Below are 141,080 nucleotides of genomic sequence, written 5' to 3'. Positions count from 1 at the left end.
GGTAGTTGCCAAGTAGAAAATGTCATCCCATTTTGAGGAGATTTGTTAAAGCTAAGATTCACAGGAATGAAAACATCCGTGCATAAACGTCAGAGAAAAACAGCAGAACTAGGGTTAGTAAATAAAAAAAAGAAAAAAAAAAAAAAAAAAAAAGGCCTGCATTCATCCCTAAGGACACTGCTGATCCAGTTGAGGTCCATGCTATTTCTGTCCACTCTAGAAAGGCTCTGCTCTGCTAAGGCTACAGCCCACATAACTCCCCCCTCAGTGGAAAACTCCCCCTCGAGTACCAAGAGGATGGCAGCAAGGCTGCACGACATCACGTATGCCACTGCTCCTCCTGTTAGCACACCACAACAGGAGGCTGCAGGGAAGAACCACACTGTAATAGCTGCTGACTCCTAAGAGACCTAAACGATCTGCTCCAGACCTAGTCTCTTGTTGTCAGCCAAGAACCCTGGGCTGCTGGGAGCACAGAAGAGCCAGTGCCCCTTGTCCCCTGGGTCACACACAAGTGGTCCTGCCCAGACTTCTTGGGACACTCGTGTCTTGGGGCTTGTCTGTGCTCACGTATCAGACTGTGACTAAAGAAAGCCATGAGAAAGGGAGGGTGAGTGGGTAAAAAACAGCCTCGGGAGCTTGTAAAACTGTTATCCCCTTCTCAGAGAGGCTGCCTTTGAGTGACACTGATTCCCCACAGCCTTCCTCTCTAACTCTGCGATGCCTCCTGGAGGGGAGCACCATGGTCTTGGCTCTTCTTACTGCTTCTTGGCAAGACCAAAGCCTTGACCTTTTTCCTGCTTTATGATAAGAGTTTAGTCATGGGATCCGGTGACTGTTTACTTGTATTTTTTTTTTCCCCTGCTAGAATCCCAGCTGGCTCTGAGAAATTTGCTCTTTGTGGGTTGCTATTACCACATCCTCTTCTTATCGAGTGGCAGCACTCCAGCGCTCTGGTGCCTACGACACTTTCAGAACACCTTAAGACTTCTTTTTTTACCTCTCCCTGCCTAATTAACCAAAAAACAGCAATAAAAGGAGTGTCAGAGAGAATGAACTTCATTGGGAAGAAAGCAGGCAAACTGACTAATCAGTAACTAGCTCCTGCAGGCAGATTTTGAGCCCTTGGACTTGGAGCTGGTTTAGAGTTAAAAGGCCTGACCTGCTTTTGAGGCCCACAGCAAGGGCAAGCGAGGGCCCGTGGGACCAGCCTCTGCTGTGATTGAGACACAGCAACGTTCAGAGAGGGGTTTTCTGCCCCAGCAGGAGGGAAGGGTGCAGCGACTCGTTCCCATTTTCAGATCCTCAGTCCACCTGAAACCCACCCCCAGTGTAAGGCTACTGGGGGAAGTTGTGGTTTGAGCTCAGAGGGCAACTGAGCACCAGTTCACCTTCCCTGCAGTGCTGAGAAGGGGAAAATAAGCAAAGATGCTGCTCACGCCCCCTGCCTTGCCCCCCAGTGCTGAGAAGGAGGGAAGCAAAAGACCCAGGGATTTGAATAAGGACAGGGAGAGATAACATCATCCTTTAAGGTGCAGGCAAAACCCCAGACTTGTTAGGGGAAGAAAAAAAGAGCATAAACTTAATACAAACACTAACAACAACACTTAAAAGACAGAGCAGGGCCATGAGAAGCATTACCACACCTTGAAAACACCTTCCCCCCACTCCTCCCTTTCTCCCCTGCTCAGCTCTGCTCCTGATAGTGCGACCTCCTCCCTCAGGGGTGCAGGGGCAGGGAATGGGGGATGTGGTCAGCCCCATCGCTTCTTCCACCTCAGGGAGAGGGAAAATTCTGGCATCCCTCCCCTGTCCTAGGGTGGGGCCCCTCTCACAGGAGAGAGTCCCACACACAAACCAACTCCGACACGGGTCCCTCCCACGGGCATGTGGGTCACCCCCCATGCCTTGCAGTCCTCCCAGCACTGAACTGCAACAGCGGGGGATTCTTCCCATGGGGTCCCGGCCTTCCTCGGCCACAGTCGCCTGTCTCAGTGCGGGCCACAGATCGGTCCCTGCCTCGGCAGACCCCCATGGGTGGCTGGGGGGGGTGTGTGTGTCTGTGGCCTTACTCTCTCTCCACGGGGTACAGGGGAGTCTCTGCCCCGATGAACCTCCACCCCCCTTCTCCTCCTTCTTCCACCGCCCTCGGTGTTCGCATAATGTTCTCCTCACAACTCCTCCTCACCGCTCCCCCTCCCCTCTCAGCTAAGTTATGGCAGAGGCGCAGCTCATCGCCCGGCCTTGGGGCCAGGGGGGCTCGACCCGCAGCCCGGCGAGCTTCGAGAAGCTCCTCGCAGGGGCAGCGCTGTCGCCCCCTCCCCTGCTACCAACCCCCGCCGCTGGCCCAGCCCAGGGCAGGGGCTGAGGGGGCTGAGCCCCAGCGGACGCTCGGCACCGCGGGGCCGGCTCTCCGCGCCCTGCCGGCAGCCTGCGCCGCCCCGGCCCGGCTCCCCTCAGCGGCCCCCTCCCAGCCCGGCCTCCGCGCGGCCCCGGGGCCTCCCTGGGCGCGAGGCAGAAGCGGGGCGCCTCACCCGCAGCGTCCCGCTGCGCCTCAGAGCGGCCCTCACCTTGCAGTCCCGCGGCGCCGCCATGATCCCGCACAGCCGCCCCGCTGCCCCCGGCCGCGCCGCTGCAGGGGGAGGAGCCGGCGGCGGGGACACACGCCCTCCCGAGGCTGAGGTGCTCGGCGCCTACTTTGCCTCAGCCTTTCCCAGCGGAACGGGCTGTTCCCGGGACACCCAGCCTCAGGAGCTGGGCGATGGGGAGGGGGAGCAGGCTGGGGGCAGCCCAGTTGAAGAGGAGCTGCTCGGAGACCTGCTGCACCACTTGGATGCACACAAGGCTGTGGGACTGGATGGGTTACACCCGAGGGTGCTGAGGGAGCTGGCAGATGTGCTCGCCAAGCCGCTGTCCAGGATTTACCTGAAATCACGGCTAACGGGGGAGGTCCCACTGGACTGGAGGGTGGCAAAGGTGACATCCATCTACAAGAGAAGGACAATGCAGGAAACTATTGACCTGTCAGTCTGCCCTCGGTGCCAGGGAAGGTCATGGAGCAGGTCATCTCGGGTGGATTAAAAGTCACATAATGGACAACCAGGGGATCAGGCCTCGTCAGCATGGGTTCGTGAAAGGCAGGTCCTGCCTGACAAACCTCATCTCCTTATACAACAGGGCGACCTGCTTATTGGATGAGGAAAAGGTTGTGGATGTTGTTTACCTTGATTTAGCAAGGCCTTTGATACGGTTTCCCACAGCATTCTCCTGGCAAAACTGACTGTTTGCGTGTTGGATGGGCACACGCTTCGCTTGGTAAAAAACTGTCTGGATGGCCGGGCCCAGAGAGTTGTGGTGAAGGGAGTTAAATCCGGTTGGCGGACGGTCACGAGAGGTGTCCCCCAGGGCTCGGTCTTGGGGCCACTCCTGTTTAACATCACTGGTGAGGCCGCCCCTCGATGAGTGGGTTCAGTTTTGGGCCCCTCACCCCAAAAAGGCCGTTGAATGACTCGAGCGTGGCCAGAGAAGGGCAACGGAGCTGGGGCAGGGTCTGGAGCACAGGTCTGCTGGGGAGCGGCTGGGGGAACTGGGGGGGTTCAGTCTGGAGAAGAGGAGGCTGAGGGGAGACCTCCTGGCCCTCTGCAACTCCCTGCCAGGAGGGGGCAGAGAGGGGGGATGAGTCTCTGGAGCCAAGGCCCCAGCGCCAGGCCCCGAGGGAATGGCCTCAAGCTGCCCAGGGCAGGGTCAGGCTGGCTCTGAGGAAGGATTTCTGTGCAGAAGGGGCTGTTGGGCGTTGGAATGGGCTGCCCAGGGCAGGGGGGAGTCCCCGGGATCCCTGGAGGGGTTGAAGAGTCGGGCTGAGCCAGCGCTGAGGGATCTGGGGGAGTCGGGAATGGTCAGGGGGAGGGTCATGGTGGGGCTGGAGGAGCTGCAAGGGCTTTTCCAACCTGGACGATTCTGTGGTTCTGTGATCCCCCACAGCTGCCCCGCTGCCCTCGGCCGGTGGCTCCGCACCAACCGCTGCTGCAGGTGGAGAGATGAGGGGCGGAACACCCCCCCCCCTCCCCGTGGTGGGCAGAGCCAAGTAGAGAGTGGGCGTGACTAAAAAGACAATGGGCAGGGGCATGGCCAGAATGAGTGGGTGTGGTCAGGCCAGCAGTGGGCGGGGCCACCAGAACACCACGCTCAACCACGCGTTGCCCCGCATTACCCACTGTGACATCACATGACCCCGCGTTGCCCGGGTTACCACTCATTACCCATTGTCACCCAGAACTGCCCTGAGTTACTCCGCGTTACCACGCGTTACGCACTCTTACCCTGAGTTACTCCGCGTTACCACGCGTTACGCACTCTTACCCTGTGTTACTCCGCATTACCGCGCATTACCCACTCTTACCCCGCGTTACTCTGCGCTGCTCTGCCACCGAGGGGAACGCAGCCCCGACGGCAGACACGATTTACGCAGATTATCGCCTGCAAAGAAGTTGTTCCTGTGTCTTCAGGTACATCCCCTCCGGCGCTGTTTCTGAGGTTAAATGCCTTTCTTCCCGCTGTGCTGGGGCCGAGGGTGACGAGTCCTTGTGGCGGGGACACGCCAGCTGCCGCCCGCCTCTGACAGGATTTCACCAGACTGGGTCGCTCGAGGCTTGCTTGAGTAACAACTCAGAGTTGGGCCTCCACCTCTGGGAGTGGCAACAGCTAACAAACAGCGCCCTCTCTATACAGCATATATAGCAACGTATGGTATCAAAACAGACTTATTTGGAAAAAACAAATCTTGCAAATAATTTCACAAAATTTGAGAACATATTGTCAGAGAACTAGTAAATCCTTGTGGTAACTGAGTCCAAGTTAACTGCTTCCCTTGCCACGGGAGGGCAAAGATTGATTGGCTTTCTTCCGCAACTGGAATGCTAAAGAAAGCTCCTGTAAGATCAAGCACCGTGAAATACTGTGCCCAGACTGGAATCTGCCTTAAAACCAGACCAGGATCTGGTACCACAGGATGTGAAGCAATTACATGTTCATTTACAGCTCGTAAGTCTTGAACAAATCTATATCCAAGATCTCCATCTTTATCTGCTTTTACGAACAGGTCAGATTGAAGCCCTATAAGGACTAAGACATTCCTTCAAAAGGCTTTTTTCTAAAAAATGTACAATTCGATTTTTTTCTGCTGGGAACAGCCTCATTTATCATTGGATATTGCCAAATTGAAGGAGGAGTCCCTCCTTTTGTTTTTATCACAATTGGCTCAGCCGATTTTAACAATCCCACTTCAGCTCCCAATGGACTTGAAAGTTCTCTGGGAATTGCAGCCCATTCAAATTGGATATCATTCAAATCATTTTGGTTTTGACCTCTCAATTCCATTATTTTTGAGCCCATTAAAATCAGTTGAATCCCTGTTGGAGCCAAGGAGATAAACGTACCAAATTCCTGCCAAAGTTCTCGTCGAGGGGTAGATAAATAGTTTATCTCTTCCCCTACTAGTCCCTGTACTATCACTGGAAATCTGGGGAACTTCAAAATCCAGTACAGGCCCAAAAGGCAAGTAGGGGAATTGGGAGAGATCGCAAATTTAACCCAAACCAATTTCTTATCCACAATGAGACCGTTTACCTTTGCAGAAATCTGACCGTGCTCATCTACCTTGATGCCAGCGGGTCCCATTGTTCTTTCAGTTTCCAGAGAAGATGATGTTTTGCTGATGAAGGATACCAATTAAACTCAGACACCAGAGGGAAAAGAGTAGGCGGATTTTACTGGTGATAACCAAATCATGTCACAGTGTAGACAGGCAGTAAGGAAAGGCAGAATAGTGCACCCAAAGCAACAAATAGGAAAATACAGGGTAATGCACCAAATCATTACTACATGAGAGAGAGAATAGTGATTAAGAAAGATCCCTCACCACTTGCAAACTTTACTATCACCCAGATCCGCAGACGCTGGGCAGCCCCGGTTGCAGCGAGGATTTGGAGAACCTGTCCCGGCAAGCGGGAAATCCTGCGCGGTGCTTCCACCCAGAGGTGAGGCTTCCAGAGTCGATGCGAGCGGGTCCAGCCGTACGTACCAGAGATCGACAGGCCGGAATAGCTGGCACCTTTGTTTTGAGCGGAAAATTTCTGGTTTCATTCTCCTGTTGGATTCCACCCAAAGCCTGGCCAGGGCTCAGGGGGGAAACCAAGGGAGTTTCTAACAAGGCCAGATACTTGGGTTCTCAGCCTTGAACAAGGGCGTCCCCCTTTCAGCACTGAGTACTGGCCCCATCTTCTATAGATTTCTTTTATCTCTCTCTTTGCAAATTTAAACACGAGAGTTTCCCAGTATAATCCTGTCTGGAATTACCCGTGCCCAAGTCTCTTAGGTGGACTCACCTCTTATTGCCTTGCCGGCAATCTGAGTATTGGTAACGGCTTTGTCCAGAGGAATATCTGACTCTTCCCTCTTGTCTCCTCGAGTCCCATCTGGGTCGCCAGTTCTGTTAAAGGGTTTCACCAGACTGTGGGTATCTCTAGGCTTGCTTTAGAGACAAGTCAGACCTGGGCCACCACCTCTGGGAGTGGCAACAGCTAACAAACAGCGCCCTCTCTCTAGAGGATATAACATACACTACAAAGAGTCTTTGGTGACTTTCCAGGAACTTTCAGCTCTTAATTCATCACCAATTTCAAAAGTCCATTGTATTCCACACTTTCGGCTAGGTCTTATCGTGCTCTTCCAATTGCAGTTGGGACACCACTGTTCACTGATGCAGTCTTTGGTCATCGTCGTTACTCATGTTCTGAACAACCCTCATGAAAATTCACTTGTAGACTTCTGAGAAAAGACTCAAAACGTTCTGTTTAACAGATACTTATTCTCTGTCTAGCTTTTCATTACCTAGCTTTTCTAAGTTGCTGAAACTGTCAATACTGTTCCTAGAGCACCTGTGCTCTTTAATTAAACCTATAAACCAGGATCTGTTTATTAATTATTGCTGCTAAGAATAACGTCCTAAGAGAAAAGGGTTTTCTAAAGCTTGTTCCTTTTACACCACCAACAGGTGCACCCCGGTAGCTGCCCTCCCTCCTTCACCTCGCACCGCAATGAGACTGCTCCGTCTTCTCGTCTTTCTGGTGCTGGGCAGCTGGTCCTGGGGCTGGGCGGCCCCCGTGCCCCGTCTCTGGCCACCACCCCTGCGAGTCACCTGCTGGGGCCCGCACGGGCAAGTCTCCCAACGGCGGGACAGCGAGCGCTGGGTCTCGTGCCTGTGGAACAGCACCGTGAGCCTGCGTTACCAGCCGGCCCCGGGCATGAGAGCAGAGCCAGAGGGGAAAGAGGGGCGGCCGCCACCCCCACCTCGCTGCTTCTGGTACTTGAACTCGACGTGGGTGACAAACACCTCGCGCTGGTCGGGCCAGGTGACGCTGCAGACAGGCCTCCCGCCAGGAAGCGCTCCTCCACCCGGGGCCTCCATCCTCCTCACCGTGCGCTGCTCGTCGGCGTCCTGCGCTGCACCCGAGTGCTTCCACCGCGACGTCACCGTGGAGATGTGCGGGCAGGACATGAGGCTGTTCGTGCTTTGGCCGCAGACGCGCCTGATCCCCGCGCGGCAGCCGGTGGAGCTGGGCTGGTGTGCGCGCTTCAAGAGCGCCGGCTGGAAGTACCGCTTCAGCAGCCAGGGAGGCAGCCCCTCTACCCTCCTCCTTCCCAGCAGCCAGCACCAAGACACGCTGCCGCCCACCGTCTACCCAACAGTCGAGCTGCGACAGACCTGCGCCACCTACTACAGCTACCGCTTGAGCGTGCGCTACAGGCGCCACGGGCTCCACGTTGCCTCGGTCAGCATCGAGCAGATGCCTCACATCAGCCTCAATCTCTCTCTCAAGGTAGAGCGGGACTTGCTGCATGTCCTCAGCATCAGCTCCATGCTCCTTAGCGTTGCTCGGCAGCCCCTCGGCCTCTCCTGGAGGCTTCAGCCCCTTTCCCCAGGGACACTGGCCTACAGACTGGTGGACACGCAGGCCACGGGGGATTGGCTCCGTTCCTACGGTTCCTTTACGCTGCAGAGCAACTTCTGTGCCGTTCCCACACCTCAGAGCCTGGGTGAGAAGGTGGTGGCCAGCATCTACTTCCACGTTGATGGAAAGGGGGTCAAGGAATCCATGGGAGAGCTACAGCTACTCAACGGTACCCTGAGCCTAACGGCAGGCAGAGAACCTCCCGTCCACGTCAACCTTCACCCAGGGGAGACCAAGAACGGCACTTACACTTACAAGGACAACCACGGAATGCCTTACACGACCGAAGAAGACGAAACCTCCATTTCCACCGATGGCCCTCACACGCGCACCGTCTTCTACCGACAGAAGGAGCTCTCCTACGTACTCTCCGTAGAGTTTGTGGCCTTCCAGTGGTACAAGTTCAATATGTACCTTTACATGAATCAGAAGAGGACTCCAGCAGAAAGAGACCCTGAAGTCCACGTCTTCACCGGCAGCCGTCCTTCCTTTGCGCAAGGCTTCACCTACCTGGTGTGGTTTATCCCTGCACAACATCCGATGCTACAGTGCGAGTGGACCTTCCACCTGCAGCTTTTTGGAACGCAAAGAGACCGCCTTCTCCAGAGCAGCACCTACACGTACAACGACCACGTAAGAAACGCCACGCGTTTTGTCCGTCGCTCCGCGTTACCCTTCGATCCAGAGAAATACACGGGGTTTGTGGCAAAAGTGAACTGTAGCAGAAGTGCACCTACACCGGCGCTTTTAAGAGTCACAGTCAACAACCACACCGCAAAAACCATAGAAGCGCCCGTGGCTTGCCGGAAGGAAGCCTGTTACATACACAGTGTGCGCATTCGGAGGCCTGCTCCTCAGACCTCTGTCCTGCGCCGGAAAAAGGGGGCATCTTTTTTCCTCTTTGCCGACGTGCGACAACGCTGCAACGTGGGTATAATTAACAAACCCTTGTGGCGAGTCTATTCTGTTAAGGACACAGAAACTATTCCGGACTGGAAAAACCCAGTCAACTCTTCTGGGATGTATGGTGTAGAAATGATACACTTAACTGTTCCCAGTTTTACTTTGGATTACGGGTTGTATCTGTTTAATTTCACTGTTGAGATAACCCCGATTGGGACCGCAACGGTCCTCAGGGGCACAGATAAAATTTACGTTCAGATCGAGAGAGACGACCTGGTGGCAAATATTTCGGGAGGCACGTTCCGCACAGTGGGCTTTTCTGATAATTGGACTCTCGATGGCTCCGCGTCCTACGATCCTGACTCGAAGGAAGGACTAAAGGGAATCACATTTACTTGGTACTGTACGAAAGAGGTGTCCGACTACCAAAACATGCAAGTCAGCCCGGGAAAGAGATGCCATCCGGCCCAGAGGGATTTGAAATGGCTAACACCCTCAGGCCCCGTTCAGGCAGTGCCACCAGAATCCCTCCTAGGAAACAGCGCCTACTACTTCCGTCTAGAGATTCAAAAGGACACGAGGAGGAGCTACGCTGACCAAACCGTAAATGTGCAGCCTGGCCCCCCACTCTTCCTGAACGTGGCATGCCTCGAAAACTGTGGGAGCACTCTAATTCCAACGGAGAGATTTATCTTGTCTGGAAAATGCCTAAACTGTAGAACAACCAGCCAGCCAGCCTACTACTGGTCTCTTTTTTCAGACAACTCGACAGAAGTCAGCTTTGACTGGTCTTCCAGAACCTCAACGGGGAGGTCTGGGCCTTACCTGTCTATAAACGCTCTGACTTTTACAGAGGCTGCACATCGATCCTACGTACTCCAGTTAAAAGTAACCACCTGGGACGGGAGGGCCTCAGTCTACAGACACACGTTTAAGGTGACTGCTCCTCCTAGGGCTGGCAACTGTACCATCAACCCACGCTGGGGTACAGCCTTTCAGACAAAATTTGTTGTTCAGTGCAGTGGATTTTCTGACAGCAATTTACCTCTGACGTATAAAGTGATCGCAGCTTCCAACGTACCCCAAACGACCAAAATAACGTCTGTGGAGGAGAACACGTTTGGCACGATTCTGTACTTTGGTTACGAGCCTAGAACTCCTCCGTCTTTTCTCCCAGTCGGAGTGCCCTCTCAGAAGTACACCTTGAAGCTTTACGTCCAAGTCGCTAATTCCCTTGGGGCGTTTACCCAAGTGAATTTATATGTCCGCGTGGAGAACCCAGTTAACAGCCGGCCGCCAGCTGCTGTGTTTCATGAACTGCTGGCCTCGGTGAGCGGCTTTAACGCGCCGATGACATCTTATCTCCGGGCTAAAAATTATTTTAGCGCGGGTTATTTGGCTTACGTGGCGGCCTCAGTCTTAAACTATATTAAAGTCACACCAACTCTCCAGCTCCCTAAGGCTCAGTTCCGGGAAAGCCTGATTGAAACACTCCTGAATATTTCAGCCGAGAGCCTAATGGACATCAACCAAGTAGTTGCTTCTCTTTCGCAAGTCACAGAGGAAGCTGACGAAGTGACCGTCAGATCGCAAGACCTCGCCGTTAGGAAACTGTCCGAACTAACGGCAACGCTGAAGGTACAGAGGAACGAGACCCACTGGTCTGAGGATGCAGAAATTCAAAGCAGTGGAATACTAAGGGGCTTGTCCAACATCCTGAGAGCTGCTCTTCTGCCTCACACGAATGTCAACGTAGACGGAGTGAAACAGGTCTTCTCCACCACGGAAACCTTAATGGAGATCGTCTTCCAGGGCAAAGTCCCTGGCGAGACAGAAACTCTCATGGAAACAAAACACTGGAATATCACGCTGACGAAAGATGAAACCTGGAACATTACAAATGCTTTCTCTGCCAGAAACACCTGCAGAAGTTGCTTTTACCCGTCACTGAACGAAGGAAATTATCCTGGATTGTCCCATGACGCTGTGATTTCCACTGCCCTTTTTGAGTTTGAGGAGAACCCCTTCCCTTGGTTAGGTTACACGTCAGAAATCGCAACGACGGTCTTGGGGTTCAAAATGGCAGAGACCAAGGCTAACGGGGATCTACTTGGGATCGTGCCTGAAGGAGCAGAAATTGTGGTTGCTAGGAAAGATAAGGAATCTTCAACTTTTCCGTTAGCAATGGGACCCGATAAAACGCGAGCTTACACAACTGGAGGATTTCAGTTTGAAGTCAGCAGAAATAGCAAGAGCATCTACATCCAGATCCTGACAAAATTAAAAGCTACTTTCACGGTACTGGTATTTACAGGCGCCAACCTCACGGATGCTGCTCCCATAGCCTCCTTCTCGGCTTTTCACGACAAGCCAACAACCACAAGCACGAACGAGACAGCTGGCGCTGACTGTAACATTGAGGCTCCCTATATCATCTGTCTCCCAGAGTCACTGCTGACAGCCACGGCTCAAGGAAGCGCTACAGACACTTATAACATCTCCGTCGTCTTGCTGACACCCCACGTCGCGAGGTACCAAACCCAGAGACTGGTGAAAATACACATTTTTAGCGACCAGTGCTTATTCCTGGATGGGATTCAAAGCCTGTGGAGAGAAGACACGTGCAGGCTTGGCTCCTTGACCAACTGGCAGAGGGTCCACTGTGTCTGCAACATGAAGCAGAGTCGCGGGCATCTGTCAGTCCACGCTGCGTTAAACGCGTCCCTGTTCAACATCAAGTTCCTGGCAGCCAAAGTACTCGTTCCCCCCAACAGGCTCGACCTGGGAAAAATGCTGATAGCAGAAATACCTAAAAACCCAGTGACCCTCTTAACAGTGCTCTTCATTTTTGCTGCCTACTTTCTTCTGTCCTTCTGGGCCGTCAGAAAAGACAGGGCTGACAGGAACAGGAAAAACAACATTATCGTTCTGCCAGACAACGACCCCTTTGATACAGAGAGCTTTTTGGTCACTTTACACACAGGCAGCCGCTGGGGAGCTGGCACCAAAGCAGATGTCTGTCTTCAGCTCATCGGACGGAATGGCACCAGTGACGTCCATTGTTTACGGCACCCGCAATTTTTGCCTTTCCAGCAAGGAAGCGTCGATTGCTTTCTGTTAACTACGAAGAAGGACTTGGGAGACATTTGTTCCTTCAGGGTCTGGCACAATAACAAGGGCCCATCTCCAAGCTGGTTCTTAAGCAGAGCCAAAGTTGAGAATGTGACCACCAGGACGACGTGGTTCTTCATCTGCAGGAAATGGCTTTCTGTCGACCACGGCGATCGCTTCCTAGAAAGGACATTTTCCGTCACAAACCCCGAGACACCTCTGCCCAGAATCGACTATTTTTTGATTAAACTTGCCGACAGCCTGACAGAGAACCATCCGTGGTTCTCAATTTTTGCTCACGTTCTCACTGGCACTTTCAGCAGGCTGCAGAGGTTGTCTCTGTGTTTAGCAGTATTGTTATTGGACTTGCTTGTTAACATTATGTTCTTTAACGCTGACAAGGATAGAGACTCTACGGGACACTTGAGGTACCTGAGATCAATAGCACTAGGAATTGAATGCGCTTTGATGACCATACCCATGGAAATCATTCTAACTGCCTTATTCAAGTATTCCCGGAAAGAACCTTCTCCTCGTCATGTGGCTCAGACAGACCCAAAGGTAAATTCGCCTCTCCAGGACGGAAGTCCCAAGAACTTTAAGGAGCGCCAGCAAAAATTCTACCTTTCGGAAACTTCAGCACAACCGAGGAATATTACTCCCTTGGAGAACCTTCCTGGTCCCAGCAGCTCACAGAGCACGCCATGTTCCAGAAAGACAAGGAGCGAGGGATCTCCCCGAAACTGGAGTAACTGCACCGTTTCTGAAAGCCAGGCGAATGGAATGGGAACAGACATGCAGACGACAACCGAAACTCCCCGTCCAGTGGCTGAGGCCTGCCACAGAAGGCTGCAATCAAATTCCAACATCCGGAAGAATTACGCAGAAGAAGGCAGCAACTTTCAGAAAGAAAGGAAACCGCTACGCGTTGGCTGCGTGCCCTGTCCCGAGAGACTGCACCTAGTTTTTCGGAGGTGCTGCTTCTACACCTCATGGGCACTAGTTGTAGCTGTCACGGGGCTGTCATCGTTTTTCATCGTGTCCTACGGCTTGTCTTACGGCTATCAGACTTCTAGAGAGTGGCTTTTGGCATCTGCAACCTCCTTTATTGAGAAAGTGTTTCTCATTTCGATTCTAAAAGCCATTTTCTTCTCAGCTATGCATACGCTTCATCGGAAAACCTGTGAAAACGTCCCATGGGTAACTCTGAAAGACTATTCTAAGATTAAGTCGGATAAAGAAATGCTGAGTAAAGATGAAATAAGAGAGGCGCGCGCAAAACTTGCTGAAGTCAGGAGCAGCAAGGAGTACAAGCCTTTAGAACCTGAGGAAGTTGCAGACATGTGGAAAAGGGCAAAAATCAAGGCCAAGGCATTGACTTTCACGAAAGGTTTCATCAGTCACCTTGTCTTTTTGATGCTGCTATTCCACTTTGCCTATTCCACTGAGAACGCCAACATTTTCCACTACAACCGATTCATCCACAAGCAGTTCTCTCCGGGCCTCTCCAGGGTACTTCAGCTGGAACACATCAACGTGTGGCTGAAAGACACTTTCTTGCCTTCGATCCACAACAAAATTCAGCCAACCTTTCTTCCCGAGAGCCGCTCCAAAATCATTGGTTTGCCTAGGATGAGGCAAGTGCGGGCTAAAAACACGGAGAAAAAGTGTTTCCATCCTCACAGCTTCATCAATAACTTTGTCATCAGCAAAAGCCACTGTCTTCACAAATACGGCAGTGACACCCCAGAGAAAGGTGACTATGCTGGCACCTGGACAAAGGTTGCCAACCAGTCTGTTTCCAAGGATGCCAGCAGCTACGGAGCGTTCACCTACCACCAAAACAGAACTCCGTGGACATATTATTTATATGGAGATTTGCACACGTACGGCCCAGAAGGATACGTGTTTTACTTTTTCCCTGAAGAAGGAAGACCTAATTCTACCACAAGGCTGGACACTCTCCAGCAGAGCAACTGGCTTGATGAGAACACGTGGGCTGTGATCATTGAACTGACTACGTTTAACTCGGATGTAGGCCTCTTTTGCACCCTCTCAGTCATATTTGAAATGTCTCCTTTTGGGATGATAAAGCCAAGTTTGTCGGTGCACTCCTTTGCACTCCCCATCTTTCATCAGCAAACTAAAGCTCAGGTGTTTGTGGCTGTAACTGCTCTTGCCCTCCTCTTCCTTTACATTGCAGAGGAGCTCCTCATCATAGGCCAAGAGAAAAAAGATTATGTCAGAAAATTTTCCAACATAATCAACTTTGGCTTAAAATCAGCATTCCTCCTCTTTGTTTTTTTAAAGATCTTAAAGTTTAAGGCGGGAGACGATATAGTGAAGTTTTACTTACTTCACCCGAATGATTTCATCAATTTTCATGCAATTGCTTATTTAGATCAGATTTTAAGGATTACTGCAGGTTTTTTAGCATTTCTTGCAGTTTTGAAAACTCTGAAATATTGTCAATTACTTTATGGTGTGCACCTGGCACAAAGATTGATCCTGGCAGCCCTTCCCAAACTCTTCTCAATGGCCCTCGTGGCAGCAGTGTACTTTTTTGCATTTACAGCTTCTGGCTACCTTATGTTTGGGCAGCATGAATGGAATTACAATAACATGATTCACTCAGCTCAGACCATCATTTCTTACGGTGTCTCAGCATCCAGAGATACGGCATTTCCATCCAACAGGCTGTCTGGTGGTCTGTTCCTGGCTGCTTTCACGGTTGTGATGATCTGTGTCTTGATCAAGCTCTTCCAGGCTGTTATTTTGTCTACCTATGGGGAGGTGAAACAGTCCGTATATGAAGAACCATCGGAAGAAGCACAAGTGGTTTCTTTTGTATTGCAAAGGCTGAGAGGGATATTTTACCTCCTGCTCTGTAAAACAACCAAGACCAGTGAGACTGATCTATTTTACAGTGAACTTTACGGGCAGACTGTGAAAAGACATCAGCAGCATTTAGGGCTCGAAACCAGAAAAATCAATGGGAAAGAAAGGGTTTATCTTGTCGTATGAGCAAGGAGAGATTTCTGTGTTCAAGATGACCTTTACTCTGTAATACTTCTCACATAAAGTTCAAATAAATTGTTCATAAATCAATTATTTACCTCGAAGAATTTTTTAACATTCAATCCCTTACTAATTCTCAGTTCTCACTTTCAGGGATTCGATAGCTTCCTCTTTACCTTGGCCAAGAAGTAGGTGAGGTAAATGCACGCTCACCCGTTTGTCTGACAAATAATGAAAGTGAATCCTTAGCCCCTGCTTTCTGCAGTGCACCTGAATTCATCGGACTGAATGGAACAGGGAGCCTCTACAGCACTTCTGACACTGCAATCGCCCCTTCTACAGGGGAAAGAGTCTTTGGCCCAGGGAGACAACAGAGAGAAGACAAGTGTTGGTAGCTTTGTTTCTGTGGGTCCGAGGCTGCGTTATAGAATATTGGCCCTTACTGTAGTCAAATAATTTGAGTTTCCCGGTTCTAAACCATAGATTCCACCGATGGATCAAGGATGGATTTAAAACAAGGAGAGCTTAATGATATTTAGGGGTGGCAATAGAGCACTTCCCCTCCTACGGTGCTGCTCCCTAACTAATCATGGCATTTACAGTTTGGAGAGAAAAATTGAAGAACAACCACTGACATCTCACCCCGATGCTTTGCTAGATGTCAGTTAATGGGAGGCTCTGCAGAGACCTGGACAGACCAGATTAATGGGCTGAGGCCAACTCGGGGAGTTTCACTGAGGGCAAATGCTGGGGGCTGCCCGTGGGCCACAACAACCCCCAGCAGGGCTACAGGCCTGGGGAGGAGTGGCTGGAGAGCTGCCACTCAGAGAGGGACCTGGGGGGGTTGATTGACAGCCGGCTGAACAGGAGCCAGCAGTGTGCCCAGGGGGCCAAGGAGGCCAATAGCATCCTGGCTTGTGTCAGCACTGGCGTGGCCAGCAGGGACAGGGAAGGGATCTGAGCCCTGGGCTCGGCACTGGTGAGGCCGCCCCTCGATGAGTGGGTTCAGTTTTGGGTCCCTCACCCCAAAAGGCCATTGAATGACTCGAGCGTGGCCAGAGAAGGGCAACGGAGCTGGGGCAGGGTCTGGAGCACAGGTCTGCTGGGGAGCGGCTGGGGGAACTGGGGGGGTTCAGTCTGGAGAAGAGGAGGCTGAGGGGAGACCTCCTGGCCCTCTGCAACTCCCTGCCAGGAGGGGGCAGAGAGGGGGGATGAGTCTCTGGAGCCAAGGAGCCAGCGCCAGGCCCCGAGGGAATGGCCTCAAGCTGCCCAGGGCAGGGTCAGGCTGGCTCTGAGGAAGGATTTCTGTGCAGAAGGGGCTGTTGGGTGTTGGAATGGGCTGCCCAGGGCAGGGGGGAGTCTCCGGGATCCCTGGAGGGGTTGAAGAGTCGGGCTGAGCCAGCGCTGAGGGATCTGGGGGAGTTGGGAACAGTCAGGGGGAGGTTCATGGTTGGGCTGGAGGAGCTTTGAGTTCTTTTCCAACTGAGACGATTCTGGGATTCTGTGATGTCAGGCAACACTACTGCCAACTGTTGCTTCCACCTGTGGTAGCTAAAACTCTTCCCACTCCTTTAAATGGGATGACAGTGGACTTACCCCCTGGCAAACATGTCCAATGCCGCTACATGAAGCTTCTCCCGCTCAGTCAGTGGCTGTGATTTTGAAAGTATCATCATCGTCCTCATCGCAGCATCCAGCTCCTTGTTGAGCCGCACTGAACTTCCAGTGCCAATCAGCTCCAAACCATTAGCAATGACGTGTCCCATTGCTATGGAAAACAGCACGTTACAAGCTGAGCTGTACAGCATGACATCCCTCTCTACATAAACACGAGGAGAGGTTGTTTATTTTAAACAAGACCAACTTGTAGTCACAGTGGTCCAGGACTCTCATAAGCCAAAAGTTCTTAGGGGCTTTTCACGACAGCCATTTTAAAAGTAATGAAAATTAAAACCCCACACAAAACCATTGCAGCCTGCTCTAGATTCTGGAGAAGCTTTACAGAATGATGTAAGCCACCACCTTCCCCTTAAGTGAGGTAAACACCAGGTACTATCCAGCACTTTCCATGCTAAGAATTAAAGGTTATACTCACTAAAATTTGGATCCGCTGCTTTTAACTTGGAGAGACATCCCTCAATGCCTCCAAGGTTCTCGTTGTTGGTCCAGGTTGCATACTGTAAGAGAGACAGAGGATTGAGAATCCCTGACGACAATGGGCTTCTCTTCATTCTCCAGGCATTTAGAACTCACAAAGTCAGCAAGGCAAATGGCTAAAAGACAAACTTTACACACAGAGAATTAGCCTAGTAGGAAAACAGAAAAACTGCTTCTTTAAGGTAGTTTGGCCACCAGCAGAACTAATAACCATGGATTTCGATGTGGTTGTCAATCGGTTGATTTTCCAGTGTCAAGTAGGATGAGCACACTGGCTGCGGTTTTCCCCACCACTGCAGCATCTGGCATCACCCTCTGCTACAAAGGTTTTCTGCTGCCACTAACGGCTGAACCCCTGACTGTGAGGCTCTCCCAGCTGGTAAGAAATTTAAACACCAACTACAGCAAAGACTGTTTCATGCACGAGTTCCTTCAAGTCACATTTCCTTACACTTTTCGGTCATACCTGGGTCAGCACAGCGTCAAATAGTTTACAGGCTTCATTGCTGGTCGTGGACAGGACAAGTCCAGCATCCTGCCAGGCCTGCACGACAAACAAATACAAACCCGTTCATTTTACACTCGTTTTCCAAACTGTGCCAACAGATTTTCAAACTGATGGTGTTCTGATATTTTCATTAACAGTGATTTAAAAAAAAAAAAAAAAAGGCTGGAAGGACAATATGAGCAGACACACGAACTATCTGTGCACCTGTAGGTACATCTGAAGACTCGATTAGTTGGTGTTAGCAGTGGGAATAAAGAAGCAAAACTTATAAAGTGTAAGAGAAGATCCTGATGGGTTACACGTCTCAATGAGAGACTCATTCTTAATTCATTATAACTCAACTTTTGGCTTTGTCCCTCTACTGCAGACACACCTCATGTGAGACATGGTAAAGTAAAACCCTGGGTTTTTTATAAGTGAAATCAATACCTTAAGTAACTTGCAGGCCAAACAGCCTGGCAGAGCAAATCCACCAAGTTGCTGGAGTTAAGCCAACAAAGAATTTGGACCATAGGCTTGTACACAAGCCTTGCAAAAAAGAAAAACATGGGCATTCGATAAAGCTAAAATGCAAACCACAATCAGGCTGCTGTGGTTTCTTATGTAACACCGACTGAGGTGCTACATCTCCTGGCTAGCTGCTGGAGAAGGAGGAGAGTTCATTAGGCAGATGTGCAGTTTACTTAACAGTGGAGTTAAGCTGCAGCAGCTACAGCACCCTGGTTCATGGTTGCCTTTGTGACTGCTCTCTTAAATAACTCGGGCAACAAAATGAGAAAAACAATGCCTATTTCAAAATGCTTTATTTATTCATGTGGGCATCTCCAGCAACTGGGCACGTCACCTCTAGCTGCTTGCAGGCTTTTCCCCCCACACAGGCCGGCCACACAGCCACAAAGGCTGTCATCTCACAAGCTGAGATGCTTCCCCTGGCAAGCTATTCAGATATTTTTAATAACATTTGGGTTTATTTCTCCTAATCACTCTCCATTCAGCGTTCTGATACCGCACCCATCATAGCCTCTAAGACTGCAATACAGCTTCTCAAGTTCTGCTGGTTTTGACCAGGATACAGTAATTTTTTCCCATATTAGATTGTATGGGACTATATTTTGGATTTGTGCTGGGCACAGCGTTGGTAACAGGGGGATGTTTTGGTTGGGCAGCGCTTACACAGAGCCAAGGCCTTTTCTGCTCCTCGCAGCACCCGCCAGCGAGGGGCTGGGGGGGCACAAGGAGCTGGGAGGGGACCCAGCTGGAACACCGACCCCAACTGAGCCCAGGGACATCCCAGCCCGCAGGACACTGTGCTCAGCACGTAAAGCTGGGGGAAGGAGGAGGAAGGGGGGATGTTGGGAGCGATGGCGTTTGTCTGCCCGAGTCACCGTTACGCGTGACGGAGCCCTGCTGTCCTGGGGATGGCCGAGCACCTGCCCGCGAGGGGCAGCGGGGGATGAATCCCTGATCGGGCTTTGCTTGTGCGTGCGGCTTTTGCTTTACTGGTTAAACTGTCTTTTTCTGAAAACACAGGTTTTCTCACTTTTACCCTTCTGATTCTCTCCCCCATCCATCCCATCAGAGGAGGGGTAAGCAAGCAGCTGTGTGGTGCTTAGCTGCTGGCTGGGGTTAAACCACGACCCAAGCACAGCTTACATTCAGCACACCAAATACATTCCTGTTCAAGCATACAGAGTTGAGGAGCTGCCCCAATCACTTCAGCATAATTTTTATTCCAGTACACAGAACATACAGGATAGACATAAAAAATGACCTGGGGCAAGCCAATTCAGACCCCTCCTAATGAAGGATTAGTCCTTGCAGGTGCTGCAAGAATTTAGCTCGTCTTATTTTACACTTTAACATTTTTCCTGGTTCTAATGACCCAGCTGTCAAAAATTTTAAGTAACCAGGGAAAGACATCTTTGTTAATATATCCTAAAGCTTTCCCACTGTGATTGGATTAAAGGCTCACATTCCAGCAGCTCAAGCACTTGAGTGTTCAAATTACAAGCCTGAAAGACTAGACCTGAATATAAAATTACAAATTTTTTTTTTACAATTCATACCATATCCAGAAACAGTGTAAGGAGAAAAGTCAAGAGGGTAGCAAGGTTAGGTCTGCTGCTTACAGGTTACCTTTCAAGGTGCCCTGTAAACAGGCCAGGAACCACTTTCATTACCAGTCATCAAAACCAAGCTCCATTTGAAGCAGCTCTCTAGCTCTCTTTACCACCACCCAGTTTGCAAAACAGCTTGAGGTAGTTGCCAAGTAGAAAATGTCATCCCATTTTGAGGAGATTTGTTAAAGCTAAGATTCACAGGAATGAAAACATCCGTGCATAAACGTCAGAGAAAAACAGCAGAACTAGGGTTAGTAAATAAAAAAAAGAAAAAAAAAAAAAAAAAAAAAGGCCTGCATTCATCCCTAAGGACACTGCTGATCCAGTTGAGGTCCATGCTATTTCTGTCCACTCTAGAAAGGCTCTGCTCTGCTAAGGCTACAGCCCACATAACTCCCCCCTCAGTGGAAAACTCCCCCTCGAGTACCAAGAGGATGGCAGCAAGGCTGCACGACATCACGTATGCCACTGCTCCTCCTGTTAGCACACCACAACAGGAGGCTGCAGGGAAGAACCACACTGTAATAGCTGCTGACTCCTAAGAGACCTAAACGATCTGCTCCAGACCTAGTCTCTTGTTGTCAGCCAAGAACCCTGGGCTGCTGGGAGCACAGAAGAGCCAGTGCCCCTTGTCCCCTGGGTCACACACAAGTGGTCCTGCCCAGACTTCTTGGGACACTCGTGTCTTGGGGCTTGTCTGTGCTCACGTATCAGACTGTGACTAAAGAAAGCCATGAGAAAGGGAGGGTGAGTGGGTAAAAAACAGCCTCGGGAGCTTGTAAAACTGTTATCCCCTTCTCAGAGAGGCTGCCTTTGAGTGACACTGATTCCCCACAGCCTTCCTCTCTAACTCTGCGATGCCTCCTGGAGGGGAGCACCATGGTCTTGGCTCTTCTTACTGCTTCTTGGCAAGACCAAAGCCTTGACCTTTTTCCTGCTTTATGATAAGAGTTTAGTCATGGGATCCGGTGACTGTTTACTTGTATTTTTTTTTTCCCCTGCTAGAATCCCAGCTGGCTCTGAGAAATTTGCTCTTTGTGGGTTGCTATTACCACATCCTCTTCTTATCGAGTGGCAGCACTCCAGCGCTCTGGTGCCTACGACACTTTCAGAACACCTTAAGACTTCTTTTTTTACCTCTCCCTGCCTAATTAACCAAAAAACAGCAATAAAAGGAGTGTCAGAGAGAATGAACTTCATTGGGAAGAAAGCAGGCAAACTGACTAATCAGTAACTAGCTCCTGCAGGCAGATTTTGAGCCCTTGGACTTGGAGCTGGTTTAGAGTTAAAAGGCCTGACCTGCTTTTGAGGCCCACAGCAAGGGCAAGCGAGGGCCCGTGGGACCAGCCTCTGCTGTGATTGAGACACAGCAACGTTCAGAGAGGGGTTTTCTGCCCCAGCAGGAGGGAAGGGTGCAGCGACTCGTTCCCATTTTCAGATCCTCAGTCCACCTGAAACCCACCCCCAGTGTAAGGCTACTGGGGGAAGTTGTGGTTTGAGCTCAGAGGGCAACTGAGCACCAGTTCACCTTCCCTGCAGTGCTGAGAAGGGGAAAATAAGCAAAGATGCTGCTCACGCCCCCTGCCTTGCCCCCCAGTGCTGAGAAGGAGGGAAGCAAAAGACCCAGGGATTTGAATAAGGACAGGGAGAGATAACATCATCCTTTAAGGTGCAGGCAAAACCCCAGACTTGTTAGGGGAAGAAAAAAAGAGCATAAACTTAATACAAACACTAACAACAACACTTAAAAGACAGAGCAGGGCCATGAGAAGCATTACCACACCTTGAAAACACCTTCCCCCCACTCCTCCCTTTCTCCCCTGCTCAGCTCTGCTCCTGATAGTGCGACCTCCTCCCTCAGGGGTGCAGGGGCAGGGAATGGGGGATGTGGTCAGCCCCATCGCTTCTTCCACCTCAGGGAGAGGGAAAATTCTGGCATCCCTCCCCTGTCCTAGGGTGGGGCCCCTCTCACAGGAGAGAGTCCCACACACAAACCAACTCCGACACGGGTCCCTCCCACGGGCATGTGGGTCACCCCCCATGCCTTGCAGTCCTCCCAGCACTGAACTGCAACAGCGGGGGATTCTTCCCATGGGGTCCCGGCCTTCCTCGGCCACAGTCGCCTGTCTCAGTGCGGGCCACAGATCGGTCCCTGCCTCGGCAGACCCCCATGGGTGGCTGGGGGGGGTGTGTGTGTCTGTGGCCTTACTCTCTCTCCACGGGGTACAGGGGAGTCTCTGCCCCGATGAACCTCCACCCCCCTTCTCCTCCTTCTTCCACCGCCCTCGGTGTTCGCATAATGTTCTCCTCACAACTCCTCCTCACCGCTCCCCCTCCCCTCTCAGCTAAGTTATGGCAGAGGCGCAGCTCATCGCCCGGCCTTGGGGCCAGGGGGGCTCGACCCGCAGCCCGGCGAGCTTCGAGAAGCTCCTCGCAGGGGCAGCGCTGTCGCCCCCTCCCCTGCTACCAACCCCCGCCGCTGGCCCAGCCCAGGGCAGGGGCTGAGGGGGCTGAGCCCCAGCGGACGCTCGGCACCGCGGGGCCGGCTCTCCGCGCCCTGCCGGCAGCCTGCGCCGCCCCGGCCCGGCTCCCCTCAGCGGCCCCCTCCCAGCCCGGCCTCCGCGCGGCCCCGGGGCCTCCCTGGGCGCGAGGCAGAAGCGGGGCGCCTCACCCGCAGCGTCCCGCTGCGCCTCAGAGCGGCCCTCACCTTGCAGTCCCGCGGCGCCGCCATGATCCCGCACAGCCGCCCCGCTGCCCCCGGCCGCGCCGCTGCAGGGGGAGGAGCCGGCGGCGGGGACACACGCCCTCCCGAGGCTGAGGTGCTCGGCGCCTACTTTGCCTCAGCCTTTCCCAGCGGAACGGGCTGTTCCCGGGACACCCAGCCTCAGGAGCTGGGCGATGGGGAGGGGGAGCAGGCTGGGGGCAGCCCAGTTGAAGAGGAGCTGCTCGTTGACCTGCTGCACCACTTGGATGCACACAAGGCTGTGGGACTGGATGGGTTACACCCGAGGGTGCTGAGGGAGCTGGCAGATGTGCTCGCCAAGCCGCTGTCCAGGATTTACCTGAAATCACGGCTAACGGGGGAGGTCCCACTGGACTGGAGGGTGGCAAAGGTGACATCCATCTACAAGAGAGACGGAAAGGACAATGCAGGAAACTATTGACCTGTCAGTCTGCCCTCGGTGCCAGGGAAGGTCATGGAGCAGGTCATCTCGGGTGGATTAAAAGTCACATAATGGACAACCAGGGGATCAGGCCTCGTCAGCATGGGTTCGTGAAAGGCAGGTCCTGCCTGACAAACCTCATCTCCTTATACAACAGGGCGACCTGCTTATTGGATGAGGAAAAGGTTGTGGATGTTGTTTACCTTGATTTAGCAAGGCCTTTGATACGGTTTCCCACAGCATTCTCCTGGCAAAACTGACTGTTTGCGTGTTGGATGGGCACACGCTTCGCTTGGTAAAAAACTGTCTGGATGGCCGGGCCCAGAGAGTTGTGGTGAAGGGAGTTAAATCCGGTTGGCGGACGGTCACGAGAGGTGTCCCCCAGGGCTCGGTCTTGGGGCCACTCCTGTTTAACATCACTGGTGAGGCCGCCCCTCGATGAGTGGGTTCAGTTTTGGGCCCCTCACCCCAAAAAGGCCGTTGAATGACTCGAGCGTGGCCAGAGAAGGGCAACGGAGCTGGGGCAGGGTCTGGAGCACAGGTCTGCTGGGGAGCGGCTGGGGGAACTGGGGGGGTTCAGTCTGGAGAAGAGGAGGCTGAGGGGAGACCTCCTGGCCCTCTGCAACTCCCTGCCAGGAGGGGGCAGAGAGGGGGGATGAGTCTCTGGAGCCAAGGCCCCAGCGCCAGGCCCCGAGGGAATGGCCTCAAGCTGCCCAGGGCAGGGTCAGGCTGGCTCTGAGGAAGGATTTCTGTGCAGAAGGGGCTGTTGGGCGTTGGAATGGGCTGCCCAGGGCAGGGGGGAGTCCCCGGGATCCCTGGAGGGGTTGAAGAGTCGGGCTGAGCCAGCGCTGAGGGATCTGGGGGAGTCGGGAATGGTCAGGGGGAGGGTCATGGTGGGGCTGGAGGAGCTGCAAGGGCTTTTCCAACCTGGACGATTCTGTGGTTCTGTGATCCCCCACAGCTGCCCCGCTGCCCTCGGCCGGTGGCTCCGCACCAACCGCTGCTGCAGGTGGAGAGATGAGGGGCGGAACACCCCCCCCCCTCCCCGTGGTGGGCAGAGCCAAGTAGAGAGTGGGCGTGACTAAAAAGACAATGGGCAGGGGCATGGCCAGAATGAGTGGGTGTGGTCAGGCCAGCAGTGGGCGGGGCCACCAGAACACCACGCTCAACCACGCGTTGCCCCGCATTACCCACTGTGACATCACATGACCCCGCGTTGCCCGGGTTACCACTCATTACCCATTGTCACCCAGAACTGCCCTGAGTTACTCCGCGTTACCACGCGTTACGCACTCTTACCCTGAGTTACTCCGCGTTACCACGCGTTACGCACTCTTACCCTGTGTTACTCCGCATTACCGCGCATTACCCACTCTTACCCCGCGTTACTCTGCGCTGCTCTGCCACCGAGGGGAACGCAGCCCCGACGGCAGACACGATTTACGCAGATTATCGCCTGCAAAGAAGTTGTTCCTGTGTCTTCAGGTACATCCCCTCCGGCGCTGTTTCTGAGGTTAAATGCCTTTCTTCCCGCTGTGCTGGGGCCGAGGGTGACGAGTCCTTGTGGCGGGGACACGCCAGCTGCCGCCCGCCTCTGACAGGATTTCACCAGACTGGGTCGCTCGAGGCTTGCTTGAGTAACAACTCAGAGTTGGGCCTCCACCTCTGGGAGTGGCAACAGCTAACAAACAGCGCCCTCTCTATACAGCATATATAGCAACGTATGGTATCAAAACAGACTTATTTGGAAAAAACAAATCTTGCAAATAATTTCACAAAATTTGAGAACATATTGTCAGAGAACTAGTAAATCCTTGTGGTAACTGAGTCCAAGTTAACTGCTTCCCTTGCCACGGGAGGGCAAAGATTGATTGGCTTTCTTCCGCAACTGGAATGCTAAAGAAAGCTCCTGTAAGATCAAGCACCGTGAAATACTGTGCCCAGACTGGAATCTGCCTTAAAACCAGACCAGGATCTGGTACCACAGGATGTGAAGCAATTACATGTTCATTTACAGCTCGTAAGTCTTGAACAAATCTATATCCAAGATCTCCATCTTTATCTGCTTTTACGAACAGGTCAGATTGAAGCCCTATAAGGACTAAGACATTCCTTCAAAAGGCTTTTTTCTAAAAAATGTACAATTCGATTTTTTTCTGCTGGGAACAGCCTCATTTATCATTGGATATTGCCAAATTGAAGGAGGAGTCCCTCCTTTTGTTTTTATCACAATTGGCTCAGCCGATTTTAACAATCCCACTTCAGCTCCCAATGGACTTGAAAGTTCTCTGGGAATTGCAGCCCATTCAAATTGGATATCATTCAAATCATTTTGGTTTTGACCTCTCAATTCCATTATTTTTGAGCCCATTAAAATCAGTTGAATCCCTGTTGGAGCCAAGGAGATAAACGTACCAAATTCCTGCCAAAGTTCTCGTCGAGGGGTAGATAAATAGTTTATCTCTTCCCCTACTAGTCCCTGTACTATCACTGGAAATCTGGGGAACTTCAAAATCCAGTACAGGCCCAAAAGGCAAGTAGGGGAATTGGGAGAGATCGCAAATTTAACCCAAACCAATTTCTTATCCACAATGAGACCGTTTACCTTTGCAGAAATCTGACCGTGCTCATCTACCTTGATGCCAGCGGGTCCCATTGTTCTTTCAGTTTCCAGAGAAGATGATGTTTTGCTGATGAAGGATACCAATTAAACTCAGACACCAGAGGGAAAAGAGTAGGCGGATTTTACTGGTGATAACCAAATCATGTCACAGTGTAGACAGGCAGTAAGGAAAGGCAGAATAGTGCACCCAAAGCAACAAATAGGAAAATACAGGGTAATGCACCAAATCATTACTACATGAGAGAGAGAATAGTGATTAAGAAAGATCCCTCACCACTTGCAAACTTTACTATCACCCAGATCCGCAGACGCTGGGCAGCCCCGGTTGCAGCGAGGATTTGGAGAACCTGTCCCGGCAAGCGGGAAATCCTGCGCGGTGCTTCCACCCAGAGGTGAGGCTTCCAGAGTCGATGCGAGCGGGTCCAGCCTTACGTACCAGAGATCGACAGGCCGGAATAGCTGGCACCTTTGTTTTGAGCGGAAAATTTCTGGTTTCATTCTCCTGTTGGATTCCACCCAAAGCCTGGCCAGGGCTCAGGGGGGAAACCAAGGGAGTTTCTAACAAGGCCAGATACTTGGGTTCTCAGCCTTGAACAAGGGCGTCCCCCTTTCAGCACTGAGTACTGGCCCCATCTTCTATAGATTTCTTTTATCTCTCTCTTTGCAAATTTAAACACGAGAGTTTCCCAGTATAATCCTGTCTGGAATTACCCGTGCCCAAGTCTCTTAGGTGGACTCACCTCTTATTGCCTTGCCGGCAATCTGAGTATTGGTAACGGCTTTGTCCAGAGGAATATCTGACTCTTCCCTCTTGTCTCCTCGAGTCCCATCTGGGTCGCCAGTTCTGTTAAAGGGTTTCACCAGACTGTGGGTATCTCTAGGCTTGCTTTAGAGACAAGTCAGACCTGGGCCACCACCTCTGGGAGTGGCAACAGCTAACAAACAGCGCCCTCTCTCTAGAGGATATAACATACACTACAAAGAGTCTTTGGTGACTTTCCAGGAACTTTCAGCTCTTAATTCATCACCAATTTCAAAAGTCCATTGTATTCCACACTTTCGGCTAGGTCTTATCGTGCTCTTCCAATTGCAGTTGGGACACCACTGTTCACTGATGCAGTCTTTGGTCATCGTCGTTACTCATGTTCTGAACAACCCTCATGAAAATTCACTTGTAGACTTCTGAGAAAAGACTCAAAACGTTCTGTTTAACAGATACTTATTCTCTGTCTAGCTTTTCATTACCTAGCTTTTCTAAGTTGCTGAAACTGTCAATACTGTTCCTAGAGCACCTGTGCTCTTTAATTAAACCTATAAACCAGGATCTGTTTATTAATTATTGCTGCTAAGAATAACGTCCTAAGAGAAAAGGGTTTTCTAAAGCTTGTTCCTTTTACACCACCAACAGGTGCACCCCGGTAGCTGCCCTCCCTCCTTCACCTCGCACCGCAATGAGACTGCTCCGTCTTCTCGTCTTTCTGGTGCTGGGCAGCTGGTCCTGGGGCTGGGCGGCCCCCGTGCCCCGTCTCTGGCCACCACCCCTGCGAGTCACCTGCTGGGGCCCGCACGGGCAAGTCTCCCAACGGCGGGACAGCGAGCGCTGGGTCTCGTGCCTGTGGAACAGCACCGTGAGCCTGCGTTACCAGCCGGCCCCGGGCATGAGAGCAGAGCCAGAGGGGAAAGAGGGGCGGCCGCCACCCCCACCTCGCTGCTTCTGGTACTTGAACTCGACGTGGGTGACAAACACCTCGCGCTGGTCGGGCCAGGTGACGCTGCAGACAGGCCTCCCGCCAGGAAGCGCTCCTCCACCCGGGGCCTCCATCCTCCTCACCGTGCGCTGCTCGTCGGCGTCCTGCGCTGCACCCGAGTGCTTCCACCGCGACGTCACCGTGGAGATGTGCGGGCAGGACATGAGGCTGTTCGTGCTTTGGCCGCAGACGCGCCTGATCCCCGCGCGGCAGCCGGTGGAGCTGGGCTGGTGTGCGCGCTTCAAGAGCGCCGGCTGGAAGTACCGCTTCAGCAGCCAGGGAGGCAGCCCCTCTACCCTCCTCCTTCCCAGCAGCCAGCACCAAGACACGCTGCCGCCCACCGTCTACCCAACAGTCGAGCTGCGACAGACCTGCGCCACCTACTACAGCTACCGCTTGAGCGTGCGCTACAGGCGCCACGGGCTCCACGTTGCCTCGGTCAGCATCGAGCAGATGCCTCACATCAGCCTCAATCTCTCTCTCAAGGTAGAGCGGGACTTGCTGCATGTCCTCAGCATCAGCTCCATGCTCCTTAGCGTTGCTCGGCAGCCCCTCGGCCTCTCCTGGAGGCTTCAGCCCCTTTCCCCAGGGACACTGGCCTACAGACTGGTGGACACGCAGGCCACGGGGGATTGGCTCCGTTCCTACGGTTCCTTTACGCTGCAGAGCAACTTCTGTGCCGTTCCCACACCTCAGAGCCTGGGTGAGAAGGTGGTGGCCAGCATCTACTTCCACGTTGATGGAAAGGGGGTCAAGGAATCCATGGGAGAGCTACAGCTACTCAACGGTACCCTGAGCCTAACGGCAGGCAGAGAACCTCCCGTCCACGTCAACCTTCACCCAGGGGAGACCAAGAACGGCACTTACACTTACAAGGACAACCACGGAATGCCTTACACGACCGAAGAAGACGAAACCTCCATTTCCACCGATGGCCCTCACACGCGCACCGTCTTCTACCGACAGAAGGAGCTCTCCTACGTACTCTCCGTAGAGTTTGTGGCCTTCCAGTGGTACAAGTTCAATATGTACCTTTACATGAATCAGAAGAGGACTCCAGCAGAAAGAGACCCTGAAGTCCACGTCTTCACCGGCAGCCGTCCTTCCTTTGCGCAAGGCTTCACCTACCTGGTGTGGTTTATCCCTGCACAACATCCGATGCTACAGTGCGAGTGGACCTTCCACCTGCAGCTTTTTGGAACGCAAAGAGACCGCCTTCTCCAGAGCAGCACCTACACGTACAACGACCACGTAAGAAACGCCACGCGTTTTGTCCGTCGCTCCGCGTTACCCTTCGATCCAGAGAAATACACGGGGTTTGTGGCAAAAGTGAACTGTAGCAGAAGTGCACCTACACCGGCGCTTTTAAGAGTCACAGTCAACAACCACACCGCAAAAACCATAGAAGCGCCCGTGGCTTGCCGGAAGGAAGCCTGTTACATACACAGTGTGCGCATTCGGAGGCCTGCTCCTCAGACCTCTGTCCTGCGCCGGAAAAAGGGGGCATCTTTTTTCCTCTTTGCCGACGTGCGACAACGCTGCAACGTGGGTATAATTAACAAACCCTTGTGGCGAGTCTATTCTGTTAAGGACACAGAAACTATTCCGGACTGGAAAAACCCAGTCAACTCTTCTGGGATGTATGGTGTAGAAATGATACACTTAACTGTTCCCAGTTTTACTTTGGATTACGGGTTGTATCTGTTTAATTTCACTGTTGAGATAACCCCGATTGGGACCGCAACGGTCCTCAGGGGCACAGATAAAATTTACGTTCAGATCGAGAGAGACGACCTGGTGGCAAATATTTCGGGAGGCACGTTCCGCACAGTGGGCTTTTCTGATAATTGGACTCTCGATGGCTCCGCGTCCTACGATCCTGACTCGAAGGAAGGACTAAAGGGAATCACATTTACTTGGTACTGTACGAAAGAGGTGTCCGACTACCAAAACATGCAAGTCAGCCCGGGAAAGAGATGCCATCCGGCCCAGAGGGATTTGAAATGGCTAACACCCTCAGGCCCCGTTCAGGCAGTGCCACCAGAATCCCTCCTAGGAAACAGCGCCTACTACTTCCGTCTAGAGATTCAAAAGGACACGAGGAGGAGCTACGCTGACCAAACCGTAAATGTGCAGCCTGGCCCCCCACTCTTCCTGAACGTGGCATGCCTCGAAAACTGTGGGAGCACTCTAATTCCAACGGAGAGATTTATCTTGTCTGGAAAATGCCTAAACTGTAGAACAACCAGCCAGCCAGCCTACTACTGGTCTCTTTTTTCAGACAACTCGACAGAAGTCAGCTTTGACTGGTCTTCCAGAACCTCAACGGGGAGGTCTGGGCCTTACCTGTCTATAAACGCTCTGACTTTTACAGAGGCTGCACATCGATCCTACGTACTCCAGTTAAAAGTAACCACCTGGGACGGGAGGGCCTCAGTCTACAGACACACGTTTAAGGTGACTGCTCCTCCTAGGGCTGGCAACTGTACCATCAACCCACGCTGGGGTACAGCCTTTCAGACAAAATTTGTTGTTCAGTGCAGTGGATTTTCTGACAGCAATTTACCTCTGACGTATAAAGTGATCGCAGCTTCCAACGTACCCCAAACGACCAAAATAACGTCTGTGGAGGAGAACACGTTTGGCACGATTCTGTACTTTGGTTACGAGCCTAGAACTCCTCCGTCTTTTCTCCCAGTCGGAGTGCCCTCTCAGAAGTACACCTTGAAGCTTTACGTCCAAGTCGCTAATTCCCTTGGGGCGTTTACCCAAGTGAATTTATATGTCCGCGTGGAGAACCCAGTTAACAGCCGGCCGCCAGCTGCTGTGTTTCATGAACTGCTGGCCTCGGTGAGCGGCTTTAACGCGCCGATGACATCTTATCTCCGGGCTAAAAATTATTTTAGCGCGGGTTATTTGGCTTACGTGGCGGCCTCAGTCTTAAACTATATTAAAGTCACACCAACTCTCCAGCTCCCTAAGGCTCAGTTCCGGGAAAGCCTGATTGAAACACTCCTGAATATTTCAGCCGAGAGCCTAATGGACATCAACCAAGTAGTTGCTTCTCTTTCGCAAGTCACAGAGGAAGCTGACGAAGTGACCGTCAGATCGCAAGACCTCGCCGTTAGGAAACTGTCCGAACTAACGGCAACGCTGAAGGTACAGAGGAACGAGACCCACTGGTCTGAGGATGCAGAAATTCAAAGCAGTGGAATACTAAGGGGCTTGTCCAACATCCTGAGAGCTGCTCTTCTGCCTCACACGAATGTCAACGTAGACGGAGTGAAACAGGTCTTCTCCACCACGGAAACCTTAATGGAGATCGTCTTCCAGGGCAAAGTCCCTGGCGAGACAGAAACTCTCATGGAAACAAAACACTGGAATATCACGCTGACGAAAGATGAAACCTGGAACATTACAAATGCTTTCTCTGCCAGAAACACCTGCAGAAGTTGCTTTTACCCGTCACTGAACGAAGGAAATTATCCTGGATTGTCCCATGACGCTGTGATTTCCACTGCCCTTTTTGAGTTTGAGGAGAACCCCTTCCCTTGGTTAGGTTACACGTCAGAAATCGCAACGACGGTCTTGGGGTTCAAAATGGCAGAGACCAAGGCTAACGGGGATCTACTTGGGATCGTGCCTGAAGGAGCAGAAATTGTGGTTGCTAGGAAAGATAAGGAATCTTCAACTTTTCCGTTAGCAATGGGACCCGATAAAACGCGAGCTTACACAACTGGAGGATTTCAGTTTGAAGTCAGCAGAAATAGCAAGAGCATCTACATCCAGATCCTGACAAAATTAAAAGCTACTTTCACGGTACTGGTATTTACAGGCGCCAACCTCACGGATGCTGCTCCCATAGCCTCCTTCTCGGCTTTTCACGACAAGCCAACAACCACAAGCACGAACGAGACAGCTGGCGCTGACTGTAACATTGAGGCTCCCTATATCATCTGTCTCCCAGAGTCACTGCTGACAGCCACGGCTCAAGGAAGCGCTACAGACACTTATAACATCTCCGTCGTCTTGCTGACACCCCACGTCGCGAGGTACCAAACCCAGAGACTGGTGAAAATACACATTTTTAGCGACCAGTGCTTATTCCTGGATGGGATTCAAAGCCTGTGGAGAGAAGACACGTGCAGGCTTGGCTCCTTGACCAACTGGCAGAGGGTCCACTGTGTCTGCAACATGAAGCAGAGTCGCGGGCATCTGTCAGTCCACGCTGCGTTAAACGCGTCCCTGTTCAACATCAAGTTCCTGGCAGCCAAAGTACTCGTTCCCCCCAACAGGCTCGACCTGGGAAAAATGCTGATAGCAGAAATACCTAAAAACCCAGTGACCCTCTTAACAGTGCTCTTCATTTTTGCTGCCTACTTTCTTCTGTCCTTCTGGGCCGTCAGAAAAGACAGGGCTGACAGGAACAGGAAAAACAACATTATCGTTCTGCCAGACAACGACCCCTTTGATACAGAGAGCTTTTTGGTCACTTTACACACAGGCAGCCGCTGGGGAGCTGGCACCAAAGCAGATGTCTGTCTTCAGCTCATCGGACGGAATGGCACCAGTGACGTCCATTGTTTACGGCACCCGCAATTTTTGCCTTTCCAGCAAGGAAGCGTCGATTGCTTTCTGTTAACTACGAAGAAGGACTTGGGAGACATTTGTTCCTTCAGGGTCTGGCACAATAACAAGGGCCCATCTCCAAGCTGGTTCTTAAGCAGAGCCAAAGTTGAGAATGTGACCACCAGGACGACGTGGTTCTTCATCTGCAGGAAATGGCTTTCTGTCGACCACGGCGATCGCTTCCTAGAAAGGACATTTTCCGTCACAAACCCCGAGACACCTCTGCCCAGAATCGACTATTTTTTGATTAAACTTGCCGACAGCCTGACAGAGAACCATCCGTGGTTCTCAATTTTTGCTCACGTTCTCACTGGCACTTTCAGCAGGCTGCAGAGGTTGTCTCTGTGTTTAGCAGTATTGTTATTGGACTTGCTTGTTAACATTATGTTCTTTAACGCTGACAAGGATAGAGACTCTACGGGACACTTGAGGTACCTGAGATCAATAGCACTAGGAATTGAATGCGCTTTGATGACCATACCCATGGAAATCATTCTAACTGCCTTATTCAAGTATTCCCGGAAAGAACCTTCTCCTCGTCATGTGGCTCAGACAGACCCAAAGGTAAATTCGCCTCTCCAGGACGGAAGTCCCAAGAACTTTAAGGAGCGCCAGCAAAAATTCTACCTTTCGGAAACTTCAGCACAACCGAGGAATATTACTCCCTTGGAGAACCTTCCTGGTCCCAGCAGCTCACAGAGCACGCCATGTTCCAGAAAGACAAGGAGCGAGGGATCTCCCCGAAACTGGAGTAACTGCACCGTTTCTGAAAGCCAGGCGAATGGAATGGGAACAGACATGCAGACGACAACCGAAACTCCCCGTCCAGTGGCTGAGGCCTGCCACAGAAGGCTGCAATCAAATTCCAACATCCGGAAGAATTACGCAGAAGAAGGCAGCAACTTTCAGAAAGAAAGGAAACCGCTACGCGTTGGCTGCGTGCCCTGTCCCGAGAGACTGCACCTAGTTTTTCGGAGGTGCTGCTTCTACACCTCATGGGCACTAGTTGTAGCTGTCACGGGGCTGTCATCGTTTTTCATCGTGTCCTACGGCTTGTCTTACGGCTATCAGACTTCTAGAGAGTGGCTTTTGGCATCTGCAACCTCCTTTATTGAGAAAGTGTTTCTCATTTCGATTCTAAAAGCCATTTTCTTCTCAGCTATGCATACGCTTCATCGGAAAACCTGTGAAAACGTCCCATGGGTAACTCTGAAAGACTATTCTAAGATTAAGTCGGATAAAGAAATGCTGAGTAAAGATGAAATAAGAGAGGCGCGCGCAAAACTTGCTGAAGTCAGGAGCAGCAAGGAGTACAAGCCTTTAGAACCTGAGGAAGTTGCAGACATGTGGAAAAGGGCAAAAATCAAGGCCAAGGCATTGACTTTCACGAAAGGTTTCATCAGTCACCTTGTCTTTTTGATGCTGCTATTCCACTTTGTCTATTCCACTGAGAACGCCAACATTTTCCACTACAACCGATTCATCCACAAGCAGTTCTCTCCGGGCCTCTCCAGGGTACTTCAGCTGGAACACATCAACGTGTGGCTGAAAGACACTTTCTTGCCTTCGATCCACAACAAAATTCAGCCAACCTTTCTTCCCGAGAGCCGCTCCAAAATCATTGGTTTGCCTAGGATGAGGCAAGTGCGGGCTAAAAACACGGAGAAAAAGTGTTTCCATCCTCACAGCTTCATCAATAACTTTGTCATCAGCAAAAGCCACTGTCTTCACAAATACGGCAGTGACACCCCAGAGAAAGGTGACTATGCTGGCACCTGGACAAAGGTTGCCAACCAGTCTGTTTCCAAGGATGCCAGCAGCTACGGAGCGTTCACCTACCACCAAAACAGAACTCCGTGGACATATTATTTATATGGAGATTTGCACACGTACGGCCCAGAAGGATACGTGTTTTACTTTTTCCCTGAAGAAGGAAGACCTAATTCTACCACAAGGCTGGACACTCTCCAGCAGAGCAACTGGCTTGATGAGAACACGTGGGCTGTGATCATTGAACTGACTACGTTTAACTCGGATGTAGGCCTCTTTTGCACCCTCTCAGTCATATTTGAAATGTCTCCTTTTGGGATGATAAAGCCAAGTTTGTCGGTGCACTCCTTTGCACTCCCCATCTTTCATCAGCAAACTAAAGCTCAGGTGTTTGTGGCTGTAACTGCTCTTGCCCTCCTCTTCCTTTACATTGCAGAGGAGCTCCTCATCATAGGCCAAGAGAAAAAAGATTATGTCAGAAAATTTTCCAACATAATCAACTTTGGCTTAAAATCAGCATTCCTCCTCTTTGTTTTTTTAAAGATCTTAAAGTTTAAGGCGGGAGACGATATAGTGAAGTTTTACTTACTTCACCCGAATGATTTCATCAATTTTCATGCAATTGCTTATTTAGATCAGATTTTAAGGATTACTGCAGGTTTTTTAGCATTTCTTGCAGTTTTGAAAACTCTGAAATATTGTCAATTACTTTATGGTGTGCACCTGGCACAAAGATTGATCCTGGCAGCCCTTCCCAAACTCTTCTCAATGGCCCTCGTGGCAGCAGTGTACTTTTTTGCATTTACAGCTTCTGGCTACCTTATGTTTGGGCAGCATGAATGGAATTACAATAACATGATTCACTCAGCTCAGACCATCATTTCTTACGGTGTCTCAGCATCCAGAGATACGGCATTTCCATCCAACAGGCTGTCTGGTGGTCTGTTCCTGGCTGCTTTCACGGTTGTGATGATCTGTGTCTTGATCAAGCTCTTCCAGGCTGTTATTTTGTCTACCTATGGGGAGGTGAAACAGTCCGTATATGAAGAACCATCGGAAGAAGCACAAGTGGTTTCTTTTGTATTGCAAAGGCTGAGAGGGATATTTTACCTCCTGCTCTGTAAAACAACCAAGACCAGTGAGACTGATCTATTTTACAGTGAACTTTACGGGCAGACTGTGAAAAGACATCAGCAGCATTTAGGGCTCGAAACCAGAAAAATCAATGGGAAAGAAAGGGTTTAGCTTGTCGTATGAGCAAGGAGAGATTTCTGTGTTCAAGATGACCTTTACTCTGTAATACTTCTCACATAAAGTTCAAATAAATTGTTCATAAATCAATTATTTACCTCGAAGAATTTTTTAACATTCAATCCCTTACTAATTCTCAGTTCTCACTTTCAGGGATTCGATAGCTTCCTCTTTACCTTGGCCAAGAAGTAGGTGAGGTAAATGCACGCTCACCCGTTTGTCTGACAAATAATGAAAGTGAATCCTTAGCCCCTGCTTTCTGCAGTGCACCTGAATTCATCGGACTGAATGGAACAGGGAGCCTCTACAGCACTTCTGACACTGCAATCGCCCCTTCTACAGGGGAAAGAGTCTTTGGCCCAGGGAGACAACAGAGAGAAGACAAGTGTTGGTAGCTTTGTTTCTGTGGGTCCGAGGCTGCGTTATAGAATATTGGCCCTTACTGTAGTCAAATAATTTGAGTTTCCCGGTTCTAAACCATAGATTCCACCGATGGATCAAGGATGGATTTAAAACAAGGAGAGCTTAATGATATTTAGGGGTGGCAATAGAGCACTTCCCCTCCTACGGTGCTGCTCCCTAACTAATCATGGCATTTACAGTTTGGAGAGAAAAATTGAAGAACAACCACTGACATCTCACCCCGATGCTTTGCTAGATGTCAGTTAATGGGAGGCTCTGCAGAGACCTGGACAGACCAGATTAATGGGCTGAGGCCAACTCGGGGAGTTTCACTGAGGGCAAATGCTGGGGGCTGCCCGTGGGCCACAACAACCCCCAGCAGGGCTACAGGCCTGGGGAGGAGTGGCTGGAGAGCTGCCACTCAGAGAGGGACCTGGGGGGGTTGATTGACAGCCGGCTGAACAGGAGCCAGCAGTGTGCCCAGGGGGCCAAGGAGGCCAATGGCATCCTGGCTTGTGTCAGCACTGGCGTGGCCAGCAGGGACAGGGAAGGGATCTGAGCCCTGGGCTCGGCACTGGTGAGGCCGCCCCTCGATGAGTGGGTTCAGTTTTGGGTCCCTCACCCCAAAAGGCCATTGAATGACTCGAGCGTGGCCAGAGAAGGGCAACGGAGCTGGGGCAGGGTCTGGAGCACAGGTCTGCTGGGGAGCGGCTGGGGGAACTGGGGGGGTTCAGTCTGGAGAAGAGGAGGCTGAGGGGAGACCTCCTGGCCCTCTGCAACTCCCTGCCAGGAGGGGGCAGAGAGGGGGGATGAGTCTCTGGAGCCAAGGAGCCAGCGCCAGGCCCCGAGGGAATGGCCTCAAGCTGCCCAGGGCAGGGTCAGGCTGGCTCTGAGGAAGGATTTCTGTGCAGAAGGGGCTGTTGGGTGTTGGAATGGGCTGCCCAGGGCAGGGGGGAGTCCCCGGGATCCCTGGAGGGGTTGAAGAGTCGGGCTGAGCCAGCGCTGAGGGATCTGGGGGAGTTGGGAACGGTCAGGGGGAGGGTCATGGTGGGGCTGGAGGAGCTGCAAGGGCTTTTCCAACCTGGACGATTCTGTGGTTCTGTGATCCCCCACAGCTGCCCCGCTGCCCTCGGCCGGTGGCTCCGCACCAACCGCTGCTGCAGGTGGAGAGACGGGGGGCGGAACACCCCCCCCCTCCCCGTGGTGGGCGGAGCCAAGTAGAGAGTGGGCGTGACTAAAAAGACAATGGGCAGGGGCATGGACAGAATGAGTGGGTGTGGTCAGTCCAGCAGTGGGCGGGGCCACCAGAACACCACGCTCACCCACGCGTTGCCCCGCATTACCCACTGTGACATCACATGACCCCGCGTTGCCCGGGTTACCACTCATTACCCATTGTCACCCAGAACTGCCCTGAGTTACTCCGCGTTACCACGCGTTACCCACTCTTACCCTGTGTTACTCCACGTTACCGCGCATTACCCACTCTTACCCCGCGTTACTCTGCGCTGCTCTGCCACCGAGGGGAACGCAGCCCCGACGGCAGACACGATTTACGCAGATTATCGCCTGCAAAGAAGTTGTTCCTGTGTCTTCAGGTACATCCCCTCCGGCGCTGTTTCTGAGGTTAAATGCCTTTCTTCCCGCTGTGCTGGGGCCGAGGGTGACGAGTCCTTGTGGCGGGGACACGCCAGCTGCCGCCCGCCTCTGACAGGATTTCACCAGACTGGGTCGCTCGAGGCTTGCTTGAGTAACAACTCAGAGTTGGGCCTCCACCTCTGGGAGTGGCAACAGCTAACAAACAGCACCCTCTCTATACAGCATATATAGCAACGTATGGTATCAAAACAGACTTATTTGGAAAAAACAAATCTTGCAAATAATTTCACAAAATTTGAGAACATATTGTCAGAGAACTAGTAAATCCTTGTGGTAACTGAGTCCAAGTTAACTGCTTCCCTTGCCACGGGAGGGCAAAGATTGATTGGCTTTCTTCCGCAACTGGAATGCTAAAGAAAGCTCCTGTAAGATCAAGCACCGTGAAATACTGTGCCCAGACTGGAATCTGCCTTAAAACCAGACCAGGATCTGGTACCACAGGATGTGAAGCAATTACATGTTCATTTACAGCTCGTAAGTCTTGAACAAATCTATATCCAAGATCTCCATCTTTATCTGCTTTTACGAACAGGTCAGATTGAAGCCCTATAAGGACTAAGACATTCCTTCAAAAGGCTTTTTTCTAAAAAATGTACAATTCGATTTTTTTCTGCTGGGAACAGCCTCATTTATCATTGGATATTGCCAAATTGAAGGAGGAGTCCCTCCTTTTGTTTTTATCACAATTGGCTCAGCCGATTTTAACAATCCCACTTCAGCTCCCAATGGACTTGAAAGTTCTCTGGGAATTGCAGCCCATTCAAATTGGATATCATTCAAATCATTTTGGTTTTGACCTCTCAATTCCATTATTTTTGAGCCCATTAAAATCAGTTGAATCCCTGTTGGAGCCAAGGAGATAAACGTACCAAATTCCTGCCAAAGTTCTCGTCGAGGGGTAGATAAATAGTTTATCTCTTCCCCTACTAGTCCCTGTACTATCACTGGAAATCTGGGGAACTTCAAAATCCAGTACAGGCCCAAAAGGCAAGTAGGGGAATTGGGAGAGATCGCAAATTTAACCCAAACCAATTTCTTATCCACAATGAGACCGTTTACCTTTGCAGAAATCTGACCGTGCTCATCTACCTTGATGCCAGCGGGTCCCATTGTTCTTTCAGTTTCCAGAGAAGATGATGTTTTGCTGATGAAGGATACCAATTAAACTCAGACACCAGAGGGAAAAGAGTAGGCGGATTTTACTGGTGATAACCAAATCATGTCACAGTGTAGACAGGCAGTAAGGAAAGGCAGAATAGTGCACCCAAAGCAACAAATAGGAAAATACAGGGTAATGCACCAAATCATTACTACATGAGAGAGAGAATAGTGATTAAGAAAGATCCCTCACCACTTGCAAACTTTACTATCACCCAGATCCGCAGACGCTGGGCAGCCCCGGTTGCAGCGAGGATTTGGAGAACCTGTCCCGGCAAGCGGGAAATCCTGCGCGGTGCTTCCACCCAGAGGTGAGGCTTCCAGAGTCGATGCGAGCGGGTCCAGCCGTACGTACCAGAGATCGACAGGCCGGAATAGCTGGCACCTTTGTTTTGAGCAGAAAATTTCTGGTTTCATTCTCCTGTTGGATTCCACCCAAAGCCTGGCCAGGGCTCAGGGGGGAAACCAAGGGAGTTTCTAACAAGGCCAGATACTTGGGTTCTCAGCCTTGAACAAGGGCGTCCCCCTTTCAGCACTGAGTACTGGCCCCATCTTCTATAGATTTCTTTTATCTCTCTCTTTGCAAATTTAAACACGAGAGTTTCCCAGTATAATCCTGTCTGGAATTACCCGTGCCCAAGTCTCTTAGGTGGACTCACCTCTTATTGCCTTGCCGGCAATCTGAGTATTGGTAACGGCTTTGTCCAGAGGAATATCTGACTCTTCCCTCTTGTCTCCTCGAGTCCCATCTGGGTCGCCAGTTCTGTTAAAGGGTTTCACCAGACTGTGGGTATCTCTAGGCTTGCTTTAGAGACAAGTCAGACCTGGGCCACCACCTCTGGGAGTGGCAACAGCTAACAAACAGCGCCCTCTCTCTAGAGGATATAACATACACTACAAAGAGTCTTTGGTGACTTTCCAGGAACTTTCAGCTCTTAATTCATCACCAATTTCAAAAGTCCATTGTATTCCACACTTTCGGCTAGGTCTTATCGTGCTCTTCCAATTGCAGTTGGGACACCACTGTTCACTGATGCAGTCTTTGGTCATCGTCGTTACTCATGTTCTGAACAACCCTCATGAAAATTCACTTGTAGACTTCTGAGAAAAGACTCAAAACGTTCTGTTTAACAGATACTTATTCTCTGTCTAGCTTTTCATTACCTAGCTTTTCTAAGTTGCTGAAACTGTCAATACTGTTCCTAGAGCACCTGTGCTCTTTAATTAAACCTATAAACCAGGATCTGTTTATTAATTATTGCTGCTAAGAATAACGTCCTAAGAGAAAAGGGTTTTCTAAAGCTTGTTCCTTTTACACCACCAACAGGTGCACCCCGGTAGCTGCCCTCCCTCCTTCACCTCGCACCGCAATGAGACTGCTCCGTCTTCTCGTCTTTCTGGTGCTGGGCAGCTGGTCCTGGGGCTGGGCGGCCCCCGTGCCCCGTCTCTGGCCACCACCCCTGCGAGTCACCTGCTGGGGCCCGCACGGGCAAGTCTCCCAACGGCGGGACAGCGAGCGCTGGGTCTCGTGCCTGTGGAACAGCACCGTGAGCCTGCGTTACCAGCCGGCCCCGGGCATGAGAGCAGAGCCAGAGGGGAAAGAGGGGCGGCCGCCACCCCCACCTCGCTGCTTCTGGTACTTGAACTCGACGTGGGTGACAAACACCTCGCGCTGGTCGGGCCAGGTGACGCTGCAGACAGGCCTCCCGCCAGGAAGCGCTCCTCCACCCGGGGCCTCCATCCTCCTCACCGTGCGCTGCTCGTCGGCGTCCTGCGCTGCACCCGAGTGCTTCCACCGCGACGTCACCGTGGAGATGTGCGGGCAGGACATGAGGCTGTTCGTGCTTTGGCCGCAGACGCGCCTGATCCCCGCGCGGCAGCCGGTGGAGCTGGGCTGGTGTGCGCGCTTCAAGAGCGCCGGCTGGAAGTACCGCTTCAGCAGCCAGGGAGGCAGCCCCTCTACCCTCCTCCTTCCCAGCAGCCAGCACCAAGACACGCTGCCGCCCACCGTCTACCCAACAGTCGAGCTGCGACAGACCTGCGCCACCTACTACAGCTACCGCTTGAGCGTGCGCTACAGGCGCCACGGGCTCCACGTTGCCTCGGTCAGCATCGAGCAGATGCCTCACATCAGCCTCAATCTCTCTCTCAAGGTAGAGCGGGACTTGCTGCATGTCCTCAGCATCAGCTCCATGCTCCTTAGCGTTGCTCGGCAGCCCCTCGGCCTCTCCTGGAGGCTTCAGCCCCTTTCCCCAGGGACACTGGCCTACAGACTGGTGGACACGCAGGCCACGGGGGATTGGCTCCGTTCCTACGGTTCCTTTACGCTGCAGAGCAACTTCTGTGCCGTTCCCACACCTCAGAGCCTGGGTGAGAAGGTGGTGGCCAGCATCTACTTCCACGTTGATGGAAAGGGGGTCAAGGAATCCATGGGAGAGCTACAGCTACTCAACGGTACCCTGAGCCTAACGGCAGGCAGAGAACCTCCCGTCCACGTCAACCTTCACCCAGGGGAGACCAAGAACGGCACTTACACTTACAAGGACAACCACGGAATGCCTTACACGACCGAAGAAGACGAAACCTCCATTTCCACCGATGGCCCTCACACGCGCACCGTCTTCTACCGACAGAAGGAGCTCTCCTACGTACTCTCCGTAGAGTTTGTGGCCTTCCAGTGGTACAAGTTCAATATGTACCTTTACATGAATCAGAAGAGGACTCCAGCAGAAAGAGACCCTGAAGTCCACGTCTTCACCGGCAGCCGTCCTTCCTTTGCGCAAGGCTTCACCTACCTGGTGTGGTTTATCCCTGCACAACATCCCATGCTACAGTGCGAGTGGACCTTCCACCTGCAGCTTTTTGGAACGCAAAGAGACCGCCTTCTCCAGAGCAGCACCTACACGTACAACGACCACGTAAGAAACGCCACGCGTTTTGTCCGTCGCTCCGCGTTACCCTTCGATCCAGAGAAATACACGGGGTTTGTGGCAAAAGTGAACTGTAGCAGAAGTGCACCTACACCGGCGCTTTTAAGAGTCACAGTCAACAACCACACCGCAAAAACCATAGAAGCGCCCGTGGCTTGCCGGAAGGAAGCCTGTTACATACACAGTGTGCGCATTCGGAGGCCTGCTCCTCAGACCTCTGTCCTGCGCCGGAAAAAGGGGGCATCTTTTTTCCTCTTTGCCGACGTGCGACAACGCTGCAACGTGGGTATAATTAACAAACCCTTGTGGCGAGTCTATTCTGTTAAGGACACAGAAACTATTCCGGACTGGAAAAACCCAGTCAACTCGTCTGGGATGTATGGTGTAGAAATGATACACTTAACTGTTCCCAGTTTTACTTTGGATTACGGGTTGTATCTGTTTAATTTCACTGTTGAGATAACCCCGATTGGGACCGCAACGGTCCTCAGGGGCACAGATAAAATTTACGTTCAGATCGAGAGAGACGACCTGGTGGCAAATATTTCGGGAGGCACGTTCCGCACAGTGGGCTTTTCTGATAATTGGACTCTCGATGGCTCCGCGTCCTACGATCCTGACTCGAAGGAAGGACTAAAGGGAATCACATTTACTTGGTACTGTACGAAAGAGGTGTCCGACTACCAAAACATGCAAGTCAGCCCGGGAAAGAGATGCCATCCGGCCCAGAGGGATTTGAAATGGCTAACACCCTCAGGCCCCGTTCAGGCAGTGCCACCAGAATCCCTCCTAGGAAACAGCGCCTACTACTTCCGTCTAGAGATTCAAAAGGACACGAGGAGGAGCTACGCTGACCAAACCGTAAATGTGCAGCCTGGCCCCCCACTCTTCCTGAACGTGGCATGCCTCGAAAACTGTGGGAGCACTCTAATTCCAACGGAGAGATTTATCTTGTCTGGAAAATGCCTAAACTGTAGAACAACCAGCCAGCCAGCCTACTACTGGTCTCTTTTTTCAGACAACTCGACAGAAGTCAGCTTTGACTGGTCTTCCAGAACCTCAACGGGGAGGTCTGGGCCTTACCTGTCTATAAACGCTCTGACTTTTACAGAGGCTGCACATCGATCCTACGTACTCCAGTTAAAAGTAACCACCTGGGACGGGAGGGCCTCAGTCTACAGACACACGTTTAAGGTGACTGCTCCTCCTAGGGCTGGCAACTGTACCATCAACCCACGCTGGGGTACAGCCTTTCAGACAAAATTTGTTGTTCAGTGCAGTGGATTTTCTGACAGCAATTTACCTCTGACGTATAAAGTGATCGCAGCTTCCAACGTACCCCAAACGACCAAAATAACGTCTGTGGAGGAGAACACGTTTGGCACGATTCTGTACTTTGGTTACGAGCCTAGAACTCCTCCGTCTTTTCTCCCAGTCGGAGTGCCCTCTCAGAAGTACACCTTGAAGCTTTACGTCCAAGTCGCTAATTCCCTTGGGGCGTTTACCCAAGTGAATTTATATGTCCGCGTGGAGAACCCAGTTAACAGCCGGCCGCCAGCTGCTGTGTTTCATGAACTGCTGGCCTCGGTGAGCGGCTTTAACGCGCCGATGACATCTTATCTCCGGGCTAAAAATTATTTTAGCGCGGGTTATTTGGCTTACGTGGCGGCCTCAGTCTTAAACTATATTAAAGTCACACCAACTCTCCAGCTCCCTAAGGCTCAGTTCCGGGAAAGCCTGATTGAAACACTCCTGAATATTTCAGCCGAGAGCCTAATGGACATCAACCAAGTAGTTGCTTCTCTTTCGCAAGTCACAGAGGAAGCTGACGAAGTGACCGTCAGATCGCAAGACCTCGCCGTTAGGAAACTGTCCGAACTAACGGCAACGCTGAAGGTACAGAGGAACGAGACCCACTGGTCTGAGGATGCAGAAATTCAAAGCAGTGGAATACTAAGGGGCTTGTCCAACATCCTGAGAGCTGCTCTTCTGCCTCACACGAATGTCAACGTAGACGGAGTGAAACAGGTCTTCTCCACCACGGAAACCTTAATGGAGATCGTCTTCCAGGGCAAAGTCCCTGGCGAGACAGAAACTCTCATGGAAACAAAACACTGGAATATCACGCTGACGAAAGATGAAACCTGGAACATTACAAATGCTTTCTCTGCCAGAAACACCTGCAGAAGTTGCTTTTACCCGTCACTGAACGAAGGAAATTATCCTGGATTGTCCCATGACGCTGTGATTTCCACTGCCCTTTTTGAGTTTGAGGAGAACCCCTTCCCTTGGTTAGGTTACACGTCAGAAATCGCAACGACGGTCTTGGGGTTCAAAATGGCAGAGACCAAGGCTAACGGGGATCTACTTGGGATCGTGCCTGAAGGAGCAGAAATTGTGGTTGCTAGGAAAGATAAGGAATCTTCAACTTTTCCGTTAGCAATGGGACCCGATAAAACGCGAGCTTACACAACTGGAGGATTTCAGTTTGAAGTCAGCAGAAATAGCAAGAGCATCTACATCCAGATCCTGACAAAATTAAAAGCTACTTTCACGGTACTGGTATTTACAGGCGCCAACCTCACGGATGCTGCTCCCATAGCCTCCTTCTCGGCTTTTCACGACAAGCCAACAACCACAAGCACGAACGAGACAGCTGGCGCTGACTGTAACATTGAGGCTCCCTATATCATCTGTCTCCCAGAGTCACTGCTGACAGCCACGGCTCAAGGAAGCGCTACAGACACTTATAACATCTCCGTCGTCTTGCTGACACCCCACGTCGCGAGGTACCAAACCCAGAGACTGGTGAAAATACACATTTTTAGCGACCAGTGCTTATTCCTGGATGGGATTCAAAGCCTGTGGAGAGAAGACACGTGCAGGCTTGGCTCCTTGACCAACTGGCAGAGGGTCCACTGTGTCTGCAACACGAAGCAGAGTCGCGGGCATCTGTCAGTCCACGCTGCGTTAAACGCGTCCCTGTTCAACATCAAGTTCCTGGCAGCCAAAGTACTCGTTCCCCCCAACAGGCTCGACCTGGGAAAAATGCTGATAGCAGAAATACCTAAAAACCCAGTGACCCTCTTAACAGTGCTCTTCATTCTTGCTGCCTACTTTCTTCTGTCCTTCTGGGCCGTCAGAAAAGACAGGGCTGACAGGAACAGGAAAAACAACATTATCGTTCTGCCAGACAACGACCCCTTTGATACAGAGAGCTTTTTGGTCACTTTACACACAGGCAGCCGCTGGGGAGCTGGCACCAAAGCAGATGTCTGTCTTCAGCTCATCGGACGGAATGGCACAAGTGACGTCCATTGTTTACGGCACCCGCAATTTTTGCCTTTCCAGCAAGGAAGCGTCGATTGCTTTCTGTTAACTACGAAGAAGGACTTGGGAGACATTTGTTCCTTCAGGGTCTGGCACAATAACAAGGGCCCATCTCCAAGCTGGTTCTTAAGCAGAGCCAAAGTTGAGAATGTGACCACCAGGACGACGTGGTTCTTCATCTGCAGGAAATGGCTTTCTGTCGACCACGGCGATCGCTTCCTAGAAAGGACATTTTCCGTCACAAACCCCGAGACACCTCTGCCCAGAATCGACTATTTTTTGATTAAACTTGCCGACAGCCTGACAGAGAACCATCCGTGGTTCTCAATTTTTGCTCACGTTCTCACTGGCACTTTCAGCAGGCTGCAGAGGTTGTCTCTGTGTTTAGCAGTATTGTTATTGGACTTGCTTGTTAACATTATGTTCTTTAACGCTGACAAGGATAGAGACTCTACGGGACACTTGAGGTACCTGAGATCAATAGCACTAGGAATTGAATGCGCTTTGATGACCATACCCATGGAAATCATTCTAACTGCCTTATTCAAGTATTCCCGGAAAGAACCTTCTCCTCGTCATGTGGCTCAGACAGACCCAAAGGTAAATTCGCCTCTCCAGGACGGAAGTCCCAAGAACTTTAAGGAGCGCCAGCAAAAATTCTACCTTTCGGAAACTTCAGCACAACCGAGGAATATTACTCCCTTGGAGAACCTTCCTGGTCCCAGCAGCTCACAGAGCACGCCATGTTCCAGAAAGACAAGGAGCGAGGGATCTCCCCAAAACTGGAGTAACTGCACCGTTTCTGAAAGCCAGGCGAATGGAATGGGAACAGACATGCAGACGACAACCGAAACTCCCCGTCCAGTGGCTGAGGCCTGCCACAGAAGGCTGCAATCAAATTCCAACATCCGGAAGAATTACGCAGAAGGCGGCAGCAACTTTCAGAAAGAAAGGAAACCGCTACGCGTTGGCTGCGTGCCCTGTCCCGAGAGACTGCACCTAGTTTTTCGGAGGTGCTGCTTCTACACCTCATGGGCACTAGTTGTAGCTGTCACGGGGCTGTCATCGTTTTTCATCGTGTCCTACGGCTTGTCTTACGGCTATCAGACTTCTAGAGAGTGGCTTTTGGCATCTGCAACCTCCTTTATTGAGAAAGTGTTTCTCATTTCGATTCTAAAAGCCATTTTCTTCTCAGCTATGCATACGCTTCATCGGAAAACCTGTGAAAACGTCCCATGGGTAACTCTGAAAGACTATTCTAAGATTAAGTCGGATAAAGAAATGCTGAGTAAAGATGAAATAAGAGAGGCGCGCGCAAAACTTGCTGAAGTCAGGAGCAGCAAGGAGTACAAGCCTTTAGAACCTGAGGAAGTTGCAGACATGTGGAAAAGGGCAAAAATCAAGGCCAAGGCATTGACTTTCACGAAAGGTTTCATCAGTCACCTTGTCTTTTTGATGCTGCTATTCCACTTTGCCTATTCCACTGAGAACGCCAACATTTTCCACTACAACCGATTCATCCACAAGCAGTTCTCTCCGGGCCTCTCCAGGGTACTTCAGCTGGAACACATCAACGTGTGGCTGAAAGACACTTTCTTGCCTTCGATCCACAACAAAATTCAGCCAACCTTTCTTCCCGAGAGCCGCTCCAAAATCATTGGTTTGCCTAGGATGAGGCAAGTGCGGGCTAAAAACACGGAGAAAAAGTGTTTCCATCCTCACAGCTTCATCAATAACTTTGTCATCAGCAAAAGCCACTGTCTTCACAAGTACGGCAGTGACACCCCAGAGAAAGGTGACTATGCTGGCACCTGGACAAAGGTTGCCAACCAGTCTGTTTCCAAGGATGCCAGCAGCTACGGAGCGTTCACCTACCACCAAAACAGAACTCCGTGGACATATTATTTATATGGAGATTTGCACACGTACGGCCCAGAAGGATACGTGTTTTACTTTTTCCCTGAAGAAGGAAGACCTAATTCTACCACAAGGCTGGACACTCTCCAGCAGAGCAACTGGCTTGATGAGAACACGTGGGCTGTGATCATTGAACTGACTACGTTTAACTCGGATGTAGGCCTCTTTTGCACCCTCTCAGTCATATTTGAAATGTCTCCTTTTGGGATGATAAAGCCAAGTTTGTCGGTGCACTCCTTTGCACTCCCCATCTTTCATCAGCAAACTAAAGCTCAGGTGTTTGTGGCTGTAACTGCTCTTGCCCTCCTCTTCCTTTACATTGCAGAGGAGCTCCTCATCATAGGCCAAGAGAAAAAAGATTATGTCAGAAAATTTTCCAACATAATCAACTTTGGCTTAAAATCAGCATTCCTCCTCTTTGTTTTTTTAAAGATCATAAAGTTTAAGGTGGGAGACGATATAGTGAAGTTTTACTTACTTCACCCGAATGATTTCATCAATTTTCATGCAATTGCTTATTTAGATCAGATTTTAAGGATTACTGCAGGTTTTTTAGCATTTCTTGCAGTTTTGAAAACTCTGAAATATTGTCAATTACTTTATGGTGTGCACCTGGCACAAAGATTGATCCTGGCAGCCCTTCCCAAACTCTTCTCAATGGCCCTCGTGGCAGCAGTGTACTTTTTTGCATTTACAGCTTCTGGCTATCTTATGTTTGGGCAGCATGAATGGAATTACAATAACATGATGCACTCAGCTCAGACCATCATTTCTTACGGTGTCTCAGCATCCAGAGATACGGCATTTCCATCCAACAGGCTGTCTGGTGGTCTGTTCCTGGCTGCTTTCACGGTTGTGATGATCTGTGTCTTGATCAAGCTCTTCCAAGCTGTTATTTTGTCTACCTACGGGGAGGTGAAACAGTCCGTATATGAAGAACCATCGGAAGAAGCACAAGTGGTTTCTTTTGTATTGCAAAGGCTGAGAAGGATATTTTACCTCCTGCTCTGTAAAACAACCAAGACCAGTGAGACTGATCTATTTTACAGTGAACTTTACGGGCAGACTGTGAAAAGACATCAGCAGCATTTAGGGCTCGAAACCAGAAAAATCAATGGGAAAGAAAGGGTTTATCTTGTCGTATGAGCAAGGAGAGATTTCTGTGTTCAAGATGACCTTTACTCTGTAATACTTCTCACATAAAGTTCAAATAAATTGTTCATAAATCAATTATTTACCTCGAAGAATTTTTTAACATTCAATCCCTTACTAATTCTCAGTTCTCACTTTCAGGGATTCGATAGCTTCCTCTTTACCTTGGCCAAGAAGTAGGTGAGGTAAATGCACGCTCACCCGTTTGTCTGACAAATAATGAAAGTGAATCCTTAGCCCCTGCTTTCTGCAGTGCACCTGAATTCACCGGACTGAATGGAACAGGGAGCCTCTACAGCACTTCTGACACTGCAATCGCCCCTTCTACAGGGGAAAGAGTCTTTGGCCCAGGGAGACAACAGAGAGAAGACAAGTGTTGGTAGCTTTGTTTCTGTGGGTCCGAGGCTGCGTTATAGAATATTGGCCCTTACTGTAGTCAAATAATTTGAGTTTCCCGGTTCTAAACCATAGATTCCACCGATGGATCAAGGATGGATTTAAAACAAGGAGAGCTTAATGATATTTAGGGGTGGCAATAGAGCACTTCCCCTCCTACGGTGCTGCTCCCTAACTAATCATGGCATTTACAGTTTGGAGAGAAAAATTGAAGAACAACCACTGACATCTCACCCCGATGCTTTGCTAGATGTCAGTTAATGGGAGGCTCTGCAGAGACCTGGACAGACCAGATTAATGGGCTGAGGCCAACTCGGGGAGTTTCACTGAGGGCAAATGCTGGGGGCTGCCCGTGGGCCACAACAACCCCCAGCAGGGCTACAGGCCTGGGGAGGAGTGGCTGGAGAGCTGCCAGTCAGAGAGGGACCTGGGGGGGTTGATTGACAGCCGGCTGAACAGGAGCCAGCAGTGTGCCCAGGGGGCCAAGGAGGCCAATGGCATCCTGGCTTGTGTCAGTACTGGCGTGGCCAGCAGGGACAGGGAAGGGATCTGAGCCCTGGGCTCGGCACTGGTGAGGCCGCCCCTCGATGAGTGGGTTCAGTTTTGGGTCCCTCACCCCAAAAGGCCATTGAATGACTCGAGCGTGGCCAGAGAAGGGCAACGGAGCTGGGGCAGGGTCTGGAGCACAGGTCTGCTGGGGAGCGGCTGGGGGAACTGGGGGGGTTCAGTCTGGAGAAGAGGAGGCTGAGGGGAGACCTCCTGGCCCTCTGCAACTCCCTGCCAGGAGGGGGCAGAGAGGGGGGATGAGTCTCTGGAGCCAAGGAGCCAGCGCCAGGCCCCGAGGGAATGGCCTCAAGCTGCCCAGGGCAGGGTCAGGCTGGCTCTGAGGAAGGATTTCTGTGCAGAAGGGGCTCTTGGGCGTTGGAATGGGCTGCCCAGGGCAGGGGGGAGTCCCCGGGATCCCTGGAGGGGTTGAAGAGTCGGGCTGAGCCAGCGCTGAGGGATCTGGGGGAGTTGGGAACGGTCAGGGGGAGGTTCATGGTTGGGCTGGAGGAGCTTTGAGTTCTTTTCCAACTGAGACGATTCTGGGATTCTGTGATGTCAGGCAACACTACTGCCAACTGTTGCTTCCACCTGTGGTAGCTAAAACTCTTCCCACTCCTTTAAATGGGATGACAGTGGACTTACCCCCTGGCAAACATGTCCAATGCCGCTACATGAAGCTTCTCCCGCTCAGTCAGTGGCTGTGATTTTGAAAGTATCATCATCGTCCTCATCGCAGCATCCAGCTCCTTGTTGAGCCGCACTGAACTTCCAGTGCCAATCAGCTCCAAACCATTAGCAATGACATGTCCCATTGCTATGGAAAACAGCACGTTACAAGCTGAGCTGTACAGCATGACATCCCTCTCTACATAAACACGAGGAGGGGTTGTTTATTTTAAACAAGACCAACTTGTAGTCACAGTGGTCCAGGACTCTCATAAGCCAAAAGTTCTTAGGGGCTTTTCACGACAGCCATTTTAAAAGTAATGAAAATTAAAACCCCACACAAAACCATTGCAGCCTGCTCTAGATTCTGGAGAAGCTTTACAGAATGATGTAAGCCACCACCTTCCCCTTAAGTGAGGTAAACACCAGGTACTATCCAGCACTTTCCATGCTAAGAATTAAAGGTTATACTCACTAAAATTTGGATCCGCTGCTTTTAACTTGGAGAGACATCCCTCAATGCCTCCAAGGTTCTCGTTGTTGGTCCAGGTTGCATACTGTAAGAGAGACAGAGGATTGAGAATCCCTGACGACAATGGGCTTCTCTTCATTCTCCAGGCATTTAGAACTCACAAAGTCAGCAAGGCAAATGGCTAAAAGACAAACTTTACACACAGAGAATTAGCCTAGTAGGAAAACAGAAAAACTGCTTCTTTAAGGTAGTTTGGCCACCAGCAGAACTAATAACCATGGATTTCGATGTGGTTGTCAATCGGTTGATTTTCCAGTGTCAAGTAGGATGAGCACACTGGCTGCGGTTTTCCCCACCACTGCAGCATCTGGCATCACCCTCTGCTACAAAGGTTTTCTGCTGCCACTAACGGCTGAACCCCTGACTGTGAGGCTCTCCCAGCTGGTAAGAAATTTAAACACCAACTACAGCAAAGACTGTTTCATGCACGAGTTCCTTCAAGTCACATTTCCTTACACTTTTCGGTCATACCTGGGTCAGCACAGCGTCAAATAGTTTACAGGCTTCATTGCTGGTCGTGGACAGGACAAGTCCAGCATCCTGCCAGGCCTGCACGACAAACAAATACAAACCCGTTCATTTTACACTCGTTTTCCAAACTGTGCCAACAGATTTTCAAACTGATGGTGTTCTGATATTTTCATTAACAGTGATTTAAAAAAAAAAAAAAAAAGGCTGGAAGGACAATATGAGCAGACACACGAACTATCTGTGCACTTGTAGGTACATCTGAAGACTCGATTAGTTGGTGTTAGCAGTGGGAATAAAGAAGCAAAACTTATAAAGTGTAAGAGAAGATCCTGATGGGTTACACGTCTCAATGAGAGACTCATTCTTAATTCATTATAACTCAACTTTTGGCTTTGTCCCTCTACTGCAGACACACCTCATGTGAGACATGGTAAAGTAAAACCCTGGGTTTTTTATAAGTGAAATCAATACCTTAAGTAACTTGCAGGCCAAACAGCCTGGCAGAGCAAATCCACCAAGTTGCTGGAGTTAAGCCAACAAAGAATTTGGACCATAGGCTTGTACACAAGCCTTGCAAAAAAGAAAAACATGGGCATTCGATAAAGCTAAAATGCAAACCACAATCAGGCTGCTGTGGTTTCTTATGTAACACCGACTGAGGTGCTACATCTCCTGGCTAGCTGCTGGAGAAGGAGGAGAGTTCATTAGGCAGATGTGCAGTTTACTTAACGGTGGAGTTAAGCTGCAGCAGCTACAGCACCCTGGTTCATGGTTGCCTTTGTGACTGCTCTCTTAAATAACTCGGGCAACAAAATGAGAAAAACAATGCCTATTTCAAAATGCTTTATTTATTCATGTGGGCATCTCCAGCAACTGGGCACGTCACCTCTAGCTGCTTGCAGGCTTTTCCCCCCACACAGGCCGGCCACACAGCCACAAAGGCTGTCATCTCACAAGCTGAGATGCTTCCCCTGGCAAGCTATTCAGATATTTTTAATAACATTTGGGTTTATTTCTCCCAATCACTCTCCATTCAGCGTTCTGATACCGCACCCATCATAGCCTCTAAGACTGCAATACAGCTTCTCAAGTTCTGCTGGTTTTGACCGGGATACAGTAATTTTTTCCCATATTAGATTGTATGGGACTATATTTTGGATTTGTGCTGGGCACAGCGTTGGTAACAGGGGGATGTTTTGGTTGGGCAGCGCTTACACAGAGCCAAGGCCTTTTCTGCTCCTCGCAGCACCCGCCAGCGAGGGGCTGGGGGGGCACAAGGAGCTGGGAGGGGACCCAGCCGGGACACCGACCCCAACTGAGCCCAGGGACATCCCAGCCCGCAGGACACTGTGCTCAGCACGTAAAGCTGGGGGAAGGAGGAGGAAGGGGGGATGTTGGGAGCGATGGCGTTTGTCTGCCCGAGTCACCGTTACGCGTGACGGAGCCCTGCTGTCCTGGGGATGGCCGAGCACCTGCCCGCGAGGGGCAGCGGGGGATGAATCCCTGATCGGGCTTTGCTTGTGCGTGCGGCTTTTGCTTTACTGGTTAAACTGTCTTTTTCTGAAAACACAGGTTTTCTCACTTTTACCCTTCTGATTCTCTCCCCCATCCATCCCATCAGAGGAGGGGTAAGCAAGCAGCTGTGTGGTGCTTAGCTGCTGGCTGGGGTTAAACCACGACCCAAGCACAGCTTACATTCAGCACACCAAATACATTCCTGTTCAAGCATACAGAGTTGAGGAGCTGCCCCAATCACTTCAGCATAATTTTTATTCCAGTACACAGAACGTACAGGATAGACATAAAAAATGACCTGGGGCAAGCCAATTCAGACCCCTCCTAATGAAGGATTAGTCCTTGCAGGTGCTGCAAGAATTTAGCTCGTCTTATTTTACACTTTAACATTTTTCCTGGTTCTAATGACCCAGCTGTCAAAAATTTTAAGTAACCAGGGAAAGACATCTTTGTTAATATATCCTAAAGCTTTCCCACTGTGATTGGATTAAAGGCTCACATTCCAGCAGCTCAAGCACTTGAGTGTTCAAATTACAAGCCTGAAAGACTAGACCTGAATATAAAATTACAAATTTTTTTTTTACAATTCATACCATATCCAGAAACAGTGTAAGGAGAAAAGTCAAGAGGGTAGCAAGGTTAGGCCTGCTGCTTACAGGTTACCTTTCAAGGTGCCCTGTAAACAGGCCAGGAACCACTTTCATTACCAGTCATCAAAACCAAGCTCCATTTGAAGCAGCTCTCTTCGCCACCACCCAGTTTGCACAACAGCTCGAGGTAGTTGCCAAGTAGAAAATGTCATCCCATTTTGAGGAGATTTGTTAAAGCTAAGATTCACAGGAATGAAAACATCCGTGCATAAACGTCAGAGAAAAACAGCAGAACTAGGGTTAGTAAATAAAAAAAAGAAAAAAAAAAAAAAAAAAAAGGCCTGCATTCATCCCTAAGGACACTGCTGATCCAGTTGAGGTCCATGCTATTTCTGTCCACTCTAGAAAGGCTCTGCTCTGCTAAGGCTACAGCCCACATAACTCCCCCCTCAGTGGAAAACTCCCCCTCGAGTACCAAGAGGATGGCAGCAAGGCTGCACGACATCACGTATGCCACTGCTCTTCCTGTTAGCACACCACAACAGGAGGCTGCAGGGAAGAACCACACTGTAATAGCTGCTGACTCCTAAGAGACCTAAACGATCTGCTCCAGACCTAGTCTCTTGTTGTCAGCCAAGAACCCTGGGCTGCTGGGAGCACAGAAGAGCCAGTGCCCCTTGTCCCCTGGGTCACACACAAGTGGTCCTGCCCAGACTTCTTGGGACACTCGTGTCTTGGGGCTTGTCTGTGCTCACGTATCAGACTGTGACTAAAGAAAGCCATGAGAAAGGGAGGGTGAGTGGGTAAAAAACAGCCTCGGGAGCTTGTAAAACTGTTATCCCCTTCTCAGAGAGGCTGCCTTTGAGTGACACTGATTTCCCACAGCCTTCCTCTCTAACTCTGCGATGCCTCCTGGAGGGGAGCACCATGGTCTTGGCTCTTCTTACTGCTTCTTGGCAAGACCAAAGCCTTGACCTTTTTCCTGCTTTATGATAAGAGTTTAGTCATGGGATGCGGTGACTGTTTACTTGTATTTTTTTTTTCCCCTGCTAGAATCCCAGCTGGCTCTGAGAAATTTGCTCTTTGTGGGTTGCTATTACCACATCCTCTTTTTATCGAGTGGCAGCACTCCAGCGCTCTGGTGCTTACGACACTTTCAGAACACCTTAAGACTTCTTTTTTTACCTCTCCCTGCCTAATTAACCAAAAAACAGCAATAAAAGGAGTGTCAGAGAGAATGAACTTCATTGGGAAGAAAGCAGGCAAACTGACTAATCAGTAACTAGCTCCTGCAGGCAGATTTTGAGCCCTTGGACTTGGAGCTGGTTTAGAGTTAAAAGGCCTGACCTGCTTTTGAGGCCCACAGCAAGGGCAAGCGAGGGCCCGTGGGACCAGCCTCTGCTGTGATTGAGACACAGCAACGTTCAGAGAGGGGTTTTCTGCCCCAGCAGGAGGGAAGGGTGCAGCGACTCGTTCCCATTTTCAGATCCTCAGTCCACCTGAAACCCACCCCCAGTGTAAGGCTACTGGGGGAAGTTGTGGTTTGAGCTCAGAGGGCAACTGAGCACCAGTTCACCTTCCCTGCAGTGCTGAGAAGGGGAAAATAAGCAAAGATGCTGCTCACGCCCCCTGCCTTGCCCCCCAGTGCTGAGAAGGAGGGAAGCAAAAGACCCAGGGATTTGAATAAGGACAGGGAGAGATAACATCATCCTTTAAGGTGCAGGCAAAACCCCAGACTTGTTAGGGGAAGAAAAAAAGAGCATAAACTTAATACAAACACTAACAACAACACTTAAAAGACAGAGCAGGGCCATGAGAAGCATTACCACACCTTGAAAACACCTTCCCCCCACTCCTCCCTTTCTCCCCTGCTCAGCTCTGCTCCTGATAGTGCGACCTCCTCCCTCAGGGGTGCAGGGGCAGGGAATGGGGGATGTGGTCAGCCCCATCGCTTCTTCCACCTCAGGGAGAGGGAAAATTCTGGCATCCCTCCCCTGTCCTAGGGTGGGGCCCCTCTCACAGGAGAGAGTCCCACACACAAACCAACTCCGACACGGGTCCCTCCCACGGGCATGTGGGTCACCCCCCATGCCTTGCAGTCCTCCCAGCACTGAACTGCAACAGCGGGGGATTCTTCCCATGGGGTCCCGGCCTTCCTCGGCCACAGTCGCCTGTCTCAGTGCGGGCCACAGATCGGTCCCTGCCTCGGCAGACCCCCATGGGTGGCTGGGGGGGGTGTGTGTGTCTGTGGCCTTACTCTCTCTCCACGGGGTACAGGGGAGTCTCTGCCCCGATGAACCTCCACCCCCCTTCTCCTCCTTCTTCCACCGCCCTCGGTGTTCGCATAATGTTCTCCTCACAACTCCTCCTCACCGCTCCCCCTCCCCTCTCAGCTAAGTTATGGCAGAGGCGCAGCTCATCGCCCGGCCTTGGGGCCAGGGGGGCTCGACCCGCAGCCCGGCGAGCTTCGAGAAGCTCCTCGCAGGGGCAGCGCTGTCGCCCCCTCCCCTGCTACCAACCCCCGCCGCTGGCCCAGCCCAGGGCAGGGGCTGAGGGGGCTGAGCCCCAGCGGACGCTCGGCACCGCGGGGCCGGCTCTCCGCGCCCTGCCGGCAGCCTGCGCCGCCCCGGCCCGGCTCCCCTCAGCGGCCCCCTCCCAGCCCGGCCTCCGCGCGGCCCCGGGGCCTCCCTGGGCGCGAGGCAGAAGCGGGGCGCCTCACCCGCAGCGTCCCGCTGCGCCTCAGAGCGGCCCTCACCTTGCAGTCCCGCGGCGCCGCCATGATCCCGCACAGCCGCCCCGCTGCCCCCGGCCGCGCCGCTGCAGGGGGAGGAGCCGGCGGCGGGGACACACGCCCTCCCGAGGCTGAGGTGCTCGGCGCCTACTTTGCCTCAGCCTTTCCCAGCGGAACGGGCTGTTCCCGGGACACCCAGCCTCAGGAGCTGGGCGATGGGGAGGGGGAGCAGGCTGGGGGCAGCCCAGTTGAAGAGGAGCTGCTCGGAGACCTGCTGCACCACTTGGATGCACACAAGGCTGTGGGACTGGATGGGTTACACCCGAGGGTGCTGAGGGAGCTGGCAGATGTGCTCGCCAAGCCGCTGTCCAGGATTTACCTGAAATCACGGCTAACGGGGGAGGTCCCACTGGACTGGAGGGTGGCAAAGGTGACATCCATCTACAAGAGAAGGACAATGCAGGAAACTATTGACCTGTCAGTCTGCCCTCGGTGCCAGGGAAGGTCATGGAGCAGGTCATCTCGGGTGGATTAAAAGTCACATAATGGACAACCAGGGGATCAGGCCTCGTCAGCATGGGTTCGTGAAAGGCAGGTCCTGCCTGACAAACCTCATCTCCTTATACAACAGGGCGACCTGCTTATTGGATGAGGAAAAGGTTGTGGATGTTGTTTACCTTGATTTAGCAAGGCCTTTGATACGGTTTCCCACAGCATTCTCCTGGCAAAACTGACTGTTTGCGTGTTGGATGGGCACACGCTTCGCTTGGTAAAAAACTGTCTGGATGGCCGGGCCCAGAGAGTTGTGGTGAAGGGAGTTAAATCCGGTTGGCGGACGGTCACGAGAGGTGTCCCCCAGGGCTCGGTCTTGGGGCCACTCCTGTTTAACATCACTGGTGAGGCCGCCCCTCGATGAGTGGGTTCAGTTTTGGGCCCCTCACCCCAAAAAGGCCGTTGAATGACTCGAGCGTGGCCAGAGAAGGGCAACGGAGCTGGGGCAGGGTCTGGAGCACAGGTCTGCTGGGGAGCGGCTGGGGGAACTGGGGGGGTTCAGTCTGGAGCAGAGGAGGCTGAGGGGAGACCTCCTGGCCCTCTGCAACTCCCTGCCAGGAGGGGGCAGAGAGGGGGGATGAGTCTCTGGAGCCAAGGAGCCAGCGCCAGGCCCCGAGGGAATGGCCTCAAGCTGCCCAGGGCAGGGTCAGGCTGGCTCTGAGGAAGGATTTCTGTGCAGAAGGGGCTGTTGGGCGTTGGAATGGGCTGCCCAGGGCAGGGGGGAGTCCCCGGGATCCCTGGAGGGGTTGAGGAGTCGGGCTGAGCCAGCGCTGAGGGATCTGGGGGAGTCGGGAATGGTCAGGGGGAGGGTCATGGTGGGGCTGGAGGAGCTGCAAGGGCTTTTCCAACCTGGACGATTCTGTGGTTCTGTGATCCCCCGCAGCTGCCCCGCTGCCCTCGGCCGGTGGCTCCGCACCAACTGCCGCTGCAGGTGGAGAGATGGGGGGCGGAACACCCCCCCCCCTCCCCGTGGTGGGCGGAGCCAAGTAGAGAGTGGGCGTGACTAAAAAGACAATGGGCAGGGGCATGGCCAGAATGAGTGGGTGTGGTCAGTCCAGCAGTGGGCGGGGCCACCAGAACACCACGCTCAACCACGCGTTGCCCCGCATTACCCACTGTGACATCACATGACCCCGCGTTGCCCGGGTTACCACTCATTACCCATTGTCACCCAGAACTGCCCTGAGTTAGTCCGCGTTACCACGCGTTACGCACTCTTACCCTGAGTTACTCCGCGTTACCACGCGTTACGCACTCTTACCCTGTGTTACTCCGCGTTACCGCGCATTACCCACTCTTACCCCGCGTTACTCTGCGCTGCTCTGCCACCGAGGGGAACGCAGCCCCGACGGCAGACACGATTTACGCAGATTATCGCCTGCAAAGAAGTTGTTCCTGTGTCTTCAGGTACATCCCCTCCGGCGCTGTTTCTGAGGTTAAATGCCTTTCTTCCCGCTGTGCTGGGGCCGAGGGTGACGAGTCCTTGTGGCGGGGACACGCCAGCTGCCGCCCGCCTCTGACAGGATTTCACCAGACTGGGTCGCTCGAGGCTTGCTTGAGTAACAACTCAGAGTTGGGCCTCCACCTCTGGGAGTGGCAACAGCTAACAAACAGCGCCCTCTCTATACAGCATATATAGCAACGTATGGTATCAAAACAGACTTATTTGGAAAAAACAAATCTTGCAAATAATTTCACAAAATTTGAGAACATATTGTCAGAGAACTAGTAAATCCTTGTGGTAACTGAGTCCAAGTTAACTGCTTCCCTTGCCACGGGAGGGCAAAGATTGATTGGCTTTCTTCCGCAACTGGAATGCTAAAGAAAGCTCCTGTAAGATCAAGCACCGTGAAATACTGTGCCCAGACTGGAATCTGCCTTAAAACCAGACCAGGATCTGGTACCACAGGATGTGAAGCAATTACATGTTCATTTACAGCTCGTAAGTCTTGAACAAATCTATATCCAAGATCTCCATCTTTATCTGCTTTTACGAACAGGTCAGATTGAAGCCCTATAAGGACTAAGACATTCCTTCAAAAGGCTTTTTTCTAAAAAATGTACAATTCGATTTTTTTCTGCTGGGAACAGCCTCATTTATCATTGGATATTGCCAAATTGAAGGAGGAGTCCCTCCTTTTGTTTTTATCACAATTGGCTCAGCCGATTTTAACAATCCCACTTCAGCTCCCAATGGACTTGAAAGTTCTCTGGGAATTGCAGCCCATTCAAATTGGATATCATTCAAATCATTTTGGTTTTGACCTCTCAATTCCATTATTTTTGAGCCCATTAAAATCAGTTGAATCCCTGTTGGAGCCAAGGAGATAAACGTACCAAATTCCTGCCAAAGTTCTCGTCGAGGGGTAGATAAATAGTTTATCTCTTCCCCTACTAGTCCCTGTACTATCACTGGAAATCTGGGGAACTTCAAAATCCAGTACAGGCCCAAAAGGCAAGTAGGGGAATTGGGAGAGATCGCAAATTTAACCCAAACCAATTTCTTATCCACAATGAGACCGTTTACCTTTGCAGAAATCTGACCGTGCTCATCTACCTTGATGCCAGCGGGTCCCATTGTTCTTTCAGTTTCCAGAGAAGATGATGTTTTGCTGATGAAGGATACCAATTAAACTCAGACACCAGAGGGAAAAGAGTAGGCGGATTTTACTGGTGATAACCAAATCATGTCACAGTGTAGACAGGCAGTAAGGAAAGGCAGAATAGTGCACCCAAAGCAACAAATAGGAAAATACAGGGTAATGCACCAAATCATTACTACATGAGAGAGAGAATAGTGATTAAGAAAGATCCCTCACCACTTGCAAACTTTACTATCACCCAGATCCGCAGACGCTGGGCAGCCCCGGTTGCAGCGAGGATTTGGAGAACCTGTCCCGGCAAGCGGGAAATCCTGCGCGGTGCTTCCACCCAGAGGTGAGGCTTCCAGAGTCGATGCGAGCGGGTCCAGCCTTACGTACCAGAGATCGACAGGCCGGAATAGCTGGCACCTTTGTTTTGAGCGGAAAATTTCTGGTTTCATTCTCCTGTTGGATTCCACCCAAAGCCTGGCCAGGGCTCAGGGGGGAAACCAAGGGAGTTTCTAACAAGGCCAGATACTTGGGTTCTCAGCCTTGAACAAGGGCGTCCCCCTTTCAGCACTGAGTACTGGCCCCATCTTCTATAGATTTCTTTTATCTCTCTCTTTGCAAATTTAAACACGAGAGTTTCCCAGTATAATCCTGTCTGGAATTACCCGTGCCCAAGTCTCTTAGGTGGACTCACCTCTTATTGCCTTGCCGGCAATCTGAGTATTGGTAACGGCTTTGTCCAGAGGAATATCTGACTCTTCCCTCTTGTCTCCTCGAGTCCCATCTGGGTCGCCAGTTCTGTTAAAGGGTTTCACCAGACTGTGGGTATCTCTAGGCTTGCTTTAGAGACAAGTCAGACCTGGGCCACCACCTCTGGGAGTGGCAACAGCTAACAAACAGCGCCCTCTCTCTAGAGGATATAACATACACTACAAAGAGTCTTTGGTGACTTTCCAGGAACTTTCAGCTCTTAATTCATCACCAATTTCAAAAGTCCATTGTATTCCACACTTTCGGCTAGGTCTTATCGTGCTCTTCCAATTGCAGTTGGGACACCACTGTTCACTGATGCAGTCTTTGGTCATCGTCGTTACTCATGTTCTGAACAACCCTCATGAAAATTCACTTGTAGACTTCTGAGAAAAGACTCAAAACGTTCTGTTTAACAGATACTTATTCTCTGTCTAGCTTTTCATTACCTAGCTTTTCTAAGTTGCTGAAACTGTCAATACTGTTCCTAGAGCACCTGTGCTCTTTAATTAAACCTATAAACCAGGATCTGTTTATTAATTATTGCTGCTAAGAATAACGTCCTAAGAGAAAAGGGTTTTCTAAAGCTTGTTCCTTTTACACCACCAACAGGTGCACCCCGGTAGCTGCCCTCCCTCCTTCACCTCGCACCGCAATGAGACTGCTCCGTCTTCTCGTCTTTCTGGTGCTGGGCAGCTGGTCCTGGGGCTGGGCGGCCCCCGTGCCCCGTCTCTGGCCACCACCCCTGCGAGTCACCTGCTGGGGCCCGCACGGGCAAGTCTCCCAACGGCGGGACAGCGAGCGCTGGGTCTCGTGCCTGTGGAACAGCACCGTGAGCCTGCGTTACCAGCCGGCCCCGGGCATGAGAGCAGAGCCAGAGGGGAAAGAGGGGCGGCCGCCACCCCCACCTCGCTGCTTCTGGTACTTGAACTCGACGTGGGTGACAAACACCTCGCGCTGGTCGGGCCAGGTGACGCTGCAGACAGGCCTCCCGCCAGGAAGCGCTCCTCCACCCGGGGCCTCCATCCTCCTCACCGTGCGCTGCTCGTCGGCGTCCTGCGCTGCACCCGAGTGCTTCCACCGCGACGTCACCGTGGAGATGTGCGGGCAGGACATGAGGCTGTTCGTGCTTTGGCCGCAGACGCGCCTGATCCCCGCGCGGCAGCCGGTGGAGCTGGGCTGGTGTGCGCGCTTCAAGAGCGCCGGCTGGAAGTACCGCTTCAGCAGCCAGGGAGGCAGCCCCTCTACCCTCCTCCTTCCCAGCAGCCAGCACCAAGACACGCTGCCGCCCACCGTCTACCCAACAGTCGAGCTGCGACAGACCTGCGCCACCTACTACAGCTACCGCTTGAGCGTGCGCTACAGGCGCCACGGGCTCCACGTTGCCTCGGTCAGCATCGAGCAGATGCCTCACATCAGCCTCAATCTCTCTCTCAAGGTAGAGCGGGACTTGCTGCATGTCCTCAGCATCAGCTCCATGCTCCTTAGCGTTGCTCGGCAGCCCCTCGGCCTCTCCTGGAGGCTTCAGCCCCTTTCCCCAGGGACACTGGCCTACAGACTGGTGGACACGCAGGCCACGGGGGATTGGCTCCGTTCCTACGGTTCCTTTACGCTGCAGAGCAACTTCTGTGCCGTTCCCACACCTCAGAGCCTGGGTGAGAAGGTGGTGGCCAGCATCTACTTCCACGTTGATGGAAAGGGGGTCAAGGAATCCATGGGAGAGCTACAGCTACTCAACGGTACCCTGAGCCTAACGGCAGGCAGAGAACCTCCCGTCCACGTCAACCTTCACCCAGGGGAGACCAAGAACGGCACTTACACTTACAAGGACAACCACGGAATGCCTTACACGACCGAAGAAGACGAAACCTCCATTTCCACCGATGGCCCTCACACGCGCACCGTCTTCTACCGACAGAAGGAGCTCTCCTACGTACTCTCCGTAGAGTTTGTGGCCTTCCAGTGGTACAAGTTCAATATGTACCTTTACATGAATCAGAAGAGGACTCCAGCAGAAAGAGACCCTGAAGTCCACGTCTTCACCGGCAGCCGTCCTTCCTTTGCGCAAGGCTTCACCTACCTGGTGTGGTTTATCCCTGCACAACATCCCATGCTACAGTGCGAGTGGACCTTCCACCTGCAGCTTTTTGGAACGCAAAGAGACCGCCTTCTCCAGAGCAGCACCTACACGTACAACGACCACGTAAGAAACGCCACGCGTTTTGTCCGTCGCTCCGCGTTACCCTTCGATCCAGAGAAATACACGGGGTTTGTGGCAAAAGTGAACTGTAGCAGAAGTGCACCTACACCGGCGCTTTTAAGAGTCACAGTCAACAACCACACCGCAAAAACCATAGAAGCGCCCGTGGCTTGCCGGAAGGAAGCCTGTTACATACACAGTGTGCGCATTCGGAGGCCTGCTCCTCAGACCTCTGTCCTGCGCCGGAAAAAGGGGGCATCTTTTTTCCTCTTTGCCGACGTGCGACAACGCTGCAACGTGGGTATAATTAACAAACCCTTGTGGCGAGTCTATTCTGTTAAGGACACAGAAACTATTCCGGACTGGAAAAACCCAGTCAACTCGTCTGGGATGTATGGTGTAGAAATGATACACTTAACTGTTCCCAGTTTTACTTTGGATTACGGGTTGTATCTGTTTAATTTCACTGTTGAGATAACCCCGATTGGGACCGCAACGGTCCTCAGGGGCACAGATAAAATTTACGTTCAGATCGAGAGAGACGACCTGGTGGCAAATATTTCGGGAGGCACGTTCCGCACAGTGGGCTTTTCTGATAATTGGACTCTCGATGGCTCCGCGTCCTACGATCCTGACTCGAAGGAAGGACTAAAGGGAATCACATTTACTTGGTACTGTACGAAAGAGGTGTCCGACTACCAAAACATGCAAGTCAGCCCGGGAAAGAGATGCCATCCGGCCCAGAGGGATTTGAAATGGCTAACACCCTCAGGCCCCGTTCAGGCAGTGCCACCAGAATCCCTCCTAGGAAACAGCGCCTACTACTTCCGTCTAGAGATTCAAAAGGACACGAGGAGGAGCTACGCTGACCAAACCGTAAATGTGCAGCCTGGCCCCCCACTCTTCCTGAACGTGGCATGCCTCGAAAACTGTGGGAGCACTCTAATTCCAACGGAGAGATTTATCTTGTCTGGAAAATGCCTAAACTGTAGAACAACCAGCCAGCCAGCCTACTACTGGTCTCTTTTTTCAGACAACTCGACAGAAGTCAGCTTTGACTGGTCTTCCAGAACCTCAACAGGGAGGTCTGGGCCTTACCTGTCTATAAACGCTCTGACTTTTACAGAGGCTGCACATCGATCCTACGTACTCCAGTTAAAAGTAACCACCTGGGACGGGAGGGCCTCAGTCTACAGACACACGTTTAAGGTGACTGCTCCTCCTAGGGCTGGCAACTGTACCATCAACCCACGCTGGGGTACAGCCTTTCAGACAAAATTTGTTGTTCAGTGCAGTGGATTTTCTGACAGCAATTTACCTCTGACGTATAAAGTGATCGCAGCTTCCAACGTACCCCAAACGACCAAAATAACGTCTGTGGAGGAGAACACGTTTGGCACGATTCTGTACTTTGGTTACGAGCCTAGAACTCCTCCGTCTTTTCTCCCAGTCGGAGTGCCCTCTCAGAAGTACACCTTGAAGCTTTACGTCCAAGTCGCTAATTCCCTTGGGGCGTTTACCCAAGTGAATTTATATGTCCGCGTGGAGAACCCAGTTAACAGCCGGCCGCCAGCTGCTGTGTTTCATGAACTGCTGGCCTCGGTGAGCGGCTTTAACGCGCCGATGACATCTTATCTCCGGGCTAAAAATTATTTTAGCGCGGGTTATTTGGCTTACGTGGCGGCCTCAGTCTTAAACTATATTAAAGTCACACCAACTCTCCAGCTCCCTAAGGCTCAGTTCCGGGAAAGCCTGATTGAAACACTCCTGAATATTTCAGCCGAGAGCCTAATGGACATCAACCAAGTAGTTGCTTCTCTTTCGCAAGTCACAGAGGAAGCTGACGAAGTGACCGTCAGATCGCAAGACCTCGCCGTCAGGAAACTGTCCGAACTAACGGCAACGCTGAAGGTACAGAGGAACGAGACCCACTGGTCTGAGGATGCAGAAATTCAAAGCAGTGGAATACTAAGGGGCTTGTCCAACATCCTGAGAGCTGCTCTTCTGCCTCACACGAATGTCAACGTAGACGGAGTGAAACAGGTCTTCTCCACCACGGAAACCTTAATGGAGATCGTCTTCCAGGGCAAAGTCCCTGGCGAGACAGAAACTCTCATGGAAACAAAACACTGGAATATCACGCTGACGAAAGATGAAACCTGGAACATTACAAATGCTTTCTCTGCCAGAAACACCTGCAGAAGTTGCTTTTACCCGTCACTGAACGAAGGAAATTATCCTGGATTGTCCCATGACGCTGTGATTTCCACTGCCCTTTTTGAGTTTGAGGAGAACCCCTTCCCTTGGTTAGGTTACACGTCAGAAATCGCAACGACGGTCTTGGGGTTCAAAATGGCAGAGACCAAGGCTAACGGGGATCTACTTGGGATCGTGCCTGAAGGAGCAGAAATTGTGGTTGCTAGGAAAGATAAGGAATCTTCAACTTTTCCGTTAGCAATGGGACCCGATAAAACGCGAGCTTACACAACTGGAGGATTTCAGTTTGAAGTCAGCAGAAATAGCAAGAGCATCTACATCCAGATCCTGACAAAATTAAAAGCTACTTTCACGGTACTGGTATTTACAGGCGCCAACCTCACGGATGCTGCTCCCATAGCCTCCTTCTCGGCTTTTCACGACAAGCCAACAACCACAAGCACGAACGAGACAGCTGGCGCTGACTGTAACATTGAGGCTCCCTATATCATCTGTCTCCCAGAGTCACTGCTGACAGCCACGGCTCAAGGAAGCGCTACAGACACTTATAACATCTCCGTCGTCTTGCTGACACCCCACGTCGCGAGGTACCAAACCCAGAGACTGGTGAAAATACACATTTTTAGCGACCAGTGCTTATTCCTGGATGGGATTCAAAGCCTGTGGAGAGAAGACACGTGCAGGCTTGGCTCCTTGACCAACTGGCAGAGGGTCCACTGTGTCTGCAACATGAAGCAGAGTCGCGGGCATCTGTCAGTCCACGCTGCGTTAAACGCGTCCCTGTTCAACATCAAGTTCCTGGCAGCCAAAGTACTCGTTCCCCCCAACAGGCTCGACCTGGGAAAAATGCTGATAGCAGAAATACCTAAAAACCCAGTGACCCTCTTAACAGTGCTCTTCATTTTTGCTGCCTACTTTCTTCTGTCCTTCTGGGCCGTCAGAAAAGACAGGGCTGACAGGAACAGGAAAAACAACATTATCGTTCTGCCAGACAACGACCCCTTTGATACAGAGAGCTTTTTGGTCACTTTACACACAGGCAGCCGCTGGGGAGCTGGCACCAAAGCAGATGTCTGTCTTCAGCTCATCGGACGGAATGGCACAAGTGACGTCCATTGTTTACGGCACCCGCAATTTTTGCCTTTCCAGCAAGGAAGCGTCGATTGCTTTCTGTTAACTACGAAGAAGGACTTGGGAGACATTTGTTCCTTCAGGGTCTGGCACAATAACAAGGGCCCATCTCCAAGCTGGTTCTTAAGCAGAGCCAAAGTTGAGAATGTGACCACCAGGACGACGTGGTTCTTCATCTGCAGGAAATGGCTTTCTGTCGACCACGGCGATCGCTTCCTAGAAAGGACATTTTCCGTCACAAACCCTGAGACACCTCTGCCCAGAATCGACTATTTTTTGATTAAACTTGCCGACAGCCTGACAGAGAACCATCCGTGGTTCTCAATTTTTGCTCACGTTCTCACTGGCACTTTCAGCAGGCTGCAGAGGTTGTCTCTGTGTTTAGCAGTATTGTTATTGGACTTGCTTGTTAACATTATGTTCTTTAACGCTGACAAGGATAGAGACTCTACGGGACACTTGAGGTACCTGAGATCAATAGCACTAGGAATTGAATGCGCTTTGATGACCATACCCATGGAAATCATTCTAACTGCCTTATTCAAGTATTCCCGGAAAGAACCTTCTCCTCGTCATGTGGCTCAGACACACCCAAAGGTAAATTCGCCTCTCCAGGACGGAAGTCCCAAGAACTTTAAGGAGCGCCAGCAAAAATTCTACCTTTCGGAAACTTCAGCACAACCGAGGAATATTACTCCCTTGGAGAACCTTCCTGGTCCCAGCAGCTCACAGAGCACGCCATGTTCCAGAAAGACAAGGAGCGAGGGATCTCCCCGAAACTGGAGTAACTGCACCGTTTCTGAAAGCCAGGCGAATGGAATGGGAACAGACATGCAGACGACAACCGAAACTCCCCGTCCAGTGGCTGAGGCCTGCCACAGAAGGCTGCAATCAAATTCCAACATCCGGAAGAACTACGCAGAAGGCGGCAGCAACTTTCAGAAAGAAAGGAAACCGCTACGCGTTGGCTGCGTGCCCTGTCCCGAGAGACTGCACCTAGTTTTTCGGAGGTGCTGCTTCTACACCTCATGGGCACTAGTTGTAGCTGTCACGGGGCTGTCATCGTTTTTCATCGTGTCCTACGGCTTGTCTTACGGCTATCAGACTTCTAGAGAGTGGCTTTTGGCATCTGCAACCTCCTTTATTGAGAAAGTGTTTCTCATTTCGATTCTAAAAGCCATTTTCTTCTCAGCTATGCATACGCTTCATCGGAAAACCTGTGAAAACGTCCCATGGGTAACTCTGAAAGACTATTCTAAGATTAAGTTGGATAAAGAAATGCTGAGTAAAGATGAAATAAGAGAGGCGCGCGCAAAACTTGCTGAAGTCAGGAGCAGCAAGGAGTACAAGCCTTTAGAACCTGAGGAAGTTGCAGACATGTGGAAAAGGGCAAAAATCAAGGCCAAGGCATTGACTTTCACGAAAGGTTTCATCAGTCACCTTGTCTTTTTGATGCTGCTATTCCACTTTGTCTATTCCACTGAGAACGCCAACATTTTCCACTACAACCGATTCATCCACAAGCAGTTCTCTCCGGGACTCTCCAGGGTACTTCAGCTGGAACACATCAACGTGTGGCTGAAAGACACTTTCTTGCCTTTGATCCACAACAAAATTCAGCCAACCTTTCTTCCCGAGAGCTGCTCCAAAATCATTGGTTTGCCTAGGATGAGGCAAGTGCGGGCTAAAAACACGGAGAAGAAGTGTTTCCATCCTCACAGCTTCATCAATAACTTTGTCATCAGCAAAAGCCACTGTCTTCACAAATACGGCAGTGACACCCCAGAGAAAGGTGACTATGCTGGCACCTGGACAAAGGTTGCCAACCAGTCTGTTTCCAAGGATGCCAGCAGCTACGGAGCGTTCACCTACCACCAAAACAGAACTCCGTGGACGTATTATTTATATGGAGATTTGCACACGTACGGCCCAGAAGGATACATGTTTTACTTTTTCCCTGAAGAAGGAAGACCTAATTCTACCACAAGGCTGGACACTCTCCAGCAGAGCAACTGGCTTGATGAGAACACGTGGGCTGTGATCATTGAACTGACTACGTTTAACTCGGATGTAGGCCTCTTTTGCACCCTCTCAGTCATATTTGAAATGTCTCCTTTTGGGATGATAAAGCCAAGTTTGTTGGTGCACTCCCTTGCACTCCCCATCTTTCATCAGCAAACTAAAGCTCAGGTGTTTGTGGCTGTAACTGCTCTTGCCCTCCTCTTCCTTTACATTGCAGAGGAGCTCCTCATCATAGGCCAAGAGAAAAAAGATTATGTCAGAAAATTTTCCAACATAATCAACTTTGGCTTAAAATCAGCATTCCTCCTCTTTGTTTTTTTAAAGATCTTAAAGTTTAAGGCGGGAGAAGATATAGTGAAGTTTTACTTACTTCACCCGAATGATTTCATCAATTTTCATGCAATTTCTCATTTAGATCAGATTTTAAGGATTACTACAGGTTTTTTAGCATTTCTTGCAGTTTTGAAAACTCTGAAATATTCTCAATTTTTTTATGGTGTGCACCTGGCACAAAGATCGATCCTGGCAGCCCTTCCCAAAATCTCCTCAATGGCCTTCATGGCTGCAGTGTACTTTTTTGCATTTACAGCTTTTGGCTACCTTGTGTTTGGGCAGCATGAATGGAATTACAATAACATGATTCACTCAGCTCAGACCGTATTTTCTTACTGTGTCTCAGAGTTCAGTGACACTGCATTTTCATCCAACAGGTTGTTTGGTGCTCTGTTTCTGAGTTCTTTCATGTTTGTAATGATTTGTGTCTTGATCAATCTCTTCCAAGCTGTTATTTTGTCTACCTATGGAGAGATGAAAGAGCCCGTATATGAAGAAACATCGGAAGAAGCACAAGTGGTTTCTTTTATATTGCAAAGGCTGAGAAGGATATTTTACCTTCTGCTCTGTAAAACAACCAAGACCAGTGAGACTGATCTATTTTACAGTGAACTTTATGGGCAGACTGTGAAAAGACATCAGCAGCATTTAGGGCTCAAAACCAGAAAAATCAATGGGAAAAAAAGGGTTTATCTTGTCATATGAGCAAGGAGAGATTTCTGTGTTCAAGATGTAATAATTCTCTGTAATACTTTTCAAATAAAGTTCAAAGAAATTGTTCATAAATCAATTATTTACCTCTAAGAATTTTTTAACATTCAGCCCAACCCCTTAGTAAGGATTGTGCTGAAATTTTCTCCAGATTATTCTCCAGCCTGACCCTGCCCTGGGCAGCTTGAGGCCATTCCCTCGGGGCCTGGCGCTGGGGCCTTGGCTCCAGAGACTCATCCCCCCTCTCTGCCCCCTCCTGGCAGGGAGTTGCAGAGGGCCAGGAGGTCTCCCCTCAGCCTCCTCTGCTCCAGACTGAACCCCCCCAGTTCCCCCAGCCGCTCCCCAGCAGACCTGTGCTCCAGACCCTGCCCCAGCTCCGTTGCCCTTCTCTGGCCACGCTCGAGTCATTCAATGGCCTTTTTGGGGTGAGGGGCCCAAAACTGAACCCACTCACCGAGGGGCGGCCTCACCAGTGCCGAGCCCAGGGCTCAGATCCCTTCCCTGTCCCTGCTGGCCACACCAGTGCTGACACAAGCCAGGATGCCGTTGCCCTCCTTGGCCCCCTGGGCACACTCTGGCTCATTCTCAACCCCCCCAAGTCCCTCTCTGACCGGCAGCTCTCCAGCCACCTCTCTCCAGGCCTGTAGCCCTGCTGGGGGTTGTTGTGGCCCAAGGGCAGCCCCCGGCATTTGCCCTCAGTGAAACTCCCCCAGTTGGGCTCAGCCCATGGCTCCAGCCTGCCCAGGTCTCTCTGCAGAGCCTCCCTACCCTCGAGCAGACCAACACTCCCACCCAACTGGGTGTCATCTGCAAACTGACTGAGGGGGCACTCGTTCCCCTCGTCTAGATCATCAATAAAGATGTTAAACAGGAGTGGCCCCAGCACCCAGCCCTGGGGGACACTACTGGTGCCGGGCCACCGACCGGATTTAACTCCCTTCACCACAACTCTCTGGGACCGGCCATCCAGACAGTTTTTTACTCAGTGAAGTGCGTGCCCATCCAAGCCATGAAATCCTTCATACTGAGAGCATAAGGAATAAAAAAAGACAGCACGAGTTAGCAGGGTTCAGTTTGGCAATTAAAAGTATACTTTCACAACACTGCATTGCATTTTGTCTGCAGAAGACTTTGTTATCGTGTCCCTTTAGAAGACATTAATCATCTACTGTCAAATCCTGTTATATAGTCTGGCAGGAAGCGGTGGGGATTACGTGACTTCTGTATTTTATAAGCGTACCTGCACACTGTCACCAGGTAACCTTCTGGAAGGGAAAACTGTCCAGGACAACTGGGAAGACTGGCAAACTGGGTCAAACCCCGTATTTCTTATTCCTAAAACAGGGAGCATCCTCCAGGCAGTTCACCTTGAATACAAACAGGCCAGCGATTATGTTGGTTTTTTTAAAACCTCATGCTCTTCATAACGCGTTTACGGGGACATTATGGGGACATCTCCCCACAGTGAGTTGGGGGGAGCATTACAGCCGATGGGATGGTCTCACCCATCGGCCCTCAGGCGCGGCCTGGCACGAAGCCAAAGCCCCCCTTCCCACCTCCAGCGGCTGTCGGAGCCGGCCGGCGTCCGTAGCGGCCGGTAACCGGCAGGTGCCCGGGAAGGCCCCGCCCCACAGCCCCTCCCCTCTCCGGGAAGGAGCGGGGCGGCCGGAGGGAGGTAAGGACGGGCGGGGCCGGGCGCTGAGGCAGCGGCGTCAGCGCGGGGAGCCCGGAAGCGGCCCCTCCGCCTGCCGCCGCCCGCGGGTGCCGGTCGCCGGTGGGTGCCGGTGGCTTCGGGTGGGCAGGGCCCGGGGGTTCAGGCTGCGGCCTTGCCCTCCCCTCCCCTCTCCGGGGGAAAGGGGCTTGCGGGGGGGCGGGGGGGGGTGTTGGGCCTTTTTTGGCTGCCAGGCCCCGGTGCGCGGCCTGCGCGGGAAACCCGAGCGCGCGGGGACGGCTGCCGCTAATAATATTATTAAAAAGAAAAAGGATTAATCTTTAATGTATCTCTTCAGCAGGCTGCGTGTCTGCAATCTGGGGAAAAAAAAAAAAAAAAAAAAAAAGGTTTTTATTTTCTCCTTACCAGCCGGGAAGCCTCTGAAAGACGGGTGGCCAGAGACCTCCTGAGGGCAGGAGCCAGCCCAGCTCGTCTGTGGCCGCGGAGGCAGAGCACAGGGCTTCTTCACCGCAGAAGACAGCGAACAGATGAAGCTTTGCTGCAGAGGTGGGAGAGCCGAGTCCAAACCCTGCTTTGCTGGGAGTGGGAAGGGTTTAAAATCCGCACATCGCGCCTCCAGAGTGCCTGGCTCACTGGAGTGTAAACTAAAGCAAGTGGGGGATACCCTCCCCTTCAAACTGCAGAGACAAAGCTTCTGCTTTTTTTTTTTTTTTTTTTTTTTTTGCTAGGCATGGGTTTTAATGTATATTCTTTGTTTGATAGAATGTAGTGGCCATAGATTACTTTTTCTGAGGAACTTGGTGACTTTAAGGTTGGAACTAAGGATTTAAGGATGCAGCCTCCAAGAGGACTGGAGAGAGGAGTCCAGGGAAGTTCAGAGCTGGGGGGGGGCACTGCCTTTGCACATACCCAAAGCAGAAGCTTTAGGGAATTTAGGGGAAACCCTTGTTTCCAGTATGAGGTTGCACTTGAGCAAGGTGAGGTTGGGATCACAGCTGTGGGCTTAAAGGACTGTAGAGCCATGAAAACAATCAGGTACTCCTCTTGAAACATAAGGGGTGGTAGGAAGTTTGCAAGATGTATGAGAGATGGAGTACCACGGTTCTGAGAACCCAAAGAAATATCTCCATATTTCAGTGATGCTAGAAATAGTCTCTCTGCCTAGGGAGGAAGGTTAATTGTGGCTTTCCTTCATGCTTAATCTAGACTTGCCTGCTGACCTATTACTTGTCTCTAAGGCACTTGGGCTGGTAGGAGTCTCTATACAAAATGCTATTGGAATAAAGCCAGTTGTGCCTTGGGCGTGATGGACTAAATAATCTCTTGAGCTCTCATCCATCTCCAGGCATCTGTGAGTCAAAGAACTGGATTTATGTAGTAGTAGTTAGTTGTACTAGTACTCACCAGTCTGTGCATTGATTACCTTTTTTTTCCATTAGGGTTTTTCCCCTGCTATGATGTTACCAATATACCACTTTGGAGGGACCACTACAAGTATATCAGTGCAAAGATACTGATTAATTTCCCTTAATTGGTATAGTTTATAAGTTGTATTAATGTGAACCCCTTTTTATCAGCAAAACTAATTGTAAGATGAAGACATTATACTAACTATATCCTTACAATTGAAGTGGTATGTTTTATATAAAATTTAAGGCCTTCATGCTTCTGAATCCCGTGCTAAACATGTTTTCCTCATGCCTTATTTTCCCACGTAAAGGGAGAAATTTGCCGGGCAAAGTAGTTGTTATAACAAGAGCTTTGTATCTTGTCTCGCTTCATGTCTTGACTCTGCTAAAGATATACATTTGTGATCTCTACAAATATGAAAGGTTACATCAAGAACAGTGGAGGATCCCCTGAAAGTTTTACTCTGCACAGACACAGCAATCTGAGGTTGTCTAGAGGTGTTCTCACCAAAGATGGGTTTTATTCGATGATAATAGTAGGAAAAGATTTGATTTCTGCTGCTAACCTAAGTTGAAATGGAGATTTAATCCCCAGGCTTGTTGAGATGCTAAACTTTCTAGTCTGTACCTTAGCTTTGCATTGGCCTGTTTGCTAAAGCAGTGCTTTTACTGGCACAAAAATCAATAAACCAAAAAAGCTGTGAGGAGCCCCAAAACTCCCAGCAGATAAGCACAAGCCTGAGATTTGGATTAAGAATCAGTTACTTATGGGATTGCAATGGTTTGGGATTCTTTGGTTTTTTGCTTTTTAGGCCAAGATAAAGCAAGAGAGTTGTCAGTGAGCATTTTATGTTCTTTTTCTCAGTGCCTGGTGAAAGCATTTTTCACTTGATCTGTTTTCTTTTCTACTGGCCAGCTAACACGTGAACCATGCTGCCACCTGTAAAGTCTCCTTCTAACTACATGCAATAGTAATTTTCCATTAAGCTTTCTTCCCCATCTCTTCATTAATTTTGTCATAACTTTCCTAACACTGAGTAAAGTTATTACTAATTAATCACTTAGAGATACGTGTATGTGCAAAAAGGGAACATGCATTTTAATCTGTAACAAACATCACAGCATTCTTAAACCTTATCCATCTATAGCTATAGCCAATACTTTAAAAAAACTCAACATAAACATACAGCATGTAAAACTTCTATCAAGGCCCCATTAACTCTGCTGCTTAATTAGCTCCTCTTGGACCTCAGTGACATCTTAGACCCACCTATGCTTGCTGAACAGATGGACAGCTGAAGCCAAATGAAAGTTGCTTAAATATCTCTGACACATTGTGGATTCTGCTAATTCTTACTGGATTTTGAGCTTCTTGGACAAAAAGACAGAACTGCAAAGATTTTGCATGTCAGCTCTCCTTGCATATGATCCAGGTAGGAGCAGTCCACTCTGGTTATAGTGAATTCTAGGATCCACACGTCTCCATCCGTGATTAAATTTGTCACATGTGAAAAACCCGCCTTCTTTCTGTTTTACCTGCGATGAACAGATCATTAAATTTGTCCAAAAGAATTTCTGGAAGGGAAGAGCATAAGCACACATGTTCTGGAGAACAAGCTGTGCAGACTACAGAGCATGCACAAAAGAAATAGCCTGGCTGTCCATGGTAAAATATGTTTCCAGCTGTCTAAGAACAAGTGTCATTCCTCTGTGTCCTACAGAAGGTTATGGAGGTGTTTCTTGTGCCTTAATACCTATTTCCTGAGAGTATCAGGTTTTGAAAGAAGTAGGTGCAGCCTTAGTACACGCATATTTTTTAGGCAAAGTAATCCAAGTCATGGTTGGGAGGCAAAGTCTTTCTGAGAGGAGCAAACAAACAGACTAACCTGAAAACATGCTAAAAATTCACAGTGTTTGTGCCTGTCTGAATTCATGTTATTTCATATTGCTGCATGGCTAGGAAACAGGAATTCAACATACGTGTAAGTCAGGAAGTCTTGAAGTCACTAGCCCCTGACTGAAGGACTAATTTCCACTGTAATTTGTAATCAAAGAGGCAAAACCAAAATGACACCTGTTTGAAGCTGACACTCTTTACCCCACACCTCCCCACCCCTCCAGTAGTTTTATGTTTTCTCTATGAAGGTTTTGCTTTACATCATGATGCAGTCCTCAGCTTAAACTTAGTCCTAACTCAGTCACATTTTACTGGAAAGAATTCTCTTCCCCAAGTACGTTAACTCTGAACATCTCCCTGGTCACAGGGGAAAGTGGGCATTAGCTGTCACAGCAAGGACAGTGTAACATGCAACCCCACGTAGTGGGGGCTGAGTATTTCCTTACAGTACCAACTTTGCTTTCTGTAGGGAGATAAATCACTGAAGCTATATTTATTTCTTTCAGGATTATGTCAAGTTGCAGTGTCTTATTTCCTGAAACACCTCCTCTGAAAGCCTCTCCTCCTGTATTTCCACAAAATATTGGTGTTACTATTTTTAGACTTTGTGGAAAGTGTTACACTAAGTTTAGATTGTGCTTAACCAAGCTGATACCTTCAGTGGTACATGTGTGGCCCTCCTTAACTTAAAAGACAAGTTAAAAGGCATCATCATCACTTAAATATTAATAGAGCCTTACTGATTTATTCTTCCCCACTGTGGATATTAATCCAACAAAGCTATACTAGGGAGCTACAGTTTGGAAGGAAGACAAAATTAGTTCAGGGCAGGCAGTAGCCTATATGGCCGTAGCATCCTCACTTACTGTGGCTGTATCAGAAGGGAGGTTTAATGAAATCAGACCTCAGGTCTGGTTTCTCTATTTTGGCAAGAAATAACTGTAATCCAGAACTGATCAGTGAACGCTTCAGGGTTTGGATCTCCCGTGTTCCCTCCTGTCTGATAAGTTCCTATAACTGTGCTGTGAGAAGAGCAACAAGCTTGCATTGCTTTCCTTCAATTTCTAGGCCATTTTATGTATAGAGTTGTAGAATGGCATCATGGATAAGCTTTGTGCTCTGCGTAGGAAAGCTCGCTGGAAGAGAAGAAAGAGGAATGAGGAGGATTGAGCAGAAAACCAGACATGAACACAGATTAATTTGGGAGGGAAGGAAAGGTGGAACTAATGACACTATAATTCTCCCTCCTCTGCCAAGATCATTTGTTCTGTCACACAGCAGAGTTCCACCCTTCGCTGTGTCTCTGCCACCAGACGTGGAGATGGCCTCCACCATGCACGCTTGGCCAGTTGGCTTTTATTTTCTTCTGTCGTTCAGTCTTACCATGCGATCCACTTCGCTGGGCTTTTACAGCTGAATCCCTCTGAAGAGCTGAGGTGCTGAAGCGAGGATTCCCGGCAGCTGCTGAGAGCTGGGCTGTACAGGGCCCTTGTCTCCGCTAGAGGACAGTGGTATATACCGGGTAATGCCTTTGCTGCAGCATTCCTGTGTGAAGCTGTTAAATTCTCACCTAATTTGAGGTTCTTCCTTATGAAATGCTGTCTGACTCAGAGCTGGCTGCCTGCCACCTTCAAGTAAGGAGCACTTGGGCTAGATTTTTTTTAAGTGTTGGTTTCTCTGCTTTGATAAATCATGCGTTTTATCAATAGGTGCCTTTTTGAGATTCATCTTGTGTTGGTAAAGCCTTTTTACCTAAGGAAGGGTTTTAATTTGCTTGTTAATTTACTTCTCTCTTTCTTCTGACACACTCTGTTCAAACATTCCCTACAACTGTTCAGAAAACACGCTCACTTTCACATCTATGACCTGTTTATCTTGCTGCCACGGGGAATCTGCAGAAGCTGTGGTTAAAAAGCAGGGCTTGAGGCTTGCTGTGTGACCCATACCTAGAGGGCAGCTCCTGTGCTGCAGTGATCTGAATTCCTTCAGAGCAGGGAGAGCAGAGCAATACCAGCACTATCCCCCAGGCCCGAAGGGAGAAGTTGCTGCAACAAGTCAAGGTTTAGTTCAATCGAGTGATCTTTGGGAGAGGTAATAAAGGTAAAAGTTCCAAACTGACCACGCTTGGTGAAATTGCATTCCTGGGCTAATTTGTTATGCTGAGGCCCAAGTTAAGTCACCTCAACTGTAGAGCAGGGAGGCAGCCAACAGGTGACTTAAATGTGCCTTTAGGGCTGTAACATGAAGGAACTGGAGGGAGACAGTTGTTCACTTGGGGATTAACTAGTGAGTGAGAAAGTTCTGCTGTTTCATCTATTATCTGAGCAGTTAGGCAACAGATCATTTTTCTGAAGGAGGTGAGTGCATTCCTGGTGCCGAAGCATATTTAAATTTACATCACACCAAACACTGCAGAATAACTTGGCATTTACCAGGCTATGAGCTCAGTGGCTCCTACCCTCCTATTAAGAGAGAGCTCCTTCCCCTCGAGAATCAAGCTGTGACTATTTTAATAGGTCATCGTCATCAACAGTGGATGCTGCAGGAAAATCTTGGCAGGTAAAAGAAACAAGGCTTTAATTGGAGAGGATTAAAGGTGTGCCAATGTTGGTTTTATCTGACATCCTTTCAAATCAAAGCCCATGTCTGTTTGTAGCAGATTGTTTCTTGTATCATTTCTCTAGTTTATCAGTGACTCAGAAATACATGAGTCTCCTGTGGAGTTTTAAGAGGGGTTTAACCTATGCATTGTAAAGACTTGTGCTAATGAGGTTTGAAGCAAAGAAAATCAGATTACTTATCTGTGCCACTCCTTTGCCACTGACCCTGACAATTTAATGGTGATTTATTATTTCTGGCATGCCTTCCAGGCGCGTTAGCAGAATGCTCCGAGCAGAACTGCCCTGAAGTTTTTAGGAGTCCCCAGAGAACTGCACTGAGAGCCATTTCCCCACATCCGTATCATGTATCAGTCACAGGCAGCATGGAGAACTACTCTTACAGCACTATCTAACCCACACTTTTCTTTTTACTGCAATTATTTCCTGAGCATGGCATTCCCATCCGCGTGCGTTACCTTTCGCCGTGACACGTGGGCCAACCTCACACACGTCCTGCAGCGTTCTGGGCTTGACTTGGCAGGTTTCTGCTGAGCGTGCTAGTTGAGTGTTTGCTTCGCAATCAAGCATGTGTGGGTAGCTGTGTTCTTTTCAGAAGATCTATGCATGTGTTTTAAGTAAGTATGTGTTTAAGTACCATGCGGCTTCCAGCCAAAATGGCAAACGCTTGGGCAGAATTCAACTCTAAAAGACTTCTTCAGTACCTGCCAGCCGGGCAGATATCTGACATGTTCCAGGGACACGATGCTGCTTCAAAAATTTTCAAGGAAAAGAGTAAAAGGCAGTGGTAGAGCTGGTGATGTTTGGAGTTACTTGAGGTCACAAATTTGCCTGTCATTATTATGAAGGGATCAGTGCCTTAGACTTCTATCTCCTCGAGAGATCCTTCATCCTGCTGTTCGTATGTTAGAGAGAAACAAGTTCTCACTCGTGCTTTGTATGCCTGCTTGGAGGGGAGGTGGTCACGCTGTCCCAGTTATCATAGCAGGTATTATATCTTGCTGAGGTGGTGTATAGGCCCGAACCGATGAGCTCACTGTCCCATAAACCAGTGCCTGTCTCGACTCTGCTTTCATCCCTGAATCGCTTCTGTGCATTTGCTGTCTGACGAAGATTGCATACGAGCTTTGTGGAAGTACTAGAAGCTTTGTGAGAGAAGGCATCTTGGGACTTGTCTGCTTGCTGCTTTAGACTAAGGGTGTGAAGCACATGCATAAACGAAAAGTTTGTTACATTGGCCATTGAATTTCTTTCTTCGGAAGGAAAACAGCTTTACTTTGTTATATAACAAATTTCTGAATGGGAGCATTCACTCTGTAATCTGTTCATTAACTTCACACCTTGAGTTAGTGACCTTAACGCTGCCAAGTGCTGCTGTGTGGACAAGCTCTCAGGACAAATGATGTTCCCAGTGAGACAAAACTTGGTACAGCTGATACCAGTGACTTGTAAGGTGGGAGTAAAATGGAAAGCATCATAAATTCATCTGTGCCTTGCAGGCAGGATCATATGCTTTTCAACTGCCATAGCCAAAAATCTGTTTGTACATAGATGTCATTCCTTCCCAGTGGAAGTCACTGAACAGATTCTGTTCTACATGCCAGTGGTCTATAAGAGAGCAGGTGTTTCTATATCTAACGTACTTCAGCTCTGAACCCAGCGCTGTTATTTTGACTTGGAATCAGGACACGTTCATTCCAAAGTCTATGATCCTCCCTGCCATAAATACCCTTTTTTTTTGGTGGTTGTCGTTCTTTGTGTTTTGCATTATTTTTAAGAAAATAACACCATGATAGTCATCTCTATTTGATTCAAGTGACTTTCTGTACTCTACCTTTGCGGGGTTAATTATTTCCCCTTTTTAAAAAAGAATGATTGCAAAAAAGTGCACATAGTGTTCTGGACTGAATCTCCTGCAGATGGGTGGGTGTCTTGGTATTGCTACTGACTACCTACAGAAAAGGTAAATTTAGGTATGTCTGGGGGATTTATCTGGTAATACTAAAATGCAGGGTTCAAAAAGCAGACTTGGTTGAGTTTGTGTATAGTTTGAAGAACCCCAGTTTTAATATAGAGGGAGAAATAGCTAGCAACGTACATGCCTTATATTTAACGGAAAAATCTGAAAGCATTTTAGTTAATTAAATTCTCTCAAGCATCTCTCTGAGGTAGGGAAAATACATGATATCCCAAGGGTTGCATCACTTCCAAAAAAATGTAGCTGCCTAAGGTATTCACAAGTTGAATTTATTTATTAAAGCAGCGTCCAACCCCATTTGTGTCACATTTGAAGAACTCCCTGTACTACTGAAATGCCAGGAATGAGTGGAAAGGCTGGTGGTGAAGGAATGATGGGATAAGGGGGATTGTTCCTAAAATTAAGTTTCAGGATTTAACAGGCTAGGGCTTTCTGAACTGCGTGTCTGTTATGAAGCTTCTGAAAACTCCGAGGATCTTGGGGCTCCCTGTTTTTCTGGAACATTAGATGACAAGTAGTCACAACTCTGCTTCACCTTGCCCCTAATTCACCTTAGCAGCATGTGGCTTTAAGGATTCAGTTTCACCACATAGGGTGTGCAGAAATAGCAGCTTACTGTCATTGAAAGGGAAATACAGGTCCCTCATCTCAACCCTCCCTTTCTCCTCGCTGTGCAGTTTTCGCCTCTTACCTTGTACTACTGTTAGCAGTTGTTGGATTCCTCTGCAAGCCCATTTAGTTCCCTAAAACAAGAGGAAAAAAGACATTGGAAGATTTTTTTTTTTTTTTTAAAAAGGTGGGTTTGTTTTTTTGGGGTTTTTTTACTATGTTAGCAACCAACATGATGCAGGAGGAGTGAAACCACAGACCAAGGTGTTTGATGTTGGATACCAACTGCCCGCTTCCCTATGTTTCAGTATGTTTCAGGTTACCTCTGGTCCTAGCCTGTAGACTGCATGGCCTTTAGCTGGGCATTCAGGTTGGAGTGCATTAGGTGTGCTTTTTTTCTGGAGCACATCTTTCAGATTAGTTTCATCTGAAGTTGTCCTGTTTGTGTGCTTTCAGACTACTCCACAGTGCAAACCAAGTGTGTTAAGTGGGGACAATCAGGGAATTTGTTCCCAAAGAAAACCTCTGAGCTGAGCTAAAACATAAATAGAGACGTGGCTTTAGTGAACTGAAGCTGGCTGAACAGGAGCCAGCAGTGTGCCCAGGGGGCCAAGAAGGCCAATGGCATCCTGGCTTGTGTCAGCACTGGCGTGGCCAGCAGGGACAGGGAAGGGATCTGAGCCCTGGGCTCGGCACTGGGGAGGCCGCCCCTCGGTGAGTGGGTTCAGTTTTGGGCCCCTCACCCCAAAAAGGCCATTGAATGACTCGAGCGTGGCCAGAGAAGGGCAACGGAGCTGGGGCAGGGTCTGGAGCACAGGTCTGCTGGGGAGCGGCTGGGGGAACTGGGGGGGTTCAGTCTGGAGCAGAGGAGGCTGAGGGGAGACCTCCTGGCCCTCTGCAACTCCCTGCCAGGAGGGTGCAGAGAGGGGGGATGAGTCTCTGGAGCCAAGGCCCCAGCGCCAGGCCCCGAGGGAATGGCCTCAAGCTGCCCAGGGCAGGGTCAGGCTGGCTCTGAGGAAGGATTTCTGTGCAGAAGGGGCTGTTGGGCGTTGGAATGGGCTGCCCAGGGCAGGGGGGAGTCCCCGGGATCCCTGGAGGGGTTGAAGAGTCGGGCTGAGCCAGCGCTGAGGGATCTGGGGGAGTTGGGAACGGTCAGGGTGAGGTTCATGGTTGGACTGGAGGAGCTTCAGGGTTTTTCTCAGCTGAGATGATTCTGTGAATCAGTTCTGCAGGGGAAGGGTATGGCTGCAAAGCTAGAGGAGTGGGAATGACCTGCTGTCCTTTGGCAGGTTGTGCATCTGCTCAGCTGTGAGCACACACAACCTAACTGCTGAGTGGTTGCCCAAATCCGAGTTCCTTGTGCTCACCTTCCTCACAGCTTGACACCAGCTCTGCTTTGCTTTAAAAAGCTGTCAGCTTAGAAAACTGCATGCCATGAAAAGCGTGAGGGCTTTTAGCTAAAAGCTTGAGTTTCTTTCTAACTGCAAGGTGAAATATGTCTGTTCAGGAAAATGGTACAGGTGAGCAAAGATACCCAATTTGCAAACAAGAGATTACAGTTCATTCATGGATTGGTGCAGCTTTGGGGCGGGCACACAGTTAGTTGTGTTTGATCTGATCATGCACATGTACCAAAATCTGTCCTAAAAGCATAATCACCACACCGTGCTTTCTGAAAACTCGGGGTGTTACCCTTAACTAAAGTGGTACTAGTGAAGGGTAACGTAAATCAATGGCCAAGATTTTAAACAAGTCATCTGGTAAGCACCAAGGCTGATGAAGCACGGCTGCCTGCATTTTATATCTTGTGACTGATATAACTTTAGGTTATCCACCTTTGTAATGGGGGTCTGAAGTCTTTCAGACAGATGGACATTAGTGTTCTTATGTGCAGATTCTCAGATTTATAGAAATACATGGGTATCCTCCATGAGGATGAAGCAGAGTCTCCCTCTTCTGCCTATTTTCATAAAAGTGATAGTGTCACCAAAATGGGATAAAAGAACTTACCGACACCAGTTTGATGCAGATAAGCAGACACTCCTTAATTAACGGCCGGGTGTGCAGGGGAGTCGTCTCACCACCAACACACACCCAACCCGTGGAGCGTGCTGATTACAGAGGATACAGTCATACATATCAATCACATTCTCATACATGAGCATGATAATTCCCATCACTCATTTTCTTATTCCCACCTCTTTCCTGTCATACACACTTGAGTCCTGAAATGAGTCAGGGGGCTGGTTTTGTGACCACCATGGACTACTGACCTAAAAGAAAGACCCTCCAACACCCCTGACTCAAGGACTTTGGCTCACATTGTGATTTTAATGTGCTTCGAGGCCCTTTCACAACTTTCAGAACACCGGTCTGCAGGGCAATAAATCATCCTTACCAAACAGTCTAACAGTGGTACCTCGTCTGGCAGCATAACTGGTTGTATGGTTATTTTAAACACAGCATCCCTATGACTACTTAAAACATTACACCACTATCTTTTATAAATAAATGATATTTCTGTGAGATTCCATTTAATTGATTAGTCCTAATATTCCTTATCAAAATCACCAAAACCATCAACTCAATAACAAATCACTAACAGTCAGTAACGACAGGACCTACATTTTTTAAAGGTGCCTCCTCCTCTGTCCTGTGTGGCTTGAATGGGCCAACACTCTATCGAGGCACAGGGTGGTTGCATCAGCTTCATTTCCATAAGAAGCCAGATAAGGACAGGGAGCCAGGGTTAAGCTTCCAAAACTCTATTTGAAGGTGAACCAGTAGCAAAGAAAAAGATGTAGGAAGTCATTGCAACACCTACCTTTCTGGTACCTGCCAACCAAGCAGGGTCCCAAAGCCTTTCAGGGCTCCATTTGCAGTTTGTGGGAGGAGACAGGCGTTGCAGAACGGGATTGGGGTTCTGCACAGCAGGTGGGGAGTCCTTTCCTGGGAAGCATTTAGGGAGCGTAGGCCTCGGTTGAGCAAAGGGTTTTCCAGATCACAGCCATGTACTTCATTAACTAAATTCTATGGATCAAGTTCCAAATTAATAGGTGAACTTTTTATTTAGGCTCCCAGGCTGCAATTTCTAAACCTATCTAAGAAATTGGGAAATCTAACTGGCACATGGGAAACCAACTAGATTTGGGAGAAAGGATTTCCTAATTGAGGTTTGCAATAGTCAGCTTTCCATTAGATTTTAATTTGCGTAGCCAGACGTCCCACAGCAGTTTAATCTTCTTGCAGGCATGTTCTCCATATTGCATTTTAGAGCTAAAAGATTTCTGTTTCTTGTAGGCAGCTTAAAGATGGACGCTCCCAAAGAAGTTCAGCCTACAGGAGAGTTCACATGTCAGCTCTGCAGCTTAACAGCTCCGTACACGTACTACGGGCAGAAGCCACCAAACCCACACTCTATTGTGTAAGTATGTCTTTTATATTCCAGGCTTCATCTATGCTGTGAGCATTAGAAGCCTTCTGCTGTGGAACGATGTGCACTGCACAAACCCAATAACATGCCATGTTGGCCCTGAATAGGAGGCTCAATACTTAAGTGACTTTTTTTCCAGAGGGAAGAAGCTTTAAATGTTGTCAGCATTGATAGCAAAGACAAAAAATCAACTTTCCTGCCCTGCTTCAATACCACGCAAAGATTTGTATTTAACCTATTTCCTAACCCCACTGACCACCCTACTGTTTACCTATACCATTATTTTTTTACTAGGACACTGTTGACTGTCAGCTTAGCATTTCTGGGAATAGCCCTTTCCTCACAGCTGTGTCAGCTGGGCAACATGTAAACACAGCATCAATTAAATACTTGTGGTGAAAACACTTTTTAAGAGCTGTTTGACAGGACGTGGAGTTTTGAACAGCAATGCTTTTTTTGCACAAATTAGACAATTCTTTGGCAGATCATCTGACATTAAAGTGTGGGGAAATTTAGTACATATTTACAGTTTAGGAGACTGAAGCCTTTTCCATCTCTGCTAAGTTTGACCAGAAACTATGCAGTTACAACTTCGTCTGCAGACATTAAACTCCCCATAAAACAGAGCATTTAGCTTTAAATGTACGAGTAGCTCCGTTAAGGCCACCCTGGTCAATGAACCCATCAGGCAAACATGGTTAGGAACTCACTGGAACTGGAAGTCAGGCATGTACTCAGCATTTCACTCCACTAAGACTGCTCAGTTTCTTATAAAATGGAAATAGCTGCTGGTCATCACCTGCTTAGGTTGTTTTCCCTGGGCAGCTGTATTTTTATCATTCCAAATCCCACAATGCTACTGGTTTTCCCTCTTCTACACAGGAAAACAATGGCCCATCTTTGCTCCGGACCATTCCTAAGGAGTCTGAATCAAAGCTGAACATGAATCTTAACTTTAGGTTATCCAAGCTCAGTGTTAACATCTCCATTTTATTTGAATCGCGAGATTCAAAAAGCAAAAGAATAATGCCAAAGCAGAACACTTGAGGACATGCATATAAGAAATAGCTTTACACGCTATATTTATTGATTTGCTTTCTGGTCTACTCACATGTCCTAAATGCAATGCTGCAGGGAAAAATATGCCAGCCATGGAGGCTTTGTGATGGCCAAGTCTCTGCACTGATGATGACTGCGTTAAGGCTGTGAATCTTGCAAGGGTAATCCAGTCTTTGTATACTAGGAGATTTGTTGACAAGGTGATCTGCAGCATTAAGATGCCTGATCTTTCCTAACAGTGGAAGGCTTGAGCCTTATCATTTTTTGAGCGGAGAGGAAAAGGAAAAAGGAATACACTCACAGATGCACGTGTGTGTGTGTGTATGTAGCCAAGGAGAAGGCAGTATGGGTTAACAGAACACCTTTTAAATACATATTGTACTCCATAGTACTTCAGAATCCGAGTTTGATTTAAATCCAAGAATAAGACAGCCTTGCAGGGTGCCCTGTGCAGACAGACACCCAGCTGACTTCTGTAATACTTTGCCTGAAGCTCTCAGGAGGAATAAGGCCTTAGTCTTTCCCAAGCAGGTTGCCAAATTATTAATAAATGCACTCCCTTAATACCCTGGAGCAAGCAGTACAATCTGTGATATGAAGTAAGCATATCTCAGGTCATTGCAATGCTCTGTGCCAGCAGCTCCCACTTCCAAGAGGTGGGAACCTTAGCTTTACAGCAGTCACATAACTAAGAGCAATAAAACTTTTTTATTTTACTCACACGCACACAGCTTTGGAAGAGAACTTCTAATTTAAAGCTGTGCAATCGAAATGATAACTTGACAAGGTGCTGAAGTTGGCCCGTGCTAAGGAGTGCCTGTTATAAAAACAAAAGATTAAAAAAATACTTTAAGGTAGAGCACTGAGAAAAACCTAGTAAGACAGTGTTGAGAGGATCATCAATTGCCCTAATTTTGGAAGACAGATCGAAGGTGCAGGCTAGGACTGAGGGCAGCCACAGTGTTGGTTTTGAAGAGAAAGGGAGCTGCACAGCTGCTACATTGCCTCGTGTACAACACCAGGCCGAGCAAACCCAGTAGAAAGGGCTCATACTTTTTCAGCCTCCACAATTTCCCCATGTCAGCTCTCCCCCACTGTGAAATCGACTCTTAAAAGCCTGAAATTACTCTCTTACAGGCTTTTGGAAGATAGCTATGTCATAAAGGATCCTTTCACCCCTGACAAAGACAGATTCCTCATCCTGGGGTCTCACTGCAGTTTGTGTAGCAGAGCAGTGTGCGTTGGGACGGTAAGTAACAAGCAAAACAAGCTTCTTCAATAATTTCTTTTTGTTCCACTCTGGGCAACCCGATAGAGAAAGACCAAACAAAAACCCAAATAGCCTGTTTTTAAAAAGGCAAGCTAATTGTATGTTCTTGTGGATTTGCTCAGATAAAGCTCGTTGTATTAAATGAAAATGCTCAGCAACTCTAAGTGTTCTATTTACAGATAAGCACAATCCAACCTCACAAACACAATGAGTGTTTTTTTCCACTTTCCTAGCACAAGGAAATGCAAGGGAGATCACGTATCACTTCAAGACCTTTAAGGTTCAGTAGATCTTACTGTACCAACAGCAGATTTTTTTTTTTTTTCTTAAAGGGAATATAAATGTCCATGGATTGTTAGGTTCGCATCCGCAGCTGCTATCCTGTTTCCAAAAGCTACTGTAGAAAGCGAGCAGGGAGAAGAGTTGTGCAATGCCATCATAGCTCTCTGAAGAAGAATAAATTTGAGTAGCAGCTGGTGCTACTCCTCGGTGCAGAACTGGCCCCTTTGTTTGCTGTGAGTTCAAAGCAAAAAATGAAGACAAGTTACTACACAGTTACCAGCATCCAGTGGCTGTATTGTGCTCTTTGAGGCAGTACAATGAATTAAGAAAACTTAGGTTCCACTCCTTTCCCTCAACAAGCCAGTTTTGTCGTTGAAAGAGACTCAGGACTGGTGCACGACTCAACCCACGAGATGTCACCTGGTTATTTACACAGACAACAGCATGTATTCATTACACCAGACACCACTGACCTAATAGCAGCCAGATCCTGGCCTGCCCTTTCCAGGTGCTTAAATCTAGAGTGCAGCTAATAGCATGAGCGATTAGCAAGAACACACCTTGGTCTTAAGCATCAGCTTTATTGGTTTTCAAATTCCACCTTTTCAGGCCATTCTGTAATCGCAGTGCTTAAGGGCCAGCTCCAGTGACGGGATCCTTACTGCAGGTAGCTAGTAGTGGGAGTTTTAAAACTAAAGACTTTATGAAGATGTAGACTTTTTTTTTTTTTCCATGTTTGGTGGCCAGTTATAGTTCTGGTGGGACAAAGTAACATCTTCAGCCTCCTCAGGGCATGAGGCAAGATAATCAGGGCAGCTGAGGCAGCTCATATGCCAATGCCAGGCAGCTACTGTGTGAGGACTTGAAATTCTCTTGAGCAAAACAAAGGGTCAGATTACACTGACAAAATTTAGAGGGTTGGACAGACACAGTCAAAAGGAAACTGGCACACTTGGACAAGTTTAGGTGCTATTCTGACTTGCAGGGAGTTAGCACCAAGGATGGATTTGGTCCCCTGTCCTAAGAGGAGTGTGCAATAGCACCTTTCTCCTGATTGGGTTTGTTTTCTATTTCTGAAGTCTCTTTTGTCACTTAAATGAGTGAAAAAAATCACCAAAAGGTCAGGCTAGAGATTGCAGCTGAGGTTTTGGTTTGTTTTTCCTTTCTGCAACTACCTGAGGACTACCTGGAAGTCAGTGCTCTCTGGTTATATCTTTGATCACTAGGCTCAAGTTTCCAGAGCCAAGTAGCTCGAGACAAAGCTGAGACAAAAGCTCGTGGGTGAGCAGGATCTTCCTAGTGACAATGTCCCTGTCTTGGCTGGCAGCTGAGTCACTCCCATGTGCAGCCAGAGGAAGAGGTGAGTGCAGCCAGTCAGATAGTTTGGGGTTTACAAGGCTGCTTCCTGCCCTGACACATCAGGTTTATCCCTCCTTTTTCACAGCAGAGGATTAGCAACTCAGACACATTTTGGGCAAACTTGAGCACATTTAGCTATTTTCATTCCCAAATGAATTATTTTGAATTTATGAAGGATTCAACTGATATTCCAAGTCTGACAGTTAAATCTGACAGAAATACAGCGTTTCGGCCTCTCGGTGTCGTTCCACGCAGTGTGCATTTCTGAATGAAGGTGGAGCTTTTTCTTTTAAAAGATTAATTGTTTCAGTTAATCTAGGGCATGGCAATATATAGAGGATATTAGCAGTGAGCTAATAGAAGCCTCTTCTAATCTTTTTGACATTCCTGCCTCATCGTGGAAATATGTCAATCATTGACTTCTTGTTATCTGAGTCTTTAAGATTCCCCTGATGGTATCACTCAAAGCAAAACCTTGATTGTAAATAATTGAGAATAAATTTCTTACCAAACTGGCCAGGCCAGATAGTGAATCACACATATAACTATGGTTTCAAAATGTATTTAGCAATACTGCTTAGGTAACAGTGAAAAAGATCTGCAGAAATGATAATTAGTGCTTTAAACACCCACACCACAAAGCAGGTAAACACATACTATTCCTCTTTCATGAAGGGAAAATTAAAAGTCCAGAGAAGTAAAAACTTATCCAAGGCAGTAGAGAGAGCCAATGTTAGGATAATATCTCTGTGGATTGGTTTTGGTTCCTGCTTGTGTTTGACCCAAGTAAACCAACTCAGCCCTGTGCTGTTTCCATAATGTTACAACGTAAGACTTGAAGCTGGAGAAAATCATGCTTTCTTGGGCCTCTCTGGCAAAGAAGCTGGACCAGTTTGATGGAAAGTTTTCAGTGACAAGTTGCTTTCATTTTTATGTTAATTCAAAATAGTATTAGACTAACCTGTGGCAAAACTAAAGACTTTTCTGACCTTAGATTTGGCAAAGGGATTAGCTTTAATTTGCTAGCTTTTGTATCTAAGGAGGCTTAGATCAGATTTTCATGAGACAATCCGTGCTAGCTGAAGTGTCTTTCCTTACAGTTGCTGTGCCAGTGAAAGCCAAGACTTAGCAACTGGTCTGTATAACGCTCATAAACTCACTTCAAATACTCTCTTAAGTCTCACTCATTTAATTTACTCCAGTCACCTTGCAGCGTACATCACCCTACTGAACCAATCTTTAGCACAGTGTATTGGTAAGTGCCGTTATTTCTGGTCCAACCAGAAATAATTCTGTTCTGTAACGTCTTAAAACATGTCAAAACCCCACAAAAAGGAAGAGAATAAAAACGCTGTTAAAAGTCCTTAGGAAGGTCGAGTGCCCTTCTTCCTGTTTTCCTTTCAGAAAAGGGCAGAGGAAATGATATAATCTGCCCACATTAGTCATTTAAAACGGTTATTTCTTTTATTGCAACTCTTACTAAACATAGGAAAAGAAAATAAATGGCTTTTGGAGAAGAAAGGAGGAAAGGGAGCAAATTTCATCCCTTATGGCTTACCTCAGCAGAAGCTGACCTTGGACACGATTGTAGGTATTAAGTGATAAACATAATACTACAGCTACTTTCCACTCAGCTTTCAGTCATACGGGGTCAGGCCTGGACACAGTTAGGCAGAACCTTTCCTTTACGTAGAGTTTCCTTTACAAGTGCGGTAAAGATACTATCCCTGTGTATATTACTTTCAGATGTGATCCATGTCAAAACAGAAATAAACTCTGGCAGCATACTGGGGCAGCTCACTTTTGCCTGAATTGGACTGTTAAGTTTGAAATTGAAATGGCCCCCTCTTGCCTTGGTCATGGAAGGGGTGAAGCATATTAAAGAATTATCCGATTAAACACAGAACTCTATCAGGATAACGATCAGAGAAGGGCTTGACTATACATAATAAGTGTAATTCATAGGGCTTTAAAGCAACAGCTAGGCTGAATAATCCCACAACTGAGAGGACTAAAGGGTGTGTGAACCCAGCGCCCAGGTGTGCAAGGGTTCATGTTCATGAGTTGCCTAAGTTCCATTGCCAAAAGTTGGCAATTCATTTCAGCTAAAAGAATGCAATTTGAGCACCTGTATGTCTGTGAGGAGCTGCATCTTAGCATCAGAGTTCCCCCTCTGCAGAAAAGCCTCTCTCTCCCCTCCTTTGCCATTGCCCAGGGGTTCAGCATCCATCACAGTGGAGCCATGAACTTAACCTCAACGTGGGGGGAGCTGTGTGCCGTTCTGCAGCACAAACGAGAATAGAGGCCCAACTTAAACTCTAATCTTCCCTTTTTAATTGGCAGCTTAAAGTATTAAGGATACCAAGAGACAAAAAACAATAGGCTCTGGAGGTTGTGCAACTGAAATCCAGTTTCAGGGCTTTGCAGACACCAAGGCCTCACACTAGCTCCGAACATGAAGGCACCAGGCAGGGCAGAGAAGGACAATAGAGGAAGAGCCTGAGTTCCTCAGGCTTCAAAGTCACACAGAAGCAGGCTGATTGTGATTTTGATATAATAATCTGCTGAACCTACTGCTGAAGTTCAGACAGTGACATGGGAAACAAAAGCAAGAACAGGAACACAGAAATCTCCAAGCCAGCCCCCAGAGAAAGGCCAGCCCCAACAGAGCATGGCAAGAGGAAAACTGCTGTTTAGGTAAAATGCATGGAATCCATTACTCCCCAAAAGATGTCCTGATCCATCTAAACTGATGTCTTTATTCATGCTTAAATCCCCAAGAATAATCCATCAGCAACACCAGCTCCAGCTTACCCATTAAATCCTACTTGGAATTCAGTGATCAGCACGCCAGAAGAACCACGGACTTCAGTCTCGCCGCGGGGCAAAGGACTAATACATTAATAAGCTTCTCTTCCAGTTGTCCAAACTCTGTACTGCAAATAGATTAAAATATTCCATCAGTTTTACTTCTTGCTATTCAATAACTAACATCTGGTTAGAGCTAACTGGCTGAAAAACAAATACCGGGTCTGTAACACTTGCTAAGCAAACCAAGTGTGAATGAAACATGTCAGATCATAGTGGCTTCAAGAGCAGAGAAAATACCTTCTTAGTGCACGACAGTTTTTTATATTTTACCATCAACAAGTCAGAGAAGAGACATCAGCTCAAGCTTTAGTACCATGTATGTTTTTAATCAGCAAGTAACTGATACCATAAGTCAAGGTAAAAGTGGGTAATGGCTGAAATCTCAGTTGAATAGTCCCAGCCAAATTAAATTAATCTAAACTGTTCTCGTTATTGGACACCTCTGTGTTATTTAGTATTCTCCTAGAGCAATACAAGGACACAAATTTATAGAAAGAAGAGTAGTTTTGGGGGGAGTTACAGAAAAAGCAGCAACTGAAGTCTGTGAGGCCTATGTTCTTTGTGCTTGTGTTGGCCTTTAGGCCATTTTTGCAGAGATTGGTGAGGAAGAGCGTTCTGAGACTTCAGGTCTCACATACCAGTGCAGGAACTTGTAAGATCCTCCCAGGAGGGAGAAATCTTCATAATCTAAGAGTTAGCTTTAGAGGAAAACTTCACTATATGGGTAAACCCCGTGGAATCCATTACTCCCCAAAAGATGTCCTGATCCATCCATACTGATGGTTTTATTCATGTTTAACTCCCCAAGAATAATCCATCAGCAACACCAGCTTCAGCTTACCCATTAAATCCTGTTTGGAATTTAGTAATCATGCCAGGAGAACCATAAATGATGCTTGAAGGACAAGCCAGTTATAAGGAAATCTGTTACTGTTCTCTGTAGCAGTGAGCTGATGAAGGTCGCTTCTTTAAAAGGAGCAACATGATAGTTGATTTGGTTAGCGATTGTTATAGACCCCGTTTTTATTTTTCGCCCAGTTAGCTCTAACCAGATGCTAGGATTGTTGGGATTATTGAATAGGAAGAAGCAAAGTTACTGGAATATTTCAACCTAGAAGAAGAATTTAATTTAGAAGAATTCTAAATGTAAATGTGGTTTAATGAGAGTGGAACTCAAGCAGTGCCATTTTGTATATCCTGCTAATAATACTATTTTCTTTACAGGAATGTAGTCTCTTCTACTCCAAAAGGTTCTGCCTCCCCTGTGTGAATGAAAACCTAAAGGCCTTTCCTTTGGAAATACAAGAAGATATGGGTAAAAAAAAGCCCCAACAAAAATCCTTCCCCGGTAAAAAAATGGATAGAAGAACATAAATACTGAAGGACCAAGAGAGACAGTTCTTTGGGTGGGGTTTCTCCATTCTCCTTTTGGAGACTTATCATGTTGCTCCTTTTAAAGGAGCAATAATAACCTTCCTCAGCTCACTCTACGGAACACAGCAACGCATTTCCTTACAACAGGCTTGGCTTCAGGCATCACCACGCAGCCGCTGCGGTGCCAGCCGTACGGCCGCGAGGTGTGGAAGAGCCAGAAGGACAGACAGACGGGCCTCTTGTCACCGCGGAAAATGCATGGAGGAAAAAACTAAACAGCCTATAGCATAGGAACCACGTCCAGGTTTTCACATTTGTTATTTTCATGATTTGTATTGTTCTTGACACTCCGGCAGCGTTAAGAAAACCAGAGACAGATTTATCTGGCTTAGTTCCGTATGCATCCAAGAAAGTATAAACCAATTGTTAACCTGACAGTGCTGTCCTGGTAAGATTACAGTAGGCAAGGAATTCCAAGCTTTATTTTGAAGTCTGTTTTAAGTCACAGATACCCATAGAAATATCTAGATTCTTCAAAATTATAATCTCAGCAGTGTGACAGTATTGACTTCTGAAGGTAGGTGCTCTTCTAATACCAATATAATAATAATAATAATAATAAAAAAAATACTTAGAATTCACTTGCACTTGCAGTCCCTTTCCACTCAATCTTGCAGTCCATGTCAATACAGCCACAGGAGAGCACCATTAACACACCTAGTTTATGCTTTACAAGTACAGATGACTTCCTTTTCACTTACACATCAGTTAATAAGCTCAATGCCTTCCTGAACTGGGCAATTAAACTGCAGCTAGAGTAGGGATTTCAGAAACATAGTTTTAGTCAAAAAAGGGTAAAAGAATTGTTAAGGCAACAGCAGTTTTAGATCAAAAATTAGCTCTCAATTATCTGTGTTGACTTTGTCTTAATTACAAGGAAGATTTAGGTGGCATTTATATGTAAAACCACTTAGTCACACACCTGAAGGATATGTCTAGAATGCTCCTAATCACTACATCACATTATTTACTCAAGCTTTTTTTGGTCATTGGTTCAGAACCTGTTAATGCCTTGGTTAATATCTCCTGTTTTCTCAACACTTCCATCCATGTCATTTGTCCTGTGTCAGCATCTAAACTTTAGTAGAACAAACCATGTGTCTGTTAAAAGAAATCAACATTACTTCAATGAGTTTTAGTTCTTTAGGATGTTTGAGTGTCCTAAAATTTTTCTATTTTTTTTCTGAGCCTAGGATATTGGTGTCCTCTGTTGAGGACTGGAATTTCTTACAGTTACTAGAGGAGCAATAATGGACCTGTTAGTACCCTTTTCAAGTTCTAGGTGCTTTGAAGACAGAGTACACAGACATCTTTAATTGTGGACAAAAAGATACACGTTAGAAGTCAACACTTCGGATACCTTTTTGCAGTAAAGAGACTACATTTTCAAAGAAAGTGATATTAAACTTATTTAAAATGGGTGGTGTTAAATTTCAGTTTCGTATTAGACACACCAACTTATAAAAGCTGTAGTCTATCTATCTGCTCTGTACAAATAACAGAGGCACACCCTATGCTAAAAGCACAACTGTAAAGAGAACAAAAGAGAATCACAGTACTTTTCCATCTTAAAACTAGTCTACAATCAAGCTGACAAAAAGCATCATAGTTGTGTGAGATCACATACTGTGTTTATACCAGTGTCTTTCTAAAACTTTTTCATTTCCTGTATTTCACAATGTTTGCAAGAGGTTGTATCTTAACTCTTAGCTTGAAAGCAGGTCTCAGAAGCCTGGCTAGTGAAGTTCCCATCTGAATGGGAACGTGCCTTTTGGTTTTATGATGTGCAAGTCTGTCTTGAGACTGGGACATGCACCTGCTCACGGGCTGGGAAGGATTAGTGTCTCTGAGCTGTTTTCCTCCTTTTCAACCTCTTCTGTTCCCTTTAAGAAAAATGCAGTTAACTCATTTATTTATAATCATTATCTTTGCCATCATATGACAGCACCACCATTTAAAGCCCTCAGCAATGACCCTACCTTTAAGTACTTGTTCAGTTGAACTGGAGGGGGCGTAGACTCAGTATTAAAAGGGAGCAGAATCTGTCACTACACAATTTTTAATTTGGCCTAGCCCAGCTCATTTATTTATCTGGAGTACAACAGAAAAAGCTAAGTTAAGGATACCTCTCTGCTTCACAGTCACCTGGTTACACGTACCTCTTTGGTGATGAAAACCGTACTTCTAGCAAGTACCACTAAGTAGTTCAGTAGCCCAGTGCTGTCAGGTGTGCTCTGTCACCTCTGGTCCACACTTCAGAAGGCGGTGGCTGACCTACATACAGTTGGATATTTCCTGGAATAACAAAGGATTATTATCTGTGCCCAGCTGTTAAAACTTGTGTATTCCACATCCTCATATTCCCACCGAACATGAGCATGATGGTCTCTGTACCATAATGTTTTGGTGTCTCTTGATTTCACAGACCAAATGCCATCACGCCCAAACTTAACAGCCGTGAGGCCTACACCTCAAGATGTGCACAGCTTTCACAGTTCGGTTTCATCAGGTTCTCCGAGCACTTTCTGCTGCTCAGAAATCAGGCTTCAGTGCTGCTGAGCACAGCCAATGAAGAAACGTGATTATCCTCTGCTGTAATTTTTGCTTTAGCACTCTTTTACCAGCTTAATAACTCCACAGAGCCTCGAAGGAAAACAATTATCTGTGACATATCCTCCCAACTGATTGAACCGAAGCCACGCTCATCAAATCAGCTAGTATGTTCCCTGTCATGTAGAAGTGAATTCAGTGCTTGTTGAGTTCAACAAATGTCTCAACCTGGTCATAGAGACAACGGGGATGGAAGGACCAGCAGGATGGTGGGTCAGCAAACAAACTGATGAAATATAGATACAAATATCTATTATATATATAACATATACATACACGTTACACATTCCTCATTTAAAAGGTGTGCCTAGCAGTAAATCTGTAAGCATCAGCACTTTAATGATGCTTCAAATATCGTTCCACCTTTAAAACATCCTTGCAATAGGCACATCTTACTATGTAGTAAACATACTTAATACAATTTGTTAACAGATGCTGGATGCTAACCCAAAAAAATATCTGGGCACCAATTGCACCAAAGGTTGCTTAATCCACTCTTGTTCACAACTAAAAATGAGCACGATTACTCCCTGGTATAAAGTTAAGCAGCTAAGTGTTTTCAGAAGCAGAGCTTTGTATACCAAATTAAGGCAAATCAGGTTAAGGCAAAATCATTCAAGTTCTTAATTACACTAGAGGAGCACAAAACACACGCTCAGGCCACTGGTACTACCGCAGAGGGAGCAACGGGTGTCACCGTGCCCAGGCCCAGGCCCTGCTTCTGCAAACATTGACACAGGCTATCAGGTGAGATTGTAAGTGGTTGTACAAGAGCACAGAACAGAACTACTTGCTTGTACATAAAAGTTACTCGTGCGTGCACGGTCCCTGAGTAAGGGACTCGGTCAGGACTTGGCAGCTGCTTTGGATAACGTACAAGAGGCAGCCACCAGAGGGGAAGAAGTATGTTTGTCTCAGAATCATGACATTACAGTCTTTCCTGGAAATAAAAGATCAGCACAAGTCATTAAATTCAATTTTAAAAATACTTTATTTTTTTTAAAAACCATTAAGGCAAAGCCATATTTCAAATTAACTGTGTTTACATTCAATCTTAAAGGATGATTTTTTTTTTTTTTTAAAGCACATAGGTTCCTACCAGTCCCTCTACAAACACTATGAATTCAACCTCTTATTATTAAAGGAAGTGGAAAAAAAATCCGAACGTAAAAAAAAGAAGAAAAATGTTTAGTTCAAGTTTTTTCATCCTAGATCAGTAGACTGGTAACATTTGAGAAGGCATCGTCATATTTCAATATATGTAATTTTGACATTCACAAGTGCAAGAGACTTTGTCTTTCCTATAAACCCCTGTGAGAGCAGGCTTTCATTCTTTCCTGAAAATGTGATTTGCACTATTCTGACAGAAACAAACTTGGGAACTTGGCTTGAATTAGTGGTATTTTACTGGGAAACAATGAGAATTAGGTTTGACTACTTCCTGCAAGAACTGTCTGCTCTTTGTAAATTCCGTACCCAAAAACTCCTAAAAACATAGGTGACTGGAAACAATTACCTGTGTGTTTTTTTTTTTTCTCTTTAATATTTATATCTTGATTTAATTAAACACTTGTTAACTCTAGTGATTAGGGTTTGGCAACGTTAACAAAAACGTGCCCTTTTTTGTGTCATATCAGATAACAAGACAATTTGAGACGTGATAAAAGGTTTTAACATCACGATGTAATAATACTGTTGTGTTACATCCCTAAAGAAAATTCAGAGCAATCGTTTGTAAAAGCTGTGAAATAGCAGGAGCAATATGAAACGCAGCTCATCTGAGAAGCTGATAAAACAGACTTTTTTGTCAAGACAGTTCGGGGCAGGGGGTTTCTTGTTAAAATCCATCATATTAAAACAGTTAAGATTTGTTGTTGCTAATGGAATAACTGAAGCCATCGATGCTCTTCCACTTCTGAAAGAGGGGAAGTATTTGTGAAAAAGCTCCTGAGATGGAGCCATGGCTTCACCCTATCCCACAGGTTTCATTTCCCAGGGGAGAGGGCTGAAGGGTTGGATCAGAGGCAGCTCCCTCCCTCTGCCTGCAAAAACAAAACAATAAAACCACGACAGGGAAGCGCCTGCCACAACGGTGCCACTGATGAGGGCCTGGAGATCCCGGCCCCAACGTGCCCAGGCCACGGCCAACCCCTCTGGTGCCAACAGAAGGGCAAAGCACGGCCCCTCCATGGAGGCAACCCCGCGCTACCGCCGGGCAGAACGGACCTAGAACGGGCCGGGGGGAGGAAGAAGCGTGGATTGCAACGGCGCTCGGCGGGGTTATTCGCATATGAATCATCCACCAGAAAGTTTGCTAACCTTCTTGCAGTTCCTGTTGCACATCACAAACAGATTTTGAATGATCAGACTCCTACACAGCAGAACGCGGTACGTGCACGTTGCCAGTATTTCAGCTGGTATTTTCCCATACCACCAATTTTTTTTTTTTATTTTTTTCCTATCAAGAGTAAAGAACGCCATGAAACTTCTTGCATTGATCGCAAGGTGTCTTTTCCACAGTAGCGATTACTGTACCTGCATGTCCAACCTGAGAAAATACACCAGAATCCTTAAAACCAACTTTAAGTACCTTATGCTTGATCTTGCATTCCCTATTTAAGGCTCAGCCTGTAATCTGATTAATCTGTGCATGCAGCCTATCCCCTGGGCAGAGGCAGCTCATCTGAAATTGAGGTCCTTGCAATAGGAATTCTGTTTTGAAACATCCTTGCAATGGAATCTGACGACAGAATAGCGACTAACACAATAAAGAAAAACCCCAAACAGCTTCAGAAGCCAGAAGAGATTTAAAAAAAACCCCAACCTGTGAGCACATTAGAAAAAAACAAAAGGACACACCCTCGCCCTAGGATGGGTTTAGCGAACAATGAGTTGGTATCGTGTATTTACAGTGTAAAGTGACATATCTGTTAGTACCTTTTACAGGTTTTTTTCTTTGCTGCCTGTGAAATTAAGAAAAGAAGTAGCTGTAGGTTACCATAGGAAAGTCTTTTAAAAGGAAAGAGCTTTTACAAATACGACACAAACTTAGTAGGTAATACACCTCATGGTGACACCGATCAAGTGAAAATTTCAAGTTGGAGCAATCCGGGGAAATAAAAATTTGATCTATTACAAATAAAACGCACTAAGTGTAAATCATTGCTGGCATATTTATAACATACTGTGCTTGTGCTAGTTGCTTTGTTTTGACTACAGCACAATAAAAGGTTTACCTTTCAAAGTTAACTTTGTTCCTACATCAGGATTCATTAGCAGGAATGCTGTAGGCACAGACTGTCACACCTGAATCACAGGACGTGCAACCCCTACACACAGATTCCGAGTTCATCTCTACATAAAATTGCAAAGGGAACACTGCGATACAAAAGCCAATAGTGGCATTTCAACACTGTTTTGCACTCAAATAACGTATTTTAAAATACATCTCTAAAAACTGCAGATCAGTGCAGGTAGCAGGAAATAATCCTGAATACACATTATTTCTAGTAAGCCACGAGTCAGCTCCTCAGAAAATATCAGAAATGGAGTACTAACAGAATATAGCTCGTTTCAGCTCTCTTTCAGGCTTTTAAGGAAAACAAACTACTGCCCTGTAAAGCAAAGATGAACTTAGTTCTATAAGCTGTCTTCCATACTGGTGAACTTGAGTTAAAATATTAAAAATATTAACTCAATTTGGGGATTATAGCTCTTCCTCACCTAGACTTACTTTCATTAAAATTAAATAAAAAGGAAGTCTATGTTCTATGTGAAAATATATTTCAGAATTTTGTTACAGTTGTCAATACCAAACACTGATAAATTGCAGAATTTGTGATACTTCTTCACAAATGATACAGTAATAGAGACCAGACAAGAATAAATAGCAGTTTGTCTTTGACTTCAGGCCCATAATCCTTACCCCATAAAAGTAAATCTTTCCTCGCCGCACAAAAGGGTTCAACACGATAAAGTACGAAACAAATATTTAAATTAAATAATTTACATATTTTTCTTAAAGCACCTCTGTAATATAATTTAGTGAAAGTTTATACCTTGCAATTATATTCTTGTATTTTACAAATTGAAACATGAAGAAATGGTATTAAATAAAAAAAAAAAAAATCCCACAATACATAATATCAATAATCTTAGGTCAAACCCACATATAATTTAAATCTCTAGTAAAAGAAGGATAATAAAGCTGATTAAACCTAGATAAGAAAAAATGACATGCAACTGATTATCGAGACAGCACTTGAGATCTAACCAAGCACCAGATCACCTTACATTTCAACACTTATTAAAGGATTAGGGTTTTCAGGGAAGGGCCAGGATTTGTAAGACCTTATACTTAAGCAGTGTCACAACAGCTGCAAATGCGTTTGTTAAATGTAATTGCAGATTTTCAACTAAGTAACAGGGATGCTTTTAAAGAGAGACAGAGCTGAAATTGTTCCTCTTCACAGTACAGGCAGCTACAGTGTCATCTTCTCCAACTGCTTTGTCTGAGATGGTGCCTTAAGTTGTCCAGGCTTCCCATTAGAAATAAGGAGGAAATTCAAATGTAATAGCATGTGACCCAGCTCTCGTGATGAATAAATCTCCCCAAGTTTTAGCAGTTTGAATAAACAAACAAATGTTTAGATGCTTATTATAAGCTCTTTGATTTGCAAACTTCTGCTAGCTCTCTCATGAGAACGGATTTAGTGCAACTGCTGGTATTTCCTAAATCTGTGCGGGCCAGAAATAATGCAAAAAATATGCTCTTTGGCAAAACTTCAGCTTTCTAGCAGCTGGCTAGAACCAAAGCACAAAGGCACATGGAAGTGGCAATTAAGTAAAAAAAAAACCATTTCTTTAAATGTGAAGATAGATTCAATTTCTGGAAGTGGAAAACATTCCTACCTATGGTCTGTCAATTTGTGTTTAAAACAAAAGTGGGATTCTGAAATTCTGAAAAGGTACAAAGTAATTGATTTTTATGAAATGGCAGTTGTGTGCTGTTACACTGGAGATACTACACCTTGAAAGGAAATATTTAAGGAGATAAAAATGAACATTGGATTTCCCTAACACTTGACACAAAACCTTCCTCTCTTTTTTTTTTTTTTTCCCCCCTTCTTCCCCTTTATCCAAGTACATAGGGCATCCCAATAAATAAACAAGAAAACCCCAAACAACCCTCAAAAATGAGTAAGCTGTAGGTTTGTTGAAAACTTAAGTCATACTATTGTTTCCTAGGGTTTTCCTCTATCCATCTGTTGTCTCTTATCTTGTTTGTGGGCACCTGGTTGCTAACCAGAATTCTTCGGTGCTGTGATAGTAAAATTGTAAGTTATGTTGGTAAGAATCAGATCAAAACCATACCTAACAAGCCAGAAAATATTTAATAAATTTTTTAATCCTAAAATTTAAATCCTAAAATTTAAATCCTAAAATTTAAATCCTAAAATTTAAATCCTAAAATTTAAATCCTAAAATTTAAATCCTAAAATTTAAATCCTAAAATTTAAATCCTAAAATTTAAATCCTAAAATTTAAATCCTAAAATTTAAATCCTAAAATTTAAATCCTAAAATTTAAATCCTAAAATTTAAATCCTAAAATTTAAATCCTAAAATTGGAGCACTTTATTTTTCTCCATAGAATGGGTATTTTAAAATATTAGATGATCTGTACAAGGTGGAGATGCTGAAGGCTCCTCAGTAATAGATCTCGAACTACTTCAGATTCCAAACTTCAGAGACACAAATTGAATCATTATGAAATCTAATTGGCAAAAGCCTGCTGCAGTCACCTACTGAAGTAGCAAAGGTACTTCATTAAAAGTTTAAGGCAGAAATTAATAATTTCTTTTGCTCATTAATATTTGGGAAGTGAATTGTCTGCCCTGTGTCATTCTTTGAAGAGACTGTGGGTATGTGCACAGTGTAGCAGTGTGGGCAGTGGAATCCCTCCAGAATTTTAGCCTCTGTTAACATCTTGTTCATATTTCTGTAATTCAGAGATGCGTTCTTTCCATTTATTTTTTTTTTTCATTAAAAGTTTGCAATTTAATTTAAAACAGAAATCTAACTTCAGCGTCCAAGGAACTAGACAAATAAAAAATGCTTGCTGGTTTTCAAATAACAAAACAAAATGGATCTGGAAGAGGAAAAATGCAAATTATGCACTTTCCTAATGGTGATAATAGGAACCTGTTACAAGCAGCTGCTAATTTAGCTAAAATTATGCCTTCTACTGAATTATGCTGTTTTCGAGTCTTTATAGTTTTGCTTAGAATTTAAGTATTTATTATTACATTTTCCATGGGTTTTTTTAAAGTTTTGTTAAAGTGTTTTAGCCACTTTTGAGAACAGGAGGAGGAAAAAATAGTTTTTGTCCACATTGACTGTGTCAGATTTTCCTGAGAAACTTCAGTACACCCAAACTACGGAACACGACTTTGAGATTTACCCTTTGCAAAAATCTGCACTTTGGAGGAAGAAAAATCAGCTTATATTTTTTTTTTTTTCAGCTTATTCTTTTTTAGAAGAGAAAATAGCTGGCTATTAGAGTTTCAGTATGCCATCCCAGAATGGGTTGACAAATTTTTTGAGTAAGTAGTACTGCGTAGCAATTATTTCAGTGCTCGATGTCTTATGCCTAAACCCCTTAGTGAAAGATGGCTGACAGGAATAAAGCAGCGTTGTTGCTAAAATCCTCTTGTTATTTCTGGGGACATACTACGTGCTGCTGTAAGACACAAAAGACAACCCACTTCTCATCTGCTCTTTCCTGGTAAGACCAACAACGTTCTCTTAACGAAGCATTACAAGTAGCTGTAACGTTCTTATTCTTCCTGTTACCAACTGGTGACGGGAAAGGGGAGAGAGTTTTGTGCACGTGCATTTATTGTTTCTATCCTGCCCCAGATGGTCACCAAATTTGAGGCCTATGCTTCAATATTTTACACTGAATATATCTGACACTAAAACCTCTGCTGGATAAACACCAAATTGCTGTAATTTATCCAGTGTCCAGCCATGCTAGCAGGCCTCTAAAGAAACAAACACTGTGACTAAAATAAGAATCAGTGTGATGTTCACACCTTATCAATCTTATTAAATTCTTGCAGTGAAGGTTTAAGACTCTGAAGTCTTCAAGCATCCTACAAGAAAACACGTACAAGGCGTCCTCCTGTGCCACTGAAAGCTTAACTATTGTGAAAATGCTAAGATTGGCTCCTGAGATCTTTGTGTTATGAAACAAATAGTAAAATAAGGAAATAATAACGTGAAGTTACCGTATTAAAAAAAAAAACCACCACAAAAAGAAATAGCACAGTGTCTTGCACGCAACTAGCACTTATGTGTAGTACTCTTTGATAAATGATCCAATAAAATGGCAAAGTCAAGCAGTTTTCCTATGGCTTATTTTGCATCAGGAGTAAGTACTGTTGTAAAAATCAGAGTTTGCTCTCAGGAACGTGATAATCCTTCTCTCCACTGTGCTCTCTTGAATATTACACAATCAACACCTACAAATGCTGCTCTTGGTAATGTCGTCGCCTTATCCACTGTGGCGTTACGGACAAGGACAAAATTTGGTGAAATAATCTAGCTAATACTTCTGTCAGGAAGGGCTAAGAAGGAGTAGAAAGAAATATATCCAAGTGGGTAACTGGAAAAAAATGAAACAGTATATTCATGGGAAAAGGAAACAGGTCCAGACAACTCCATACTGCCAAGGTACTTGTCAAGAAAGAAGGTGCCATTCCTATGCCATCATTTCTTCTGAGTAATCTACCACTCCACTAGAATGCTGGGCAGCTGAAATTCTTTTTCTGGGCTAGGATCAGTTTTTTCAGTCTCTCCAAAGCTCTTGCTAATTCCAAACGGTACTTTTAAGTCAAAACTACATCTTGAGTTCTTCAAAATACACATGGTATAGAATATAGGCTGGTTTGGGTTGGAAAAGACCTTAAAGCTCATCTAGTCCCACCCCCCTGCCCCGGGCAGGGCCACCTTCCACCAGCCCAGGTTGCCCAAAGCCCCGTCCAACCCGGCCTTGAACCCTTCCAGGGCGGGGGCAGCCACAGCTTCTCTGGGCAGCCTGTGCCAGGGCCTCACCCCCCTCACAGGGAGAATTTCTGCCTTAGGTCTCATCTAAATCTGCCCTCTGTCAGTTTAAAACTGTTACTGAATATGATATGGTTTTCCTCTGGGACATTTTTGTATTTCCTCAAAACACTTTTGCAAAAAGGATTCCATTATTTTATCACATTTACTCTTCAAGAAACACCCGAATGGAGCACCTCAGCTATATTTTAGATAACACCGGATTTTATTTCATTTCATAAGAGAACTGTCTTTTAAACGTGCTAATCCTAAGGTATACCAATGTAAGACTATGAAGCTGTACTGCATTTCATGGAATTGAAGCAGCAGCGGATCAAAGGTCTTTCTAATTTTTTAGAAGTGTATGTACAGCAATATCCAACCATTTGATACACCTAGACTGACTGCTGTAAGGAAAAGTGTTAGTTGGTTCTCAGTGATTACCATTAGCCAAAAGTGCATCATCTTTACGATTGTGCATATACCTGGAGAGAATCTATTGAATTTGTTATGTTATTTCTAAAATGACTAAGCCAAGAGGAAATACAGTTTTGTTCATTTCTGTTACTTAACATTCTGATTTATTATACAAATACGCATTCCTTACCAATCTTCAAATTTCCAAATAAAAGAACCATTGTAAGACACTTCATGAGCGCTATGATCAGTATTTTTCTGCAGACCTCTTTCAAATGAAGACAAAAGATCCCAAACTAAAAGCAGTGTAACACACCAGTTACCCAGCTTTTAGATTTTTTTCATGCTCTGAGCTGAGTGAACAGCAGATAACTGCAAGTAGTTTTGCTCCCATCTGTTATTAGTATTGCTCTCGTCTTTAAATACTGTGGAAAAAAAAAAAATTACTAAAAATCCTTAATACATATCCCTGTAGATTTCCTGTAGTAAAGGGTGTAAATGTGCATCAGATTCAGTCTTCTTAATTATCTGAACAAGTTGAGCATGCTCTGTGACAAGCTGTCGGAGGTCAGCCATTTTTTGGAGAAGTTTTGGGAAGAGGAAGATGTCATCAGGATGGTTGGTTTGCAAGTGAAGTTTCAGTACATGCACGATACTCTCCTGCATTTTTTCAATGTGTCCTACGTTTACAAGACCAGGACGATCTGTTCTCAAAACAAAAGAATACATGTCATAATATTATAATTATTCTTTAAAAGTAGGCTACTTTATACATTCTGTGTTGTAGGCTACAGTGTATATTTACATTATACACTAAGGGCAGTGAGGTTTAAAATGGATCTTTTTTTTTTTTAAAAAAAAAAAAAAATCAGAAAAGAGTAGTCTTCCGTATCCCTTTGGCCAAAGTTTTGTCAATGCCCACAGTTATTTGAGGAGAGATTTCATACTACTAAATACAACCTATGCTACAAAAGAAGAAAACCCACAGCACCCTCTCACCCCGAAATACAGTAGAAGTATGCAGCCTAGACACCCAGTTCTATATTTTGAATGTCCTGACAACAGAATTCAAACAGTAAGGATGAAAAAAAAAAAAAAATTAAAAATACATGGCTATTTCTAGAGTTCTTCAGTTTGGTAGCAATACCAAAGCATAAACAACACACTTTGACTCTTGGTTGCCGTATGTATACAGCACAAGTTATTGACAGGATGTAGAGAAGCACCTATTAAGGGTATTTCATTCTTTCTATATGATCTTTTATTTCCCTTTCTCAAAATGCTTATGGATAGTTTTGAATTTAACCCTAAATATGAAAGTCTATAATCCTTTCCTCCAGGAAGTAAAAATTATTATTAAATTTGTGTTCCTCTGCTCAGAGTTCAAACAACAGATATTAAAAAACCCCCAAACACCCATAAAACCCAAACCTCATATCCTTACATATTATGAAATAATTTTTAAAAAATACTATCAACTGATTTTTTTTAAATTAGCTAAGTAAACTTTTTTTAAAGCAGCCTGTGATTTTGAAATCAGAACGCAGGAAGCCCAGAGCTGTGCATCTGTGCAGAACTCATTACATGATATAATCAGCAAGTTTCAAAGATAAGCAAAGCTACCATCTGCACCTGTCTCCAGTCTCATTACATACTATTTTTCAGCCCATTTGGCGGATAGAAATATTTTTTCCAACCTAGCCTTGAACACACTTTAAGAACTTTGTAGAGTTGGGCTGATGGTTGGACTCAATAATCCCAAGGGTCTTTTCCAACCTGAATGATTCTGTAATAAAAAAAATTGAATCCTCCAAACCCCAAACAAAACAATACCAACACTCCTCACATCCTGCTTTTAAGAACAGAGAGTCATTAGACCCCTCTCTAAGTGAGGGTGAACAATAATTCCTAGCATGTCTACAATTTTGCAATGCAAAATACGGGATGGAGACTGTTAAATTACACAGTATCTTCCATGAAAAATGCTAAAAGGAAAAATGACATTTTCAGTGCTAGAATTAAATCCTCAAGAAATATCTAAGCTTTTCCATTAAAATTATTATGTCACATGAAGAAAATTTTGAAATGTACAACCTTAAACAACAGATATGCAATGCTTACCTCCACAGCAAATGATGGCAGCAACAAAAAGGGATATATCGCTGTCATCCAATTCTAGTGCATTGAATTTCATTGCAAAATCAAATTTTGGCTCCATTATATCACAGAATGGCTTTCTCAGGCTTTTCAGGAACTCCCGGGTTATAAAACCGTTTCCATAGGCTACCAGCATCCCGTCCTTGTTCATCACAGATGCTAACATGGCAAATATGGCTTCATAAACTCCGTATTTTAACAGTGTCACTTGATCATTCAAGTCAAGATTGGAGAAGCCAGGGATAGATTTGGCAAATTCAGTAAGTTCTGTGACGGTCTCTACAGATGTACACTGGCAGCAGTGGAAGATTCGAACTTCTGCTTCCTTGTTCTGAATTCCATTGGCTACCAATTTTGCCACCAGGGTCTTCTCTGCCATACACAAGGTATCCATATCATGTATAACAAACGGCTACAGAACAAAAAAAGTACTAATTCAGTTACAAAATCATGGTTATTAACCACTGGTTTCTTAAAGAACAGGAATAGTGATATTTAACTTCTAGGCTAATCAGCCTTCAACTATCAATACCCCACGAGTTCTTTCATGTTTCTGCATAAAGAGAAACCACGTATTGCAGAACTACAAACTGCAGTATCTAAGAACAAGTCGGGTCTGCCAACAACAATGCAAGCAGTAAAATGTAAATATATATGACATATCTTTAATCTAGCTTTATGTAGTAGTTATAGTGAAGATCCAGAAGTACTGTGCTTAGTATGCATATATCCAGCTCACAGCAAGTCCCAGAAGGTTCACAAAAAACTTGGATTACCTTCTCCAGAAGTCCAGGTTATTCTGCCTACACTCCTATCGATTCCTAAACTAACTACACTTGATGCACATCATGATGCTTTCCTGAAGTATCCTAGGGGGAATACAGACAGTCATTTAAATATAGGACAGAATATTTGCACAAGAATGTGAACCCTGTACTACTCTTGTGTTTTATCATCAGATTTTCATAAATTATGTCCCAGCTGATCTTCCACAGAAATTCAGCTCATCTTTCTAGGTACAGTGAGTGCTAAGTCATCTCTAAACACATAATCCCACCAGAATTTCAGAAAACACAAAATTTCAGTCTTGATTGTGGTCTTTTCTATAACCCCCTTAATTTAAAAAAGGTACGTACAAACCGATGAGCCAGTCTCTTAAAACATCATATTAAAAAAAAAAAAAAAAAGGCATTCAGACTTCCTTAAGAACAAACAGACCTCAAAAATATTTTGAGACCTATCTGAAGATAATCAAAACAGGACAATTCCCTAAAGAAAAACAACGAAAGCCAACGCTTCCCAGCCTACCAAAGTCATGGCAATTGACCTTGAACACAAATCTAGTTCCATAAATGCTAAGTAAAGCACCTTCCCTGTGTTTTTTTGCTCAGATTAAATATCATGAGGAACACTTGGTGTTGTTAGAAACTCAGAGAATTCACTTATTTTACTTGGAAAACTGTCAAACGTGCTAGTTTCCCCCAATTTTCTATTTTTTAAACGCTTATGGCAACTACACATTCCATCTCCCTTCAGTACTTAGACTTACACAGAACAGAACTTTCTATATGCATGTGGACACGAGCAGAAAGTGATAAAGCAATAAACCCACCACATTTCTGAACCCTTTAAAAGATGTAGACTGTCTAGTAAATCTTTTAGGAATTTATCATCAATTCAGTATGTGGAAAACAGGTATGGCCAAGGACTTGGGAGCTGAATTTAAAAGTGATATACCTTGTCATCATGAAAAATGATAGTTCATTCTGAAATAAACGATAGTGGTGCCAAGGATTAGGATTCATTAAAATCAACTGTTAACGCACTGTTCAGAAACAGGTGGGTTATTAATTACCAACAACAAACCCCTCTTTTTAAAAATTTATTTTTCTGTTAAAAAGTCAAAAGAAAATATTTGTTTTCCCATGGAATGGTGAAAGAGCTTAGAAACCCTCCTTCTCCCTGCATATTGAAGAATGAGCAAAGCAGCCTGTTTATAGTATACTGGGTCTGATTCCTCATTAATTTTTTCTTGTAAAGCCACTATTACTAGTCTAGCCACTATTAGCTAGTCAATTGGATGACTATAATCATAGAGCATTGATCGCATATATGCGAATACAAAAATTAAGATGCAGTCAGCTAGAATCCCCTCATGTATGATATATATTGTAATTTATCATTCTGACGTGTGGTAAGAAGCTGGAAAAGGACTTCATGCAGATACCTGCTTGGTAAGGTGTTAAAGCATGGTATTTACTGTAAGCTTATGTCAGCTTGTACTCCCAAAAGAGTTTAAGCCTGTGCTTAATTTTGAGGATCTCTTTAATCCAATGAAAAAGACTGGGATTACCCCTATGTCTCTCTTTTAAAGCAGAAGCCTGTGTGCTTGGCTAGACTAGACTATAATATGCCAAATTCTATAATTTAAAAGACACCTTGCTTACAATTTTTGCAACACTCATGCCCACAGTTACATGGTTTTTATTATGGCATATGTAAAACCTCTTCCCCGCAAATTTTTAAGTTAAAATTGTTGGTAAAATAAGATACTTCTACATATAACTAACATAAATCACACCAAACTTTTAAGCAATATGCATAAAGTGAAACAAGTCAGCCCTTACAGTGGTTATGCAATCTCACGTGCTACAAAACAAAAAGCAGTTGATAGCATTAGGTAGACCTTGGCTAAATTATCCTGAAAGGAAAATAACCTCTGCAGCATATTGTCTTCACAACTTTGCTTGCTTCTCCCTTTCAAAGTAACCATACAGTAAAGATCATGAAGGCTGGGTGAGGAAATGGCCAGAACTGTAAAGAAAGAATCACAAACTCAAGTTTTCTTTCCCCTTCAGCCATTGATATTGTTGCAATTAAAACAGAAGTCATACAGAGCTCCTGTACACCCTAAAAAATAATGGTATTTATCCTGGCATTTGTGGCAGAAAAACAGTGTAATTTTTTTTTTTCCACTGTCATAACAGGAAATTAATTTAGATCCATTTCCCCCACCCATACCAAGAGGCATTCACGCTCAGCTGTCACCTTTTTTTTTTATTAAGAACTAATTTTCTTTCCTTTTATGCATCTACTATAATGTAAAATTATGGGCTCCCATTTACAAGTTAATCACCTGATTTTCCTACATCTTCCTATTATTCTTAATAGTGGCTAAAAGCAACCATATTTACTCCAGGTATTTTTTATTTGCGTATTTCACGTCTGTATTAGCATGATATTTATTTTCTAAAAGATTTGCTTAAGAGTTTAACAAATCATTATAAACACCTTATGTACTTGCCAGCTTTACTTTCAAGTTACAGCAAAAGTACTTACTGGATTGTTATTAGTTTTCCCTGCAAGGATGATTCTGGCTTTAACCTTGTTCATATTGAAGTTTTTCAGGTAAGCATCATGAATTCTTTTGGCAAGTGATTTAAGATCTGCCATTTCTGAATCTTCTACATAATTTTCACCTGTTAGAATTTCTGCTTTCAACTTGGCCTTCTCAGACCTTGGCATTCGTCCAAAACGTATTGCTGATGGGAAGACATAATTGTAAAACAAACGTAAGTTATATAAAAATCTGTGCCTTTGACTGTTGCTGATTAGAGCAGTAAGACTTTCTGTCTAGAAAAACTGAGGTAGATGTAGTATCTTTATTATGATAAATTAATGAGGGGAAAAAAAAAATAATAAATCTCATCCTTTCCAACATAGCCAGTGATTAATTATCAAGACAATATGCTAAACTGAAGGTAATCAGATGTTTCAAAACACAGACTGGTATCTGCAATGAGCCAGAACGCAGGCCTTTTCCCATCTACATTACCTAAGCAGTTGTATTTTGTTTTCTTCTTCTTGTGTTCTACAAGTCCCAACATAAAACTCAAAAGTCCACTTTGGGCATTCGAAAAAATACCAAACCTGAGCAAACTTCTGTCAGGAGCTTGGCAGAGAGCATGCACGCCGGCTGAAGAGCTGTCTGGGGAGTTACTGCACCGGGAATGCTGCAACGGCCTCAAGCTCGTTGGTGATTCTGAACCTACTGGGGCGTCTGGTTCTTTATGCACAGAACGTGCAGTTCAACATATCTGCGCTGTCTAGTGAGAACAAACCACACCAGAAACCCAGATTGATGCTCAGTCAACAAAAGCTCCCCCTAGACCCAGCATTTCATGCTTCTTTTTTCAAGGGATTAGCTTTTCGAGACCTTAGAGGATGAGAAAAGAGTTTGAGCATCCAGTCTAGTCATTGGGATTTTCTTTTGAGAGGCAGGAGATGCGAGTTTGAAACACCCCTGGGTGCAGAGGTCTTCCAATTTTTAGGCAAGTGGTCTGGACATTTAGCAACAAAACAGGTGTGTCCACATCCTTCTTGTTTTCAGTTTCAAACTAAATCAGCTCCATTTTAAAAGGGGCTGATGGTGTGCGAGGTTTTGAGATGGCTGAGAGCTCTTCCTCCATTTCAGCATCTAACCACCAGGAGGACAGAACCTCACTGCTTGGACTGAGCAATTCAGAGCGTGTGCAGAATTAGCCCTTCAACACGCCCAAGGAATTTTCTCATGTCATAAGAAGGTGTCTCATGGCAAAGAGGTGACTCTAGGCATGATCTGAAATACAGTTTTGGACTTAAATGGAAGCCTGATATGGAAGGCCTGTTCAGAATCTGGCCATGGGTCTACTGGAAAAGTGGAAGATCTGTTCTAAACCTTCCAGTTTTAAGGTCATGGCTGTAAATCTAGTTCTAACTCTTTTCCTGAGAAGTACTGCCTGCAAGTTAGCAGCCATATCCTTCCCCTGACGGGTTTGCTGCAGTAAAACTCCTACTAATCCCTTCATCTGGAGCACAGGTACCCACAGCGTTTTAGTAGGACAAAACAGCTTCAACTGAATGTTTGTTCCTGACAACCAGCACAGCTCTCTGCTCAACCCCTGCCCCCGAGATGTGACTTTGTTGGCTGGCACACTCTTCCAGTCTGCTGCTTCAGGAAGGTTATCATTAGTCCTGCAGAGACCACCAACCCTCTCCCCAAAGGGCCTTAATCTCAGTCAAGGCTCACCACAAGAGACCCAAGACTTCCCCAGAACCAGAAAGTCAACTGTCCCAATGTCTCTTGCTAGGACTCTAGCCTACAATGTCATAGACAGCTTCCCCAACCACATCCCCACCCCAGCTATCTTGACTGCATAGTTTCCTTAGGAAGTTCATCTCCTAACCCATAGCTCTTCACCTAGACCACTATTCTCACCTACTTTTCACCTACTCCTAAACTGCACCCACTCCCAAGTTCAGCCTTGACACTATCAGACCTACACAGGGCAAGGAAACTACTGTCATCTGGCCAACCAAGATGTGTTTTCTCGTGGCTTGGCCTCTCCCTCTTTACCAAAGTTGCTTGACAAGCTACATACTGTGCATAAAACTGCCTTGTGAGTTGAAATTGGCCTGTAAGCCACAGCTTTACCAACCTTATCTTAAATCATTAACACAAACAATTTTTAAACTGGGTATCTAAACACTCTGAATTTTTACCATACCATTTAAGAAACCCATCAGATTCCTGTTCCATAGTCAGCACAGATCCTCCCCCTCCCCCACACTCCCTGAACCATCTGCCCAAGAGCTGTTGCACTGTAACCTGAAAAATAACGGAGTCTGATTTTCTACAGGTTTCTATCCTACATCATCCCCTCCTACAATGAGCCAGTTGTTCCTCTCCTACTCCTCTACAATGCCCTTGATCAGAATTCTTCCAGTATTGAAATTTGTTTCGATGGGAGTAATGGTGCCAAAGTTCTGGGTGAAGAAAGCAACTAAATGAACATTCATATGGACAAACAGACGTCCAGCACAATTGTGTAAAGCTCACAAGAGTACATTTGGCAGCTGATGTCAATTACATTAACTACTCATTAGGGAAACTGGTGTCCCCTGCCATGATCTATACTGTAAAAATCTTGGCTTCAGCTCATATGTGTAAATAAAAAACACTCTCCAAGTGCCTGCTTCCAGAAGCAGACTCTGGGTAGGAACAAACAAATTAAGGGCACTCTTACCTACCATTATGTGACATTCCAACTGAAAGGCACTTTTGAAAACGACAGTATTGGCACTTATTACGATTTTTTTTCTGAATTTTGCAGTTGCGATCACATTTATCATAGACGAGTTTTAAACGGATTGTTCTTCTAAAAAATCCCTAGAAAAAGTTGGAGAAGAGAATATGTAATGTTAAAGAATGTTGAGCACTAAACTTCAATCATACAGGTACTTTTTTTTTTTCTTTTATTGTTTATTGATGTCACTAGCAAAACAATATGCAAAGTATAACCTGTCCAGAGGGAGGAATCTGTGCGGTGAAGTGGTGTGTATGGAGGCGTGTATAAAATGGCAGACAGGAAAGGAGGGAGCAGCTCTCAGCCCTCTTCCCTGGGAGAAGATCAAGAGCCCAGAGTACCCGAGCAGGCTTGTCCTTGAGAGTTAAACAATTCCAGCTCACATCCTGCTTTTGTACGCATTCTCTCAGCATCCCCTGTCAGAAATAACCTTCATCTTTCATATGTGTAAGTCACACAAACACAGAAAAACCTCTAACTTAACAGATCTTACCGTGACGTCTTGATAATGCAACGTAAGTTTAGTCTCGTACTACAAAAATCACAGGGTTAGCAAATTTAGAGACATGGCAACGTTTTGCTTCATGTGACGTAACAACACATTGTTAAGACTGTGGGACACAACTGACAGTGAACTGGCTCCCCGTCTCATAATAGATATTCTATCATTATTCTGTAAGATTTATATTCAAGTTACATATTCTGACATTGCACACGAAAGAAAAATGTAAACATACACAATTATTCCTCTTACCTTACATTATAATTTAGAAAAAAATATGGAAAACTAAAACATTAGAAGGAAAAAGAAAAGAATCTTATCATTCATAGGCCATATCATCCCAAAAATTACACATCAGTGTTAACATAATTTGCCCCAGAGACATGCACTGGCTCCCAGAACTACAAGAGGTACAAAACTAAGTGATTCAGGCAGAATGTGGTGGAAATGAGAAATTCAGGATTTGTTACTGTTATAATGGAAATGTAGCAAACTCACATGCTTCTCACAGCCATACTCCTAACACAAATAAAACACTAGTGGAGCAAGTAGGCTTTGACTTTTAGTCACAGTTTAGTGTTTTGAGTTGTTTTAGTGTTTAACTAACTATATCCACAAAAGCAGCATTAAAATTATCATTGTGAATTGCCCCTGCTTGATGAAGGTCTGGTATTGAGTTATGGTATCTGGTTATGGGATCTGAAGAATTTCTTTCAGAAAAAAGATCACAGATATGTTTATTATTTAAATAATTGTAATGGCTAGAATTATAGTAATTAAACATTTATGTAACAAATGTTTATCTTCATATAACCCTGTAAATAAAGCAACATGATGTAGGTTCTTAAAAAGAAAATTACGACTGTACCTTACAACCTTCACAAGCATGTACTCCGTAATGGTAGCCTGAGGCTTTATCCCCACAAATTCTACATTCAATGTTTAATGCTCCACTGGGTGATTCATCTATGCTACCTGGAGCTGTGGCAAAATTAATGGATGAAGGACTGGATGCTGGTGAAAGGGTGTCTAAAAGAAAAAGGAACACTTCATAAATACTATACTATCAAGATTGATACCATTTCTATACTAAATCCACACAAAAATGAGCTTATTCTAAAAAATAACCATGAGTTAATAATAGTCATTAAGTAATAATTTGGCCACAAGTGTTTGAAAAATAATTAATATTTATAACAACAGTACAAACACACACAACATACAGGGTGTACCCTGCTCATTTTGATGAAACAGACAATGTCAACAAACAAAAAGCCTTACCAAAGTAACCCTGGTAACAAGAACAGGAGGGTGATAATGGCTCTTGAGGATTCAATAAATATGCACCACAAAATAAGAGAAAAAAACCCAAGCTCTTTTTGGGGGGTTTCCCAAGTTTCATTTTTTACTTTGATTTTTTCAAATGTTTCTCAATTGGATGTAAACATGAAGCTTTCTTATCCCACAACTTAAAATTACAAAGTACTGAATTAATACTTCTTTTAAATCAAGGAAGTTTTCTTAACCATAAAAACGCCCATATACCACCTTCACAAACAACAAATTTGAAACCGAAAAGCAGTATTCAACGTGTACTTACTGCTCAAGACTAATAGTAGAAAATATAAAAATAAAATAAACCCAATACAATGGAATAGAATCCCTCATGACTTCGAGTTTGTATCACACTATCTGTTCAGCCTGGCACGTGCTCTTTCCAGAAAGGTTACTAACGGCTCATCTTGCTGTTACACCTTCCATCTCTTGTGCTGTAGTGTTGAGCATCAGATCTATTGCTATGGCATGACAAGAGATATATTCCCAGCTCATGCTGAGTTACACTTAAGATACACTTAAAGTCCCCTTGACTTTTGAAGGGCTACTCGTAGTTGTAAATGATGAGGCCCTACAAAGCAGTTACACAACTTCTCTAAGGAATTTTCTCCAGTAAAAGCATGCTCCTGTACATCACTAGAAAGGCAAAACAGCTACTAAAAGGAAGGTAAATCTGCTTCTAAAATAATCCAGCAACAGAAGCCTTGCTCAGATATTCTACCTTTTAATTATAATGGGAAAAGCATTTCTGAATTGTTGTACAATGGAATAAACTCTCCAGACCTTTTACTACTAGATGAACATGTTACAAAACTAACATATTCCAACCGTCATTATTTCAATTAATATTTCCACCTTATTTGAGGAAAATATTTTCTGAGGCCAGAATTTCTTTTATCTTCCATCTTGCAACTTGCACCACGAGACTTTAGCAAATTAATGGGTGTGTTATTTTAACAGAATGATTAAGAAACACTCATGAATGTAGGTCAGCAAGTATGTTAGAAAAAAACCTTGGCATCAAGCTCAGTCTGCAATGCCAGCACTGCCAAGCCCACAGGCATCAAAGTCATCAGGAGCTGCCTAAAACCCAGGATTTTTTTTTTTTTTAAAAAAAAAGTGTGATTCTCATTTCTTTCTACTTGCTTTGTGGAATTTGAGCCTTAAAAGTTTACATTTTCTATCTTCTCTAACAGCAAAACTAGAACGAACACTGAATACTCAAATTAGAAGGTGACAGTAGAAGCTATTGTAGGACTTGTACACACATACACACAAATATTAATTAAAAAAAAAAATCACATCTCAGAGTGCTATGTTATAAACCTAGCACATAACTACTTCTCCTGTAGAAGGCACCTCTCTATGTGAAGGTCAGCAACTAAAAGGGACCCAAATCCTATTTCTACAAACATTCCTTTGGGCAATAGTGCCAAGAGGCAGGTCTCCCTTCAAAAGTCACACTCTTCACTTCAACCCCTTTAGCACAGAGGCACACCTCAGTTGTACTAGTGCAGTTTTTGTAAGGAAAAGTAGTGATCAAAGCCTGGGAATCAATTTAATGTGAGAAAACTCCCAAAACCAAAACATCATGTAAACCAACCAGAAAGGTAATCATAAACTCCTTAAAATCGTTCTACTGCTAAAAGATTTGTAAAACTACAGTTTCAAAAGGAATACCTCACAGACATGACTGCAGTGTCCCGTACCGCTTCAATGATTTCCATTTTGATCTCTCAAAGCAAGCTTCTCACAAAGACCTTTTCACTAAAGACTATGTAATGTATTAGCACTCAGCCTGTTACTTTAACACCAGGGTAGAAGCTGCTCTTGAGGGGAGAAAACAGCACGTTCAAAACATCAGTGCACTAAAATATACTGGGATTCTAGGTGAGCTTTTAAGAGTTTGTTTATAAATTCTTGGCAAACACTTCACAATACTTTTCAAGTATATGTGATTTGAAAAATCTTTAAAAAAGGGGGCAATTCCTTTAGTCTTCCTATATGCTACAATACACAGTAACTTCTTTGCTAGTAATAGTGATTTTTAAGAGTTATTTTGAAAAAGGTCTTGATATTAAGGATAATTTAAACCAGTGTTACAGTAATTTTTCAGTGACATTTGTCTGATTAACTTTAGCCTTAAATATTTTAAGACCATGCTATAATCAGTTTATATATTTTTAAGTGACACTTAGTCATAAACAACAATTATTGCATTAAAATAGTTTTTGATTTCTATCACTACGTATTTATAAAAGAAAGTTTTAGGGGCAACCAAAACCCTCTTACCTGTTATAACCGATCCATCAGATCCTGGACCATTTCCCAGTGACTGGAACTCTGTTAAACTTAAAGCTCCAGAGCTATCATCACCTAGAGACTGAGAGATGTCTTGAATGTTCTCCATATCTTGTAGGAACTCTCCAGATAACGGGCTGCCTATATCATCCTCCTCCAAGGGAGTGAGGGGATACAGCTGGTTTTCAGTGTCCACCATTTTGATTGAGTAGAGCAGTCACTTAAACTTCTTTACACTGGTGAAAGAATAATTTTTTTAAAAAAATCCTGTGGTTAAAACAGCAAAAACTTTTTTTTTTTTAATATTTGAATCAGTTACAGCATACCAAATACATGAATTCTAATCCAATCGTGAAATATTATACAACATTTTGTTGATCCAGAAGCTTTATGCAGCATGAATTATCAACAGAGAAAAAAAAAAAATCCCCAAATACTTCAATATGAATTAAAGTTATGACAAGATCAATATGTAGATTATTGTTTTCTCTCCTTTGCTGATAAAATTTACATACTGTGTATAGCAGGCATTATGCAATTCCCACCAGAATTTATAGAAAAATAACAAATATCAATATGCATACATATTATGTTTGAGCAGTCTTTGCTCACCTTATCTAACAGCTTTTAGATATGTTGATTTGGTCCTCGGTTCTCATCTTTTAAAAATTTGTTCGATAGGTCTTTTATACACTGCAGAGAACAAAATACTGTCTCATCCTAAATCATTGTAGAAATGGACCAAACTAATACTTTTTGACCTACTTTGGTCAAAGAACACCTTCAGCATGACTGCTACAGCATATACAATCCAATATAATTCCTAGAGTTATTTTTATGTCCTACAGTGAAGTAAGTTTTTTAAGTTGCCTTCAAAACTAGCCACCAGGGTCATCAACTTTGAGTAGCAGCACAGCTTCCTAAGAAAACGTCACAAATTTTAATTCTTCTATTGACTTGTTGGGGAAGGAATTAGTAAACGTACTGCTGAATGTTACTACTGCTGCATGGATATACTTCTGCCAAAAGAAACTCATCTTTTACACCAAGGACCTGATACTCGTGTTATACTCAGTATGGGTACAAACACCTACTGCTGCAGAGTCTCGTCCACACAATGAATATGCAGGGGCAGAGTTAGAGAAGCTCTGGCTCTTACTCTGGTTACTGCTCAACGTTGGCTTTTGCAAAGAACACGTGTTCACTGCAGTTTATTGTGAAGCTTGAAACTGCCAGTAACTGGCTATATGGAGATATACAAATGCTGATTTTACAATAAAAGTGCTATGTTATGATTAAAAAAACCCCAAACTCTTCCTTGATGTTATTTCAAGTTTCAAATAACAACTAGTTTGATTCCTATAACACTAAATATTTTGTATTAATAAATCATTTTCTTTGATAACGTGTGACAGATTCATCCCATGAAAATCAGGCATTTATTCTGTAGAAAAAAAACAACAAACCAACCTATTTTTTGTCTATGTAACTGACCAAAAGAGTACAGTTAAAAGTAACGCAAAGTTCTGACTACTGCTTTACATCCTAATGACAAAAGACAGCTATCACTTGTATTCAGTTATATTAAAAAAAAACCTTCAAAATATTTCGAAGCGAGTCATCCACAATCAAGCCTCTTATACCCAGGCTGATGGCAAGCCTGCCTTCAATTGTATTTGCATAACTTTACCAAGTATTACACAGACGGAACTGAAGGCAGAATGAGCTACTCAAGACATCTACAAGTTATGCTTGTAACAACCTTCAGTGCATACACAGTTTTAAAATTATTTTTCAGGTTTACTTTCTGCTTTCATGAAAAACCACTGGTGCATATATATCACTCCTACAGCATTTTCCAATGTTTTCATTACATGACTGTAAGGCAAAACAATTTAAAAAAAAAAATACATCTGTATTACATAAGGCTTTCTATTCCACAATTTGCATCCTTCCAGCCAGTCAAGGTTATTTAAAGTATATACATTAGACTTGGCAAAACTTGCCTTTGATTTTCAGAGTACCCAAACTGTGATACCAAGTGGCTCTAGTGGTACATCCTACATACCCATTATTCAGTTTTAGACAAGTGAACAGACATAAAAATATTAACCCCTTAAAATATTCAATATTATTATGGGAAGATTGAAATTGGAGTGAAATCATTAACTCTGATTAGAACAAACCAATATGTTTTATATATCCCTGGGCAATTTATTACTGCTCCGTGTATCCTTGTGCCTGTTTTTGAAAGAAACTATGTTGAGGCTAAAAAAAAAAAGGGTTTACTCAAACAGTGTCTAGTTAGATACTCTTTCCTGCAATTTATGAAAATAAATGCCAGTATTTAGCCTGTGATACATTTTTTCCAACCCAAACACCACTGTGGAGCAAAGATACAGATTTTTTTTTTTTTTTCCCCTAGCCTACTATATACCTGGAAGAATAGAACTTCTTCAAGGAGTAGAAGACACAAACACACAGGAAAATCCAGAGCTTTTACTCATTTTACTTAGTTCACAGGCTAAAATGGGGTTCTTTGTGAAAGTAAGCACTGAAGATTTGAGGATCTGTCCAGCATAACTGAGATGGTAAAGTTTTCAGAAGGTTCATTGTATTTTGACTATTAAACCCATGCCAAACACAACAGTCAGTTCTGAAGGCTGAAGACTGAAAGGAATCACAAATTATAAGAATTCTATCGCTAAACATCTGATGTTATAAACCAAATGAGATAGAATTCCACTGTCCCTTCTTCAGTAAGAAAAGAAACAGATTCTGTCACTATTACAAACTTGCCATCATACTACAAGGACCCTTAGCAAAGATCTATTTGCCCTATTTCTTCAGAACAGGATAATTTTAACTAGAAAAGGAAAAAAAATGGTTTACATCACATGGTGTAGAGCAAACAGGAGTATCTAGGAGACTAAGAATGTGAATTTATCCACAATTTCTAACACCAATTACAGACAACAGGTACGTTACTGTAGATTTTACTTGGACGTGTCACATTGCTAATCTGTCACTATGCACAGCTTGGCTGTATTTAAAAATAACTATCAAATTAAGTTATCCAATTTAATACATTAAATACTCATTAGCACATTGTGCCAGATTGCCAGCACCGTAATAAAATATTTATAAGCAATATAGGAGTTTTCATGTACATCTCAACTTCTTTCTGAAGGGATCAGTTGGAAGACTGCTGCAGCTTTTAAGAGCATCCAAGCAATACTGATCGTGATGCTTAATTATTTCACAGTGTAACAGAACGTTATATTGGAAAACTGAAACTAACTTCTGTCCCATAGAGGATTGAAGCGTAACTGCTATCCATTTCAGTCCCTACACAATTTCCATAATCTGACACTATTTAGTAAAATAAATCCCAATTGTCACTTCCTTTTAAAGCTCAACAGTTGTCCTGTCTCCAAGAACCACCTTCATTTCTCTTCTAAATCCTACCCGCTTGGATTCTGACAAAATATTAAGATACATCTGCATTTGATACTCAGAAGCCTGTCAGCAGGCATAAAATAGAAATTAAAATGATTGTAACATACATGACCATAGTTACTGAAGAAAAGAAATCATCAGAAATTATATGAATGAGTACTCTAAATAAAAGACTACTTAAAAAAAATAATTACCCCAATGCTTTAGGAATGTATGGTCACACACCAAAGGAAAACAGCACAGATTATTGTAGATCATCTGACAAAGATTTTATTGCGGAACCATCTGCAAGTGTTCAGAAGAACACTTCCAGTATCATGAGGACTCAAGATGCAGAGGAATCCTGCAGATGCAGAGTGCCTTACAGAACAGTCCTTTCACAAAGTATGAAAGACAAAGAATCAACCACAAACGTTTCTGGGTAACATCATCTGTTATTCTCTGCCAATACTTTCAATCTTGAATCTCTGTACAATTTCTCTGTTGAGGCAGCATGAAGCAGCTCGGTAACACTTGGAACTAACTGCTGTTAGTTATCTAACAGAGCCCAAAACGTTACATTATGCACCCGATATCCCTGATACAACTGGAAGATAATATGCTCCAGTTGAGAAATGAGAATTCCCTTTTATGTATTTTATTTCTGAAATATCCCTGTGACATGGCTGTTTTGTGGTGAGGGAAAAGACTAAAGGAAATCTTGACGTACATCGTTTTTGTAATGATATTTGAGAATAACAACTGTTTTCCAGCAATCCAAAGGAGATTTCCAAATCTGCCTCCCTAAAGAGCCGTCAACAAAAAAAAAAAAAGAAAGAAAGGAAAGCAATGGCAAAGTCTATGATTAGCATTGCTCCTCCAGCGTGCCCTTCATGAAGTTCTCCCAAGGTAAAAAGAGTTGTTCACAGCACAGAAACATTATATTCCCCTGCAGAAATCTTGCACGAGTACTCTGCCCCAGGATACCTGGGGAGGTTCCAGGAGGTGCTAGACTCCTTGTACCCAACGTTACTTCAAGTTCCCTACTGAACCACGTGCAACTCTCCAAGTACAACTTCATCCAGCAGAACCTTTAAAAGATTAAGTGAACACTGAAGTCTACCTTGAAATAAAATAGGCATTGTTTGACAGGAAAGCAAAGGCTTGATAGCTGAACTCTGGACGTGGCAACAGCTCTCTCAGCAGCGTGCCTGCTACTGCCTGAATTAAACCATACTTTTCCACATTTACAGTAAACATTTAAAATTCATCCATCTTTTTAGCTGAATTTGAGAACGACCTAACAGCTAGGGAAACATAAATGAAGTGCTTATTGTTTTAACTATTAAATTACATACCCTTTTGTACTTTCAAACGCTCCTAGCAAATTACAGCTGCTTAAACATTATGGCTCGTGTCATTGATTAACTAGCTACCTTAACAAACATAGCCATTACATAACCCTTCCTGCACGCTGTCAAAATATACTAATATTTTCATTACTGGAAAAGTTATAATTTTTTTATAAGCACAGAAAAATGTCTAGTATTCATGTAATAAACTGTTTGCCTTCTGTCTTCTCTGCCTTTTGTGCATGTTTACACATGCATATGCTTTCATTGGCAGGTTTCACTTAATATCCATTGATCCTTGCTTGTATGAAAATCAAGCTTCCAAAATAAAAAGGGTAATGAGGATTAAGTTCATTTAAGTAATATTCACAGAGAGTATTTCGCTTTACAAAAAGAAGCTGTGCATGTTACAACAGTAGATGTGGTAGCTGCAGCATGATGATTCCAAGCGGCTGTGTAAGTCAAAATTTCTTCTTATCCTTAAGACTTCAGAAAAATTTTGTGCCACAAAGACACTGGCAGAGGATTTTCACAGTTCTCTGTACAATATTTTAGTCTCTGTACCCCCTTTCCTACACCCACAAAGCACACTGAAAACAAGAGAGTATGACATTGAAAAATAAGAACACAATTTCATGTCATTATGGTTTTAAGGATAAACAGGTTTTACTCGTGCTCTCTCACAGCCTGTTCTCTCTGAAATTAGTCCTCTTTTCCCACCACCACACTGCAAACACCCAACGAGTAACTTACCTACAAACCTGAAACAAGTTCTAAAGAAATCGCAGTCAGAACAAAGAAACAAACCTAATCATGCAGCGATCAGCTATTGGCTTCATTTTTGAAAAGGGATGGTGGGAGACTAAACCCCCGGCTCTTCCACACTTAATACCTGTCACAGTAGGGATAATCCCTGTAAGGAAACAGGTCTGTGAGATGCAAAGGTCCCCGAGAAGCAGTACCAAAGTCTGGATTTACTGTATAAACAAATTGATCGTGTAAAGGGCTTGCTTGCAAACATCAAGGTTAAAGTTGAAACAATCATTACCTCCAGGTCACTCTGAGAATGTTGTGGCTGAACACAGCACATTTGAAAATACCGAGTGCAGATGCTTTTAGAAAAGTTAGGTGAATAGGAAAAGCTTGAAATATTTAATCTACAGGATATTTCCAATATCCCGATTCAACACAGAAAAACCAACTGAAAATAAAAATAATTGAAAATAAGATTTGGCACCTAAAAATATGAAATCCAGTCTCTTATCTGGGAAAGGATGCATCCTGTCACATTTGATTCAGTTTTCATACTTGGTAACCTTATTTTATATTTTACAAACTATTAAGAATTTAAGACAAAGGGAATTTGCTGCGCATGAGATGAAAAATTTTCACGAGCCATCTCTTCACCAAGATTGCCAGCTGCACCCCCACAAAAAAACCCTCAACTTTGTATTTTTCCCCGTCTGCACAGTTATACTCCAAGACCTTATGCAACTTATAACCATCCTTTAAAACAAATGAAAATTCACATACCCTAATTATTTAAAAAATAAGAAAATTGCGAAGTTAAGCTCTTAGAAGTGAGATAATGAAAAATTCTATACAACTTTGATTACGCGATCTTATTTTTTTATCCACTATGGTGGAATTTACATATATAGTGCACAATGTTCTTCTTTCCCCAGATCACTCCCTTTATAACTGGGCAGTGCATTAAAACAGAAGTGGAACTACACAGCCTGTAAAACAACCTGGTCTGTATTAGTCTGCAGCAGGAAAAGAGCTGTTAATTTATTGGTGGACCAAAAAGGAATAACATTCTTTGCCTAAGCAAAAAGAGAGAAAAGACAATCCTCATTCTCTGAGCTGTAAGTACTTGCAGAGCTGGAGGAACACTGCAGAGTTTCTTAAACAATACAGCCACAGAGGCAAGTCTCTTGGCTTCAGAAAGTGGGGACCATGATGGTTTTAGCTTTCCTCACCTGAACACACTTCTCTAATTGCATCAGAAGATTCAGTGATAACACACTTCCACATCTCACGAGAAAAGAGTTGATAAAGACTTGAAACCCTGCAAATATCTGCTGATAGATATTAAAAGTGGTAAAAACAATATGGGAATTTTTTTTTTTTTATTACTCAGCCAAACCCAAGCAGAACTTACTGAGCCAGGCAGCAGCATTTCTTTGGTCCTAGGATTTTCTGTCCCATTGGATTTTAAAAGATTTCAAAAAGAGAAAGGAAAGCCAAGATTTTCTTACGGAAAAGAAATAATTTTTATCAACTTTTCCATACAAGTAATTAGCCAACACCATAAGCAAGTACTTTTAAAGATGGGACTAAACCAGATGAATTTCCATGCTGTACACCTAAGTCTGAAGTAAGATGATGTGCACAAGAGCAGGTCAGGCACAAACAGAACCGTGTGAGCAACTGTGTACGTTACACTAAGCAGACATATTCCTCAACTAGATGTACTCTTGTCAGACCATCAGGAGCACATATGATTCTTCTATCCTGCAGCACCAGCTCCTATTAGCCCACCATGAGTCAAAGAAAATGTAACGATAAGGCCAACGTGGCTTATTTAGGCAAACTGTTGAGATTTTAAAGTTAAGCTTATTTTGTGGCGGATGAAACACAGATGTTTTCCAGCTATGTAGAAAGGTATAATGATGTTGTCAGAAACTCTTGTATTATGAAATATATATAGAATTTAGCATGTAAGTTCCCACTAGTTTAACAAAACCCTCCGTTCTTAGAATGTCACTGTTTTGTTAGTTGCTATTTTTACTTTGAAAAAAAATAAGGACGGGACTAAATAAAATTATAAAATATCATTTACAAGCCAGTGTTACAAATCCACACTTCTCCTGGTGCAAACCACTTTCAAAGTAAGAACCTATGTGAGGAGATACTAACATAAGCAACACCTGTCATGTGGCAAGAAGAGTATTTACCATCAGTAAAACAGAACATCAGGGTACAAATTCTGTAGAGAAAACATGGGTTGTCAAAGAGGAGGTAGCCACAGTAAACATGAAGATTCCTTACAGATTGCTAAAGCGCAGAAGAGCCATAATGCAGAATCTGCATTAATAGAAATTTAAGGCTCTAGGTTTAACATTTATGCCCCTCCCAAGCAAAAATCTAAAGCCTCAATCTGTAAAAACATCTTAAAAGCCGTCTAAAAAAATCTTGCAAAGGCAAGACATACAAAGTCATCTTGGATTGCTAGACAAAATGCTACCATATCTCCTTCTGAAAGAGAACTCTGACTTGCTAATAATTGCAGCATATACAAAAACACAGTTAAAAATTGAGTATTTGCACCAATCTCACCACCTACAAAGACCAAATACCACAAGTTACTTACTGAAATGACTGCTTAACAGTCATTGAAATGACTGCTCAGCTATGAAAGTTTGGGCAAACCCTGCACAGAAAAAAAAAAAAAACAAAAACCAAACAGTAAAAGACAGCAAAGAAAAGCAACTAATCAGCCAAGGAAGGGGGGGTGGGAAGCACCGTCTGAAAAAAATACAGAGAACAATGACATAATCACTAACAGTCACTATTCAACTACTTTGCAGTTACTAAGCCCGCTTCAATCCCTGTTGGCATCTCCCTGTAGCTTCTTTCCAAGATTTAGTGGCACAGGGTAGAAGCTACATCATGGGTCCTGCCTCTCTGGAGTCTCATTGCCTAGAATACATTGATGAAAGATAAATGTCTCTGAACAGGGCCACTCATCCCTCTTTTAAATGCAACATTTCTGCTTTAAAACCATTCAGCTGCTTTCTAGACCTTTGTGATTACATATTCACTATTTCCTCCAATGTTTGCTTTCAATTGTGGAACACATTTACACATAAAAAATTGTTTGTTTTGCCAAGATTACTGTTCGAGAACTAACTAATAACAGGACAGCAACAAAACTATTCAGGATGTAATTAAACTATTTATCCCAAATATCATACCCTCTCACACAACAGATGCTATTACTAATGGAGAAAAAAGTTACAAAGCAGAAATTAATTTTCAGCAAACAGACATAAGAGGGGTATTCATCTCACCTTATGTCAAGCTTACATGTCTGGGTTGAGCAGGACTCCACAGACTTTCCAGAGCCATGACTGATCTTTGAGGCCACGATTACAAATTAAAAAGCGGTACTTTTCGATCAGATCACTCCCCTAATCCAGTTCACTGCAAAGTTTTACAAATATTTGTGCTGGTTCAACGGAGGGAGCAGAAATAAGCGGTTGAGGAGAGGGATACATGTGCTACAGGGCCAACAAATACATGTGTATGCGCAGCCTGAATCCCCTCTGAAAAACCCAATGATTTTACAAGCTGGACCTGTAAACCAGGCCCTTGCATTGCCTGAAGTAAAGCAGCCACGTCCCCTAAATCCCTGATGAGAGCTGAAAACTGCTCTACAGATCAGACAGCATCTCTCTTAAATTAAGTGGTATATTTTGACAGGGCCATGGAACTGTCATATAGGCTTGGGAGATCATACACATCCCACTGTTATTCATCATCCTTCCAGCAGTAAAACTCCCACAGAAATCCAGTAAATGGAAGATACAGACATTCACTCTGAGTTGAAACAATATACTCCAATAAATAAAATAATCATTCCAGTGCTGGAAACTCAAACTGAGCGTAGAATCTAGCTCGAAGAAAGACTTCAGCTGCTTGGAAAGAATCCTAACATCAAATGGCTTTCTAATGGGTAATTTTAAATTCAACAAGCCTCTCAAGAACTTGGTAACCAGGAACTCTGCTGAGAACACTTTACATTTACACACATGACTTTTACACTGACTTTACATTAGACCAGAAAACATATTTCATCACATTTGAACCACAACATTAGACTAGTTAACCTTCAGCAGACAAAGCTCAACTTCAGATGTAGAGAAATACCACAGTTTAGGTTATCAGTGCAACGAGATCTGAAGCCCATCTTTAAATTAGCCACCGCTAACCCCTCTAACAACAGGAGCCAGAATTGACTTCATCAGCAATGGGACATAAAGGTTTTGCAACCTTTGCCTTCAGGCTCCAGAGACAAGACTCACAGGTCTAACACCTCAGGTTTACATTTATCTGAAGCAACGCTTGTTCTCTTCCTCAGAAATGAACATCAGATGCATCAAATGTGACCTCACCCAAACGCGCAGCAACGTCCTGCTGATAAAACAAAAATCAATTTTTCCTACCTCATTTCTGTAAAGAGTGGAGATTGGGTTGTTGCTTGAACCAACGTCAAGCTCATATAGATTGAAGTGTGCACAGAATACCAATATGACATTGAGATTTTTTTTTTGGTTTGCTTTTTTCTCTCCTCTAAATGTGAATTTCGCTATCCAAAAAGTGAACACTTCTGGGATTTCCGTAATTGGGAACAGGAAGACCCGCATTTCTTTCTGGTGCAAGCTGAACTCAAGCTCAAGTCAGAAGTACCTATATGTCAGAGTGAAGCTTTCAGATCCCTCTTTTAAATCTATGTCTGCTGAATCCTTTAAATTCTTGCAAGAGCTGACCAATCAGGACTTCAGTACCAGTCAATAGTAATATTAGTTAACAAACTACAAAATAATAGGATTATTGGTAACCTCTAACGTTCTCCTTCACTGTTTTCTTCAAAAAGTGCTTTTGGGTGGGGGTCTTCGCTGAGTTTTTTTGAGGTTTTGGATTGTTTGGGGTTTTTTTGAACTACGTTATAATCCAGTCTGATGTCTAGATGGTTCCTGACTCTAAACCAAGCAAACACTCTCAAAGACTTAAATGGAAAACTCCGTGTTAAAGTCTTTAGTTTTGCTTCAACTTTTACTGTCAAGATGCCTAGAAATCCAAAAAAACTGGCAACTTGTCATTTTTTTTCTTCTCTATTTATCCTGACTCTGTTTCCACTTTTATAGTAAATAATGAGCTCTGACACATGGTTCAGAATTGACTACAAGCTTAATCTATAGAATAAGCATACTTTTAACACGACAATCAAAAAATCAGCCTCAACAACAGTATGAGGAAGGTTTATTCAATTTATTACATCAGTTATTAATGCATGTAAAGCAAATTTCAGACTGGAGTTAATACCCAGTATTTCTGAGGCATGACCAATAAAACAAGTATATTTTATTAACAAGAGATTCAAAAGAATAATGGGATTTTTTTTTTTTCTGCAAGAAACTAAGCCATGGCAACATCCTAGTAACCACTATGTTATAGAGAACTCTGTGTTCTCTGATATGTGCTCTCTTTCAAATTCAAAAACAGGTCCAAAAGCACTACTTACAGCTCACCACAGTTTTCAGTAACCCCACTTCACTGTTATATATACCTTCATGCTTGCAACACCCTCTGCCTTTTTCTTTCCCTCTCTCCAAAAGAAAATCCAGGTTTTGCTCTTTATCCAATGCGTCTCAATGTCAGTATCTCTTCAAGTCGCTGTTATTCCACTCAAATTATTCCATACTTGAGCAAGATTCAAATGACTACACGTTAATCACGGCAGTCATAGAAATTTGTGCTTCAAACTTTACGGATTCTAAATCATGACAACACTTGTAGGTAGCGAAGCTAAAAGAATATAGCATTTAGCACACAATGCTTTTTGTGTTTGCCAAACTTTTACATGTGAAGACCTCAACTACTGAGAAACCGAGCTCTGATGCATCATTTAAGAGGCTGTTGTCTTTGCATGTACATTAAAAGCTAGGACTTGATTTATGATTGATATTTGAACCAATGCAAGGTCACATTCGGGCAAACATGACATTTATGTGTTTGCTATCTGATCCAAGACCCAAGGTCACGTTCACACAAATGTGTCATCTGAGTATTTGTTGTATTTTTATTACCATGTTAATGAACTCAAAGCTCTCTTACTTTCCCCATGTGTCCCAAAATTCCTTACCCAGTTATTTGGAAGTCATTCTTTTTTTTCTTTTTTTAAAGTTCTGCAACACTGTACAAATGTCTGACAAGCTAATTACATAAGCCAAGATTTTGAAGTGATTAACAGACAGATTAGGGATATCCTGACTTCAGAAATTGGTGCTCAGATTAGGGCTAAATCTGTTTGCATGGTATGCCCAGAATTAAAGAGAATTTCAAAACCAAAAATCCCACAAAAACTATGTTTTATGAACTGCATGCACACATGAGATGTCCATTTTTTTTTTCCCCTAAACATAATATGTAAAAATAAGTTTGAGTGGTGAAGTCAAAGTCGATTCCAATGTGTACAGCATTTACAAACAGCCTACACATCTGTCCTAACATGCTACTCACTGGAAACTAGATCCTCAAGACTGAATTGGAATGTTGCAATTGTTTCCTTACACATGTGACCACAGCATCTCAGATTATGCAAAGTGACTTCTCAACAATTTTCCAACTAGACCCTGGTATTCTCCAGGGACTTCATTTGTTGAAGGATAAAGATATCTGAGGGTAAAAGGCAAATACAGATTGCATTTTAGTGTGATGACTAAACGATTATCTCCAATAGAATCAATTCTTGAAGTAAATAAAATGTAAGGCCCTTGCTAAGTCTCCTGCAGAGTACATTTTCACTACACGTGGTAAAACTAAGTTTCAGAGGGCATCAATTAAAGACATCTGTGCAACTAAAATCATCAATTAAAATTATAATCTAATATGTACGGAGGGCGTGCCAGGCAAAATTTTTGGCCATTTTCCATTAAACATATTGACTGTGCTATTACATAAGCCTCTATAACTCCGAAGTTTTACCTGCTCACGTGCTTGTTAAAAACAAAAAACCTCCAAAAATTGACCCCAGCACAATGTCCATGACTGTTCTGTCCAGAAAGACATTACAACTTCTACAAGCAAAGCTGTCTAGTAACTCTCACTAACAAATGTGAGATTTTAGACATACTGTATTTATGGAAAAAAACCATAACGCTATTGCCAGTAACTTAGAGAGTCAAGCAAAGACTTTCTAAAACTCTGATAATATTTCAATACATTTTTAGGGATCATGTATATGCATGGATACCTTAAAATGTGTTCTTATAAACTAGAACATAAGAATCCCTTTTGGTTTATATCCACAGACATTTATGTGTGATAGCAATTGCTATATATTATCAGTAATTCCTTATTGGCAGGACTGGTAGTAACACACTCTTTAGAACTTACAATCCTTGCTGTGTTATAAATAAAAATACCCGCCTTAAGTGTACATGTATAGTGAAATGAAGGATATGAAATAGTTAACTAATCTTTTGTTCTATATTTATTATTGCTGTATGATTTCAGCCTTGCTTACTCTTTGACAGAAGGGGAAAGGAATGTTCCTGTGACATAAATACTTCAACTGAATACAACCTAATTCAAAGCCACATGTTATATATAATAATATATTATTATTCTGCCACATAATCTAGTATTTTATGGATACCAAGTAGTTTTGAGTTTGTTGACTGGTAATGAAACTTTTGAAGTTGTACATAATTTTGTGAGTTTAAACAACATGACAAAAGCTTGAGAGCATCAAGTTGTGGCAGTACACAAATTCGAAATGTGGAATCTGTATTGGTTTTTACTATTACCAGCATTAAAACACCGGGAAAAGGGTGACTTTGGGGAGAAGAAATAAAAAAGCTTTAACTTCTATTGATTTGCTCCCAAAGGCGTAAATTTTTCATACCGTTGTCACCCCACATTACCCTACCACGTCTCCCTGCTCTTTCCCCTTCTCACTACAGTTCCCCCTCCCCACACAGCGTCCCTGAACTACTGACTATGCAAACAGCAAACATGCTGTAGCTGGTTCAGAGCTACATGTTGCAACCAGCTTGCTAGTGCTCCTCCGCTGATTGGCAATCGACAGGCCAAACAGAACAGATAATTGTTGAATTTCATATTGCATCATTCCCTCAGTACAGTCAATAGTGTGTTTTCCTTTCTTCCAGTTACCAACTTTCATAAAAATCACAGAACTTTAATGCCTTTGCAACCACCACTCCTCTGTCAAATTTGACAAGACTTGCAGGTTCCAAGTTACTGGGTGGAGAGAGAACAGCAGACCACACTGCATATACCTGACTTTCTTAGGTAACTAGAGACAAAAAAAAAAAAAGAAAAAAAAAAAAAAAGAGAGAGATGAGAAAACAATCTTGAAAACAGTTTTCAGTATAGGAGTGTTGAAGCCAAACTCTCTTCCAAGACAGATCTGGACTTTTGCCCCGGTTTCAGGATTTGCATTGTATTTACTAAGGTTTGTAGAACACACAAACAGTACAATGGGTACCCAAAGTTATGTCAGCACTTTGAGTATTCCACAGTTTCCCAGGGTCCCTCACTTTGACTCCTAATTGCATACTTTATTAAGAAAAAGATAATTGGCTGTCCTTGAAATAATGGTTAAATATTCACTTTGGCTGAGGATTTCTGACCTGTGGGCGAAAAAATACTAGTTCTTACAGACATCTTAATGGCAACATTCTTCCTGAATAAAGAGCTATTGTTTTGGAACCATACTTTTAATCTAAAAAGAGAGAAAAGTACTCTTAAATGACTTAATGCAAAAAGTTGAAGGATGGTTTGCACTTTTTAGCATATTGATTTAAGATTGGGAAAAGCTTCACTTGAATCTTACCTGCCCTTCAGGCATAAACTAAACCTTGCAATCCCCCTTTGTTAGAACACCTAGTCAGACACAACTTCTCCACCTGGCAAACTCCCAGATTTTGCCACCCCGATCTCATGACACAGGTCCTTCTCAAAACAATCAGAATTTAAAAAAACCCCACAACTTTTCATCTGGATCTGGTACTACAATAGCTCCCCTCCTTATGCTCAGCATTCCTTTAAAAGGAACATGAAGCTTCTTAGTTTTCTCTTTTCATTTACAGCTTAAACTTCCACATTTCTGCTTCGTCTCCTTGTTTTGGCTTGGGACAAAAGTCCAGTTACTTTGGTATCTGATGCTGCAACTTTTGCTTCGAAGATCAACCACAAAAACCATCTTTCTGCTTCATGTATACCTCCTTTTCAGTCTCCAGCACTCTCCCCATCCCTAAATCTCAGGTTTCAGCTTTGGCTTTACCCTGGCACACTCAGCTTCGATACTCTTTCAGCTGTCTTACCCCTCTCTTTCATAAGCCATGTCAAGCCACCCTCAAATCACCTCCTTCATCCCCTTGGGTCCTCTAGTCTCCTATCTCCACTCCTCTAGTATCTGCACAGCTGCACTCTTCTCACCATCTGCAACCCCTTGCATGATTCATCACCAAACATAACAGACCATGATTATTCACTATTTGAAAAGCTACAGTGGAATTTACATCTGTTTCTGGAAGAGATTCAAGAAGCCTGAATTCGCCTTCTTAGCAGAGAACACCACCACTGTGTATTTTCGGTGGGTTTATTTCACTGATAAACTTTATTCCCTTGCACAGACATAATAACAAGACATATTTGATAACCTGAAGTCAGCTTAACAGGATTTATATCCTATAAAAGAGAATAATCCTCAGACAAGGTATTACAGATTTAGGCCCCTTCTGCTTGCAAGTGTCTTTTTGAAAATCAACTGAGTAATCCCAGTGGGCTAGTTTCCATACTCTTCTACCAGGAGACAAAAATCTAATGTCTTCTATAAACAGGACATGGAGTTGCACAGTTTACTTATTCTTCAGTGTACTACAATTTTACTCATGACTTCAAAGTATTTTTACAGGCTCTTGTTGCTCAGTGTCGTGGTTTAAACTCAGCCGGCAGCCAAACACCACGCAGCTGCTCGCCCACCCTCTCCCACCCCTGGGGAATAGGGAAAAGGGTGGGAAGGATAAGGAGACTCGTAGGTTGAGATAAATTTAATAATGGAAATAAAATAAAAATAATAATAGTAACAATAGAAAATACAAACAGGTAATGCACAACGTGATTGCTCACCACCCGCTGAGCGGTGCCCAGCCCATTCCCAGCTAGTGATCCCAAAGAGAATCCTGAAACCACCGTCCCAAAAACCTGAATGGAACTTCCTGAACAACCTTTATCTATACACTGAGCGTGACGTTAGATGATATGGAATATTCCACCGGCCAATTTGGGTCCATTGTTTTGGCTCTGCTCTCCCCCAGCTTCTTGCGTACCTGCGCACTAGCAGGGCAGGAGAAGCTGAGAAGTCCTTGACTTCTTAGCAACAACTGCAAACATCAGTACGTTATCAACATTCTTCTCGTATCAAATCCCATGCTGAATCCAAAACACAGCACTACTGTAGCTACTAAGAAGGAAGGGAAAAAAACCCCCAACAATTAGCTCTATCCCAGCTGAAACGAGGACACTCAGCTATTACATTTAAATAAATAAGTAAATAAAAACTTCTAAAAATAAACTAACTTTGATTTAATGACATGCCACAACTCAGTGTGCCCAGAGTGGAACGTGAAACAAAATTCTTTCCCTTTTTCCTGTTGTTGGGCTTTTTGTTAAGAAAAAGGCTTGCAGTTTTGCCCGGGTAATTTAGGAATTCCTACCTTAAAAAACTTTTCTTTGTGATCAATGTTTCACACAAAACCAAAGTTTACACTGAATTAGTGTTGCTGACAGGAGTCTTGGCAACAGGTATGAATGCCATTAATCTACATTTTTTGGCAAATGGACATCAAGTACTTGTACTTCCAAGCTACTGACACGTCAGATAGAGGATATACTTGGGACACATGACTTCACAGTTCTAAATCAGGTCACTTGCTGCACTATAGAGATCACAAGCCTCACAGTCCTGCACGATCCAAAAATGTCAAAATATAACCAATTATTTTCCTGGCATCTAAGCTCTCTGCTCATCCTTCTTACGACATGAAGGGTGACTACTTAACAGTTTAACAGCCCTGTATTAACAGCAGTATCACCACTGCTGCCTGCCTGCCACCCTGCTCCTCTTCCCCACTTCTTTTAGCTAAAGAAGCACCTTCACTGACAGAAAAAAGAAAAACAACAGTTCAATGAAACAGCCAGGATAAGAAAACCTGTTTAAAAAAAAAAAATCATATAGGTACTTTCATCTACTAGTTTTATTTACTTTGTAAGGCATTTCAGTTGACTGAATCAGCCTTTGAAAAAACAGTTACGAGGACACAGCCCTTGCAGCCCCCTGCGGAGCCAAACTGAAGCTGCTGGTTGCAAAATAAAGTTACGTTAACGGTACAGTTAGACAAGCCAGCTTAAGTAATGGAATAGCTCCCTGACATCAAAGGGGTATCCCTTCCGTAGCTCCCTGACATTGTCAGCCCTGCACCTTCTCTCTCCCTTCTTCATTTCCAGCCACACAGCTCCATCCTCCCTCTGCCCTCGCCCTTGTCTGACCTCTCTGGCCACATCTGTGATAGTAAATAAACCAGGGCCAGAGCACAGGCTGGAGCCATGCTGTTAGCCTCCTCTCTGACACCATTTTGGCCCGTACCAACATGGCACTCTCCCAGACAAACACACAGGCAGGGTTAAGGGGACAGCAAATACAGAGCGGAGTGCTCTCCGCCGGCAGGCTGGATGCAACCACGCTGTTTCAGGAGGAAGATTGTTAGGTGTGTGCAAGCTTGCCACTTTGTTCTAGGTCCAGAAAGCAGTCCCTGGTGTGTTTTATTCCCTAGTATAGACAAACGATTCAGCTCTTGAAGCTGGGAGAAATATAACACAGGAAAAACAGAGCTAGAGATAGCTGAACAGACTCACTATGGGGCAGCAAAAAGGAAGGACAGAGACACACGGGTGGTAGCAAAAGAAAAAAGCACGAAGGGGGAGCCTGACTGATCTTTAACAACAGTTGCTAGATCAGGCCATGCTGTGTAAACCACTGTAAGCCTCATATTTGCAGAGCTGTCAGGAACAACAGAGAGAGGAGACGTCCAATTCTATTTTTTTCATATTTATGTGTTCATCTGTATACACACACACCCCCCACATAGAAGAGGAATAAAAAAAATGATAGCTGCAAACTGAAAAATTCTATATTCTTAAAGGATAATCACTATTACACTTCCACGGGATTTATAATCTTGAGAAAATGCAACTCCTTGTAAATTTGGTTAGAATTACAGCAGCTCAGTATGCTGAAAATCAGGTGCCCAAAACATACATTTAAGTTGAACATTTGACAGCTGTTTGAAAATATTAGCCTATTTATGTACAGTTACATCTCTATGGAAACACAGTACACAAAACGTACAGCTGCTGTTTTTTTCAAAAGCCATATCCTGTGCTGCTTTGCCTGCTACACATATGCTAAAGCTGCTACCTGATTTGCTTCTAATCAGACTGGCCTACTTAACTGCACACAACAGTCTTTTGTCCCGAGGTGGACAAGAATAAATAAAATTTATGTAAATATATATAAAAATTAAATTCAGAGTTAAAAAAACAGTTGAAATTTCTTACGTGCCCTTCTCTGTGGGGAGCCCTGTGGAATCTGAATAAACACATTACATCATTTTTAAATTCCACGTATATACAGTGTAACAACATAAGTCTAATTTATGCTCACAGAGCAAAATTTCCAACAACCAAATGGTCATAAATGACCACAGATAGAACATTTTCCTCTTTATACAGCTCCCTCACAGTGAAACTGCATCCATCCAGCATCTTACACTGACAAAAAAACAAAAAACACTGAAAAAAAAAAATCACTCCAAACGGAATGTTTGCCTACAGACTAAGAAAAAAAAGATTTGAAAAACCACACTTAACCATTTTCAGCTTCGCTGAGTAAACTTCAGTGTGAAATATTCCGTGCGTACCTGCATTGGCTAGTTTTTAAAGTTACTATTAGGACTCCTAACCCTCATCCAGAATCTAGTTCTAGCCTCCAACAGACACAGTTTTTATGCTAGCAATGCATAGTTCTTGCAGTCTTCCCCCGAAAATTGTCTACGAGCCAACTATATTCACTACAACCTGGGAGCTGAAATTAATTTTATTTTATTTTAACATCAGAGTGGGTGAATTCATCAACCATTGTAATGGAGCATTCATCAGCCCTATTATAAAGAATGCCATGAAGCACTGCCTGCTAATAAATCCAGGAGCCTCTTGACACAACACCCACCACCTCCCTCTTCCTCCCCCTCAAATCCTAATTGTTCCATATTCTACTTTTCAGCCTTACGACTCCGGGGAACATTTTCCATCCAAGTTGGATAAAGACACTTGAAGGCTTTGTTTTGTTTAATCTGAGCCTGCACCATGACTCCAGTGCCATGTACTTTATAACATTCCTGCTGAAGCAGTAACACTAACAGGACGCTCGGAAATGTCAACAGTAATTCAAGGCTTCGTTTTCAAGTAGATTTTACAAATAGACAGGTTCTTACCATCTGAACGTTCACATTTTGGTTTAAATTCAGTGTTTTCTTCTGTGAATCGTTGTATTAATCATTTCCAGTAAATAATTGTTTTGGTTTTAAATACAACAGGCACATAGCACTCATAGTTGTGTAACAAAAATTAATGGTAATACAAGCCTACACACAAATAATAGAATTTACTCAGCATCACTGTGCTGGATGCATGGATACATAGAAGAAGACACTAAGCCCTGCCTCCAACCCTTCATCATAGGCTGTAAAATAGTGTCAAATGACCCATCCCTTTGTTAAATCTAAATAACACTAGGACAGATTGTGGTATCATTCTCCCATGCAAAATACAAACTCTAAACTATTCACAACAATAAATGCTCTCAGCTCCAGGATATTACACACTCATCTATGAGTAAGAGGTTACTCAACCAGCAGTTAATTTGCACACCAAACAGCAGCTCTGGTTTCCTTTTACATACTTATCAACAAACTGAAAACAGACTAATGAGATATGAAAATATGAAATACAAAAATATTGGACTAATTTGCTTTCACATGCATTTCAGCTGCCTGGAAACAAATGCCAAAGAATTTTACAACTTCAGTAGCTGCTAACTACTCTGAGTTCCTCAAGGCAGACACATCTCTGAACAAGTTTCTTTTACTATTTAGAAAGATTAAGTGAATAATTTCTCAGTTTATACTTTTTTAAAAAAATTATAGTGTATCAACATGTCTAGAAATGGATAATTTGCAAGCATTTGCCAAACTACCCATCTCATACCATTAGCATTTCCACAGCTATGAGACAACTTGAATTTAAAACAATACATTTAGATTAACGTAGTACCACAGAACAAACACAGAACAAACTATGCTGTTCAGTAGTCCTCATCTTTCAAACTCCAAAGTAAAAAAAAAATATAAATTCTACAGTTTATGCTTACACAGCACTTTAAAACACAGCAAACAACCACGCAAACCAGTCATGTAACAACTCCAGCCTCAATCAGGATTAGAATCCCAATGGATTCCATTTTATAGCATGTATTAATCTGTGCACGAGAAGCCCTTCAGTGGAAACAGAAACTATACTTCCTAGACACTTTAAAGACACATGCAATGCACTTATAAATAAATATTGTTTCATAAGCAGAAACTATGACAACTGGTATGAGGAAGTGGAATCAGATTTGGCAGCATCTCAATGCCACATGCAATCTGGTCATACAACAATCTCCTCATATCAACTTAATGTCAGTAAAACATGCCAAATATCACACTCTAAGATTGAGAGATTTTAGTTTTATTTTGAGGACAGTAATGATTTAGAGCCTAACCTTACTGGTTAAGTACTTTTTCATTCAGTGAATATTCAATATTCTACTTCCTAAAAAGTTGTTCAATATTCAGAGATACTGTGTGCTCTGCTTCTAAAACATTAAGAATTCGGAATTCTGCTGAATAAGACCTTTATACAACTTTTACACAGAAGTCTAACACAGCAATAGATACCACAACATGAGGAAATTTTACTTACTCTGTTCTCCTGATTGTTCTACTATTTTCCATTTATCAACTATTTGTTGGCATCCCTGGCTCAGATTTCTTTCCTTGTCAGTTGACTATACATTAATCACTCTTTAAAGAAATTCTACCTCAAATGTTTTTTCTTTTCTAGCTGCTCAAAAACAATGCCAAGAGAGCTCCCAGTCCACGTTATGTACTCACCACTTCATGCAGCATCTTGCAAGGCTGAAACAGAACTTGTTTTCTGGAATCTGTTTCCTTTCCATTTCATGTGCACGTTGGTGGTAACAAGTGGCTCTCCATTAATAAAAAGCTGCTGATATTCTTTCTTAAAAAAAAAAAAAAAAAAAAAAGGAAAAAAATAGTCAACAAAATTTCCCAAAGCTTACTATTCTAACTTTATATTGATAGCATGTAATATAATGGAGTTTTATAGTTCTTTATGCTTCTTCAGAAAAAAACACTACCATTTCGCTTGGGCTAAAATTCTTTTTTAAATGACTGAGGATTTTAATTCAACACCTATTTTTACAGCAGGACTACAATGACATCTAGCTAACTAGGGTATATGACCAGCATATCTCAGTATCATTCTGCTCTTTCTTCTTTGTACTAGAAAAATTCAAAAGCATTCAACTAAGACCACTACAGTGAAAGCCTTGTGCTATTTTAATTATCTGTTATAAAGCAAAATACTTTTAATCATAAAGAGCATTCTCACAGAATTCCATTCAGGTCTTTATGTAGACAAACTGTTAGAGTAGTTATGGTTTCCAAGGTGCACACACACACATCCTGCGAGATGTCTTTGCAATTGGTCTTTTAAGTACCATGTACACCTCTAAGGTAGAGATTTTACTTTTACATACTTTATAAGGCCTGTTAAAAAAAAAAAGCCTACATGGCTATAAAAATAAACAATGGTTTGATTGACGACTCTGTCCACTCCACTAAAACCAATTAAAGATTCAGAGAGATTTTGCAAAAACAGATTAATTTAAAAATGTTAAAATTCCAAAATGCTGTAAGAAAATGTTCTAACTTATATTAAATATTAATTGAACTTCATTTATTTTCTGAGACAAGTATGGTGTTCTTTTTTCCCCTTGCAATAAACACGCCACGTGCAAGAAAAACAGAAGTCAGAATTCAAATCTCAGTAGGTAAGCTAAAGCAAAGAGAAAAATGGCACGGTTTGCAATTCTGAAGTAAGAGTTTCTTCTGAAAAAGCACTAATAAATTTTACATTGCCTTCCTTGAGCACCTTGGGTCAACAGTGAGCACTGTAATCTATTTTCTAGAACAAGATAAATAACCTAGGCCACGTATCCCACTCTCCTGTAGGACATTATCTTCTCTACTATTTTTATAACACTCAACGCATAAAATATTAAAAGCATAATGATACAAAATCACAACCCCTTCTCCATGGTTTAAAATTCATAACGCCCTTTAAGAAAACTACAGTACTGAGGGATATGGATAGAAAATGAAGACATTAAAGAACCACTGAAGAGCAAGTGAGAAAACCACAGGGTTTTCAGGACATACGAGTTTGTCATAGGTAGCCAGAACTCCCTATGCCACCTGACTGTAGAGGATGACAGTCAATATAAGGCATCAGCAGACTGATAAGAACTCTTTTTTGGACTATGGCAAGTATTCCTTCCAAACATGGGAAAAGAAAGGGAGCATGCTGGCTACACAGTTCTACAATCCTCTGATAAGGTCTGCACACGCTCTCATCCTTCTGAAGAGCGACACTGCACTACTTAAAACCCCCAAAGTTGCCACTAAAAGTAACTAAGACCCCATGTCTGCTTAGCACTTGCCAAGTAACAAGGTTATGATAGTGGTTTAGCCTGGAGCAGACTTGTGACCACATCACATGAACCACAACTGCCACCAGTTTCAGCATGAGACCAGGTAGCCTCAACATCAAGTCAGTGACTCAGAATTTATAAAGGAAACACTTTTTATAGCTTATCAGTTTTGCTACCTGCAAAGACGACGTTAATTTTCAACCCCATAATCAGTATTAGATGCCAGTAAGTCTGTGCATGTTTTATAATACACAGAGTTGGAGTACAACTTTCCTTCCCAACAAAACTTACGTGACTGTGCAGCAATACTAAGCCATCCAATGTCACCAAAGTGCCAAACATCATTATTCCAGATAATCCTGTCTGACGAAGCCTGTACTCATACTCCTTTTATCAAGAGATCTTAAGAACAGCTACTCGTGTCAGTGAGGCTGGGCTAATCTTAATATGAATACAAGGCAATAGCTTTCAGTGCTCCTTTCCATTGCTTTTTGAATGCTATCTTCTTCACTCACTTTTCAGACAGCAAATGGACAGCCCCAGGGGGGCAATTAAGAACATGTTTTTCTCATCAAATCACAAAAACAAATACGGGGCGGGGGAGGGGGGGGGGCTCTCACTGACTCAACTCCTCACTCCCAAGGATACAGGACTCTCCTCTGACCAACCGACTGGTAAAAGCACAACTCGCCTGCCCGAGCCAAACCAGTAAAGGTAACCTCCAAGCACGTATTTTCTGCCAAGCACCCGAATTAGTTTCTCAAACCAGGTTAAGGACAACTCAAAACGTGTTGCACGTAAGAGGCATGACAGCTGCAAACCAGCACCTTATATGACAGGACATTGTATTTTCCTCTGTTCTCCACCCACCACCCCCCTCCCAGCAACCCTGAGGTCTCCCCACAAAGTTCCCAAGGCCGCTCTTTACCTACAAACACCGGCCTCCGCCGGGGCCGGCTCTCGCTTGTCCTTTAGCCCCTCGGACCCGGGGCGGGTCCCCGCACGACGGGCAGCTGGTGAGAAACCCCAGAGCAGCAGCAGCAGCAGGAGGAGGAGAAGGAACAGCTAAAGCATCTCCCCGGGCCCGCTATCTCCTTCTCTTCGCCTTTACCACCGCCGAAGTTCCGCGGAGGGCTTCAAAAGGCGGCGACGAGATAAATAAATAATTAAATGAGGAAAAATAAATTTAAAAAAAAAAAACAAAAACAACCCAAAACCAAATCACAACAACGAAAAGAGAGGGGAGGGAGGAGGAGGAGGGGGGGGAAAGGACAGGTCATGAGCAAAACCGCCGCCGTGTTAGCGAGGCGGGGCGTCACCCCGCCGTGCCCCCCCCCCTCAGCCGGGGTACGGGCAGCACCGGGGTCGGGGGGGGGGGGGGGGGGGCGCCCCTCAGGCAATACCGTGCATTACTGCCGGCCCGCTCGCAACCCTCCCGCCGCCAGCCTCGAGCACGGGCGACACCGCTGTCACCCGGCGGGGTGTAGCGAGGAGGAGGAGGAGGAAGGGGGGTGTCGGCAGGAGGCTGAAGCCCCCGGTCCTGCGCCCGGCTGAGGCGGGGCGGCGGGGTGACAGGTACCGGAAGTGAGGTGGAGGCACACACCTCCCGCCACGGCCGCGCCTGATTGGCTGAGCGGGGAGAGTCCTCCGCGGGCCGCGCGCGGTGCGGGGGCGCGCGCCGCCGGCCTCATCACCCCCCCCCGTCCCGCCTCAGCCCGCCTCCTCCTCCGCGGGGGGAGCCCCGGGCGGCGAGACCCAGAGCTCAGATTTTCCGTCAAGGGCGAATCCAGCCCCGCCGGGCTGCCGGAAGGGGAGAAAAGTCTGGGTTTGCCTCCCCCCCGCCGCGGGACGGGGCTGCGGGGAGTGTTGGGGGACGAGCGGCCCTGAGGGGAGGTGCGGTGCAGCAGGAGGAGGAGGAGGAGGAGGAGGAGGAGGAAGGCTGTGGGGAAGGGACTTCTCCTTGAGTGCGGCCGGCTGAGGAAAGGCTTTCCCCGTGTTCAGAAAGATACTGCGGGTCACGTCCCCAAAGCAAAGCTCGAAATCCTGAATAAAAAGCCGGCAAACCGCGGAACGGGGTTTTGTAACGGACTTTGGCTTCCGGAGGTTCTTTAATCTTGAAAAAAAAGGTAACCAGAAGCATAAATGTGGTGGTTTTAAAAAGGGGGTCTGCTTCCACACACACACACCCCGCCACCCCGATTTCTGCTCTTCGACTGCTTCACGTATTGTACGTTTCTTGATGATCCTCATTATTGTTGTCATCGCTGTACCAAGAAAAAAAAAATAAATCACCGTCTATTTTTTTAAATTTAATAATTCCATTTTCACTTTTATGTCCTCATTCAGTTTGGGAAGAGAAAAAAAAAAAAAAGAAACGAAAAAAGCGCACTTTATTATTGACCTGAGTAGTCAATAACACGAGTGCCAGGAAGGGAAACCACCATGACCTATTTCTGATGTTATTTTACATGGACCAAGCACAAACACATGTGCAGCTTCTGCTTATTTTTACTCGATGGAAACAAAGAGTTTGTGGCAGTTGAGAAAGTAGAAACACGGGCCCAGAAGGGAGGAAAGGAGAGCGCTGGCCTGGAGGCTCGGGCCCTGTTTAACTCTTTTTGTATTTCTCTACCTTTGGGTTAAACGCACGGACCTGGACACCGGCGCGCTCCACACAGCAACGACAGTAACAGAAGACGCTGAAAAAACGCCAGAAAGCATGTCTCAGTGTGAACCAATAAAAGGCAGTATTAACAGCAAAATAGAAGCTAGCGAAAGCCCTCACATTCACAATAATTTAAGGCTTTTTCAGACAATTTGAAGCCGGTTCTGGTCACAGCCCGACTTCTCAATGGGTAGTGCGGCTCCGAGGTCTGTCCCAAGCCAGGCAAACACCCAGTGCTGCAAGAATCAGCTGATTTAGAAAGTTAATTCCCAATATCAACACCTACGTATTTCCCCACAGCCTGTGTGTAACAGAGCTCAGCTGATAACAAGGCTCAGGGACTATTTCCATAAAAGATGTTATCTGAGCAGACGAGATTTTCGTTCAGTTTGGTTTTCTTTTCTTTTTCCCCTGAAATATACCCAAACAGCATAAGGTTTTCTGCTGCTACAGAGATATCTTGGTTTTCTTTGGGTGTGTGACCGGCTGTTAAAACTGTTTTCCCTCCTGCTTGTGACGGAAGCTGTGGAGAGTGAGGACTCTTGTGTTTGAGTTTCCATATTGAACTTCCAGGCTGGATTGAGGAAGTCCGTTTGCGTGCGTACTTGTACCGCTGGTCCCTGAGGTGACATTGTACAAGTGCCGCAGCACAAGGCTCAAAGGTAAGATCTTGGTATGCTTCCAGGCTTTTTCCCTGGGAATTCACATGTTTTGAGGGATTCACCACATCAGGGCTTTGCTGTTGCCACTGAGGCATGCCAGGCTGCCTAGGCTTTATCCTAGCTGTCGAGCTCAGCTAGCTTTTCTGAGGGACGAATAGAGGTTTCATACATCTTGTCCTGCTTACACGCTAACGCTGTCCCAAAGGCAGTAAAAACGCAAAATATTTACTGGAATGTAAAATGAGATGCTGGCTCCCCATCACACGCTCACTGATAACCAAACTCGTAGCAACCTCTGTCTACAGCGTGGTCAGCAAAGAGGACTGTGTTATCCCAGACGTGGAGAAGAGCTCTCTTAATCGCTATTTTGGAAGTATTTTCTTCTAAAGAAGTTGCATTCATTTTGTCTGTAAAAATGGCTGGTGTTGCAGAAAGCATCTGTAGTGAGGGAGGACAATGTATCCTGCATTTAGAATATTTACCCAAGAGATCGTACTGATTCCTTTTGTACTGAAAGCACTTTTTAAGTGTAGATTACTGACTTGGATTGCGTAAATTTGTGTCGCAGTTCAAATCTTAATAACATAGTAAATATCATAAACAGCCATTAGCTATTTAAATGTGCAGGCTTTTAGAAATCAGAAATTAGATTATTTACTAGGCTTTTAGGTGGAATAGGCTTTAATTAGTGTTATATTCTATTAATATGCAGTAACCATATTGCCTAACAGCTCGACAGTTGTGAAACAAGCAGACAGACTAGTGCAGTTGTTGATTTTCCATCTTTCCAGTAGCCAGCTGGCTTTGTCAGAGGTCTCTATGGTCATGCGCAGCATTTCTGTCACAAAATGTTTTCATTTGCAAAATAAAAATGCCTTTCCAGTTATTTAACTGGATACTGGCCAGATACGGAGTCTCTCGTAACAATTCTGTGGAAGTACATGAGCAGATCCAAGTCACTGCAGACTCATTCAGAAGTTTGGGAAACGGACTGCACTGGCAAAAACTTGGCAGCGCCTTCGCCACCTCCTCCAACTACGGGTGAAACGCAGGAAGTGGGCTGACCCCGTGCTCAAATATTTGCTGTGGTTTCTCTTGCTGATCCGATGATCGAGATTTTAACAATGTGCCTCAGTTTTGCTGAGTCATCAGGAAAGACTTTCCTGACAAAGTCAATATAAGTAAAAATACCTAAATTCCCATTTAGGTATTTATTTGAATGGGAACTGCAGAGCCCAAGCAGCGTAGCCAGCTTTTTATAAGCTGAAACAGTGTGTGTATGGTTCTGTTTCTCTTTGTGTGACTACTGAAGTTTTACTGAACTAACATGTACTAAATGAAAATCATTTTAATATTACTGAATTAAGTCTTCTTGAAAGAAGTGGGTGGACCATCACAAGACAGCGAGTTTTATGAACAGAGGTCACTAACAGAAGTACAGAAAAACTATTTGGGTGTAATTTAAGACTTACTGTGTATAATTTTGTGCATGCTGAATCCTGCCCATTTGTGCCTGGTCAAAAGAAGTTGAAGCCAAAAGTCCCATGTGATAATGAACAGGAGATGATTCCATCTGATTTACTGAAGTTAATACGTGGGTTATGTGCATACACAGTATGCAAATTATTGTTAAAAGAGTAGTTCTATCTCACCAAATCAACCCCCTTAAAACAAAAACAACCAAGCAAACTGGTGAAACGGAGGAGACCTGTGAGATTTATCTGTCCTGACCTTTCATTACAAAGCTCTGTCCCAGCAGAGCAGTTTTGTTATGGAAACATCCGTGCTACTTTGCTTTGTTGTTGGGTTTAGGGCAGGTTGGTTTTGAGGGTTGGTTGTTTTTAGACGCACGTCTCTCTCCTGGATTAGAACAAAGGTCTAAGACTAAAGGTGATAAATGAAAACATACTAAGATAAATCATGTGAGGTTCATCTGCCTCATTTTAATAAGACAGGTTTTGGATGGAATTGGGATGCAAGTTACAGGTTTACACAAGTCTGATGTTCCACAAACTATTTAGACATTGGGTATTTAAAAAAAAAATCAAGATGAGACTATATTTCCCAACAAAATAAGCAATTAAAGTTGTTACTTATATATAAATTTTTGTTAGAGATGTTTACCATGCCATTCCATCAGTGGTAGGTATGGACTGTCAGTCAGGTAATTTCTATCCATATTTGAAAGTTTCTTTGCTCATTACTTTTTACTTACTGGTGAAATAATTCATTATTTGTCAGAGTGTCAAGATCAAACATTCCAGATGTCCATACGTCTCCTCCTGCGTCAAAAAGATGTA

General features: G+C 45.4%; 6 protein-coding genes across 8 annotated transcripts; 5 read left to right on the top strand and 1 right to left on the bottom strand.

Annotated features, from left to right (window-relative positions):
• Nucleotides 1–4,710: 4,710 nt before the first annotated feature.
• Nucleotides 4,711–15,710, top strand: LOC141958836 (polycystin family receptor for egg jelly-like). Its single transcript, XM_074901783.1, has one exon. The coding sequence runs from the start codon at nt 7,095–7,097 to the stop codon at nt 15,045–15,047; it is 7,953 nt and encodes a 2,650-aa protein (XP_074757884.1). The 5' UTR covers nt 4,711–7,094; the 3' UTR covers nt 15,048–15,710.
• An 8,970-nt stretch (nt 15,711–24,680) lies between these two features.
• LOC141958841 (polycystin family receptor for egg jelly-like) lies at nt 24,681–35,680 on the top strand. The gene has a single exon (XM_074901789.1). It carries the CDS (start codon nt 27,065–27,067, stop codon nt 35,003–35,005), a length of 7,941 nt encoding a protein of 2,646 aa, XP_074757890.1. The 5' UTR covers nt 24,681–27,064; the 3' UTR covers nt 35,006–35,680.
• Nucleotides 35,681–37,253: 1,573 nt separating this feature from the next.
• On the top strand, nt 37,254–47,700 carry LOC141958838 (polycystin family receptor for egg jelly-like). Its single transcript, XM_074901785.1, has one exon. The coding sequence runs from the start codon at nt 39,601–39,603 to the stop codon at nt 47,551–47,553; it is 7,953 nt and encodes a 2,650-aa protein (XP_074757886.1). The 5' UTR covers nt 37,254–39,600; the 3' UTR covers nt 47,554–47,700.
• Nucleotides 47,701–57,170: 9,470 nt separating this feature from the next.
• LOC141958839 (polycystin family receptor for egg jelly-like) lies at nt 57,171–67,522 on the top strand. The gene has a single exon (XM_074901786.1). The coding sequence runs from the start codon at nt 59,555–59,557 to the stop codon at nt 67,505–67,507; it is 7,953 nt and encodes a 2,650-aa protein (XP_074757887.1). The 5' UTR covers nt 57,171–59,554; the 3' UTR covers nt 67,508–67,522.
• A 1,683-nt stretch (nt 67,523–69,205) lies between these two features.
• Nucleotides 69,206–95,630, top strand: CDPF1 (cysteine rich DPF motif domain containing 1). Of its 2 annotated transcripts, XM_074901781.1 has the most exons (5): nt 69,206–69,287; nt 69,594–69,731; nt 80,997–81,120; nt 83,326–83,437; nt 89,195–95,630. In XM_074901781.1, the coding sequence occupies exons 2-5, from the start codon at nt 69,713–69,715 to the stop codon at nt 89,342–89,344; spliced, it is 405 nt and encodes a 134-aa protein (XP_074757882.1). In that variant the 5' UTR covers nt 69,206–69,287; nt 69,594–69,712; the 3' UTR covers nt 89,345–95,630. The 2 variants fall into 2 exon arrangements, with proteins under 2 accessions (XP_074757882.1, XP_074757883.1); XM_074901782.1 differs by lacking the exon at nt 69,206–69,287 and having other exon boundaries at nt 69,601–69,731; nt 81,001–81,120.
• A 150-nt stretch (nt 95,631–95,780) lies between these two features.
• Nucleotides 95,781–137,029, bottom strand: PPARA (peroxisome proliferator activated receptor alpha). 2 transcript variants are annotated; one of them, XM_074901778.1, is made up of 9 exons: nt 136,857–137,029; nt 136,382–136,587; nt 133,832–133,958; nt 112,948–113,192; nt 110,189–110,349; nt 108,763–108,901; nt 106,033–106,235; nt 102,658–103,105; nt 95,781–101,240 (listed from the first exon to the last, which is right to left on the bottom strand). In XM_074901778.1, exons 4-9 carry the CDS (start codon nt 113,153–113,155, stop codon nt 100,993–100,995), a joined length of 1,407 nt encoding a protein of 468 aa, XP_074757879.1. In that variant the 5' UTR covers nt 113,156–113,192; nt 133,832–133,958; nt 136,382–136,587; nt 136,857–137,029; the 3' UTR covers nt 95,781–100,992. The 2 variants fall into 2 exon arrangements, with proteins under 2 accessions (XP_074757879.1, XP_074757880.1); XM_074901779.1 differs by having other exon boundaries at nt 133,832–133,954.
• Between the last annotated feature and the right edge of the window lie 4,051 nt (nt 137,030–141,080).

Source organism: Athene noctua, chromosome 3, assembly GCF_965140245.1.
Source record: "Athene noctua chromosome 3, bAthNoc1.hap1.1, whole genome shotgun sequence".
Classification (NCBI taxonomy): Eukaryota; Metazoa; Chordata; class Aves; order Strigiformes; family Strigidae; genus Athene; species Athene noctua.
Note: the sequence above shows the minus strand (reverse complement) of the source record. Positions and strands in the feature narration are given on the sequence as shown.

Coding starts and splice junctions, on each gene's coding strand:
- LOC141958838 (XM_074901785.1), top strand. CDS start 39,601: ATGAGACTGCTCCGTCTTCTCGTCTTTCTGGTGCTGGGCAGCTGGTCC.
- PPARA (XM_074901778.1), bottom strand. CDS start 113,155: ATGGTGGACACTGAAAACCAGCTGTATCCCCTCACTCCCTTGGAGGAG. Junction 108,902..110,188: donor ATGCTTGTGAAGGTTGTAAG/GTACAGTCGTAA, acceptor AACTTTTTCTAG/GGATTTTTTAGAAGAACAAT. Junction 103,106..106,032: donor GGAAAACTAATAACAATCCA/GTAAGTACTTTT, acceptor TTTGTTCTGTAG/CCGTTTGTTATACATGATAT.
- CDPF1 (XM_074901781.1), top strand. Junction 81,121..83,325: donor CCAAACCCACACTCTATTGT/GTAAGTATGTCT, acceptor ACTCTCTTACAG/GCTTTTGGAAGATAGCTATG. Junction 83,438..89,194: donor GAGCAGTGTGCGTTGGGACG/GTAAGTAACAAG, acceptor TTTTCTTTACAG/GAATGTAGTCTCTTCTACTC.
- LOC141958839 (XM_074901786.1), top strand. CDS start 59,555: ATGAGACTGCTCCGTCTTCTCGTCTTTCTGGTGCTGGGCAGCTGGTCC.
- LOC141958841 (XM_074901789.1), top strand. CDS start 27,065: ATGAGACTGCTCCGTCTTCTCGTCTTTCTGGTGCTGGGCAGCTGGTCC.
- LOC141958836 (XM_074901783.1), top strand. CDS start 7,095: ATGAGACTGCTCCGTCTTCTCGTCTTTCTGGTGCTGGGCAGCTGGTCC.